This window comes from Triturus cristatus, chromosome 2_1, assembly GCF_964204655.1.
Source record: "Triturus cristatus chromosome 2_1, aTriCri1.1, whole genome shotgun sequence".
NCBI classification, from domain to species: domain Eukaryota; kingdom Metazoa; phylum Chordata; class Amphibia; order Caudata; family Salamandridae; genus Triturus; species Triturus cristatus.
Window position 1 is genome coordinate 283,224,903 of NC_140581.1, and position 144,179 is coordinate 283,369,081.

At 44.6% G+C, this 144,179-nt stretch overlaps 1 pseudogene; it reads left to right on the plus strand.

The window, feature by feature from the left end:
- The first annotated feature begins 141,020 nt into the window (after positions 1 to 141,020).
- LOC146864102 (U2 spliceosomal RNA) lies at positions 141,021 to 141,095 on the plus strand (annotated as a pseudogene).
- The last annotated feature ends 3,084 nt before the right edge of the window (positions 141,096 to 144,179 follow it).

Below are 144,179 nucleotides of genomic sequence, written 5' to 3' on the forward strand. Positions count from 1 at the left end.
GAACAAATGATTATCTCAACTCTAGGCTCGCCATGACAACTGCAGCCTCTTCTATTTAGTTGAGTCTGGCTCTTTGAACAAGAAAGTAAGCCATACTGGGTTTAAAACTCCTCAACCATAGGGTCCCCACACGTCTTTATATATTTGGAATTGGTTGTTCAGCTTCAAAATCATGTGTTTATACAATGCCATTAGTTTAATGGTATCTTTCCACACCAAGATCGCCAGTGGGACTCCTGATTTTCAGTGTTTCAGTACATATAGCTCCGCCACGGATTTTTTTATTCTCTCAATGTCTTGTTTATAACAGTGCAGTTCCAATGATGGAGCTATTGTCAGGTCACTGGTCTGTAGCAGTTGCTACCAAACTAAATTCCAGTTAGCCTGTAATACTGGACAGGACCGGAGCATATGCCCCTTATCGTCTGCCTGATCTTGACATCATCAGCAATTTGAATTTATGGTTAATTCTGCTTTGTACAGCCAGTTCGGAGACCAGTGGCTGTCCTAAAAGATTTTAAAGAAGCTAAGTTTTAATCGGGCTTCACAAAGACCTCTGTCATAGGTGGACAATACATCTGATCACTTGTCATCATTATACACCTGAATGGTGGGGATTGCCATTCATTTAGAAGGTGCATGACTGTGGTATTGGAGAACAGTTACTCAATCAACATATTGTAGAGGCCTGAGATACAATTTTTTGTAGTTACCTCATTTCTTTAAATATGAATGTAGGTAACATGGAAATCAATAAGGACTATGCACCAATCCGTAAATGATCTGAATGAACCATTAGCGAGCACATGGTTCACTGTATCCCCTTCTGAATTCAAGAAGGCCAATATAAAGGTTTGACTGCAAGATGTAGAAGTGCATTTTTCGAGGTGGGGGCTTGCATGTGTTGAAAGCAATTTTGCTTAAAGTATCTATGAGCCAAAAGCCACACCTGTCTTGATCCCATCAAAATGGGATTATCTCTGCTGCCTGATGGTAAACTACGCGTATATATCACTTGCGGTCCCACTGCAATGCTTTACAAATGGTTCTCAATATAATTACCCAACGAGTGGGTTTCATGTCAGATCTAAAATGGTATGCAAGCTGTGATAATTAGAGGGCCATATGATATAGGAATATAACTGTCATTAATGCAGGAATTAATTCTCTCGTAGAAGCCAGAGTTGGGAGGGTTGGAAAAAGAATAGATGATGGACGGAATGCTGAACAATGCAAACATTCACCCCCAGTCACAGATCTGGGTTTAATCCATCATTTTCTTGCTCACCACGCCACTTCAGTTTGGACCCAGCCATATGCAATTCAGTCTTGACCCTGCTCCTCATAGGAACAGTACAGCCCGAACTGCCAAGCCAGGTTCTCTCTGGACCGTAAACAAGCATCCTGGGACCGGGTTCAAGGTATCACCTTTCATCAGCCAGGCTAGCTTCAATCCAGTGAAACAGTGAGCACAGAACCCATGTCTGGGCATACCCTTCCCACCTAGGGTGACAAAATCAAAAAGAACAGATGATGGACCGAATGCTGAATATTGCAAGCATTCACCCACAGTCACAGATCTGGGTTTTGCTCACCACAACACCCCAGTTTGGACCCAGCCCTATGCAAATCAGTCTTGACCCTGCTCCTCATGGGAACAGTCCTGCCTGAACTGCCCGAATTAACCCAGATCTGTGACTAAGGGTAAATGTTTCACAGTGTGCACCATTTGTTTGTGTTGCTAGAGTTAGGAGGGTGTCATTGGTATAAAGCATTATTTTGAGGTTGCCAGCTGATGTTCCAATGCTGTCGGGGGTTTTAAGGTTAATAGTCAAAGCAGGGAAACAGAGGGCATCCCTGTCTAGTATTTGAAGTTTGGATTTGTAAAGTGCATAACCCAGAAAGATATCAAAGTGCAATAAGTCTAGTAGCAATTATGTCTCATAGAAAGTCATTACAGTTAAACACAGTGGTGGGCGAGCAGTGGATGTATGATGTTACAACGCATGCTTTTACAACAAATTTTTTACAACGCAAATGCTGTGACAACGCAAGTCTTTACAACGCAAGTCTTTACATCGACTTGCAGTAGATGGCGTGCTAACATTAAAAAAGGGTAATTTACTATTCTAACTCCAGTCCACGTTGCAGTAGGGAAGGTGTTTGGATAGTAAACTCCACTATTTTTAATGTTAGCACGCCATCTAGTGCAAGTCGATGTAAAGACTTGCGTTGTAATGGCATGCGTTGTCAATGCATTTGCGTTGTAACAGTTTCGTTGTAATGGCAGTGCGTTGTAAAAGTTGCGTTGTAATGGTTGTTCACCGCGAGCAGTATAGCCATTTCGCAATAGTAATAAACTTTGGGCCTAAGCCCATTCTGTCCTTTGTTCAGAAAAGATAGACCCGCTCCACCTGATCAAATGCCTTTTACTTGTCAAGGTAGAGGCTTACCTTCTTATCCTTATCTTAACAGACATTTAACAGTAGATGTAGCAGAGTTTGCATGAACGGCCAAGGACAAACCCCACTTATGTTTATGCACTAATAGAGGTGCAGCTTTTTCTAGCTTTTGAGCCAGTGGTTTGACCAAGATTTTAATGTTACTGTGGATCTAGGCTATTGTCTGGTAATTGCCACAGTATAGTGCATCTATTTCTGGCTGGAAATCATGGAGATATATTCTTTATTGAACTATGCATGTAAGCGCCCAACTGCATGGCTTCTCAGAACATCTTCCCCGGGTATGGGTCTGAGTATTCAACAATGATTTAATAATATTATTCTGGAAAGCCATCTTCTGGAGGGGATTTTCTGTTTGGCATCAATTTAATTACTTCTGTGACCTCATCATCTGACATCTCAAAATCGAATTCCTTCTGTACATCCAACAGGAGTTGTGGGATCAGGATATTTTTCATGAATGTAATTTCAGCTGAATAATCTGTCAGGGCTTCTGATATGTATAAATTGGTATAGAAGGTAGCAAATTCCATAGTAATGTTTCAGTGGCAAATGAGCAGAACATCGAGTTTGTCATGAATCATCAGTTTGGCCTATTTAGCTTCCCTTTGTTCAGCTGCAGTGTAAGAAGTTAGACGGGTTTCTCCCTCTGCTCATAGTGTCGTTCCTTGAGTTGATGAATGTCTTTCTCATTCTGTTGTGTGTATAAAGTATTTAACTCACACTGCTTCATAATTAATATATATCCCTTGTTGATTTCAAAGTGCGTCTGACGGACCCTTGCTCCTGGACTCTTGGGCTTGGGCTGTTGTACTGTCTCTGAGCCCACTGTTCGCCGGACCCGCTTCGCGGGTCCCGCTTCACCGGAATTGCCGCTGGGGAATCTGTGGAGAGGCTGTGCAGTCTGTGTTGTGCTGGGGGGTTGATCACAACACTGAGGATACCACCCGAGAGAGGGAGGGGTATGTCGGAATCTTAACAAACGACTTTGGGATGTCCTGTGTAGGAGCAGTACCCATGGACGGCCCCAGTTTAGGGAAGTTTTTTTCATGGAACATCGCGGGGTTGAGTAGCAAGCTGATGTCCCAAAACTGGATGGATTTCGTCAATGGCTTTGAAGTTTGTTTATTCCAGGAGACATGGGCTTGCGACCCTATATTTCTTCCTGGTTACTTAAATTTTTCAATCCCGGCCAGTAGAGGCGCTAGGGGTCGACCGATGGGAGGCCTTACAATCTGGATAAGGCAATGTCTTCAAATACCAATCAAAGTGGTAGATTTGGGTTGTAAGGACATCCAAATGCTAAGAATAGCCTCAGAAAAGTGGGGAGGGATAGATATATACAACATCTATGCCAGGGGCAGTACCACTGGGAGTTCACCCATTCTAGAGGCTTTGTCCACTTTTTTGGAATCGCAGTCCCTGGGTAACAAAGTTGTAGTAGCTGGTGACCTAAATAGGACTTTCGAACCATTGGATAGTTCGGATGATCCCCTAGGGCAAGAGGAGGATACGCAATGGGGTGTTCCGACTTTAAATCTGGCTCCTGTTAAGCGGTGGACGAAAGATATATTACAACTGAATGCCATTTGCCTGGAACATGGGTTGAGAGCCCTAAATGGGAGGACGAAGGGCGATAGGGAAGGTGTCTGTACATTCGACAATGGTCATAACCAAAGTCGGATAGACTATGTCCTTTGCAGCCTCAATTTGTGGCAGTTGGTATGCGACATGAAAATCGAGGGTTGACTGGAAAGTGACCACAATCCCCTCTGTGTGACCCATAACTGGTGGATGGCCATATCAGGGAACCTTCAATTAAGTGACGGCCCAATGCCTATCATGGCTAATGACATGCGCAGACTTAACTGGCCGAGTGTATTGGCGAATGCAGAATCTATGGACTTTATAAGTTCCGAGGTGGATACTGCAATCGCTGCTATGGAGGCTGCAAACCCCGTAATCCCAGGTTCTAGGGAAATAACGGACATACACAATAAGCTCTTTTCCCTTTTAAAACCGCATTTCTTGAGGTCCCGCAAGATAAATAGGAAACAACCACCCAAACCAGCTAGGTGGTTTAATCATCAGTGCAGGGAAGCCAGGCTAAGCTTGGGAAGAGCAATCAGGAATAGGGACAGGGCAGTGATTAGCGAGGCTAGGAAGCACTACAAGGTTAGCGTATCGCTAGCAAAAAAAACATGGGACGAAAAGTATTGGGCAGAACTAAAGGAGGCCTTGGGGGCTAAGGATTCCAGGTTATTCTGGAATATTGTCAAGTGGGGTGGAGGTGGAACTCCAAATAAACCCGACAATAATGTCGCTGAGGGTGCCTGGGTGGATTATTTCAAACCCCAATATGCTGAGACTACCGAGTTTAAGGATGTGGAAGTAATTTCAGCTGTATTCCCCACTGGGAATTTATTTTCCCTTAAAGAAATTGAAGTTGCAATATGCACTGCCCAAGGGGGAAGGGCCCCGGGTCTAGATGGGATACCCTCTGATGTTTTCATAAACGATAAGGCGAGGTGGGTTAGGTATGTATTCCTTTTGGGAAACGCTATTGCGAAGGGAACGGCAGTCCCAGAGTTATGGAAGGGAGCAAATATTATACCCATATATAAAAAAGGGGATTGGTCCCTCCCGGCCAACTATAGGCCGATAAGTTTGATTGCCACTATCCAAAAAGTGGTAGGGAGAATGGTGGTAAACCTACTAATGGACTGGGTAGACGAGAATAACGCCCTGTCCCCTTATCAGGCTGGTTTTTGGCAGGCTACAAGCACAGTCGACCAGGTGTTTCGCTTTGCTCTGCTGCAGTGGGGGACGGTGGTGCTCGGCGAGGGCAGCCTGTATGTTGCCTTTGTCGACTTGCGGGCTGCCTTCGACCTGGTACCGAGGAGAAAGCTCTGGGCAGTTCTGAGCGAAATAGGCCTTCCGGCTGAGTTACTCACCCATATAATGTGGCTGCATGAGTGTAACTTCGCTAAAGTTCAGTGGGGTATGAATGGTGAATCATCTGCCGACTTTCCGATTGAACGCGGAGTACGACAGGGGTGTGCTATGGCCCCCCTGCTTTTTTCCCTATTTATTAACGGAATTGTGGCTCGGATGCTGGATGCCAGTGTCGATGCACCTTTGTTGGCGGGCCTCAGGGTTCCGATCCTGATGTTCGCCGACGATACGCTGATTTTGTCCAAAACACCGGCTGGCTTGCAGCGAGCTTTAAACATCTTCGATCTTTTCTGTGGGGAACATGGCCTGGAAGTTAACGTGGTCAAGACCAAGCTGATGGCCTTCTCACCAAAACGTAGACCCCGGCCTAAAATACTTCTGAACAATTGTGAGCTTGAGGTGGTTACTGTATTTACCTACCTTGGGGTGCAGGTAGCAAATAGTCTAAAATGGTCTCAACATATAGAAAAGGCGGTCCTGAGGCATCAACAGATTTCGGGGGCACTTCGGGTGGAACACAAAAAGTCTAAATCAAAGCCTATAAAACCAGTCCTGGCAGTATATGATGCCAAGGCTATTGGGTCTGCCCTATATAGGGCTGAGCTGTGGGGTTTCGAGAGGCTTCTCCCCTTGCAAATATCGGAGAATAGGTTCCTCAGGGGAATCACGGGTCTCCCTCAGAGTACACCACTAATCCCGCTTGGTCTTGATTTAGGGAGAAGATCAGTTAGTGACCGAGCGCGATTGCGCCCGATTCTCTATTGGAGACGCCTCTGGTCTATCCCAGAGATACGGCATTATGCAGAGGGGTTCCTTGCCATAATTAAAGCTGACACCTTTCATAAAATTGTCTGGTTAAAAAATCTTAGGACTGCTTTAGGTGACCTCGGCCTCTCCAATCTATGGGATAATCCATCTGGGGAACCCTTTCCAAGCAAAAACATAATTAAAAGCTTATATTGGGATTGGATAGATGGCAGACTCTGGAGTAGAACGAGATCAGACACAATGGCGGGGCGTTTCTTAGAAATCAAATTGTGTCCTGCATTGGAACTATACTGGGACAGTATTACTAACCCAGGGGATAGGAAGCTTTTCTTCCAGTTAAGATCAGGTGCCCTTCCTCTGAGATCACTGACGGGTAGGTGGAGGAGTTCAACCACCTCGTGCTGCCCGGTTTGTGGTGCAACTGAGGAAAATATAGGTCACTTTCTATTCCTGTGTAAAGCTTATGCCACCCCGAGAAGAGTTTGGTTAGCTCCTGTTTGTAGAAATCTAGGGACATCCAGGGGTGTTGAGGCGCTACGAATTATTTGCACCGCCACTGATATGCCTATTGTTCTGGGTACAGCAAAGTATCTGGGGTGGGCATGGTCCATTAGACGGAGGGCAATTTCTATTAATGTAATATAACTGGGGTATCAAGTAATTTCTGTGTAAATGTACACCAAAGATTTTTATTGTTTATGTTCGCACAACTGTTTTAAAAGTATGTATAAATGTATTTGAAATGTATGTTTGTGCTTTTATGAGTATATTCCTCGAATAAAGCTTTGAATACGAATACGATATATTTAAGTTTTTGGATGTGACATCAGAATGGTAGAATCTGTGATGATGAGGCCTTTCTGAGACCAACAACATCTCCTGTTCAATTACTTTATCTGTATAATAGCAGCATCTCTCATCAGTAGGTCCCACTTATAGGACATAAAGGATTTATTATATATTTCTGAGGGCCAGATGCGCTAGCATTTTAATGGGCGCAATAGCTCCAAGTTTGTGTTTGTGACCATAAAAATGCTTTTTCTGATTTACTAATAATATTTTAGGAGTTAGAGTTTTTTCCCATTTCTGAAATGGGATTCCAAATTGATAGCCATTCACACTGTGGATGGAGCATATTGTACGTGTCCCTTCCAACTCCCAAATCCTTATCTAATGTATCAATGTTTGCAAATGAAATCTTGTCATGAAACATTGATATTTTTCAGACACCTCAAAGGAGTTGTTAACCAGTTTATAAGTGGTCTCTTTGGGGCCCCTTCTCCTTTGTGAAGTAAAAAAAAGGTTTGTTTAAAAGTAGGTAGTGGTCCACAGACCACTGGCTCCTCTTAATATAAAAAAAGTAAACTTTTCTTTTTAAATACAATACTGTTTTCTTTAAGGAAAACAGGGTGCATTTATACAAACAATGTTTACTTAATTAAAGAGCAATCACAGACATCGCCTGAATCTCTACACTGGCCTCCAATCGTGGTGAGTCTCAATTTGTGACCTACCACATAAATATGCGCGAGATAGGTTCTGACCCACTACAATTCAGATTTTTAAAAACTGATCTATTAGCACATAGATTGGTTCTTAAACACCTTTACGTGGTTGCAAAAATACTGACTGCGATATTAGTACATCTGGCCCTTAGTTAGCATGTAGAACAGGGTAAAATAGCTTCCAGCTCCGATTTCTGTCTCACTCGTTCCACCTCATGTCTCCACTACAATAGTAATAAAGATCTGCGTATCCTTCATTTTGCAACATATTCACAACGTGCCTCACAGCTCCATTAGCAGAATACAGAGAAAAGAATCATGGCTTCACGGCCAACTACTGCCCTCTGTCCCTGTATTGTGTCATCACCAGAATATCACAAAAAAGAAGTGAAATCATTTATGTTGTCATCTTTCCATGGCTCTCTGATGCCTCCCCCATCTTCACAACGTTGTACGAATACCATAAAACATAATGGTGTCTAGTCTATTCAAATATTTGTGAGCCATTTTCTACAATTGCCCTATATCTCACACAATGTTTTTTAACATTCTCACAAAATTGCCCAAAAAATAAAAGCCATTTTTGGGTAACAATAAGGCCTATCCTGCGCATAGAACAATGCATTACATAATGGCTTCCAAAATCTCTGCCCAAACCTCATCTCTGTGCCTACCTCTTGACATTCTCGCCCCCTCTTTGTGCTCACCACTCAAAGATTTAAAAGAAATTTACAGAAAAACATTATTTGTTTCTCTTTGCTACCACCGTTATGGTTGTCTCCATCCTCCAAAATACATTGTGAAAAAGGCAAGTAATTGTTTAGCAAGAAAATGGGACAAACAGCAGAAAAAATATGGTTTCCTCCACTTATGAGTAAGGTCAAACTGACAAGCGTCAGCCACAACAGGAAGTGGAAAAAGATGACATGCTACTACAATGTTATCAAGAAAGCTAAGAAGGTTTACTTTTCCAAATGTATCAACAAGGCTTTGAACAACAATGACGATTTTTAATATCTACCCTACAAAACACATCATATGTGAGCAACCATTGTTGGGAAGACCTCTTCTTGACCTTCAAAATAACAATGTTTAAAATCTGAGTCTCCAGCTCCATAGAGAAGAACCAAACTGCTGCAATGAATTCTTATTTCTTCTTGGAGTTGTTCCAGAACTCTTGAAATATGCATCGTCAAAACCCCGCCGGTAAAACCAATGGATGACTTTTTAACTACCAACTTATCTCCAACCTACCCTTCCACAGAAATATTGTTGAAAAGGCCACACCCAGACAGCTCCAACAGTATGCATAATACAGTCTGGCTTTAACCCTGCCAAACCTCCCTGTTGCACATCAATGTGAAGAACCTCTAAAGTCCTATGACAAAACAAGAAATCTGCCCCCTTTCTTATTCACATCTGAGCAGCCTATTGTACAATGGACTATCCTACCTTGACAGAAAGACTCAAAGAATGGCTAGAATTTCCAAGCCTGCCCTAGACTATATACAATCCTTTCTCTCCTATAGATATTTGGTTTGAAAAAGGATCAGTGGATCGGTTTCTCAAATATTATTCTGAGGAGTGCCACAGGGTTCTTTATTATTAGCTAGTGTTATAAAGTATTGTATGTCTTATTTGAGTTACTTCAGAGTGTTTGACAGAGGTGTAGAGGAGTGTGCCATTATGGTAGGTCGTTAGAGTCCGAACAGAGGGATGTAGAGGAGCGTGCCGTTATGGTAGGGCGTTAGAGTCCGAACAGAGGGATGTAGAGGAGTGTGCTATCATGGTAGGGCGTTGGAGTCTGAACAGAGGGATGCAGACCTTAGACTCTTGAGGCGTGAGCCGGGAGTTAGTGTAGCGCACTTCACTACTGCTGAGCGTGCATTTGAAAGTAGATATATATTTTATGTTTTACTCTATGTTTGTTTTAATCATTTTTAGACTGCTGAGACTTACTTCCTTACCTGATTGCTCTTTGACTGCTGCACATTGCGGGCAATTTCACTCGTGGTGGTGGCGCTGAAGAGTGAAGGAGGAAGCTGCCTCTCGGGCTAGGCCTGGGCGGAGTCAGGAAATGCGACCGCCATCTTGGGGGTGAATCACGGCTAGCGCTCTAGTTGTTAGAGGATTGGACGATACTTATGGGGGCACTGACGCGACCGCGCAGCGGACGCGCGCAGTGGGCGGCGCCCGTCCGCGCCGGGCCGTCGCACGTTGCCAGACCCCTTGCCCTTTCTCCTACTACATTCTGGAGCTACTCACGTGCTGAGTTAGTGGGGCTGCAGCCTAAATGCCCTTCCTCACCATGGCATCCGTTGGACGGCCCTGTTAAATGTAAGTTTTGCTTGTTTCAACTTACAGGGGAGGTGTTGGAGCCTTGCCCTCCTGACCATATGGATTTCAGGTTTATGAGCCTGAACTGTCGGTCTCTGGTTAAACATCATGCTGAGGTTTTTGACCTTTTGGAGGATGAATCCCCTGATGTCCTTTTTTTAACTGAGACATGGCTTACACAAGACTCCATAGCGGAATCTTGGTTGGCTCTCCCTTCTGGCTTTGTCATGAAGAGTCTAAATAGAGTGGGGAAACGGGGGGCGGGATTGCAATCATTATGAAAGACATTTATTCCTGTAGTTTTATTAGGGAAAATGTAATGGACTGTGAGAGTGCCCTATTTAAAATCATGCTGAATCCCAACCTTACTATCTCCGGCTTTCTTATTAATCGCCCTCCTGGGCCATCTGGAGCTTTTAGGGAAGACCTAGTGAATAAAACCATGTTTCTCGCTAGCCAAGCGGCGAATTTCAGCATTGTAGGGGACTTGAACTTCAACGTGAAAACGCTGGGAAGGCTGATATTGCTAGTTTTCTGGCTGATCTAGAGGCTCTCCAACTGACCCAGTGGGTGCGTGAGCACGCGCATGCCGCTGGGCATTTACTAGATCCCTTATTTTCATATCTCGCCCTGTTGAAGGTTCAACCACCTGTTCCACAGTGTTGGACAGATCATTTTCTGGTTGTCTTTTCACTGCAGTGGCGGGGCCAGCCGCATGGTTATTGCTCTGCCTCTGTTTTGAAACGACCTTGGCATAAGCTAGATAGCAGTTGTTTGTCCGCTTATTGGTCTAGCCATAGGCCGCAACTGCCGCAGGACATGGAGGCTGCTGATACGCTTGTCCATGACTGGGTGATATCAGGCCTAGATAGCTACTTCCCGGCAAAGCTGGTAGGAGAAATTGTGGGCAGTCCAAACCTTGGTTCAATGAATCCTTGTCCAAAGCCAAGAAACATTGTAAACAGCTTGAGCGAGTGTGGAGGCGCTCGTATGATGTAGTAGGGAAAACTAACTATCGTGCTGCTATCAAACAATATCATAAATTAACTCGGTGAGCGAGGGCTGAGTATGTTGGTAATAAAATCTTAGACAGTCCTAACCCTTCCAAGACAATCTTCTCCATGTTTAAGAATATGAAGAATGGAGGTGTGTCCGGGATTTCCCCTATTTCATCAAATAGTCAGTGCAATGACCTGGCCAGGTATTTTGTTAACAAGGTTGAGAAGATATATCAAAGTCTCCCCCCCGTGGTCAGGTCAGGCAGCAAGAGCGGGCCTGATGTTCCTGGTCCCCAAGGGACTAACAGCCTGTTATCCTTTCCTTTGCTATCTCTTACAGATCTTGAGATTCTCTGCAAGAAAATTAAATCAGGTTCGCCAATTGACCCTTTGACACCTAATCATTTTTGCCAGTTTTTCTCTACGATTGCGCCAGTAAGCTTGGAGTTGGTTAATCTCTCCCTTTCCTCACCTACGGTACGTGCAGCGTGGAAACATGCGAAAGTCACTCCTCTGCTAAAGAAACCATCTCTGGATCCTGGTGAGCCAGGCAATTATCGCCCTATCTCACAACTTCCTTTCTTGGCAAAGATGGTGGCATTGCATGTGAATACTATTCTTACTGAGTTTACCGAGCAGAATACAATTCTTGACCCTTCGCAGAATGGCTTTAGAGCACGTCACAGCACAGAGTCTGCTCTGTTGGCTCTGACGGAGGAAATCCGAGGGATTTTGGATGTGGGTGATTCTGTGGCCTTAATTCTTCTAGATCTAAGTGCCGCTTTTGACACTGTTTCCCACGAGATTCTGCTGAAGCGTCTGCATGACATCGGAGTGAGGATCCGGCCTTGGATTGGTGTCGGTCCTTCTTGACGGGAAGATCTTTCCAGGTCTGGGTGCCACCATTTCAATCGCAGGAGTTTGCTTTGCAACAGGGGGTGCCTCAGGGCTCTATTTTAAGCCCCCTTCTGTTTAATATTTACAAGCAACCTCTTGCACAGGTGGCTAAGGGCAGATGGTTGTCATTGGTGTCGTACGCTGATGTCACCCAATTGGTGATCGCTTTCTCCAAGAAAAATAATGTTAGTTTGGGAAGGTTTAAGGAGGATCTGGTAGAGGTTGCAGGCTGGATGTCAACTAACTACTTGCAGCTGAATGCCAGTAAGTCCGAGGTGCTGTTATTTGGGAAAGACCGAGACTTATGGTCCGAGCAGTGTTGGCCAGACAGCCTCAAACCGGCCCCTGTGCCTAAAGAGGCAGTCAAGAATCTGGCGGTCTGGATCGACAGTGGGCTTACCTTCGATACTCAAGCCATGGCAGGGACATGTTTTGGACTGTTGCGTGGCTTGAAGCCTCTGCTCGGTTTTTTCCCCCCTAGGGTGCGTCAGACCATTATCCAAGCGACAATCCTGTCTAGGCTGGATTATGGTAATTCTCTGTATCTTGGGGCCAACAAGTTTTGTATTAAGCACCTGCAGAGAATCCAGAACGCTGCTGCACGTATTCTGGTGGCATTGCCGAGATTCTGTTCAGTTTCCCATGTCTTGCCCAAGTTACACTGGCTGCCTGTTGAAAAGCGAATCCAGTTTAAAACTCTTTGCGTTTCGCATAGGATTCTTACTCATCAGGCTCCCTTGGGCCTGTCCAATTTGCTACAGTTCTTTGTGCCGCGGCGGTCTCTTAGATTGGCTGAGCAGGCGTTAGGGAATGTCCCTCGTGTTCTGAGAGTGAGAGCTGGAGGCCGCTCGTTCCGTAGTCTTGCTCCGCAACTCTGGAATCTGCTTCCGGTTTCGATCAGAGAGATCCAGAGTCATTTTGCTTTTCGAAAAGCCATTAAGGCCTGGCTTTTCCCGATTCACGTCTAACTGCCTTCCTACCGGCCACCCTCATTGTCTTTGGTCGCGCTGGGACGTCCCGTTGCTGGGGCAGCTATGCGCCATACAAATCCGACAAATAAATAAATAAATAGAGGAGTGTGCCATCATGGTAGAGCGCTAGAGTCCGAACAGAGGGATGTAGAGGAGTGTGCTGCTATGGTAGGGCATTAGAGTCCGAACAGAGGGATGTAGAGGAGTGTGCCATTATGGTAGGGCGTTAGAGTCCGAACAGAGGGATGTACAGGAGTGTGCCGTTATGGTAGGGCGTTAGAGTCCGAACAGATAGGTAGTTAACAATATGCAGAATTCTTTTTCTGCAGCCCTTTTCTGTGTTGAAAGCAACTTTGAATATTTTGGTATTAAAAGCTTTCCTGAACCTCATGTGGATGGGTTAGGATCTCAAATTCAGGTTCATGGCATTCCAGTCAATGCCTTGTGCATCCAGTGATATTTCTCCATCCATTTTTCATTCTCTTGAATTATCATTGGGAGATACAGTGGGTGGGTATTGATCAAAGGGCACTGGTTCGGCTTTGTGAGGTGTTTCGTTTCTGTAGGTATCACAACAAAAAGTGTCTGGATGTTCTGTAAAAGGAAGTCATTTTTTAGGCTACAAAAGACAGCCACTTTAGATTCTAGAGATAATCTTTATTTCAGGACTCATAGACCCAAATTCACCTGGGTGGCATTGCTCATCATTGAATCATGCTCAAAGTTGGGTAGGGAGTACAACATACAATGGGTTCCCTCTGGACCTCTTTATTGGCTGATTTGCATATGTCTGGGTCAAAACTGGGGTGGCATGGTGAGCAAAAGAACAATGGATTTAACCCAGATCTTTTGACTGGGGGTGAATGTTTGATTTGATTTGCTCTGCATTCCGTCCAAATCCCTTGGTAGTTTGTGCAACCATTGGCTGTTAAATTCGTCCAGATCACACTTATTGTTTTTTTTTTTTAGTTCTTATGTGTCTTTAACTGTAACATGTATGCTTCCCCAATGGTTTTACTACTTGATTGACTCCTTGCATGTCAAGGTGCACATTTTAATGCACCTTTTCATTTTCACTGGATTAGAGACATTGACAGGACACCGCTCGTTTACTTATAGTAAACCCCCTACTGCTTTTAGAGTTATTCTTGTTGTCATTAAATGAATACCTTTTTGACATTTTCTTTCCCGACGTTGCAGGATGCTGCACAAAATGTCATTGACTGTTGTTCTGATCAAGACCTCTCTGGGACTATTATTTGGAGTTGAAATGTTAAATCGACTTCGAAGCGAGCATTCACTGTAGTTTGTGTAAGTTCGGTAACTAGATATGACCATTTGGGCAGCTGTCTATCCATTAGATCACAGAACAGCCACATTATCCTTTTGTGTTGTATACATTTCTCTGTAACATATTCACTTTTAGTCATTCAAATTATTTTTAAAGCTATATAATTATTATATGGGATAGATCCAAGCTTCTTATTTTGAAGGACTATAATCATTGGTCTCTGAAATTTCCTTGCGGGCTCTCTTTTTTCATAAATCTAATTTTACCCGTGGATATGCTCCTCAAATGTATGGCCCTTTACTGTCCTTAGGGCTGCACGGAGGAACTCTTCCTAATTAATCACTAGTAGGTTTTACATTTAAATTACTCCGAAGGAACCCCCAGTTTTATTATACAGCACATGGGGAATCCTCTCAGGGTGGTGGTTGGAGGGTTGTAGAAGAGGGGTGCCTCGCAGGCTGAGGGCACAAGACCCACGGTTCTATACAGCTGCGCTGAGGGCATGAGGGTCGACGGGCACCAGACACAGGGCAGAGACAGTGGCAGCCCCATAGGGGCGGCGGAGGAGGGCGGGGGGGGCTGCGTAAGCCGCTCAAAAAACACAAACAAGAAACTTTAAATAAGAAAAAAATACATCTGAAAAAAACGGTTCATTCATCAGAACAGAAGTCACCACGATGCATTTGTCATTCATCACAGCGTTTCTTGCATCACATGCATAAGTGAACACATCGGAAAAAACGGTATAATTGATCTCTAAGTATCCAATCGAACCTGCTCAGACGCATTAAGTATTTTGATAAAAGTGCCTAACAGATCCAAAACCTCTTGTCTGGATTTTAAAAAAGTAAAAGAAGTGATTATCACATTAAAGAATAGATGATCGATTACCCAAAACGTATATGAAACAGAAACAGCACAGTTCAGGGATGTATCCACCACTGGCGGGAAATAACATTATTACACCGAAGGCATCTCCCACCTTGAGTTGTGTGGAAAATAACTTTTGCTTTGACAGGTTCCAGTTCTTGATGGAGCCCCCTGAGTGGAGCGCGGGTGGGTCTGAAGGTGCAGCTTGGAGAGGGTGCCCTGCTCAGCAGGTGCTGGGCTGTAACCGTATACGCTATGTTTTGTTTCGACATTAAAGACCTGTTTTAGTCTTCGCTATCTCAATATCTGCTGACACTGACAGCCATGATGCAGGAGTCCTCACTGTAGGATTCGAGTCACAGGGACAGCATTATCTGCACCTGAAGGCTGTGTTTCACCAAAATAAAGCACATGCCCCCTTAATGCCTCACTCTAAGTGGTGCACCAAGTGGAGAGCCAGGAGCAAACACAATTTTACACTTTGCGCGTGAGCACTACCACTGGTCACTCAAATTAGGCTAGTGCAGTGTCCTCCTCAGACGACCAGGAGGAACCTTTCCTGCACAAAACGACATAGTAGGCATAATACTGTGCGCAGAGCCAGACTGGGAACACAAAGCAGGCCTGGCCCAGACCAAGCCCGGGAGGCGGGGGAGGCGGAGGGCAGATGCCAGTGTGAAGCACTGCTGCTTTTGTTACTGGGAGCCAATATTGTAGCACTGCTGCAATACTGGCCCCCACCATCTTAAAAGCGGCCCCACCATTCCAGCCTCCCGGAGAAACGCCCGATGCCCGGTCCGGCCAGTCCGTCGCGGACCGCGCACATAAAAATTTTGAAGACTAATGTGGGCTACTCCTCGTTTCAACCCAAGTGTAATGCAAAAAACAACCAAATACCGTGTGGAAAAGGTATTTAATATGACTTCCTAAGAGTACAGCAACAGAATGTGGGCTGGCGTGTAGAAGAGAAGAACAAAGAAAAGATTGCAATAACAAGCTTCTGCTTGCTTGCCTTTTTCTAGAAAAAATTTGCACAGGTCACCCACCCTAGAATTATAATAAGCATATGATTTAATTGGCATTGAATTGGATGATAATTTGAAGATATGTACAATATAGCATGACTTTCTACATTCAGAGCCAGATGTACTAACATCTGGAATAGCAATTTCCTAATTGAGATTATATCCCAGTCACAATTAGGAAATCCCTATTCCTAATGTATGAAACTTTGTATTAATAGTGATTCCTAGTGGGTTGCAAATCAACCTACCTCATGATTAATGATGAGGTAAGACACAATTTGCGACCCACTAGGAATTACCATCATCGCAGGGATATTAGCCATGGTGGTTCAGAAGATCACCATATCTGTGATTGCTTTTTTAATAAAGCATTTTTTTAAATGCAGTCCGTTTTTCTTAAAGGAAAATGGAATGCGTCTCAAGAAAAAAAATTAAACATTTAAGTTTCACTTTTTAGGAGTAGGCAGCGGGCCATGGGATCACTGCCTCTCTAAAAAATATTTTGTTTAACATTCTTTAAGGAGAAGGGGTCCATGGGGGTCCCTTCTCATTTGTCAATGGATTACCACCAATTTTTAATTGTTGGTAAAGTATTAATGTTTTGTGACCAGAGTTCAGTCGCAAAACATTAATACATACCACTGCTATTCAGTATTTAGAAGGGACGCCCTAAACATGCCCCTTCCAAATACAGATTCGGCATTGGATCACAAACATATTTTGCGATTCGGTAGCAAGTTACCCAATCGCAATTTGGTGTTTTGAAATTGAAAAAAGATTTATTGCAGTAGCAAACAGCCCAATTCTGCCAATTGGCCCGTTAGCGTCCTCAAAAAATCTTTGTACATCTGGCCCTTTATTTTTGGGTAATGTTTTGTGCCAAAGTGGCACGGTTAATGCATTATTAAAGCAAGTACGGACTTGAGCCTCAAAATAATGAAGGTTGTTCTGGTGGCCAACAAATGGGCTTCACCACAAATTGAGGATGTAAGTGCTTTCCATGTAGGCGGAGCAGACACAGCAACCCACACTGATGCCCTTCAATGCAGCACAGTCCTGGTATGTGTAGAAAATATTCTTTAGTATACTAACTTGACGTAGATGATCTACACTGGAGAAGAGTGGTTAATCTTACTGCAGAGGTAGGCCGAGGTACAACAATATACACATTTGTTTATTGAACACAGCAATAATTAACGGGTGGACAGAGAGCTTCCTCAGAGTAGCTTAGAAGGATTCCTATTGGCTGACTGGGACACCACCCTGTCCATGATAATCTATATGAAGATTCTTTGGCAGGACTAGCATAGAAAATTTAGAAAAAGATGAAATAGCAGTAAGGCAATCATGCCAATGAAAATATGGCATTCGGTCCACAAAGATCTTGCAGCTTATGACCGGAAACAACAGAGAAACAGTGATTACTGCTTCTGGACTGAATGCAAATATGCCTACAAGAATACCTCAAGAAGAGCATTTCATCTCCACACAGCACAGTTTATTGGGAATATACCACAATTGTGATGATATCACCCATGCACAGGGCTTTTACACACCCCACATATATGCTGGGAAACCACAATCTGCATTTGAGAACACTGAACATTCACCCTTACAACTGAATACAGGGCATCAATGCAACTGTGATATTTGTTTGTTTCAGGGGAGCCCTCCCTGGGCCAGGGTGACCCAGTCCCATGCACTTTGAGATACAGTGGGCTGGAAAATAAAGCCCAGCAACGGAGGCATCCATCCCCATGCCAGCTAAAGCTCTGGTCCAGGGCCCAGTCAGAGCTACGTAACCCGGCCAAGCAGAGGAGCTCTCCTGCTGCCTACTGGACCCCGTCCTAGGTACTTTGCAACACGTAGGCCTGGAGAATGGAGCCCAAGACTGGGGACGCCTATGCTAGGGCCAACTGGAGCCTTGACCCAGGACACAGTTGGAGCTTCTCATGGTTTCTTTAGCAGTGGAGCCCTCCTTTTGCCTGGGGGACCCCGGCTGGGGGCACTTTGCAGCACAGCAAGCTGGAGCACAGACACCAGGATGGGCCACAGCTTGTTTGGGTTCTAACCGAGGGGCAACTGTAGGTCAAGGGTCACCATACCCGGCACTTTGAGACGCAGTGAGCTACCGCACAAACCACAGGTTCTGGGGATATTAACTTTGGGCCTACCAGAGCACTACCCATTCTTGTAATCCGTGCACTCTGAGCGACAGAGGGGGACATTCAAGAGAATGTATTCAGCCCCCTGGAGCCCTGACCGGGCTGAAAATTCAAATGAGCCGTCATTTGGAATTCTGAACACTGAGTCATGTTGATGAAATCATGAGTTTTATTTATTTATTTTAAATGCACCATGTCACAAATAATTTTGGCATGGCACATTTTGTACCACCAATGTAGGGGTGGTAAATGTCTCACAGGCATTATTTCATACAACCTCATTATAATTTCTCACAGACCTTTACATAAGCACATACAGTACAAAGGTGCAGCATTATAAAATGCTACTAGTGATTAGAACATTGGAATGTGGAGCACTCCATTGTAGACAATCGAGTGCTCCGTGCTTCTACGGGCCGGTAAAGGCCCGCAGAGCAACATTCCAATGTTTTACAAAAGCCTCTCGAAGCTCGAGGGGATTTAAATCTCCTCGAGCTTCGAGAAGCCTTTGTTTAATTTGTTAGAACATTCTGCCCTCTAGTGGCAGAATGTTCTAATAGCCTTATAGCCCTTCGTAGCAGGGCTATACCGCTATTAAAGTCCCGCTGCTTTTGTTAAAGTCCCTCGCCTTCGGCTCGGGCCTTTAACGCTGCAGCGGGCCTTTAATAGCCGGTATAGCCCGCTACGGCGGGCTATAAGGCTATATTGCGGTACAGTGAGACACAAGCAGTAGGTGTATTCGCTTGAGAACCACAGCCATTTACTAACAGTCACTATGGTTTTAGGCACTAGTGGTTGGGTGGGGCTTTGGTCGAAATGCCCATAGAGGGAAAGGAGTTTTAAAATAGATATTCTTATGTCTCACTAAAGCTACCCTATGATCCTCTTGGTTTTAAATTTCACATGTACAACCTCATAACACTATAGTGCAGTTTTCTTTATAACAATATATATGAAATGTGAATAACTTCACTATGTGTCAATATTCCAATTACACTATATGGTTTTCATTGAAATCCATTATTGCAAACACCAAATCCATAACCTGGTTATCGGGTTCTATGAGAGAGAAGCAAAAACTGTTTTATTTGTTCACTGCTCTGATGTCAGAGCAGTGAAACACTGGATTCTAAAGCCAGTTCTTGAAAGAAGCTGATCTCCTCTGTGTGTTCAGAGACACAAAGTAGGCAGTGGACCAGTGACAGATGCTCTGCCTTCTTCCTTGCCTTCCTGCCCGACAGACTCGAGAGGGGCAGAACAAGGTGGCTGACACTCTGCTGCTGGCAGCTGCAGCCTTCCGTCCCTGCTGCAATTCTGTGCAGCCGTCTGGCTGCAGGGGATGTCTCACCACACAACAGCGGCTCCGAAGGGGATGTCTCACCATACTACAGTGGCTCCGCAGGGGATTTCTCACCATACTACAATGTCTCCGAAAGGGATGTCTCATCATACTACGGCGGCTCCGCAGGGAATGTCTCACCATACTGCAGCGGTTCCGCAGGGGATGTCGCACCATACTACAGCGACTCCGCAGGGGATGTCTCACCATACTACAGCGGCTCCGAAGGGGATGTCTCACCATACTGCAGCGGCTCCGCAGGGGATGTCGCACCATACTACAGCGACTCCGCAGGGGATGTCTCACCATACTACAGCGGCTCCGAAGGGGATGTCTCACCATACTACAGCGGCTCCGCAGGGGATGTCTCACCATACTACAGCGGCTCCGCAGGGGATGTCTCACCATACTACAATGTCTCCGAAAGGGATGTCTCACCATACTACAACAGCTCCGAAGGGGATGTCTCACCATACTGCAGCGGCTCCTCAGGGGATGTCTCACCATACTACAGTGGTTCCGCAGGAGATGTCTCACCATACTACAGCGGCTCCACAGGGAATGTCTCACCATACTACAGCGGCTCCGCAGGGGATGTCTCACCATACTACAGCGGCTCTGCAGGGGATGTCTCACCATACTACAGCGGCTCCGCAGGGGATGTCTCACCATACTACAATGGCTTCGAAAGGGATGTCTCACCATACTGCAGCGGCTCCGCAGGGGATGTCTCACCATACTACAATGGCTCCTCAGGGAATGTCTCACCATACTACAATGGCTTCGAAAGGGATGTCACACCATACTGCAGCGGCTCCGCAGGGGATGTCTCACCATACTACAATGGCTCCTCAGGGAATGTCTCACCATACTGCAGCGGCTCCGCAGGGGATTTCTCACCATACTACAGTGGCTCCACAGGGGATGTCTCACCATACTGCAGTGGCTCCTTAGGGGATGTCTCACCATACTACAGCGGCTCCGCACGGGATGTCTCACCATACTACAACAACTCTGCAGGAGATGTCTCACCATACTACAGCGGCTCTGCAGGGGATGTCTTACCATACTACAGCGACTCCGCAGGGGATGTCTCACCATACTATTACGGCTCCGCAGGGGATGTCTCACCATACTACAGTGGCTCCGCAGGGTATGTCTCTCCATACTACAATGGCTTCGAAAGGGATGTCTCACCATACTACAACGGCTCCGAAGGGGATGTCTCACCATACTGCAGCGGCTCCGCAGGGTATGGCTCACCATACCACAGCGGCTCCACAGGGGATGTCTCACCATACTACAACGGCTCCGCAGGGGAGGTCTCACCACACTACAGTCCTCCGCCGGGGGTGCTAGAGGAGAGCGAGATGTGACCTAGAGCAAGAGTTCCTGACTTGTAACGGGGGCGCCTTGGCTCTAATCCCAACTCAATTGGCGGGTTTCTTGGTAAATTTCTGTGAGCCTAAAGTTGTGAAAAAATGTAAAACAATTTACATGTCTGAAATATAATTTCGTTGTAAAATGCAAATTTGTGAATCCCAATTGATGTGCAGCATCTGTTTCTGTTAAGCTGGGTTCACTCTGTGCAGATGCATAGAGCTTACTTTGTGCCACCGCAAACACATTCTGTCCACCCCACATTTGTCAGACTAAGTGAATGGAAAACCATGTCTGCCTGTTGGTAAAATCTTTTGCTCTCTTAAGCGTGCAGCACTCCTGCATGTTAAACCATGAGCCATTATCTGTGGTCCGTGATGGACTGAAGAGAGGGGAGAAGTGCAAGGGCGCGGGTGTGAAGAGAGCGAACAGTTCAGAGGCTCATTACTCCGCAGTTCAGGGCGATTACAGCAGTTTCATGCTAAGCCTAAACATCATTAATCACAGTGCATAAAAATAGCATTTACTGTGAGAAACATTTGTTTTGTAGGATTGCGGTAACCGCGCAGAAAATATTCCAGCTATTAAAATGAAACTGCCCATTCTATTGTTAGAAGGGGAAATAAACATTTGCTTGCTTTCAGAACCTAAAGTGAACTAACAGCAGAACTTGTTGAGCACTCTGTGCTGGGCCGAATATAAACCTTCATTTATCTTGTCAAGTTGTAAATTGAGGTAGGGAAAGAACAGGTCTCGCTAATATTCAAGGGATAAACGGAGGCTACAGGAGTCCTCACTCACTCATATCCAAGATGGAGTCATCTGATCTAGAAGTATTTCATAACGCAACTTGGTTAAAGTCATCCAGCTTTTCTTCTCTCTTTGAGGCGGGATGGTAGATAAGGAAATTCACTACATACGCAGGTAAAATACAAACGAATTTTACGTGTTGCTCAAGTGGCTGGTGGTGGCACAGGGCTGCACAGTATGCAGCTATCATTTCTCACCTCCTTCAGGTCCTCTGACAAGGTTGTTTGAGACAAGGCAATGTGTTGTAATCTACCACTGCCCCTTTAACTGTATGGAGTCCAGGAGGCATCCGGTAGGACTCTGTCTTCTTATGCTTATGCTAGGCAACCACAAAGTCTTTTGGAGTGTGGCTGATTCGATGGATGCTGTGTTACCTTTTGATGGATGCAATAAAGAGTGTTACTTATACGAATTGTGTTTATCTTCTTAACACTGGCGACGAGGATAGGATGCTGTGCTACCCTTTAATGGATGCAAAAAAGAGTATTACTTATAAGAATTGTGTTTATCTTCTTAACACTGGCGATGAGGATAGGATGCTGTGCTACCCTTTGATGGATGCAATAAAGAGTATTACTTATAAGAAGAATTGTGTCTATCTTCTTAACACTGGTGACGAGGATAGGATGCCGTGCTACCCCTTGATGGATGCAATAAAGAGTATTACTTATAAGAAGAATTGTGTTTATCTTCTTAACACTGGCGACGAGGATGGGATGCTGTGCTACCCTTTGATGGATGCAATAAAGAGTATTACTTATAAGAAGAATTGTGTATATCTTCTTAACACTGGCGACGAGGATGGAAGGTATTGTTACCCCTCAATAGATGCAATAAAGAGCATTACTTATAAGAAGAATTGTGTCTATCTTCTTAAAACATTACTCACCACTGTATCTTGATAGCATCTTTATCGTGACTTGAGATAACCCATTTGACCAGATGACATGTACATTGACCACATGGGGCTACTATCAAATGCTCGTGGCACACTGCTGCTTCCCCACAAGGGCCCTTCTCTTACTTACATGGCACACTGCATTACCATTTGGAATGAAAATATGTACCCTGGGTGTTATGTTCAGCAGTTCATTACAAGTCCATGCATCTATGTAGCAGCCACTGGATTTCAGTGGCCGCCGTTGTTATCTGGATAACTAAAATTACTACTCAGGAGGCTTTTCTGTCATTCTTCGAGTGGTGCTTTAATAACATTGCTTCCTTAGTATTCTTAGTGATACTCATTCTTCATGCTTTGGGTATTGTTACTTTTGTCTACGTTCAAGATACTGATGAGCAGAGGCAAGAATAGTCTGTGACAGTGTTTGCTGCAGGAATTTATGGGCAAATTATATTAATTCAAAACACGTTCCTGATCAAATTATCCCTGTGATAAATTCAAAATTAATCATGAAAATAGAATTATTTCAACCAATGTCAAATTATACTGCATTTGGTGAGTTGAATTGTTTTTCTTTATTGTTCTTACACCATGGACTGTGAGTCTGATTTAGTTACTGCTCTAATACCAGTGCTGTGAAAGCTTAAACATACATAGCCATTGATATAATACTTGTGTTGATTCAATACAAGGATAACATCACTTTTGCAGAGCCTTACTTTCTTTTTCTTGACAACACAACCTTTGAAACCTTTTTCTCGCAACATCAATCTTGCAATATTGTGAGAAAAGTACGGAAAGTACTGGATAGAAGCCCTGGAGCATTTTTTAAAAAAAATTATGGCGTGAACATTATTTGCAAGAGATTTTTATCATAGGTTGACATTATTTTGCTGATTGCCTATTTTTATGTTTCACTTACATTTTTGTGGCATCTCACTGGCAAAGTTATGGTTCGAGTGGCAAAGGCATTTATTATTTTTTTATGAATGTCTTTATTCATGTTTAGAAAAACATAGAATAAGCTTGATTTGCAATTGCAATAGCAGAATCATAAATATACAACTACATAGTAAAATCACTACAGCGGTCACATGTGAAGAACATATCAGAATATGCTAGAGTATAGAGCAAGCATTAAAAGAGCAACAGAACTATGTAACAGTAAGAACCGGCCTGGAATAATAATGTGAGCAGGGAGAATATGCTAGGCTGGGGGAGCGAGGTAGGAACTTGTACAGAGAACAGTGGTTGGGAGTTGTTGGGGGGAAGTGCCTATGTGTGCAACAAGCATGTGAAGAGACAGAAGGATGATTCAGTCAAATGCTGGTTTGATAACTAATGGTGCATTCAAGCGGGTCTGCTGTCATCCTTGAGATTTTCTGTGTAGGAGTAAAGTAAACCACCCTATAAATTTGCTCTGGGGGATTTCCGTAGCTCTCTTGTCTATAAGCTTTGTTATCAGATTGAAGCAAATGGAATCGGTATGCAAAACACAATCAGAGATGCAACCAGTAGTGGAGATTATCCATCCATCCGTATGTACTGCAATGTCAACACGTCCCGTTGTGATAACAACTCTCCGGTCAAAAGAATTTGGTGCAAATCGATGCCATTTGCTTCAATCTGATAACAATGATTATATGTCTTATTTCATTTCATCGCCGTTTGGGAATCCGATTGTAATCATTCTTCATGATTTGGACTGCCATTTGTAACAGTCCTGTGCAGACGCCATATCGTGGCATTAAATGTGGAATTGCGCCCTGAACTTTGGTGCATACCTTTTTCGATTGACATAGGCGTTTGACAATTTAGCTGCCCTAAAGAAGTCCTATGTTTTAGGGACGAAACGCGTTGGCTGATGGTATTTTTTAAGAATTGAACACAATTAAATAAAGGAGAAAACGACAACCTATGGATTGACTAGACACTGTTATTCATAAGGAAGTGTCAAATCACATTGTTTTACTTTGACATTGTCTCAGTTAATATCTCTGTCTGTATGTGGTGCAGCTCAAACTGTGTATTGTTGTTCTATACTCCCTGTGGAAGGGAGCCACCGCTGGGCAGAGGGTGCAAGTGGAGATGTGCACCCAGGGACATTCTCTTTGGTCATAAATGACATCGGTGACTAACGATTGGGTGCTTCATGTAGTTTCTGGTCCACTGCCCGCATTTCAAGTAATTTGGGGTTGTAGTGCTTGTAAAGAAGATTAATTAGACTTGCGCCGGTCCTCTAGTTTGCGCTGATCGTCGCTTAGGAGGCTAAGTTCTGTGCTGACTTTGTTCTCCGGCATGGTATTGGTTTCCGCGATGGCCTGCAGAATTAAATCCATTTTTTGGTTGGAAAAGAGGGGTTGTCAGACATCGCAAGCCCCTCCTTGCGCATCATGGTGTAGGACGTGGGTACACAGCAAGGCTTGCCCATACGACGGCTACACAGCAGGCAGAAGAAGAGGTAGATGAAAAATGAAACCCCGATATGTGGTCATTGCATGGATGGGTCAATTGAGAGTGGCAAGCAGGCACTGGGTCAATTGAGAGTGGCAGGCAGGCAGGTGGCAGGGGGAGAATCGTAGCCCTGTTAGGATTTAGAGAAATCATTGACAGAAATTCCACTTGGAACATTGGAAATTCTGTCAAGGAGGTACATTTTCCACTGTTCAATAACAAAGGGAAGTGAAAATGGGTGTTCCCAGGTCAGGTCAGGTGTGTTTTTTTTAGCTTTGGGGACTCTCACAAAGTCAAAACTTTGTGCATCCTCAGAAACATTACGCCAAAATTTTCAACCTAAATGAGTATGTACAGCTACTCCCAAAACACGTTGAGCTAATTGTGCATCTAGCGTGTGAAAGTGCCCAAAACAAGCCCGTTTTAAAAGTTGTGCATGTTAGAAACGTGCGAAAATCTCATGAACCTAAAGTGCTGTATTGTCCGCCTGCGGGCAATCTGAAAAAGCATGGTTGGGGGAACTAGGCCTAGGACGAGAAGTTACAATTTCGTACGCACTCTGATTCACTGTACTGAAAATCCGAAAAAAACAATAACTATTCACATCATAATTTGCTTTTTCTACGTGCATACTTTTCTCGATGATGATGATGAAGACGTGCACCCGGAGCGCAAGCCAACATGTTTCTTTTTGTGTTACAGAACAAGCTGCATTGCCTCATGTGTAACATTAAATGTAGTTACTACCGCATACTGCTGGCACTCTGCTGCTTCCACACAACGGGAGTTCTCTTACTTACACTGCAGATTGCACTGCAGATGGCCAGGTACCATCGTGTTAGTCTCAAAGAGGGTTGCCTCGTTAAAGGGGGGCCATGGGGATGCCCGAACTCACCAGCAGTCAGTGTTGAGCAATTACAGACTGAAACCCAGCCCTTCTGGGGTGCTAGCAGTGCTCTGTTGCACGTTCCCTTTCATCCCTGATTGAATGCATGACTTACTGAATGCATGGCTCCCCAGGGCTCCCCAGCAACAGGGCATCTGGGTGCTAGGTGGACTCAAGACCAAGCACATAAACTGTGAAGACGAGAATAAGTGCATTTTTAAGAGTTTACTGGAGGAGAGCTGACTCTGTCGGAGATAAAGTACATTCCAGCCTTTGGTAGTGTTTCTAGTGAAAGCATGGCTGCCATACAGCATAGTTGTTACATTAGTTTAAGTGATGGACGTTTAGTACCTTGACCATGGGTTTGCATCATTCAGGAGAAAGCAAGGAAAGGACCTCCCGAAGAGTGTGCAACAAGGGAAAGCAAGGAAAGACGAGTTTATTGACTTCTAAGGAGAAAGACAGCTGATAGTCAATAAGAATGTCATGGTTGTGGGTAACGGAGGAGAGCCCAATTCTGAGGGCTACCAGGAGAAGTTTCAAATTATGGACTTACTGAAACGAACCACTTGGGTTTTATCAGAATTGAGGCACAGCGAGTTGGAAGTCATCCAGTACAAAAGAACAATCATTCAGTCTTCAAAGCAAAATTGCTTTGGTGTAGAATCAACTATTGCCACCCGTGTAGCCACTGAGGTGAAGGCCAAAACTCTAGACAAGAGCAGTCAGGGAGGCATTTTGTTGTGCCCTGCATAGAGACACTGGTAGCCTTGTAGAGTAGTTTCAAGTCTTCTTTATTATATCCACGTCAGGGTATTAACAATCTTAGTCCAGCCAGCTCTAGATGGGTACAAGTCATGTACCAGCCATACACCAGCCCCACCAGGAGAAGTCTGCCTAGCTGCTCAACCCATCTCCAACTGTCATCCACACATCCACTCAGGCATTCCATTCATCACAGTCACAACAACATTCCATTACCATCTCTCACTCTGGCTGAGCAGCTAGGAGGACCTAGGCTGAATACACATAAATGCAATACTTAGGATATAACATTATCCCTCTCCTTTACAAAAAAACAACAATAGCAAATAAAGAAAAAAACTATACACAAGTAAGCAGTAAAATTCATAACTCCGGGATGCAACATAAATCAAAACATCTCAGAAGAATGAACAATACAAATACAGAAAAGATGGGGAAAAATACAACATCAAAGTTTATTAGTTTGTTCAATGAGTGGTGGTAATTGGCTTAGCACTAGCAGAACATCAGCATCAATCAATCAACCCAAAATTTGGTGTATACAAAAAATGTAGGTATGTGTCCTCCATTTGACCATATGCATTGTTGAGGAATAAAAGAAGTGGAAATGCATACTTAATGTACAATTGCCATGCCTGGAATCGGTGGGCTAGGTCGTTTGGTACGTCGTACTTAGGCTTAGTTGTAACTTAGTATTCTGGAATCAGAATGGAAGACTAGATTACTGTTGATAAATAGTAACTTAAGTAGTCGATCCGCGAATCCCCCAATACTAATTGTTGACCAGATGAGATCGGTCAATTTAGTTATTGTAATTGTTGTTTACATAAGTGTTTTTTGACCGTTCTTTAAAAATATTGTATTTGTTTGACACCATCCATCAATGTTTGTCTCTTTCTTATATCTTTCCTGTTCATCAGCACCCAGGGGCAGACAGACAGGGAGTGGGCAGTCGGCGGGACAGTCAGAACACCACCACCAGGAGGACACCAATGAGGGCTCCTCTGCTAGCCCCAGTAAGTCTTCTTGTTTTTAATAATATTTCTTATTCCATAACTTTTACTGCACCATATTTTTCACGAACTATTGTTTCAGTTTCCCAATGCTATTTTTTACCAACAATTATCCTTCGATCTGTACGGTTTAAAAAATCTTGTTATCCCTGCCTCTGCTATGATGACTCTCAGTACTACTACTACTATCAGTCTGTCTGTACTGTAGTAGCCAGTCTTGCCCAGTTGGCCAGTGCCACTCTTTATTTGAAAGGTTGTAATAAAACTCAGATTCACCAGTAGCTCTAGCCATTGAGTCCAGTCCTTTGGGTTGTCCTCTTGTACTACTTCTAGTCTTATTGATCTCGAGTCTTTGTTAATCTTGAGGCTTTGACAATTCACAGCAACAAATGCCCAACCAGATTTATTACTATTTTGATATGATAGCCTATAGGACATACTACTACTGTTGTAGGGATCTTGCACATACAGACCTTTGCACAAGAAAATAGGATGTTGGTGATGGTAGGTTGGACCATCCTCACACACCTCAATCAGAAATTCAGACCCCATCACAATCCCCTGCTCGACTATAGTACTGGCTTGTCATAACTATTAGGTCTCCGAACCCTCCCCCCAAGATACCCAAGTAGACAACCCAGAACATAACACACCCAACCTCTGAGTCGTGGAAGCAATGCACATGCACACCCTTCCTTTTAATTTGTTCACTCGTGTAAGTTAGTCCACACCAAATACCACCAAGTCTAAGTAAGTTCAAAATGTTTATTTTGAATTGAGAAGCTCTGTACATTGTTCTATTATATAATGCAGCACCAACCGGAAAATCAATAACATTAAAACAATAAACATTGTTACACTTACTTAGAGTTGGGAATTAAATCATGATAACTGAACAGTGGTGGAAGGCAGCACCACCATCCCCTAGGAATTTAGTTTATATACATTTATAAATGAAGATCTCTGAATGAAGGGACCCCTCACCTTAGAAGAACCTAGTACTGGTAGTTGTTGCATCATTCATAAGCTCTGCAAAGCTCTGGTTCTTCGAAGGGAATCTTCCGTCTGTAATGCGAAAAATGAAATGGTGCGCGTTAGTATATTGCAACTTACAAGCATTTCTCAGCCGTGCCAAAAAGTGTAGCATTTATGGATAAGCAATATGGACTAACAGTACACCAGTACTTCATAAAAAAGTGGCTTGTTAATGTTTTTGTTGACCGCTTGTACGCAGCGCGTAGACAGTAGCAGCGTGAGGCAGGTCATGTGGGCTCAAAGGTGTCTTATACAAAAAGCTGCAAGGTAACGTCACATGTGCAAAAATAAAAGGCACAAAGGTAAAATGGTTGCATGGCTCGGGCTAACTAAGCAAAGGCTAGAATGACCCTAGGGGGGACCATATATAACAATTAGTGTCTACTCTACTACTACCTGATTTGTACTAGTGATGTATGTTAGTATTAACTCATTTTTCAACCTTGCTACTGATCAATAGGGGGAGGTGTATATGACGCCTAATAAATGTGTAATGTTTTCTAGGCGCACTACCGACCACCATTGCCGGGGCCAGCGAAGGCGACGTGGAGGGAGAGGATGCGGCAGTTGCTGCAGATACCGACGATGGAGCGGTAGGGGGAGTGGCAGCACCAGTGGCGGGCGGTAGTAAGTTAGATTCATAATCCTTAACTATTGTTGAACTTGACAGTATACTCACTGCAAGGGTGTACTGTATGTATACTGTACTGTTGAGACTTAGGGCCCCATTAGGATGGCGGGCGTATTGCCCCCGCCGGGCCGGCGGTATTCACCACCGACACCACAGGGGCAAACCTCCTGCCATTCCTGTAGAAAAGATTCAGACCCCCCACATGTCGACCAGGCGGAAAAGGGTTCAATATGGTGGTGGTGTCTCTCTGAACACACCGCCAGCCATATAATCTGCATTTTGGAATGCCTTTGCGTGGCGGCATTGCCGTCCGCCACGGAAAGGCATGCAGACATTGCAGAGTATGCTTGGGGGCCACCATGGAGGGTACCTATGCTATGGTACCCCCCCTGCCTTTCAAAGCAAAAACGTGACAGGCTCCGCGCGGGGCCTGTCATGTTGTGCTTGGAAAAGCAGCATAACATGTATTTTTAGCATTGCTTTCCGCACCGCCAACCAGAATGTAAAAAAAACAGGATGCGCCCACCACTGTGCCGGGTGCATCCTCAAAATTGTCCCCACAGGACCCCCACCCTTTTTAGCGTGAGGCCCGCCATCCGATGTCCTAAGTAAGTATGAGTTGTTGTGAACGTTTGAAGAGTGAACTAGAAGACTAGAATCCCTTTAACTGGCATAGGAGCGGGAGTATTGAGTAACCAATGGCCTCATCTAATCTGATTTCAACTCCGCTTTGAAAGTTTAATGGAGAAGAGCACTTGGTGCACTGTTCAACTAACAAGTGAAAGACCGGTGGAAGGAAGAAGGACGGGCGAGATTTAAAATGTTATGTACAACTGTGCTTTATAGTGCTACTCTACCATGCCACTATGTGTATAAATAATTAACTTGTCTTACTGTTTTTCTAAGAGTATATTTTACAATTGTCTTGTTTTTTTCTTTTTGATACACAGCTACTCCTAAACTCATTCGTAAGGAGTTGGCCGCCAAGGCACTGCACCGGAAGCTGGAGGCAATCCAGCATGAATACCGGCGGCTGGTGGTCTTGGCAGAGGAGGAGGAGGAGACTGCAGCAGCACTTGAAACCTCCTCCAGTGCCCCGGGCCCCAGCCACCGCCCTCCAGCGGTACAGTGCCACCGCAATGCCATCTCTGGTGCCCCCCCACTGTGGCTTAGAGGAGCAGATGCGTGTCCTCCTTCAGTCCCGCCCCACACCTTATTCCCTGTCTTCTGCCCCTTTTTTAATTCTTGTTTGGGTGGGTGGAAACTGGTTTGGGCATTGGGTTTTTGCTTTTCGGACTACTATTTTCTCCTGGACTTTCCTACGGACATTGGTTGGGGTTAGGGAGGGGGGTGGGTCAGCTTTTGTGGGTTTTTAGTTTATTTTTGTTAGGGTAAATTGAATAGATTTTTCTACGTTACATGCAATGTTGTTAATGTTTTGTGGGTGGGGTTACTGTTTTACATCACACTGTTTCCTTGCTGGTGCAGGGCCGCCCAGCCGCCCATAGCCAGTGTTTGATTTAAATAATTGGCTGACTGTGTAAGACACAAACAGATAGATGCGACACCCCTCACTGATTGACTTGTCCTACTAGTACTTTCAGTCTCTCCTCTAGTCTTTGCATTCTTTATCTGGACTCAAAGGGGTGTGTGAAATTGAATTCATTGAAAACATGTCCATTATTAATTCTGCCTCCCCAAACTTCTCTCTTACCTGTGCTTGATGTTTAACTTAGGAACAGCAATGGCTGCATGGTGAAGATGGTTTCCTTTTTCTAACATGCCATGATTGGGGTGGTGGTGGTAGTATAGTAGTAGTAGTAGACACTGGCAGGGCAGCAGCATTTGCAAAAAAAGAAAAGGAGACAGTCACTCGCCTTTGAGAGACTGTTGGATGAGTAGTAGAATGAAGTACAGTACAGAACTTACCGAGCAACAATAAAATGCTAAAATATTTTACAACAAAACATAATGGTGGTTGGGATAGCCTACTAGACAGAGTTACAAACTATAGTTGTGTCGAGTCACTTGGCTAGGCCTACAGCCTAACAGTTAGTGCTGTGTATGAGGAATGACAACAAACAAATCCAATCAATGCTGGCAATTAATGCTGAGGTATATGTTCCTTTGTTAAATAAAATAACCTCTAAAATATCCTACTCATGGGTGGGCAAGCAGAAGAAGATCATCGCTCTGCCTTGAAATTGAAGTACTGTTGCTTTCGCCACATCCGCCCAAGCAAGCGTGTGATTAAGTATTGGTGTACATTTAATTTAGTCACACCTCGACAATAAGTCACACAGCCCAGGGGAAGAGAGTTATGGTTTGTTGAATGGATGGGAAGGGGGTTTTGGGAAAGGTTTGACATTGAAAAACAGTATGCATGGACAAACAAACGACAATCTTTGAAGACTACCATATCCATATGTTAAGGGAGAAAAAGCAAATGCATGCATGATGATGAGAGACCCAGATTATATACACTTCTTGTTCTGTTGTTCCGGCCTTAATACTTTTACAGATAGCAAATAGAAATTTTAAATATTGGTAGGGAAGAATCGTAAACAGAGAGCAAACCTAATGATGATAATAACAACAACAAGAACACACTGTTGTAAAGATTGTATACAAAAAAATGATTCAAATTATTTAAAAGAAGATAAAAGTTGATACTTTTACTGTGTTATCCTGGTAAAAAATGTGGACTGGATTTGCATCTCGGCATTCCTCTTGGTCCTCTCGTCCATCAATCTTGGGTGTGTCGCCACTGCCCGGCTGGAAAAAAAATGTCGATTTATTGGTAAGGTAAGTGTGCATTGTAATGTTTCCCCAAGTATAGGGCAAGGCCCGGCCTGTAATTGTAGATGGAAAAACAAAGGGGATATTGAGAAACAAAGTTGAAACAAATGCACAAGTTATGGTGTAGTGCAACAAGAACACTTTCCGAGGTGGCATGTATGCATCATCTCTACTCTAGTCTGTTTCCAGCATTAACCTTCAAAAATAACAGGAGAGAGCAGGCCCACAGTGACAGGCCTGACGGCACGTTGCTTAGCAGTAGCACATCCTACGTTTAGACTTTAGAGTACTCTTTTTTTTTTTTTAAAGAGCTGGACAAAGGCAAAGCACATTATCCATTCCAAACATAGCATTTTACAGTTTAAGTTAGTAAATCAATGCACCGCAGTCATGCCACTGCTACACTCTATTCCACTTCTACACAGACATTTGGGTCTGCTGTGGTTGTTGTTGACGTGTTTACCTTTAGGCTTTTAAGTTTTATGCCACTCGTGAAACGCCCTCCTGACTTGTTATTATTCCATCAATCATCTCTGATACTTGGTGTACTGACTGACTGTGAAGATCGGCCTGCAGTAGAAGTAAAATTGTTATTACACAACAAGAGTAGAAATATTATTGACTTGAGTCAGTCTTTAGTGTGTACAGAAAGATAGATTACTAGTACACTTTGACTTCACTTTGTGCACAACAAACAAACAACGAAAACACAAACACCAATCGCTCAGAGTCAGGTGTCCAATGCATGCCATTAATTGTCATTACCTGTTCCTTCTCATCTTAAGTTAACGGGCCGTCTATTTCGCCATCATCATCATGGACGGTGCTGTTGTGTCAATCATACTCATTGCGCAGATTGAGTGAGTCCCCTTCCTGTATTGAATTAAAAGCAATGTATCACCAAGCTGCAGGAGAAGTACAAATTTCTTATTTGCAAGAAGGGGAAAATTCACCTTGAGTTAAGTTTAGTGTGTACTGTAGAAAGATGATTAGTGCACAATTACATAACTTCATGCACAACAAACACAACAAAATCATTCAGTCTGCGACTCTGCGTCCAATGCATGGCATCAATCATTACCTGTTCCATCTTATTTTCAGTTAATGGGCAGTCTCTCTCTGCTCTGAAAGGAGGATAGCTATAGTAGTCATCTGATTCATTCTCCACTTCTTTTGGCGGGACTAGGAAAGTTTGAATTTGTTCTTCTATTTACCATCATCCAATCATCATTCATGAGGGCAATGGATTTGGGTGGGAGATTCAGTATGATGGAGCGGAGGAGCTGGATTTGGAGGACTGTACTGTCAAATTGCAGACACCTGAAACTTGTATATTAAAAAAGGAGAGTAGAAGATGGTGGTAATGGATTTGTTGTGATTCACAAGTTTGTAACCGGAACAACAGACACACAAATAAAGGGGGAAAAAGGGAGGAAGACAATAAGTGCAAGCCTAATTGTCAGGGAAGTATAGCTCGTCCTCAAACTCTGGGGGGTCAGCCAGTAGTAGGTAATCATGTGACACACTACTTCCGTCACCTGAGCCGCTGTCCTCATCTTCCTCCATTGATCATGTATTGTGTAATTCGGTGGTATGAAGTGCTGATTCATTTTGATCATTGTTAACCTCTCCACGTTTTTGGGCGAGAGACTGGTCCTTCTCAATGTTACAATGGAACCAGCAGCACTGAAAACACGTTCGGAAAAGACACTTGCAAGCCAGATAGCTTATCGCCAGCCTGTTGAGCAGTGGCCATTCAGACCTTTTCCTATACCAATACTGCAATGGGTTTTGATCAATGTACACCTCTGTTGGGTCGTCCAGATAGGCCTGGACCATCCGCTCAATGTTCACGGGTGCTGCTGGTAAGCTTTTGGGCTCTTTTCTCTGTGCATCAGCACTGTGATTATTAATGCCTAACTGTACATACCAATCGTCTAACGATACTACTGGGCCTAATGATCCAGTTATTGTTGCTGTTGTCGATAGGGATGGTGAGTGTTTTAATCCAAACGCACTGCCCGCAGCCGACGAAGTTGCACTTGATCCTGCATGCCCTGCTGCAGTACTTCTTGTGGGTTGATCTTGCGGGCTTTTAATTAGCAGCCATTCGTTTTCCAACTTACTGGCTGCCTCAGCTATACAAGTTTTGTAGCGGGCAACATCAATCTCTGAAAAAGCAAAGAATGTCTTCAGTCCAAATTTTGCACGTGGATCCAGCATTGTGGCACAAATGTAATGTTCTTGTGACAAAATTTTATTTTCTATCCTTGTATTTTCAGCTAATCGACGGGCTAAGCTCTCCACCAAGTCATAGGCTTCTCTTTTGTCCTCTACACCTTTGTATGATTCAGAAACCTTCTTCAGCTGATGCTCTAGCATTTGCAATAATGGGATAGCTTGGCCCATTGCACAGTCCTCCTTGCTGACTTCACGTGTGAAGACCTCAAAAGGACGAAGCATCTCAGTCGGGCATTTAATTAGGCTCCATTGCTCCATCTCAAGGTTCATGCCTTTAACAGTAGCATCCCATCTTTTCCAGACATATTCATGGAGTGACCTGTACTGCTCATACAGACGATCAAGCATGTAATACGTTGAGTTCCAACGTGTTGCCACCTCCTGGATGAGTGCCTTGACTGGCATCCTATTATCATGTTGGATGATCCTCAGCTGCTTCCGAGCTTTAAAAGAATGGCTGAAATGAGTGCATATTCTTCGGCAGATGGCCAGTAAGTTGCTGACTATGGGTTCTTTTTTCAGAAAGTCTTGAACTATAATGTTTATGCAGTGCGCCAAACACGGAACCCTGAAATAGGAACCAAGATCCATGGCCTTAAGTACATTACTGCCATTTTCTGTGGCACCAAAACCAATACTAAGCCCTCTTGGGCACAGCCATTCTAAAACCTTGCTGCGAAACTCTTGCAAAATGTTTACAGCCGCATGAGATTTCTCCATTGCGAACATGGCTACAGTTGCATGTTTCCGAGTACCTTTAAAAATCGCAGCTGTGTCAACAGCACCTCGTGCAGATAGCTTATCTCTAACCCCCACAAAAGAGACCCAGTGTGCAGTGATGCACATGTAATCTGTGGCTTGGTAACTGGTCCACATGTCTGTTGTCAGGTGGATATTGTGAACAGCACTCTGCTGCATAGCTTGTCCAGCCAATTCCAGCACTTCATGATGTAGTGCCGGAACAGCAATTCTTGCGAAATAGGACCGGCTGGGAACCTTCCATTTAGGGCAGATGGCTGACACAAATTCAAGGAAACCCACCCCTTCCACAAATGAAAAAGGAAGAAGGTCCAGCGCTAACATTTTAGCCAGCTTCGCATTGTACAACCGTGCCGTTGGGTGGTTAAGTTGGAACTGCCCCTCAAACCTAAGCATGCTCTCAATGGTAGGCTGGATTACTTTCCTTTGTGGTGCTGTTTTCATTAACTCACTTAGGCTCAACGACACAGTTTGTCTCATTGCGGTACTCGGTCGCCTTAGTGTCTCAGCCTGACTCTTAGTATGGCTCTTACTGTGGTGCCACTCAGATGTTACTGAGAAGGATGTGGGTGCTACCACTGCACTACTGGGGACAGGGCTAGAAATGCCTCCCTCTTCTTCACCTTCCACCGCAATAATATCGCTCCCTGATTCTTCCTGACCAACTTCAATGGGTTGAGTTTTTCTACTTTCTTTTAACTGAAGTAGGTGATTCTCCCACACGATAGTATGGTTTATTCTGAGATGACTTGCTTGGCCTCCGGTTCCATAGTTTGTACCAAGCTTACCCCGCCGAACACCTTGCCGACAAATTGAGCATATAGCAACGTTCTCCTCCTTGGTGCTAACAGAAAAGAAGTCCCAAACTGGGGAGGAGAACTTTCTGGCACTGCTGGATGTGCCACTTTCAATACCAGAAGAAGTGGAGGGTGTGCTTGAAATGTGACCCTGTGCACCTAGACTGTGACTTTTACTACCACTACCTACTGAGCTGGTTGAGCTGGATGTAGGTCCCTGCCGGGCCTTGGAAAATATAGCAGCTGGAGGTAGTGGTGGTGTAACCTGTGTTGGTGATATCGGTGCTACATCCCGCTCAGTAGCAGCCTTTTTGGATAGGGTGAGAATGTTGGTCTCCAATCCCTTTGGGGTGGGAGTGATGTGTGTGATGACTGGCTCGTCTTCATCAACATCACCCCCCTCTTCTACATCTACCTCCATAACTCTAAGTTTTTCTGGGACCTTCCTTTTCAGAAGCATTGTCTTGTGGCGTATATCACTCTCAGACTGAGCTGGTGGCATCACGATCATCAGAAGAGGGTCTTGAAGAAGAAGATGATGGACTAAGCCTCCTTTTCCTTGCTGGTGGTCTGGAAGACAATAGATCTTCTGAAACAGTATTTTGACTTTGCTCCACTTTGTCTGCAGGAAGCTCGATTTCCTGAAATGCCCCTACGTCAGGAGCAACAACTACTATGGTGGGCTGTTGCGGCTGCTGCTGTTCTTGTTGCGGCCGCTGCTGTTCTTGTTGCGGCCGCTGCTGTTCTTGTTGCAGCCGCTGCTGTTCTTGTTGCGGCTGCTGCTGTTCTTGTTGCGGCTGCTGCTGTTCTTGTTGCGGCTGCACACTTATCTGCTGAGTTTGCGCCTGCGTTGATTGTGTACTACTTTGCGATAATGACATTTCTTCAACATCGCTGCTCGTTAGTAGACTGGCTACCTCTGCGACACTAAAGCCCTTGGGCCTAGGTTGGTGGGGTTGGACCGCTGGTGTTGAGGTACTGCTCCCAGCTTGGTTCCCGGACAACGCTGCTGCAGGCGTAACTTTTTTGGTGCCAAAAAAAACATTGGCCGGCACACCACCAGTCGTGGTTAGTGGCACTTCCTTTTTCTGTTCCTTCTTCTCACCGGCAACTTTCTTGGTACTGGGCCTGGTACCTTTCTTTGGGGCCGTCTTCTTCAGATATCATTCAGGATGCAGATGCACAACAAGTTCTGGTCACACGTGGACGTGATGCGCAGCAGGACTTCTGTCTGGCTGGCTGGCAGTTCAACGGGTAGCCGGGTGATGCTGATGACACCTCCTCCTCTGGCTTTTTGTGCACCTAAAAGCAAATAAGCCAGGAGAAGAACATGAGTGAAATGATGCATTTATTGTTGTGGTTCAGTTACTTACTACTATACTAGTGCAAACAAAAGATATAGAGTCTAGCCATTTATGACTTTTTTTGAACAAGGGCTATGTTATACTACTGTGTACAGTCACACACTACACTCTCAGGAAGGATAGGAAAGTTAATAAGAACCACCAATTTAAAAATGTAATGGAAGTGGGGTGGACCCTATTTGCCATTAAATTATTTGAGCATCTCAGCATCCATGGAGCTGCTGCTGGCAAAGGGGGTGGGTGGATGGAAGCAGTAAGCCAATAGGAAAACCATGCAGGCCTATATGGCAAAAGCAGGACACTAATAACTCCCAACACAAAAAAAGGCCACCAGCCACATGGACACTTACAAATCACAAACAAGCAGGGGGGCTGGGAAACACCAGGAGCTGACAAAAGGCCTATAAAAGCCAGGTAAAGGATGCATGCTAAAGCACACTGCTCTGCCGTTTTAATGCAACAAAATGCAAATACGAACATTCACAGGCCCCAAAAAGGTCTGCAGGGTGCATGCATTGCACACCAACACACACCAGACACACACAACAAAAGCATGTCTTTAAGACAACCAACATCAGAAAGCCCACCCCAAAAAAACACACTTCCCCAACTCAATCCAATGCCATCCATGCCCTAAATGATGTCTAAATTCAACAGACCACACAGAAAACACTTGATTAATAAAGCTGTGGCTACCTGCTCTGATCCTACTGGATGAAAGCAGGCCTGTTGGCAGACGTGGCCAGGCAAACTTGCAGGCTTAGGCTTCAAAATGGCCACATGGCCAGGCCCAACAACATCAGAAAGCCCACCCCAAAAAAACACACTTCCCCAACTCAATCCAATGCCATCCATGCCCTAAATGATGTCTAAATTCAACAGACCACACAGAAAACACTTGATTAATAAAGCTGTGGCTACCTGCTCTCATCCTACTGGATGAAAGCAGGCCTGTTGGCAGACAAGGCCAGGCAAGCTTGCAGGCCTAGGCTTCAAAATGGCCACCAGCCACATGGCCAGGCCCAACAACATCAGAAAGCCCACCCCGAAAAAACACACTTCCCCAACTCAATCCAATGCCATCCATGCCCTAAATGATGTCTAAATTCAACTGACCACACAGAAAACACTTGATTAATAAAGCTGTGGCTACCTGCTCTGATCCTACTGGATGAAAGCAGGCCTGTTGGCAGACAAGGCCAGGCAAGCTTGCAGGCCTAGGCTTCAAAATGGCCACCACCCACATGGCCAGGCCCAACAACATCAGAAAGCCCACCCCAACAAAACACACTTCCCCAACTCAATCCAATGCCATCCATGCCCTAAATGATGTCTAAATTCAACAGACCACACAGAAAACACTTGATTAATAAAGCTGTGGCTACCTGCTCTTATCCTACTGGATGAAAGCAGGCCTGTTGGCAGACAAGGCCAGGCAAACTTGCAGGCCTAGGCTTCAAAATGGCCACCAGCCACATGGCCAGGCCCAACAACATCAGAAAGCCCACCCCCCCAAAAAACACTTCCCCAACTCAATCCAATGCCATCCATGCCCTAAATGATGTCTAAATTCAACAGACCACACAGAAAACACTTGATTAATAAAGCTGTGGCTACCTGCTCTGATCCTACTGGATGAAAGCAGGCCTGTTGGCAGACAAGGCCAGGCAAGCTTGCAGGCCTAGGATTCAAATGGCCACCAGCCACATGGCCAGGCCCAACATCAGAAAGGCCACCCCAAAAAAACACATTTCCCAACTAATTCCAATGCCATTGAGGAACTTCGATTTTCGATCACGATCGAATCGACCCGCCATTTTGTGACCCGCCGCCATTTTGTGTTGCCATCACTCAGGCAGCACGGCGAACGAAGTCTATTCTGCTTTTCCCGTAGCCTGGTGTCAAAATACGTCCTCGGCCTTATTTACGAAGCTGGTGTTTGGACTAGCCGAGTACACTAATCCTTGTCTGGCTTTCCTAATCCCTGTTTCAACTATCTGTAGGCTCACACTATTCTTACCCGATCATATCTTATCGACTGGCCTTCACTGTCTCCTGCTAGCATTCTCTCGTGTCACGACTGTCCTCCAATACACACAGGCGTATCTCACCACCTGCAAGTCAGTTATAATCTGTTAATGAATTAGTTCGGGGGTGGGATGACAAACACAGTTGGAGGAGAGGTCTCTTCGAGTCATCTGATATTTCTGTTTTCGAACCTTTCTTATTGGTTCCACTTTGTTTTTCCACTTACCCTATTGGCTCTTTTCTTCTATGCTTGGGGAGTGTGTCCCGTTAATAATTATGTATTGTATAGTATTTAATCTGGTGCGCCACAGAGTGAAGTGGCAGTCTCCTGAGAACCTACTTTGTGTACTTCTAGGATAACTGTACTAGCTGCAGCTAAATAAATCCAATCTTCTAACGCCGACAGAGTGTCCCGTGTCTCTGTGTAGCGAAGCAGGTGAACTCCGAGGACAGAGGGCGTACCCTGCGCCGCGAGACCCAAAAGGTTGTGGTTCTTCAATTGGCGCCCACGTGGGGCGGCTTCAGTGGTACCGGTTCTGCTCGAAGGTCGTGAGGAACCCCGCAAGAAAATTCCGGAGGGTTCGCGAGCCACACTAAGCGACCCCAGTATGTCGAAAGTGGTCCGAAGGTCTTTTGCAGCGCGGTTACCCCTTCCTGACGGCTACTGACGACCGCTGCCCTGACTGCCGCCCTGCTTTGGCCCATTCCTTTGATGATGTATGGTAAGGCAAGAGGATAGACGGGCCTCTGTTGGTGGGAGAAGACGTCCTTAGTTAAGTTAAGTATTTTCGTGGGTCGCGCCCACAATTTTGGTTCTTTGTTTGATGTCCTTAGGTTTCTTAGATTTAGGTTTTGCAAAGACTAAAGCCGAGGGTAAGTGCATTTGTGCTGCGTAAACTGAGTTTTACTCCCTTGAAGTTTGTGAACAGTCCAGAGACATTGCGAAATGCCTGGTCTGACTAAGTTTGGAAGAATTTGTTGTCTTGGTTGTAATAGGGACTCCCGACTTGAGGACTCTTGTCCGATTCCTTCGGTTGGAACTCCCACATATGAGCTCTATTTGAAACATGGTATCGGCCCCATTGCCTTTAACGAGACATGGACTCGATACACGAAGAAAGATGGTGTTCTCAAATGGCCAGAAAACGGTAGTTTTGATCCTAATGTGCTAGATAATTTGGAAGCAGTATTATTCACAAGAAAAGCCCGGCCGGCAATGTTTGACTCTTTCCGCCTTTGGCGTAAGAAAGCCAAACAGAAAGAAATTAAACAAGCAAAACGAGATAGGAAAGCACAGGGTATGACATATACAGGCTGCCCAACAGTTCAAGAATGATGAAATTGACAATGCGACTGAAATTTCAGAAAGACATCGTATTGCCGATAGATAAATGCTATCCGGTGTTGCCTGTTTCTCCTTCTGATAATAAGAAAGATATAGAAGAGGATCCCCTAATGTCTCATTTATTAAGGTTGCCTCCACCCTATGCGCAAAATGCCAATGTACCTCAGCCGTTTCAGCTTGCCCAGCTGCTGGTAGTACCTCCGCCGGTTCCGGCTCTTCAGCATTTGCCTCCTCCAGTATTACCGCCCTTGCCGGTTTTACCATTAGTCTCAACTTCTCAGCCTTCATCTCCTGATCTTAGTTCTCCTTTGCCTTCTGCTCCTCCTGTAATTTCTAGTCCTTCTCCTGTTAGTTCTCCTAATACTCTGTCTCCAATTCTAATGTCTAATTCACTGTCTGTGCGTAAGCGTCTCACAGATTCTGTCACTAGTATTCTATCTCCTTTCTTTGGAGCTTTTAATGTGTCTCCGGCTTTTGCTCGAAGACAATCTCGTAGTCAGTTTCCAGATTTTGAGGAACGAGAGAAGCTAGACTCTCTGGCACGAAGATGGATCAAGAAGGGTCCACAATATAGTGTGCTTGATATTTTGCCTACCTTTTCGCAATGGAATGCGCCTACGCAGAGATATGTTTTTAATGTAATGTGCGACATTCTCATTAAAGAATGGGAAGATGTGAGTTTGAGTCTGATCTCACAAGATCTGGTAGATGTTCAAGCTGATTTTGAAAAAGGTCTTATTGTAGGTTTCAAAGTCGAGGAAGCTGTAAGGACACTTATCTCTCATAGATCCTTATTGTTTTCTCAGATTTTTCTTGATTCCGATCCGTCGGTTAAACTAACGTCGAAAAATTACCCTATGAGAGAGGTTCCTCCAGTATGGAAGGAAGAGGTTGCGGGAGCAGGTGCTAATCCAGCTATTTCTGCTCATTTTCAGCGTATATGGGTACATGTGCCATGGAAGAGATCTGAAGTTTTGGCTCTTAAGCAGACTCTACCAGATCCTCGTAAGAACCCTGCAGGTTTTTATAAAGAATTATCGCAGACAATCGATGCTTGTATTATGAATCTAGCAGACATCGATATGTTGATGGGTAATGTCGTCCCACAGACAATATGGGCTAAGATTCGTAGAGAGGATCACGCACAGGAATTGGGTGCTACTTGGAATGTTATAGCTGATACAGATAGAGACCAAGTGGGTGGCGCAAAGCCTGACGCTTTGATCTCGGAACTTCCTGGTAGAATCATTACGTTAATGAAAACTATGATGCCTGCACTGAGAGTTAATTGGGATAAGTTAGCAGCATGCAAGCAAAAGAAAGATGAAAGTGTCTCTGACTTCTTTACTCGTTTTGAGGAGACATTTATCGATCACATTGGACAGGACATGGCTACCGAGGGTGGACAGCGATTATTCGTGGATAAATTTGAATTCAATTTACTTCCCGAGCTGTCACACAAATTAAAAGATTCAGAGAGTTCTTGGGCTGTTTCTTCTTCTGCTCAGATATTGGCTACTGCACAATACTACGAGAATAGGGATAAAGAAGAAAAAGAAAAGCTAGAGAAAAAGACGAAAGATTTAAAAACGAAGGTTCTCTTGCAGCAAGCCTATCCTCCACGTTATGTTCAGCCTCAGACTCAACAGCCACCGCAGTTTCAGAGGTTGTATCAGAAACCTGAGTCATACATTCCGCGACCTTTGTTAGGTCCTAATCAATGTGCCTATTGTAGAGAGGAAGGTCATTTTAAGAGTAGTTGTTGGGTTTTATTACAGCGCAATGGAGCGTTATCTGCTCCACGAGGTCGTGCTGGCCTCCAGTCAGCAAACAGAGGTAGAGGTCGAAGTGTGTTAACTCAAGAACAGCGTGCCCTTCCTTCTCCCAATTCCATGAACTACTTTGATCAGCGGAATGTGAGATCTACTCAGTATTATAATGAAGACCATTATGTTGAAGGCGAAAATGAGAGTCTTCATGCCAACTAGGACAGCCATAGACAAAGTAGAGGAGTTGTGCCAATCCCAGTAGATCAAAATGGTCCTTATGTTAACGTCACTACAATGGGTGTATCAGAGCCATTTCTTTTGGATACTGGAGCAATGAGAAATTCTATCATTCATTCTAAACTCCCTGGGACACCTTTGTCTGGCTTAACAAATGTTTCTGTAGGATTCTCTGGCGCCCCTGTTCGCAATCCGGTTTCTTGTCCTTTGCCTATTTCAGTTGGTCCTTATGATTTGGAAACTCCGCTTCTTTTGACGACTGGTTGTGGTGAGAATCTGTTGGGTCTAGACCTATTGAAAAGAATGCATGCTACAATATATTGTTCTCCTTCAGGCGTACATCTTACTCTAGGTCAGAAGTTGATCTCCCCAATGTATCTGTCTAAAGATCAGTTTCCTCCTGAGTTGCTTTCTCTTCCAACAGCACTTTGGGCCACGGGTCCGAACGATGTGGGCTGTCTTGAGATACCGCCTTATGTTGTTACTCTCAAGCCCAATGTTGAATTACCACGTATCCCACAATATAGAATTTCTGCTGAAGGTGAAAAAGCGCTTTTGGAAATCATTCATGACCTAATTCGGAAGGGTGTGGTTGAAGAAATGAGAGGTAACACATGCAATAGTCCTATTCTTCCTGTTCTTAAACGTACTGATCCTTCTCAGCCTCCTGTGTACCGGTTTGTGATTGATCTGCGAGAAGTAAACAAAATTGTGATTCCACAATTTCCTGTTTTTACAGATATCACTGCCTTGTTGACTATGATACCTTCCACAGCGACTTGGTTTTCTGTTATCGATTTAAAGAATGCCTTCTTCAGTATTCCCATTGCAGAAGAGAGTAGGGACATTTTTGGTTTTTCTCTTGGAGGCCGAAGCTTCCGATTTAAGCGCGCACCTCAAGGCTATTGTGAAAGTCCCTCCATTTACAGCCAAGCTTTGAAATGTCATCTTGATACTTTTCACTTGCCGTCTGGTGCTGCCCTTATCCAATATATGGACGACTTGTTAGTCGCCGCCGATTCAGAAGATATCTGCCACGATGTCACTGTTGCACTATTGCGCCACTTGTTTAAACTGAATCACAAGGTTTCACCTTCCAAACTACAGTATGTTTGTCGAGAGGTTACCTACTTGGGTCATCTCCTATCAAAGGAGGGACGACGATTGACACCAGAACGAATTCAGGCGATTGCACGAATGTCTGTACCATCCACACAAAGGGAAGTATGTGCTTTTCTGGGTATCACTTCTTATTGTAGACAGTGGATCCCTAACTTCTCTTTGATTGCTAAACCTATGTTGGCACTCACTTTAAAAGATACGCCTAAGCCCCTTTCTTGGACTGAAGAGTGCCAAAAGAGTTTCACTGATTTACGCACCGCTCTCTGTTCTGCTCCTGTACTAGGCACCCCAGATTACACTAAGCCTTTTACGCTGTATGTTTACGAAAGAGAAGGTTGTGTGTTGTCAGTCTTGACACAGCAATTTGGAAATAGACAGCGGCCATGTGCTTATTTTTCGGCTACATTAGATCCCGTAGCTAAAGCTTTGCCCAGTTGTCTCAAAGCCACAGCAGCCGCAGCAATTTCTATCCGACAGTCTGCTGGAATGGTGTTAGATAACACTCTCATTGTCATGGTGCCACATGCAGTAGATACTTTGCTAAACAGAACGAAGACACAGCATCTTACGAGTGCACGTTTAACTGGTTATGAGCTGACGCTTTTGGCTAGTCACGTACACATCAAACGATGTAATGCCCTGAATCCTGCTACTTTGTTGCCCCTTCCAAATGAGGAGAGTGTTGAGGATCAGCATGATTGTTTCTTCCGTACTGAGGAAGAGACAAAAGGGAGAATTGACCTGAGAGACACACCATTAGAGAATCCGGATGGGACTTTATGGGTAGATGGTTCTTGTTTCAAGATGCCTAATGGAGATACAGTTTCAGCCTATGCTGTAACTACCTTACATACGATTGTGGAAACTGCACGTATAAGACACAATTCAGCGCAAGCAGCAGAGTTGATAGCACTGACGAGAGCTTGCATATTATCGAAAGGGAAAAGAGTGAACGTGTACACTGACAGTCAGTATGCCTTTGGTGTAGCGTTCAGTTTTGGGCGTCTCTGGAAGGAAAGGGTATTCCTAACCTCACATGGCACCAAAATACAGCATGGTCAGTTAGTGACTGATCTCCTTGAGTCACTTGCTTTACCCATCCAAATAGCGATAGAGAAGTGTAGCCCACACAAGAAGATTACGGATGATGTTGGACGAGGAAATGATGGGTTGTTGTATAGAATTATCCGAACATCAACGTTGGTTGTTACCGGATGCTTATGTACTTCCAGTAGTTACTATGGTTCATGGTCCAGCTCACCTTAGTGCAAAAGGCATTTGTAAACTTTTGGCCCCAGTGTGGCTAAACGAGAACATCCCAAAATGTGCAGACAATGTAGTAAAGCATTGTATTGTTTGTCTAATGTACAATCCAGGAAAGGGAACCCCAACTCCAGTAGGTCACTTTGCTCCTCCGACATACCCATTTGAAGTGTTGCAAATCGATTACATCCATATGGATCGATGCAACAACCTCAAATATGTTCTGGTGGTAGTATGTGCCTTTTCGAGATGGATAGAAGCATACCCTTTGAAAGATAATACAGCTTTATCCACAGATAAAATCCTACTAAAAGAGTTCTTTCCCAGGTTTGGTTTGCTGCGCATTGTCTGGAGTGACAATGGGAGCGAATTTGTTGGCCAAGTCATGCAGAAGGTTTGTGCAGGTCTTGGAATCAAGCAAAAGTTCCACGCGGCAAATCATCCACAATCAGCGGGTTTAGTAGAATGTTACAATGGAACTCTGAAGTTGAAATTAGCGAAGATTCAAGCAAGTACGGGACTTAATTGGCCTGATGCTTTGCCGTTAGCTCTGCTATCCACCAGAACTGCAGTACACTCTCGTTTGGGACTTAGCCCTTATGAAGTGGTGTTTGGCCGTCCGGCCAACGTATGGGGAATACCTCGTCCTAAAAAGTTCTCAGATTTGCCCTATCCAATGTTGATTGACTATCTGCATGACCTTACAACTAAATTGCGTGTTCTTCATCAACAGGTTCAGAGTGCTCTGCCGGAGGTCTCCACAGACCCAGGTCATTCCATCCGACCAGGTGACTGGGTCTGTGTGAAGAATTTTCAAAAGGCGAACAATCTGCAGTCCAGGTGGCGTGAGCCTCGAATGGTGTTACTTACGACAATAACCGCCGTCAAAGTTGAAGGAAAAAAGAACTGGATTCACGGTGTGCATTGCAAGAAAGTACCTTTGCCTTGGCCTTTTGATCAGTGGGTTCGTAGAGGGGTTGGTGACTGTGAAGGCGAAACCGTTCCACGATTTGTACCCTTTAGCGATGCACACCTGAATGGGTCATTGTCTGAGAAAGAGGACGACGACATTTTACAAGAAGCAATTCCATCGCATCGTCGCATGAATACGACTGAACCAAGAACATTGTTTCGAGATCAGAGTGTTCCGGGGAAGGAACGATATAAACTTAGGCCTAGACAAAAGAACAATTGAAACTTTCTTCTCCCTTGTGTAGTGTTATGTTTAGGTTGCAGGGTCACGGTAGGAGTCTAGGTCACGACCTGAGTAGTGACAATAGGTCTGCAGGATCCTCAGTGTCATAGGACGGTAGAGCATCGTGACTTCAGTGATTGAGGAAGATTGCCGTGAGCATCCACTAGTAAAAATGGAAACTACACCAAGTAATAAAGAGAGAAGAAATGAAATGAAGAAAGCATCTTGTAAAATAATGTACAGTCGTTACAGTATAACTCTATGTGTTTTAATATCATTATGTATTGCTTTGGCGATTATTGGTTGGATAGTTTATGTTTTGCAGCCAAGAAATACCTCCCCTTCTTCCTCTTTGCCTTCTTCTACTATCTCTCCACACCTCTTTTATACTTTTCCTTCACATGAACTTGTCAGAAGAACCGAGTATTACAACAATTCCTTTGTCCAACTATTACACCAGCATCAATTAGTGGTTAACACAACTGATTGTTGGGTATGTGGTCTTATGCCACATACTACCGAGAAAGGAATGCCATATCTAGTTCTTCCTTTTTCCTATGAGGGTTCTGCTTGGGCATTCTTCGTTATTTTCTCCAATACATATCAAAGCAAATTCAGACGGTCTGTTACTTCACAAATTAATTATCCAGATTTTAGTCATAGTTCCTTGATTAAGGGTATGGTAGTTATGGCTAAAATCATGGAGAACAGCAAAATTTCCATTGACGAAAGGAAAGCATACACCAATTGGAACGTCACCCAATACATGTCGAGTCCTAATAATAAAGTAGGAAAGGGAAAATCCTCGCCAATCTGGACTATACCGCATCAAGGTAACTTCTGTTTAAAAATAAACGATCGTTCTTCTGACACTGCACCAAAGAGTAACTGTTCCTACACGTACATTTATTCCTCTCCAAACCCGCCTCCTCTAGTACCGTCTCAAGGCACCTATTTCATCTGCTATGATAGAGCTTATACTTGGTTACCAACGGGTTTCTCTGGTACTTGCTACATAGCTTTCCTTCTTCCTCCTACTTACACTCCCTCTGCCAATTATCACCAAGCCCGTTTCAGTCGAGGAATTATTGACTCAAAAGACACCGCGGGACAAGAGGGAGGAGATTTCCTTAAAGGTTTCCTTCCCTTCTGGGGTCCAATGGCCAACAGCAGAAATATAAGGCAACTGGTCCATGTCGTAGAGACTACAATAGAAATCACTGTAGGAGCCTTAAGTAATATCACGGCGGAACTACAGGCGGATCGTATTATGACCTTACAAAACCGAGTTGCCTTAGACTTTATTCTTGCCGATCATGGTGGAGTATGTAAATTGATCGGGTCAAGCTGCTGTATTTTCATTCCTAATGACGCTCCGACAGTATACCAAGCTATCTCCAAGTTGCACATAATCTCTGAGTCTATTCATCAGGACGAAGGAGATTGGTCTTTAACGGAATGGTTTTGGGGACTACTGTCCAAATGGGGTTGGAATGCATTGACATTCCTTGGAATAATCTTGACTATTGTATTTTCTTGCTGCCTCTGTATGCACTGTGGTCCCGTTATCTGTGATCTTTGTGCTACTCTGTGCATCCCAAAACCCAAACCACAAGTAACAGAAAACATAAGAATGATGTTACAGCAACAGCTCAATGATCTCATGGCTATTGACGTGGACTCAGATTAACGTGAGTCTATCTTGCCTGAGTTCTGGCAAAAGGAGGGTCTGAGGAACTTCGATTTTCGATCACGATCGAATCGACCCGCCATTTTGTGACCCGCCGCCATTTTGTGTTGCCATCACTCAGGCAGCACGGCGAACGAAGTCTATTCTGCTTTTCCCGTAGCTTGGTGTCAAAATACGTCCTCGGCCTTATTTACGAAGCTGGTATTTGGACTAGCCGAGTACACTAATCCTTGTCTGGCTTTCCTAATCCCTGTTTATCGACTGACCTTCACTGTCTCCTGCTAGCATTCTCTCGTGTCACGACTGTCCTCCAATACACACAAGCGTATCTCACTGCCAGCAAGTCAGTTATAATCTGTTAATGAATTAGTTCGGGGGTGGGATGACAAACACAGTTGGAGGAGAGGTCTCTTCGAGTCATCTGATATTTCTGTTTTCGAACCTTTCTTATTGGTTCCACTTTGTTTTTCCACTTACCCTATTGGCTCTTTTCTTCTATGCTTGGGGAGTGTGTCTCGTTAATAATTATGTATTGTATAGTATTTAATCTGATGCGCCACAGAGTGAAGTGGCAGTCTCCTGAGAACCTACTTTGTGTACTTCTAGGATAACTGTACTAGCTGCAGCTAAATAAATCCAATCTTTTAACGCTGACAGAGTGTCCCGTGTCTCTGTGTAGCGAAGCAGGTGAACTCCGAGGACAGAGGGCGTACCCTGCGCCGCCAGACCCAAAAGGTTCTGGTTCTTCACCATCCAGGCCCTAAATGATGCTTGAAAATGAAATACATTAAAAAAAACACCACAGGAACAGTTGCTTCATCATGCACACACCCATGAGGCATGACTAGCTCGGGCCTACTACTGACTACTACTACCCACAACATTTAAAAAAAAGGAATGATGATAGTTACAAAAAATAAATTGTAGTTACAACAACTGCAATGCCCCCAATCAAACAGACACAACAACCACTTACTTGTAAAATATCCAAATAAAAAATCATCAAATCCAATTGCAATGATGCAGCAGACAAAAAGAGTGATCTTTCCAGCTCAAAATCCAAAGGCAGAATGAGCAGGAGATGGATAAAGCACTGGGAGGAGCCTGCTGGTCAGGAGCAGGAAGTTGGAGATTCTGTGGCTCTTCCTCCCTCTCCCCACCTTTTTCAAAAAGGACTCCTTGCACAAAAAAGGACAGCCAAATGTCAATCTGAGGAGTTGTTTTCATCCAAAATCATCATTTGCAGAAGGTTTCATGCTGCTAGAGCTGATATTCTTCTCCAAATTGAAAATTTTACATGTTCGAGTTCTCGAGCTTCACATTACTTCCGCCGGATGTCGATGGTGTGTCCAAAATGACTTGATCGCGTTCTCTCGCTCCCTGTCGCGTTGGATATGACGTGTTCGGGGTCTATTTCTCCTTTTCGTGTTCGATTAGACGTGCCCACGTCCTCACGCTCTCGCTCGTGGTGGAGAATGACGTGTTCGAGATCTCAATCTTCTCATACTCTCGCGGTGCATGATCGCGAGAAGAAAGACGTGATGCGCCACAAATTACGTGATCGCGCGACAAATGACGTTAATGCGGGCGTGAACTGTCGCGAGACAGCGCAAAATGGCTACCAACAATCCAACATCTCGTGGAGAACGCGACCGGGAAAACTTGTCAGCGAACGCGGGGATTCAGGTAAGGCGATCACGCGCACGCGAGAATTAATTTTTTTACAGCGCGAGCAAGAAACAAATTACCTCTAAGATGCGGATTGCGGAAATTTTGACATTTTCGCGCTTTCCGCGGAATGCAAAAATGCCAAATTATCGCAATTTCCGCGAGCGGAACGGAATTTTGGCCCAGGCCTAGTTTAGTCCTCCTAGCCTTAGGAGGTAACATGGGGTTGTCTTTCCAATCCGTGTTCTATCGGCCCTAGATATCTTCACAGGCTGAACGGTCTGTGATTTTCTCTTCCTACGGTTCTCCTTCTAGTCTGGTTCGCAGGTGATTGGCTTAGGAAATGGAAGCTCGAAAGTAAGGGCCATGATAGATTGTTAGTCCAGAAGGAGGATAAGTAGTGTATTCTAATGAGGGGATAAACATACAGACTTTTTAATTGGCCTGGGAGGTAGAGTAGCAGATAGGGAATGTGAACATAGTTTATTCAAATGAGAGGATAGAAATCCAGATTTTTTATTGGTCCCAGAGAGAGAGGGCCAGATAGTGAACTTGTAAGCAGCTAATGCATATAGATTTGTGATTGGGTAACTCAAAAGTTTTAAAAGGGATGAGTGGAGACTATGGCTCAGCATTTAACTAGATGGATACTGGATGAGCAGCAGTCAGGAGGTCTTCATGGACACGTTGTTGGGACTAACAGCACGGTATGTGAACAGGAGGAGGGCACTGTTTGTGGGGCAATTGTAGAGGATTTTCTGGAATTTATGATGGAGGGAAACTAGAGGGAGATTGGCAGTTTTAATGCATTTATTTAAAGAAATAGGTACAGTTGGAGAAGAGGCAAGGAGGATACCTTTAACATGGGCATTGAGAAGGGCTTGAGGAATTTGTCAGATTGATTATAATTTTTGGCCAAAGTAAATAGACCATTTTGACATGTATATTAATTGACTCAGGTTAATAGACAGTGGTTGGATGTAATAAGTAACCAACTGGTTCTGAAGTGGTGTCTCTTTTATTATAGAGATCAATGAGAACAGGATATAAAACATTTAGGTGGATTGTGCTGCACCTTGATAGGCACAACAGATTAACGGTGTCTTGTGACTGAATCGTGATATTGAGGTAATAATTACGTGTTTTTTGCTCACGTTAGAGATGGAACTTTTGATTCTTTAAAGGGAGGGAGTGCAGTATTCCAAAATACACAGATGGGAGGTTTTCTAAACATTACAAGGTGGTATACAGGCACTGAGGGTGTGGCTGGAAAGGAGAAAGCACATCACTATTTAGAGATGTTGATCATGCATAAATAGGGGGGTATTAAGATAAAATAAAAATAAAACACTTTTTGATATGTCACTAACATGTTATTGGACAGAATGTCCACAGTAGAGTGTATATAGGCAAGGAGTCTTGTGAGGGGATTTTGTGCGATTCGATGTATTATTGGGAATAATGTTGAATATTTGTAAATGTGTAAATTATAAAGCCAACTTCATATGATTGAGACATATGTTTTGATTTACAGCCCTGATGTTGTCCGTTGGGACGAAATGCGTTGGCTGGGCTGCGTTCACTGCTTTCGATGAAAAGCATTGATTAAATAAAAAAAATTAGATCCATAACACAAGACTCCCAAGTGATACGTTCTTGAATGGACTGATGATAATTAAGGAATGAACAGTATCATTTTTTGATTTTTGCAAAGAAAAATCAAGGATGGACTTTTACACGCTCCTTTTCTTCTAAAATTGGATTTTGAAAAAGAGGTGTATGACTCCCAAGCTGTGGTTTGGATGCCAGAGGTGGACAGCTGTTCCAACAAGATAGAGTGGGAAGTCATATCAAGAGTGGCAGATTAAATTAGACTCTACACCCACTTCCAGAGTCACACAGTTGTCAGTGACAGCATCGAATACAATAGTTTCTGCACTGAAGGAGGCTCGGTATCCTGATCGAAATGGGTTAAGAATATTCTGGGCCTCAATGTAGGTAGAGAGCTGGGTGTTGACATATCTTGCAATGGTTTTGGAAGGGAAGGTAAAAGAGAGATAGGTCTGTATTTGGCTATGGTGGGAGGTTATGTGCTTGAACTATTAAAACTCTATTCCAAGAGCAGGGAACATAACTAAACATGTGAGACGGATTACATAGAAAGGTCAAGTGCAGAACTAAGATATTTAACCAGCTTAACCCCTTCGCCGTGGCGGGAATTCCGCCGCGGCGCTGGGGGGGGGGTTTGGGGGCACTGCGGTGGCGCCATGCTCATGACGGAACCACTCCGTCATGACTCACGGTTGAGCTGTGCTCATGACGGAGTGGTTCCGCCATGACTCCGCCCACGGTGCTAATCGCCCGCACAGGCGGGGAATTAGCACCGCGTGGGCGGAGCGGCCGCCAGCGGCCGCAGCATGACGGAACCACTCTGTCATGAGCACACGGCACCCGTGGCTCATGACGGAGTGGTTCTGTCATGAGCAGGGAAGGGGTTAATGAGGCAATTGGGGACTAGAGGAAATAATATTGATATTGGACCTAATATGATCTCCAGTACTAGGTCCAAAAGACGCAGAAGTGGTAGAGGAAGTCAGAGTAAGGCACCTTGTCACAGTGGACAGGTAGTGAGTGAAGAATCTTCTTAATTTGAGAATGATAAAATCAGAGTGGTCAGAACAACATTTCTACAAGTGGAAAAAACATCTCTGGTCATAAGTTTGGCATTCTCGATTTGTTGTTGATAATATGGAACTCAGGACCACTGAATATGTTTCCTGTAGGCTATGAGTTCTACGAGATACACTTGTTTGGCAGAAAGAACATGGTTAGCACTTCACTGCCATGTGAGTCTTTTGCAGGGTTTCATGACTTCCAATAGATGGACTGAAAATCAGGGGACAGCAGGAGGGCCTTGTAGGGTGAGAAGAGGCTTAACAGGGATGAAAGAGTCTAATTTTGAGATGTCCAGTTAATGAAACACTGTAGAGCAAGATCAAGGGTCCACTTCTAGGTTGGGTGGAGGATTGAAGTAAAGAAGCAATCCTTCCAAAGTAAAATGCGGACCAAGCTTGCACATATAAGGGGAAGAAGGACTGGTCTTTTGGGTAGTGTCAGTAAAGAAACAAATGCTGAACGAGATCATTACATGAACAGCTCAGGCTAATTGAATAATATCAGTGACTGAGGTAATGTTAGAGCTAGAAAACGCAAGGTGAAGTGTATGACTGACAGTATGAGTAGGGTTGTTATGATTTGGTGTAGATCAAATTTAGAGCAAGATACAATCTGAATAGTGGTGTCATAGGCTCTTGGGTCTTCGGCCCAAAGACTAAAATCACCTAGGGCTGGAACATTGTCAGTCTGAAGGCAGTTATCAAATATTTGATCAAAGACATGATTGCTGCCATAAAAGGAAGGGAATGGGGGTCGATAGACCAAAATAGTTTTCACATTAAGGCTGTGACAGACTAGAATGTTAAAAGTCAAGAGGTTGTCCGAATGGCCAGTGTCTATGGAGAAGGCAGAGATGCCAATATGCTCTTTGCTTATCTATGCAACGCTGCCCCTGGGGCATTCATGTCTGTTTTTGAGTAGGAGTCTGTAGCCATTTGGAACACCAGTTGTGGCCAGGACCAGAATAATCCTTCAACCAAGTTTCGGTAAAGAAGAATTGAGCGAGATGGTTCAAATGAAGTCATGAATGTCTTGAGCATCTTTAATAAGAGTGGGTGTTTAGAAAGGTGCTGGAGAAATTATTAGAAGTGCGGACGGGAGGGCAAGAGGCAGGAGAGTTGTTGGGTGGGGGAATTAAAGCAAGAGACAGGGGGTGGAGGGAAATGAGGTTGAAATGTTTTGCTGGTAGCTATGGTGACTGTGGAGAGATTGGAGGACCAAAGAGGATCTGGGTTTTTTCCAAAGGGCAGGGGAAGTTGAGCCCAGTATCAACAGGTCTTACCTTGCTGACAGGAACCTTCTAAGTCCCAGGTGGTGTTCTAGGCTGAAGCTAGGACTAGTACTGGTAAATTGGCAGCATACTGTGGCATAAGCCCCTGCATAGACACTTACAGGCTTGCCTTAGAAATGGTATTTAGCATCCTAGTGGAGAGCCTCACCGGCATCAGGCACATATAGCCGTCATTTAGGTAGCAGCTTATGCAGACCTCCTGAGCCTGAAAGAGAAGTGGTGCCAATCACTTGGCAATTGGATTTGAGGCATACTGGAGGGAATCAATCAATCGATCAATGAATCAGTGTTTTTTTATAGTGCAGCTACTTACCTTTGAGGGTCTCAAGGCGCTAGAGGGGGCTCCGTAGGGTGCTGGGGTCATCTGAAGAGCCAGGTCTTGAGGTCCTTCCTGAACTGGAGCAGAGTAGGGCTTTGCAGGAGGTGGAGGGGGAGGTCGTTCCAGGACTTAGCTGTGAGGTAGGAGAAGGACTTTCTACCCGTTCTGGTCTTGAAGATGCGTGGCATGGTGGCCAGAGAGAGGTTGGCTGACGGAGGTTTCTCTTGGCTGAGTGGAAGGAGAGGCAGTTGTTTAAGTATGCTGGTCCAATGTTGTGGAGGGCCTAGTATGAGGAGCTTGAAAGTTATTCTTCTTTCGATGGGGAGCCAGTGGAGGTCGCAAACCAGTGCAAATGCATTAATTAAACAAATAAAAAGAAAAACAAACAGAGTCTTGTGTCCTCCATGCTGGGAACCAACCACTGTAAACCAAAACATAAGACAACAGAACATAAATAAATAGGAAAAAAAGTAAATATAAGTTCAAATAAACGAGCGTGATTGACATGGAAATTCATATAACAGGCTAAAATAACAATGTAGAGTAAAGAGGTTCACGCTCACCAACCACAAAAACGATTTAAAAAAAAATAGGCAAACATAAAAGAAAAGCAAAGGGTGCTTTATGGGCCAACATAAAAGAAAAGCAAATGGTGCCGCGCAAGCAGTGTTAATGTGAAGCAGCTCTCTTTGCCCTGTTTTCATAGCGTCCTCGGCTTCCTTATTTTTTCTTTTCTATCCTTCTCTCTGATGGTCTGGGTCACAGTCTGATGATGAAAAATAAGTCCTGATCAACAAAAATGAGTTCTGGTGCCCACTAGATGTAACAACTGCCACACATTAAGCAGTGAGCACTCGCCTCCACCAAAAGTAGGCAGGAGTACCCCTGAAAGCACACACAGAGCTTAAACAACTGTGCATTGATGTGGGAGAAGTGGGTCACCCGTGACATCATGGGAATTTTGTAGCAGGGGGTTGTGAGCAGGATCCAAAAACTGTCTGACCTACCCCAGCTTCTCGCTTGGTCCTCAGGCGTCCCTGCAAAGGCTCAGACAGCAGCCCAGGACACGTGGGGTTAAATGTCCATCCGTCTGCTCAGTCCCTGGGGATGAAAGCTTATAGGTTGGGGGAGTCGGTTTTATAAGACCTTTGTTTCGAATGTACTTCAGTCTGTATTTTTCATCTGTCCTGCCACACTTTGCAACAACTATGTTTTGAATTAACCAGGCAATATATAGCAAGTTTCTCCATTTGCTGGTCAGACAGTGCTAGACTAGCATGAAAGTGCAGGTGGAATGTGGAATCGATAAAAATACATATTTCACGATGCTTTAAAGACAAACTAGAGAAAAAGGTAAAAGCGTAGCATGGGCTTTCGAAGGATAACGATTTGCTTTGCAGTAATATGTTCGCTGAGTAAGGGGGGAAGTGTTAGAGGTAATGTATGCGGCTGACAGCTTAAAACTTTTGCACTGGAAATGAAAACATTTCTGGATGTTAATAGAAGCTTTTATAGATAATGGCTTTAGTTCATGAATGCTAGAGTGTGTTATTTCTGGTGCTGGGATAAAAAGAAAATAATGTGGTATTCATTAAATTGTCCAGCCAAAAATAACATCTGTCTCTCATGAATAAAGGAGACGTTCTCATTTTATATCTTTCCTTATTTCGAAGCAGCCTGCAGTGGTATCACAGCTTTCAGCCATTGGAGAAACCGTGAACATTGCACAATAATATCGACATTTTAGTCCCAGTGGGATTTGTGCCACAAAAAAATGATGTAATTTTTCACTTATGGATCATGCACTCGTTGCTTCCCTTGGAAGCTTTTCTCACCCTCCCAATTGTTGACCTAAGTTGACTTCAATTAAATCAGCTCCTTGTAAAACACCTGAATTGACCCTTTGATTCTCAATGACTTAATATGTAACAGGCCACTCCAGCGTGCCCAACAGTGTTGTTGAATCTTTAGACGCTCTGCCATATATGTATATGAAATGTGGAGCACACAGCAGGTTGGTTGGCCAGGTGCTGTGTGTCTTGCTTTATGAACCCTGTGGTTCTTGCGGGCGGGCAGAATGCTGTTCCTCATGTTGTGTGCTCCTCCTTCTTTGGCAGGGGTGACTCCTCCGGAATGGTGGAGGAGCACTGCCCCCCTGCTTAAAGATGAAAAATAAAATGATAATAAAGGCATTTTTATTATCATTTAATTTTTTCCTCGCGTCGTCTGCTATAAGCGTGAGTCTTCAGCGGGGCAGGCCAGGCAATCCTCTTGTGACAGGCATGTCAGGGGGAAGCGTGGTGGGTAATTTAATTGCGCATGTCAGTTTGGCCAGCCATCTTAGGTCGGTCAAACTGTCATGCACACTTAGTTTTCTCCAACCCAGCTGTTTTGCACAAACTCCACAGGCCTCCAGGCACTGTCGGAGTGGCAAACAGTGGCGGGTGGCATGGCTCGCGGATGGCGGTGGGGGAGGTTGGCGAATTGTAAAACAAATGTTTAAAAAATAAACACTTACCTTGCCACCAGCTCCTGCGCCTCTGCTCCTGCTCTCCTCCATCAGACTCCAGGAACAGGAAGCACAGCCAGGTTCCCCTGACCAATCACAACACTGCAATTCAGCGTTGTGATTAGTCTGAGCGCCGTGGTATGACCCCAGGGAATGGGGGCCTGGGCATGTTCTCCACGCAGGCTGTAATGCAGCACGCATGGACAACAGGGAAGTGCACATGACTGTTTGGCCGGTCTCAGAGGGTCAGCCAAACAGTCATGTGCACTTAGGAGTAGGTAAGCCACTCCTCCCCTGCCCTGTTCCGAGAGTAGAGCAGCCCTGCCATACTGCAAAGCAGCACAGAAACATAAAATGATAATAGCTCAAAGTTATTATCATTTTATGTTTCCTTTATTTGTACTGCTTAAAAGCAATGGGGCGATGCTTCTCTGCCATAGTGGAGGAGCCGCGGCAAACCAGGCTGCTCAGACCAATCATAGCGCTTCTCTCCTGCTGGGAATAGTTTTACATACACAAGGAGATGATGGACGGAGCGCTGAAACTTTTCAGACACTCACTCCCAGTCCCAGATCTGGGTTGAAAACCATCATCGTTCTTTAGCTCATTTTGCCACCCCAGTTCAGACCCAGCCATATGCAAATCAGTCCTGACCCTGTGTCCCATGGGAACAGCCCAGATCGAACTGCCAAGCCAGGTCTTCCCTGGACCAGAAACAAGCATCCTGGCACCGGTTTCCAGGCAACACCCCTCATCAGCCAGGCTACCTTGAATCCAGTGGTACAGTGAAAAAATGGTCCCAGTACGCAGTTATTCAAACAAGAAACAAAATAGTAAAGCAAATTATGAAAACATAAACAGAAAAACAAAGAAACCAATAGATGATGGTCCACTGTTATTTAATCACAATGAACCCGCAGATACATTATTCATACAGATTGTATCACTTGTTCTAATGGCATTAGTGCCCCAAAAGGGTGAAGGTGGAAGAGATGGGGAAGGAGGGAGAGTGCTGGGGATTTAGAGTGCAAATGGATAGGTAATATATAGTGCAGGTCTCGTGATCCTCATCAAACGGAATCGATACACGGCTTCTCTGTGAGCCACAGTAAATGCAACAAATGCAACAGATGTCATGAGTTCACATAACCATACTTGAAAGCCTCCGTAAACATATTGTGCTGAAGCGCAGGCTGGCCAGTTTGAAAGCTGTTAACGTTTCGACCCCACGGTGTCGTAGGTAGCTGATAAACCTTAATGGGGGTCTTCCTCAGGACAAAGGGGTGATGAGGAGGAGGGGGGCATCGTGAAAGAGACTCACGGCGGGGTAAACAGGTCACATGGGTGCGAGGGCTCAACAGTGGAAAGAACGGAATGGCATACAAATGACAAAGGGGGAGTAACTTGCTTGTCCCTTCAAGGAAAAATCCAGTCAAAGGCCATCGTAGTTGGCCTGCCCAAACGTTTCAATCTGAGGGTGCAGTGCAGGATCGTCCGATCGATGTCAGTCGTCTCGTGATGCCAGAGTCCGTCAAATGGTGGCAAGGGACCCATGGCTATTTACAAGTCTTTTCCATCACCTGTATGTCACTTTTCCCATATTAAAAGTGACGCACCGGCAGCGCAAGGGGCTTGAAAATAACCACCCCAGTCTGTACATGACCTAAATACATCCCATAGGAGACATGACAAACCCATAGCCTCTCCATGATCTATACATCAACATAGTATTAATAAAGCAGCGACTCAGATTTGGCACAGATTGCTCACAGTATGGCATAAAAAAAGCCAACAGCTCACCTGTTCAAGACTAGGTCTGGGCGGAGGTCGTGGAGTTTCACTCAGCTGAATTTTGCGGAGTTGCTACAAAACTCCACCAAATTCCGCAGAGTTCCGCGAGCGGGTGGAGTATTGCTCGGCCACCCCTAATTAGTGCTAGCATCTGCTCATGAAACCAGCTGGTAAGTGTGAAAAGCTAACACCTTTTTTTGAAGAGACGTGATTTCAGGGCTGATGTAAACTTAGAAATGATGCCTCACTTTGGTGAAGGTCTGGAGGTACTATATCAACAAAAAGGAAGGGGGGACCAAGAGCTAATTATGGTCCAGTGCCCGTGCTCCTTAATCGAGTCGTCAAATCAAAAAGGGAGGGGTTAGTGTTCCGAAGAAAGGGGTGATCAAAGGACACTCACTCACCAAAAGGAAAAAAGGAAGAAAACAAGCAAGAGTGATCCTAGGTCTAGAACCCACTGTTCTGAGGCAAGAGCAAGTCTTGTCTCTTGTTGTCCTCACACACCCCGAAGGATATCATGCTTCATCATCGGGCGTTTGTTCCTCGTCGGGCCGGTGTTGCAATGTCTTACGGGTCCCCCGATGGGTCACTTTGGCGGAGATCTTTTGAGTACAGCCATCAAATGAATGCGAGTATGTGGGGTGTGTCCTATATGAGGGCTAAAAATGTGAGTGGTCGACATGTTTGCTCCTGGTTGGTCACGAGGATCCGTGGCGCTTCATCAGGACCGAAAAACAAGCTGTGGTGTGGAAGTGCAAGTGAGTGGAGGGAGTAAGACCCTCTGTGAGATCAGGGCGGGCCAAGTCTGTGAAACACTGCAGTAAGGCTACAACTGGATAAATGAACTGCTCCTGATGTGACCTAGGAATAGAACGAAACAGGAAAACAACAAAGGACACGCATGGAACATCTATCAGAGGAGTCATTGTGTGTCTCCTCAAAGTACATAAAAGCGCGCACCTGGCGCATAAAGACAAGAGGCTGACTGCGCTTTAAAAAATGGGACTGGTTCTCACAGTGGTGGCTGTCAAGGGGTGCACAGCATGCCGGCAGCAGTTTACACCTGAGAGCTGGTGATCACGTGTGCGGTAATGTCGGCACCTGAGAAGCTATGTGAGTAGTTCCGGAGGTACTACCAACTCCGATACGCCTGTTGGGACACGCCGAATTTCGCTACATGGCAAGCACAGACTAATTCATTTTAAGTATATTAAGAGGGTCTATTACACACCGGAGAGGTTACATAGGTATGGCCTCAGGGAGGAGGCGTCCTGCGACAGATGTCGACACCCTGTGGCGGGCTTCTTTCACTTGGCTTGGGAGTGCCCGGGCGTCTTCCAGTTCTGGGAGGCAGTCTTCCGGAAGATTGGGAACATAGTGGAGCTGGAGCTTGCCCCGGACCCTAAACTTGCACTCCTGGGATACTCCAGGGGTTTGCCGAAGTCTGCATGGAAGATTGTGGATATGGGGCTGCTGCTGGCAAAACGCAGTGTGGCAATGTGCTGGATGCGAGGGCCCTTGCCAACTCTGGCACAGTGGGACAGAGACGTGTTATACTGTTGCACGCAGTCTGAAACTTTTAGCGAATTATTATCTCCGCAGAGCAGGCCCAAAAATTTCTGGGGGCTATACGCGGAGTACCTCAACAGGGACAGCTCGGCAACAGAAACTGAGGTGGGGGCTGCCAGTGGTTTGGGAGCGGAGGTAGCGGTTCACTAAGTGGAGTTATAGGAGGGATACAAAATGTGTGGGGTTGTTGGGAATGAAGAGTCGACTCACCAACGGGGTAGACGGGGGATGGCAGTTTGTGGAGAGGGGATGATCGCTTCTGGATGATCTATGAGCTGCAATGGGAGTCAACGAGGCGGGCGGCCTCACTGTATAGTTCTCATAGTTGGGTAGCAAAGTAGCGTAGGAACTGCGGGATTAGTGGCTAGATACCTCAATTGGTTAGGGTAGGGATGGGAGGAGGGGGCTAGGGGGAGGTACATTTGGGTTTTTTGTTTGTTCCTTTCTTTTTTTTTCCTTTTTGAAGTTTTCGTAGTAATGTTAAATAAGAAAACTGATTCGCAGAGGGGAGAGTTGCTACTGAACTGATGCACAGCGCTGTAATATTGCTTGTTTTTTCTGCAGGGAGTGTTCGGCGTGCGTTGATGCCCGGCCTCAGGGATGTGGGATAAGATGCGCTGCGGGATATCTCGCGGTACTATGTCAGCCGGCCTCAGGGTTGTAGGCAAGAAGCACTGTATGCCACTGATTTTTCACAGTTAAAAATATAATTTAAAAAAAGCCAAAAAAACTCCGATACGCCTATGTCGGGATTCGCGAGCGCGCAACACAAGATGGCCGCCTCCTAGTGAGCTCTGTTTTCTGAAGCCTGTTTTTTACCTAATTACGCCGATTTTTTGTCAGAATTCTGCTCAAAGTGTTGTAGCTGTCTTCCGAAGCCCTTACCTGTTGATGTGAGGCTTTTTCAAGAATTTATTTCGACGGAAGTGGCTTTTTCATCCCTCTTGCTCCTTCACCCAGCTCTGCACTGAGGTACTGCCCAGCATGTCTGTCAGGGGGGCGAAGTAACTTTTCAAGAGAGGGCCTGACTTTGGCCTAACCACTCCCACAGTCTGTTGTAGCTGCTGCACCAGTCATTTTTCAAGCATTTTTTTGTCAGCATTTACTCTATTTTTCCTTATTTCTGCATTTCTCTGCATTATTAATTTTCAGTAAAGGAAAATGGAAAAAAAATGTGCCACTGCCCCATAATAAAAGGAAACAACAGGTTTCTCCACCTCCAGTTAAATCTAAAGTGGTGGAGTCAAGTGAACCTTCCTTGACGTTAATTCTTGACGAAATTCAGGCACTTTGTGCAAACACAAATACAATTGCGTCAGAGATAAAAAAAATTGCGAAAGACATGGCTAGTATGTCAATGAAAAGTTCTGATAATTCAATTAAAATACAAGACAACAAAGTTAAAATCAATGCTTTCACTCCACTTGTGGCAAAATTCTCTCCTATGTCTGCCCTCCTTCTGGATTTGGAAAATCATAACAGACAATATAATTTGCGCATTTTCAACTTACCAGAGGATGTTGAAGGTTCCAATTGCAGATTATATTTAGAGAATCTGATTCCTGGTCTTCTCAACATAAAATTTCCAGAAAATTTGAAATTGATAAGGCGCACAGGATTCCATCGCATCGCAATCCTCGCCACACAAAGCCTCGTCAAATGATTTTTTAAGTCCTTCACCATCATCATTTGGTTTTGATAAGAAAAGCAGCACGAGAAATTCCTTCATTGATGGTCAATGGAAGTAATAGTTTTATCCAACAAGACTTTGCTAAAGATACTCTTTCAATTCGCAAGGAATTTACTTCTCTTTGTCCGCAACTCAGAAGTCTGGGATTTAAATATGGTCTCTTCGACCCATCAACAATGCGCATTTTGAAAGATAATCTTTCTAAATCCTTCCATCGTCCTGAAAATTTAAGATTGTTCCTGGATCAACATTCACAGCACTCAATGGATACTCATGAGTCTGCTATTTGAATATCTGTTTTACGCATATTCCTGACAAATTTATGATTTACATTCTCATAGGGCTCCAACAGCTTTGGTCATGCTTGTAAAGTGTGTGTGCATTTCATTCCTGTTATTAATGTTTAATATTGGTCGTTTTTTCTATGTTTTGTTTGTTTTTTCTTTTACCTTTTCTCTCCTTTTCACCTGGTTTGGAGCTACTATTTATCTCACTCTCTCTTTACCTTTTTCTCCTCTTCTTGATCTTCTTTTTCTTAGCTTTTTACTATGGCTAGTTTTCATAATATTAAGATAGTCTCTTTAAATGTCAAGGGGTTACGTCATCCTGTTAAGCGTACGAAAATTTTAGATTATTTGGGTAGTTGTAAAGCGGATATTTGTTTTATATTGATGAGAAAATCTTAGAATATATAAAAAAAATGGGTTGATAGTATTGTCCCTTCTCCTGCAATTGGCAAAAAAAATGGTGTTGCTATCTTCTTTGCAAAAAGACTACATTGTCAAATTTTGAGTATATTTTCAGATACAGATGAAAGATTTGTTATGGTCAAAATTAAAGTTCATGATTCGGTTTTGTTTTTACTAAATGTTTATGCTCCTACTGCTGATGATCCTATTTTTTGGTCTACTCTGACAACTGAAGTTCTCAAGTTGGGTAAAGTTCCTCTCATAGTTGGAGGAGATTTTAATATTATATCCGATCCCTTATTAGATAGATTATCCCTTACTAAATTTCGACCTCCTAAAGTTTTTTTGCTTTCAAATCGTTTCCTCAAACTATAAAGCTAGTTGATATTTGGCAATTACACTTTCCCACCGAATTTTTTAAAACATTTTTTTCTAACCCACACAATTCTCATTCTAGGCTTGACTATCTATTAATTTCCAGACAACTAATTAACTCTGTGGTTACCCCATTATTGTTAATATTGATATTTTCAGACCATGCCTTAATTTCTTTTATTTTGAAATTGAATTCTAATGCTACAACACAATCCAGATGGCGAATGAATACTAGTATCGTTCATATTGAACAAAATGAACCTAAACTCTTAAGTGCTATCCATGATTACTTTCTTCTTAACCCAGAAGGCTCTACTTCTATGGTGAATAGATGGGATGCCTTTAAAGCTTATATTAGAGGTGCTACTATTTCTCTTATGGCCCATGAAAATAAAACTTTTAATTCAACTATTAAAAAATTGGATAAACAAATTGCAGAATAAGAGAGACTTTTTATTACGTTTAATGATCCTCAATACAGATTCAAAATACAAAAACTTAGATATGAATTTAACTCAATCCTTAGCAGAAGAGCTGGTATTCAACTTTCAAATTCTAAAGCCAAATTTGGATTTAATGCTAATAGATCTGGAAGACTTTTAGCCAATTATTTACGCATTAACAAAAAGATAAAACACAAATAAATTCAATTCATGGCTCCAACGGTAAAATTGCTTTATCCCAAAATGATATTGTTAAAGAATTTCTGGATTTTTATACTAATCTATATAACAAACCAAACTTTGACGATGACTCTTTAATTGATTCTTTTTTAACAAGATGTGGTTTACCTAAGATTTCCCAATCAGATAAAATTCAGCTTGATTCGCCTATTACTCAAGATAACATTTTATTAGCCATAAAATCTCTTATAATAAGTTTCCTGGTCTCGATGGTATTCTTGCTGAGTTTTATAAAGAATTTCAACTACAGCTTATTCCTCATTTATTTTAACTTTTTGGGTTCTACGGGAATTTCTGCGGGTTCTTTTACTGAAGCTTTAATTATTGTACTACCCAAAACTAATAAGGACCCCACACTTGTATCAAATTATCGTCCTATCTCTTTAATAAAGCAAGATTGTAAACTATATGCCAAAATACTTGCTTCTAGATTATCCTCTGTGTTAGAATCTATTATTCATCCAGATCAATGTGGGTTTATGAAGAATAGATATTCTGCCAATAATACTAGAACTTTGTTGCATGTTATTGAACAAGGATCCACTCTATCTCTACCATCAGGAATTCTCGCATTAGATGCTGAAAAAGCTTTTGATAAAATACACAGGCAATTTTTATTTCATACTGTATTGTCATTTAATTTTGGTGACATGTTTATCCGTATGATTTCTGCTTTATACTCTGCTCCTACTGCTCGTTTATTTATTAATGGCCAAATTTCAAATCAAATTTCTCTTTTCAGAGGTACAAGACAAGGTTGTCCTCTTTCCCCGCTTTTGTTTCTTCTTGGTATCGAACCCTTACTTGTTTCTATAAGAAAATGTGATTATATTACAGGAATCAGTATCAAGGAAGTTATTCTTAAAACTTTAGCATATGCTGATGATGTACTTTTATTTATTAGTGATCCTTTATCCTCATTCCCTTCCCTATTAGAAATTATTTCGTTTTATTCCACAGTTTCTGGATACAAGTTAAAATCTAATAAAACTGATTTTTTTCATTTAAATATTTATTGTACTCCTGATATGCTTCCCATGAATTAAATTATTTGGCAAAAAGATTAATTGAAATATCTTGGTAATATGTTCTCTTCATCTATGAAATCAACAATATCGCTGAACTGTGACTCCATCTTAAATTATATTTAAGATAAAATATCCAAATGGTCTTCACTTCATCTTTCATGGTAGGATAGAATGGATTCTATAAAAATGGCTATTGCACCCAAAAAATTGAATACCCTTGCCATGATTCCCACTCAATTTCCTTTAAAGTTCTATAAAGCTGTAGATAAACTGCTCTCCAAATTTCTTTAGAATAATAAGTCATCTCGTATCAGTTATAAAAAATTAAAAATGCCCAAATGTAATGGGGGTTTTGGATTGCCAGACTTTTTTCATTATCATAAAGCTTTTATTTCAAAACAAAGCTCTCTTTGGTTCAACCATTCTTTTTTGAGTAATCCCCCTAATTGGCTTCTTAATAGAACCTTTTCCATTACCTACTTTGCTTACAATGTCTAATAAATCTCAATTTCTTCATAAATCTGTTATTTTATAGTCCACTAAATTTATTTTCAATGATTTGGATTTAATCTTTCGATCACCTATTTCCACTACTGAAGATATGTCATTATGGTTTAACCCACTCATAAAACTTAAAAGAAATGTTCGATTTTGGTATTCATGGATTAATGCTGGTATTTTTTACCTTAAGGCTGATTATTACAATAATGATTTTTTATCATTTGAAGATTTACAAACAACATTCCTTTTACCTCCCTTGGATTTTCTCAAAAATGTTTTTTTATGTAATTCTATTTTAGATTAATTTCCTCATAGTATTTCTTCTAATGTTAAATCAGACCTATCAATATATATTCAAACTGTTTCCACTCTACCTCATGGTGTTTCTATATTATATAAAAAAATGTCCATCTCTCGAGGAACCAACATTGATGTGATCTCAACATTTTGGAATAATGAACTTTCAACCTCCTTCTCTATTGATACATGGAAAGTTATTTGGCTTAACAGTATTTCTGGTTGGTTATCTGTTTCGCTCTATCAAACTAATTCATATATTTTATAAAACTGTTTATGGACCTCGTTACGTTTATTTCAAGCCAAACTTCGTACGTCTTCAACTGTAATCTACATACTGGTTCATTACATATGCTTTATGATTGTCCTTTTGTTTTTAAATTTTGGACCGAAGTTTGGGATATTTTAAAAAAGATATTTAATATTCGTGATGATATTTCATTCAAATTGTTAATCTGTAAATCTGTTGTTCTTTCGCTAAAAGTAAATGACTTAGAAGGTAAGCTATTCCATATTTTGTTATCAGCAGCTTTAAAATCCATTACAACATGTTGGAAAGATGTTTCACTATTATCTGTTCACGTTTGGTGGACACGGGTTAATTTTACTGGAAGAGGAGCTCAGTTATCTTTCAATGGTATTAATCACAATTCTAATTCTTATCATTCTTTTTGGAAACCTGTTGATATCTATTTATCTTCTTAAATATGTATTTATTCCTAGTTATTTATTGCTATTATAATAGTCCAGTTTTCACGTTATAGTAGCTCTATTTCATCATTATTATAATATATTTATAGATGCTCCCTCTCCCTCTCCCTCCCTATTGTTTTTCTAGAAATATTATATTTACTGTTTTTATCTATTGTAGTTTAATGCTGTTCTCATTATCTCTCTATTGTAATTTGGTATCTTTCAGTACTATTTTTTGTATTGTCTCTTGTTATTGTTTATTATGAAAACTCTATAGACCATTTTGAACTCAAAAACTCCGATACGCCTCGGGAGAGATTAGCAATGAAGCATTCCCCGTGACGTCACTGGATCTTCCCCAGATCCCTCTCTAGGAGCATTTCAGCAGAGGGACTGCACATTTCCTGAGTCCATTTGCGCACCGGGTAACCCTGCAGCCCTGGCCAAGATACCAGCCAAGACTTTCACTAGAGTTGATGCGCAAGTAGCAGCTTTGCGTGTGCACACTTCCCATATTGTAAATACCAGAAAGATGGAGATGTATGCAGCCAAAATGTGCATCATGAAGAAGTCGCAAGCGCTCCTCCCTCAGGACTGTTTCCATGGCAGGCCAGGCACAGGGCTTGGGCAGCAGCACACAGGCAGCTCTGAGCAGCAAGAGGTGGCCCAATCAGAGCCCATGAGGTTTAAGAAGGCTTGAGGTGGTTCTGAGCAGCAAGAGGTGGCCCAATCAGAACCCATGAGGTTTAAGAAGGCTCGAGGGCTGAGGAGCATAGGTGTTCTGTGCTTCTGTGCATCACTCTGCGATGCAGCATAGCTACAGAAAAGCATGCTGGCAGTGAGTGGACAAGGGTGGGTGTAGCAGCACTCTGTGTACATTGTACAAACATCATGAATTGACGAGCATGACCTCAGCATGTTAAACAACACGCTACTTTAACATGCACAGAAGATAGCGTGCTTACCTGCCATGATCCAATGAGTTGGTGTCTTCCGAGTCCGTTCCCGTTGTTTTCCAAAACCCATTAACTTTCGCTTGAAAGACGGACCAGAGTCAAATGCCATCTACTCTGCGTGATGACGTTTGCCTAAACTACAATTGGGAACGCAGAGACATTTGCACATGTGCATGACCCTTTTATTTGTAGGAGGAGCTACACGGCCCACACCATCTACTAGGAAAGAATAAAGATTATTGACTTACAGGCTCGCGTCAGTGAACTACGGTCTGCCAATGGGTGGCGGAGGTTTTGCTAAACTCTGTGCTCTAAGCGGAGCTTGGAGTGCCAAAAACTCTGCTAACTCTGCTGGTGGAGTGGAATTTACCGCCCACCACTATTCAAGACCTAAGCCAGACATACAGCACATGATTTAGTACTGGACATGTGGTGTGTAGATACCCATGAAGCAATCCTGTGACCACGACTGACATAGCAATGGACAGAACATGTACTTTCCTCAACAAGCATGTCAAAGGCACAAAACAAAAGCAGACGCAGTATGTCAATGCACTTCCCCAAAATGCAGAGCACCCAGACACACATCTAACCAGCAATCAACATACTAGGGAAAGGTGTTGTTGGACATTTTGTCCTTTCTGCAAGATTTTGATTGCCTTTTGCTGATCCCTATTTTTGATGGTTATGGAACTCTGTGTACGTTACTTCTGCTAACTAGCGGTGAAGTGCTTGTGCTTCTCATTTCAAACATGGTAAAATTGATATACATCTGATTGGCATATTTACCTTGGTACCAGTGTATGGTACCAAGGTGTACCCAGGGCCTGCAAGTTAAATGTCATAAGTGAACTGCAGCAGCCATTGTGCCATCCTCTACAGTGACAATGCAACCATGACTGCAGACCTGCCACCAGTAGCCTGACTGTACGGGTTTTAACTGCATATTCAACCTGTCAAAAATAATATTTATAAGCCACACCTAAGTAAGCTGTATTGCACATAAGGAAGGGCGCATGGTATTTAAAGCGGGACATGTAAAGTTTTTATGTGAAACATGTCCTCACAGCTATTTTCACTGTAGCAGGGTTGGTTGCTTCATAGGAAAGTACTGGGATGCAACATTAAATACTAATACTGTATCTCAGATCCGATAGATCTTATAATTTGGCCTTCACCACAACATACAATTGGGAGAAGAAGTAATGAGGATCCACTTACTGCCCAACTTGGGAGATTCTATTGAAAGTGTGTAGCCAGGCCAGAGAATAATTGCAAAAAGCTGAATATCTATTTGTATTTTACTCACACTCACTGATCTCTGTGCAGTGCACAAGCACTTTTTGTACCCACCAAACAAGAAGCACCTTATAGAGTCATATTGTTAAATGAAAATGCTTTGAGATATTTAAAAAAAATAATAGCTGAAAATATTAGACAGAGCATGGCGATTTTGGGTATTACCCTGGGCAATCAAGAGCACAAGATTGCACTGTATGCTGACGATGTCCTCTTGGCCCACTCAGATCTTCATTATTGGAAACCAGCCTTGCTGAAATGCGATAGAGTCATTCGGGAGAGTGTCGGGGTTCAAAATCAATATGCAAAAATCCCAGATACTGAATATCAGTATACCGGTGGCAGACAAACCGGTGCAAGAGTCCCATTTCCCTATAACCTGGGAAACCCGCAGGGTGCACTATCAGGGCATCAAAAACTGTTCCTCCCCTGAACAAATGGCAGATTACAAATATAAAGACCTCCTCATGGCTGCACAAAAGGATCTACTTATTTGGCAGATGGGAGGCCTCTCATGATTGGACCATATCATGGCCTTCAAGATGACACTCCTTCCCAGAATACTTTATGTCTTGCAGCCACCCCACCAACTCCTCACTAAGCTACAGGAAACAATAGAAACCCTTGTCTGGGGAGGTAGGAGGCCACAAATGACACAGGCAAAAGGATACCGCTCTCTAGATAACTGAGGCCTAGGCATCCCAAACCTATCCAACTATTATTTAGCAGCCCAACTTCTATATAAGGTGGAATGGAATAGGTCAGCCGCAGAGAAACACTTGTCTTTTATGTAGCAGACCCTAGCAGGTATTCATATTTGGAAGGTGTCCTAGTTGGCTAAAAAATATCGGCCCTGGGGCATTTACTCCTCTTCTGTGACCAGAGCCACGATACAGGCCTGGGACAGAATTTCATTAACCAGAGGTTTATGTACACACCCCTCACCACTTACCCCCATCATTGGCAACACAGATTTCCCTCAGCCACAAAAGACAATGGTTATCAAACATGGCAAAATGCTAATTGTAAAAGGATTGGGTGCTTCTACGGCCATCATGGCCTCACGGAATTCATGCAAATTATGCAAAACTACAGCATGCCTGAGATGGATGGCTGGAGGTATCTGTACATTCTTCACTCAGTCGCCCAACCGACTGTAAAGATATATGCTGGTAGCTTCTTACATGTTTTGAGAAGTGGTTGTTCATTAACAAAGACAATAAGGGCCTACTATGGGGCATCTATTGATTCCTTAACCAACCCCAACAGACATCTAAATCACCCGCCCACTGCTGTTTGGGGATTGAATTAGAAAGCACCTTATTTGCTATGGTAGGGTGTGACAATTACAGAACACTGCCCTCAGTATTTAGTGCATCAGGCAAAGAGGCAAAGCTGAAACATGCTCAATAATGGTAATACACCTGTGAGTGCACGGTGCAATAGCCGACCTCAGCATCTAACGTTTGCTGGTGGGGTTGTGGTGAACAGGGCACACTGACACACCTTCTTTTGTCTGTCCAAAGCTTAAGCATTATTGGAACACAGTCCTGCAAGACATTGATGATGATATCGATGACACTACTCTTCACCAATTCCCAGGCTATATTCGCCTTGGCCTTCCCAGTAAGCTGGTCTACCCATTAAAATAGCTCTGGGGTAAAGCTTTCACCTTGGCCCTGTGTGCGGTCAAATAGGCAATAATGACATGATGGGGCATGGATAAGGTTCCAGATCACATAGATTGACTTTACCGGCTGTGTGATCTTCTGGGGATGGAAAAGATAATCTTAGCACTAGAACATACTCAGCATATATTTGACAAGACTTGGGGTCCATATATGGATTGCTTCTTACAGGAATTCAAACAACTCACATGCCCAGTATATCTTCATGTGTTGTGGCTCACTGCCCCTGGTGTTTCTACTGTGGCCCCACCAATGACCCAGTTGGCTCTGGAGAAGTTACTGCTTTTGTGGTAGGAGGGCAATGGTGCTGGCTAGGTGATAGAGACAATGGAAATGGATATAAGCTCCTGACGTTTGTCTCCCTTTCCTCTCTGTTACCTCTCTCTCCTTCCCTCCATTTCCTCCACTTATGAGACTTTACGACGTTTTGTTTATCTCCCCACTGGCCTGCGGGTGTAGGTGGGTGTATGTGTTAATCCTCTTGAAGATAATAAAAAAGATTTGCACCATAAAATAAACTTGAAGAGAAAAAACTAGCTCATCTGGAGAAATCCAGAACACAGACACGCAGTGCCACATTAAATCAAACAAATCAGCACAAGATTAATACATTTCCTGAAAGAGAAACTTATCAGCTATGGCCAAGGTAAAACAGCCCCAATCCTTATACTGAAAACTTAGAGAGACAGGCATGACCACATCAAATGGAGGAGGCCTTTCAATATTCAACATGAGAAGAAGCTAGTTAGACATTTTAAAACACACATGGATATTTCACAGGAATTCACCCATTCAAACAACCATGCAATAATGAAAATCAGAGAGAATGGATCCATAACTATAACAGGCATGTCCCTCATACCTCAACAAAAAGGTGCTTATCCAGTTGACTCCACCAGGTCCAACAAAGTACAGCATCATAGAGAAAACAGGAAACTATAAATACAGAACATTATTTATTAGTTAGAACCAAGCCATACCTGCCCTTGATCACCATTAGGGCAATGGGGAATTTGCCACAGCTGATGAAGTAACTAGATCCATAGCATGCCTTTGAACATGTTGTTGTAACATAATAGACATTAAAACTTTGTGTTGCATTAGCTGTAAAGAATATTTAAAGTTTAAACTATTGAGGTTTTCCATCTGATGCCAGTCACACACTGAGGGGCATATTTACAATAACTGGCGCATCCATGCATATCAGCAGGGATGCGCCAGTTATTGTGTGCCACAGCTCCGCCACCATGGATGCGCCGCATTTACAATGCGGCGCACCTTGGGGCAAAAACGGCACAGATGCGTGACAGATTCACTCCTCAGTTCACCCCTCCCTTGGAAAATGAACATTTATTAATTATATGACAGTGTAGTTTTCACTGTGTACCCCCCTTTTGTACTATTCCTCATTAGAGTTACCTAGCATAAGTCTTGAGCAGAAGACAGCATTAGTCATTGTTTGAAAGCAAAATGCAACATGTAAACTGCGAGATGTACATGCGGCCTAGTGATGCATTATTTTTTTCTCTTCTCCAAAGCACACTGCAAATGCATGTTAGTTTTCACTTACTACTTACTGTTAGTACGTTTTAAGGGGGAGTCAATTAGAGCAGGTTTCATTTTTGCAAAATCCTGCTTCCTCTGTGTCCCCCTAAACATTCCTGCAGGGATGTTCACAAACATCCATTTTTCAATGGAAGCTTGTGCTGCAGGCCTTTTCCGCCCTCCACACAAGCTTCCATTGGAAAATGGATGTTTGCGTCCGCTCTGTGCGCGGTCGCTTGGTAATCATGCGTTCGGAACCGCCGACCTAAGATCAGGCGGTTCCAAACTGCAACGGTCGTCTGCCCAACATTGTCAAACCCTGAGTGTTTTGAATTTATTAAAGGAAATCTCAAGCTAATATTAGCTTCCTTTTTTCTTTTGAAGGTGGTTAGGTGCACTGGTTTATGGCATTGAAGTGAGAAGAAGTCATGACTGCACTACAACTTTTCATAAAGTACTGTTTTGTTTGATAGGTTCTAGAAGAAAGACAATACATAAAAATAATAAAAAACAAAAGGATCTTACATATATGTGTCTTTACATCTGAACAATTGCACCTACAGTCTTCCCTTGCCTATCTAATGACTGAAATCTACATAGCACTGCACCATAACTCCTTTATCCCTTTTAGCTCTCTCCTATCCATCCTATCTCTGTGAAATCTCTACTCCACCTCCTTGACTAGCCAATGAACCCATTGTCTCACTGTACCAAAGGACTAGGCAACCATACAAGACTGAGAAGACACTGGAGAAAGAATGATTATTCAAACAACCAACATGTAGTCATCAAACCATTATATCACCATCAAAGAGTCAACACAGCCAATCTTCGTCATACATGCAACTCCCCCAGCATGATGTAATTCAAAGCCAGTTTGTGGTGATGTGATGTTAACACTGGTAGAGAATGTAATGATGTAAAATGGAATGTTTAAGTGTGGTTCTGCTCCGGGGTTCTGCGGGGAGCAGTTGGGACTTCGAGTTGTAGCAATGCCGGTTGGGATGGCTCTCTGTACCATATAATAAACATATCGCATGAAAAGTATCCTGAAGCCATCGCCTCGTCTTTACAGTGGCGACAGAGGATGATGCTACTTGTGCCACTACTACAGCTACTAGTGAAACATTTTAATTAACTATACAATGGAGTACAGACAATTATACAATATGGTTCTCTAGTCTCTAATCTCACAGCCCATCATGCAGGTGCAATTTTTCAATGTTTAAATAGAACAAGAAATATTTGATTTATTCATGTATATCTTAAATGTGAAATCCACATAACACCCAAGTATAGAGAGAGACTCATGGATATGTCAGTTAGTTACAATATATTTATGTAGGTCCACCATTCTTCAAAGGTATCAAAACAACATTAAGTTTGTTTAGTCCTGGGGGGCGTGGCCAAGCAGGCTAACATGGCGGTCGCAGCCTGCTAGAGCTCCGCGATCGGGCCAGACGATCAAACGCTCACAGACGTTGCTCCTGCCTGCACTCACAGCTCCGGACACCGGAGCGGGGCGGGACTTCGCCGCTGCAGTGATCGGGTGCCTACCGTGGGAACAAAGCAGCTAAGGCGACAAAAGCACTGGGCCGGGGCTCGCAGTTGCAAGATGGCGGCGATGGGACTCGGGGATCCGCGCTAGAGGAAGCGGACGAGGGCCCTGACATTGGCATCGTCAGCGACTTGCCACAAGAAGCGCACTGAAAGCGGCAACACCATCGGCATGAACCTGTGCGGGGGCAGTGCCGGACACGATTCCTGAACGCGCGTCCCTCACCTGACAGAGATCGACGCGAAAACGACAGGCAGCCATCTTGGGAGCGAGGCGGACCCGGCGCAGGGAGGGGCTCCGCGACTGAAGCAGCGCTGCAGCACTGGTGGGGGAAGACGCCTTTCCCGTGTGGCACATGACAACCACGACATCGGCGGTGAGTGTGCGGCTGGTAGAGGATCCTGGCGAGTCCTGGTGTATGGTCGGGGTGCCTGACTTCAAGATGGCGCCCGACTCGAGTTAACAAACCACGGAGCAAGAGCCTGGGGGAGGACTGTGAGAACACGAGTGGAGTAAGCTGGGCTCCCCTGTCCTCGGACCTATGGGGACTCTTTCAGCGGAGGGGCGCAGGGCTGGGCAGCGCTCTGTAGCAAAGCTGGTGGTGGGATCCCTGCAGCTGCGGACGTTAGCCTCCCCGTGGGGTAGGAGAGAGAGGTGTACAGCGGACTGCCCAGAGGAGCTGGGGTGCTCTACAGAAGGGCGCAGTCGCATGTAGTGAAAGACGCCGGTCTCTGGTGGCGACGGGACCGTCAACAGTGGCCCCCCCATCTCCGAGAGAGGACGTTGCCCCGCACAATCTGCGGGCAAGCCTGGCTCACCGCATTTCCCCGGCGGCAGCGATGGGGAAACCTAGAGGGACCCAGCAATCGTCGGTCCCCGAGACGGCTCCTGAGAAGATGCCTAAGACCCGGACGTGGGTGACCGCGGCAGAACCACCAGCCGATCCCTCAATTTCCACCAAGTTGGACCAGGTACTCGCCGCTACTGAACTCTCCAGAGTGTCCATGGAGGAGCGGCTCGGTACACTAGCGACAGACATAAGTCTTCTCCACGATGACCACCGGAAACTGGCGGATAGAGTGAAGGAAGGAGAGAAGAAGATGGCGGACATGCAGCCAACGATCGGAACGCACCAGAAGACAATGCGGGAGGTTCTACACCGACTCACCATCCTGGAGGAGCGTACAGACGATTTGGAAGGACGTTCGAGACACTGCAACATACGCGTACTGGGTTTACCCGAAGGAATTGAAGGTACGAAACCCCTGCAATATTTGGAAACATGGGTGACATCCTTCACCCCAGAAAAGGACCGCTCAAAATTCTTTTCCTTGGAACGGGCACACAGGGTCCCAGCCCGCAGACCACCGCCGGGGGCGCCCCCACGGCCGATGTTGGCGAAGTTTCTGCATTTCAGGGACAGAGACGCAGTGCTGCGTGCGACACGAGTAGTTGGCAATCAGCGGATCATGGTGTTCCCGGACTATGCAAAAGCGGTGCAACAACAACGGTCCTCATTCCTGACCGTGAAACGTCGACTCCGAGAGAACGATATCCAATATTCGTTGCCCTTTACGGCTCGCCTCAAGGTAATCCATGCTGGTGCCACTGTGTTTTTCGCTACGGCCTCGGAGGCACAGGATGGGGCGGACCGGCACTGCACACGTCAGTCCGGGACAGAAACCGCAAGAGACCCGAATTCCAAGTTGTCACAGCCCAGGAGGCGGTCTCAGCGGCGCCCACGTAGGGGTGCGAGTGGCGGATCCCGATCACGCACCCAGGACTCTCCTGACCTGGAGCAGATTGTGAAAGAACGGAGGGAGGCCTTACAGGCGGTAATCGATTTGCGAGCGTCCCCCCAGATAGATGACATAGACCGGCCTCCGCATATCTTTACCTCCGAGGGGGAAAATGACAGCGATGGAACAGGGTCAGGGGAAGACTCTGTGACACCCCCCCTGGTCACTCCTCAGACAGCGGACCTCATCCTTGATGAACAATCACGATCTCATGTAAAGTGAGATGGGACACCCGGGACTAACATAGAGATAAGTATACCCCAGCCGCACACATTGGCTATAGGCATTCTGATCGACATATGACACAGTATGAGCAACGTCCATCGATCCTACTAATGGCCCGATTCGCGTCTGGCCCGGCCTGCACACACCACCGCCCCCGTCATACATTGTTGCACCCCCCGTACAAGGGTAAGCAGGTTTGGACGCATCGTTGTTTGACGATGGGTCCTTGGCATTGGGAATGTTTCCCGAACCCAGTTGTTCAGTTGGTTAACCCAGTTCCTCAATACCCTGACCACCTGCATGGAATGCCCCAGGCCCAACCGCACACCACACATGGCCGAACAGCGTCGTGGGGTACGGACACCTTCAGTCAGCTAGACCACCCGAGTTAAAGGCACCCCAACAGGCACAATCCCTGCTCAATGCGCGCAGATACTGAGACATGGCGCCGAATACGTCACACACGGATGTTACCATCCTCACCCTAAATGTTAGGGGGCTTCACACTCCGCGCAAGCGATATGCTGTATACTCGTATGTGAAACGTCACAATGCCCCGATTGCTTTCCTACAGGAGACGCATCTCGTTGCAAAAGAGGTGGGGAAACTCCAAGCCAAATGGCGGGGTGCCATATGCGCCACGACTTACTCTGCGTTCGCCCGGGGGGCCCTGATCTGGGTGCGACCGGGAACCCCGTTCCAGGAACTCCGGAGGGTAGTGGATAAAGACGGCAGATATGCACTAATGGAGGGCCTCTTAGACAGGCAGGCGGTACCTCTTGGTAGCATTTACGCCCCCAATGTAGAACAAGACAAATTTTGGGATCACCTCACCGGGGTCCTTGCCCCATTTGCCTCAATCCCCTGGATCATGGGCGGTGACTATAATTGCACGCTTGATCTAAACCTAGACCGCTCGCACCCCCCTACGGCGCACTCACCGGCACACAGGCAGACTGCTAGATTTCGGGCGTGGATTAACCACTGGTCACTGACCGACGCATGGCGAATGCGCCACCCCCAGACCCGATTGTACTCCTTTCATTCCGTGTACGTCTTGACCGATTCTTATGCTCAGCAGCTATACTACCCAAAATTGCCCACACGGACTACATGGGCAGGGTCATTTCTGACCATGATGCTCATGTCCTCCGGCTCAATTGGCGACCCCCACACCCCCCGGTCCCTGCCTGGCGCTTGCCTCGGGACTGTTTATCAGACCAGGTTTTCAGACACGAGCAGGACCGTAGTAGTCAGGATTATTTCACACACAATGCTGGTTCAGCGTCTTCCACTTTGGTAGAGTGGGACACATTTAAAGTCGTGGCCCGGGGAGAGTGCATGAAACAAATAGCGGGAGTTAAATGGTTACTAGAACACGCGCTCACCAAGGTGGAGCAGCACCTCGCCGCCCTCACCAAACAGGATACCGCATCCGAGGGAGAGAAACAGCGCTTAGCGGAAGCAAAAACAGCATATCAAGCCGCCTCCGTGGATTTCCGTCGGTATAACTTTAGATCGTATGCTACATGGATGCATAGGGAGAGGGACAAAACTGGCACTCTCTTGGCATGGCTGGCCAGGCAAGATTCGGATATCAAGCCCATTACTGACATCCTGGACTCCCGGGGTGTGCTGGTACGTTCCCAGGCCGAGATTCTGGGGGCTTTTCACGACTACTATGCGAGGATATATAATGATCCCGCCACTACCCCACAAGCCGTAGTGGAGCGATTCCTTGCTCCCCTAACTATACCAAGGATCTCAGGGACGGATAAGGAGGCTCTGGAATTACCGATAACAGCAGCAGATGTGACCCGTGCCTTACACGCCCTGGCCCGCAATAAGGCACCGGGATTAGACGGGTTCCCGCTAGAATACTACTCAACATTTGCAGTGCACCTGGTCCCTCGCTTGGTGGCGATGCTGGCGACTGCGCTTGAGAAGGGAGAGCTACCGAAATCTATGCGAGAGTCCGTACTTGTGACCCTTTTAAAACCGCATCGGGATCCGCAGCAAATGGCTTCCTATCGCCCCATAACATTGCTCTCCGCTGACTGCAAACTTCTCGGGAAGATTCTTGCAGATAGATACCTACAAATAATCTGTCCCCTGGTCCACCCGGATCAGTGTGGCTTTATCCCTGGCAGACGCACTTCCCAGAACATACGCCAGGTCTTCCACATCCAAGATCAGGTGCAAGGGACGTACCCCCGGGCGGCCTGTCTCATCCTAGATCTTGAGAAGGCTTTCGATTCTCTTACATGACAGTATCTTTTTGCGGTCCTACAGCGAGCGCGCATTGGTCCCACCCTGCTCGCATATACACAACTTCTGTACACTAAACTGACATCGCGGGTGCGACTAGGCCGGTATATCTCAGCGGAGTTTGCGGTCCAGAGGGGCACGAGACAGGGATGTCCACTGTCTCCTTTACTTTTTGCCCTGGCAGTCGAGCCCCTAGCCATACCACTCCGCCAGGAGGGAGCTCACTGGGGCATCCCTATTGCGGGCACAGTGCACAGTGTCTCTTTGTATGCTGACGACCTGTTAATATATATACGAGATGTCACGGACGACCTGACCCCCCTATGGGTGACTTTGACGGAGTTCGCGGCGGCCTCTGGACTGCGGGTGAATTGGGACAAATCCACGGTATACCCGCTACACCTGGGCCTTCCCCCTCAGGAGATTAGACTGGGTACCCAACACGTACCTTGGAGTGCGGATGCCCCTCGGTACCTGGGGATTCGTCTCTATCACTCTCCAACAGATATCTTCGAGGGTAACCATGGTAGGGCATTAGCAGGCGTTAGAGCTGCAGTCAGCTTCTGGAGGAGCCTCCCGCTGGCCCCAATTGGACGAGCGGCATTAGCCAAAATGATTATGGTCTCTCGATTATTATACTTTTTCACCAATCTACCGGTGATTCCTCCCAGAAACTTTTTTCGGGACTTGGACTCCCTCCTTAGTACATTAATTTGGGGATCCGCTAGACATCGAATAGGACTGAAGAAACTGCAGTTGCCCACCACGCAGGGCGGCTTGGGAGCTCCCTCATTCGAGGCCTACTTTTTAGCAGCGCAACTACAGTGGCTGTCTCACTGGACGGCAGATAAATACACTGTGGAAACGCATACCATAACGGGCGGATATCTGTTCCAGAGATACGTCGCCTACTGCTTCCCGGCACTAAGCCAAAACGTACGTACCCCCTTCAGGTGGCAGTGGCACGGAAGTGCATGCAAAGAATTCACCGCATGTCCTCGGAGACACCGTTGTATTCCCCATTGCTCCCTCTGGTGGGGTGGTCCAACCGGGAACAATATTACACAAGCAACGCGCTTCGCACGTGGACATCCTGTGGCGTCAAAGAGATGGAATCCCTTTTTGAGGATGGGCAGCTTCGACCATTCCAAAATCTTGTGGATGACTACGACCTGCCCCCAGGGCAGTTCCTGCTTCACCATCAACTACTAGATAGCTACCGGCCATATCACGACCTTGCAGGGGGGCAACCGCGCACACATCCAGTCCTTCACACGATTCTACACATGGGAACGGGTCGCCATCTCACTACATGGCTCTATAAGGCCATACGAGAGCTGACCATTAGACCACTAGGGACCTTGCGGGCCACATGGAACACTGAAATTGGGCGCGTACTTCACGAGAAGGAGTGGGAGAGGGCTCTAGAGTACCCCAAGAAGGTGTCTAGAAACGCACGCTTCACGAACATTCAGTACTACATACTTCACAGAGCTTATTTAACACCAGCACGCCTCCAACGTTTCTACCCTGACACACAGTTTCTTTGCCCCAGATGCCGCGCGCAGGAGGCAGATTTCCGACACATGTTTTGGAGTTGCCCCGTCATTCGAGTTTTTTGGCAGCACATTCACACTGCTCTGGGTGACCTTACAGGGATTACCTCTATGGACACGTGGGAGGCCAGCGCCCTGGGGATCTTCCGGGCACGTAAGCAAGACAAGGTGCAGACTCGTTTTCTTTCCCTCGCGATGCTATTGGCCAAACGCAGCATCGCCATGCACTGGCGATCCCCCACCGGCCCTCCACTGGCAGCTTGGGTGGGAGCGACACATAAATGGGCGGCAGCAGAGGAGGAGACATTGCGGGAGGAGGAGGTGAGAGGGGTCCGCAAGAACCCTATATCTATGGAATGGGCCATGTTGTTATATCGATTCAAGCAGTGGACCCCTGGCGAGGACCCTACAGACGACACACTCACACCATTGGCCCCGATAGAGAAGTCTCAAACAGCCTGATAGTTCATACAATTTCGGTTGCCGGTCAACCCTAAGAGGAGGTCCAAGCACAATTCATTGAGGCGCTACACCCACACGACAGCCCGTGCACTCGGTTACGAGGTCCGGAGGTGAACTTCCATGCCCTTCCCCTAGTTTACACCTGTGTTAATACCCCAGTTCAAGTGACATATTATCCATCCAAACCCCTAGGGTGCACACATTGTCTCGTACTTGATCACATCGTCTTTCTACCGATTCTACGGCAGGTTCTACAGCTGATGTGTGATACCGCATACTGTACTTTATGCCATAATTATTGGATGGACTTGAATGATGTACGGTATTAAAAATCTGAAAATGTCAATAAAAATATGTTACAAAAAAAAGTTTGTTCAGTCCTGCACAATTTTTCCATTGCTGAGTCGACTCTCAATGACTTCAAATGTAGTATCGCCTGAAACCACTCAACCCACCAGGAAATGTGCGAACTTCCTATCACACCAAGAATAGATCCCTAAGCAAGAAAATAATCCACATATATGACTTACTATCAAACTCCAAGCCTGACCACTTCTTCATCAAGGAAACTTGGATTTTTTTTATTTTATTTTATTAAAAAAGTTTTATAAAGTTCTTTTACATTACATATAGTATTATGTGCCATACAGCAGAAAGTAATTCAGACAAATTTATCAGCCCGTACATATCAAACAGTGATCCGTATTATCCGCAAAAGAGAGCCGGGTAAAAATATCTTTGACCACGAACACTATTCTATGGCATGGCAAAATGTCTGCAGACTTAGTGAGAGATGTGGGGGATCACCGAATCAAGTTCTCCCCAATACATTAAGTCAGGAAACTTTTTTTTTTTTTTTTTGCAGATTCATATAGCGCTAACTCGATCCGAAGGTATTGGAGCGCTTTACATGAGCACCAGTTATATTACACAAGGACACATTCATTTTTTTAAATTAATTTTTTATTTTTTGGTAGGCACAGGGAGATTAAGTGATTTGCCCAGAATCACAGGATGTGGACACGACCCCAAGGCTCGAACCTTGGTTTCCAGCACCAAAGTCGGCAGCTCTAGCTGTCAGACCACATCCTCTGGTTAATAGCATCCTCTTGACCTATTTTTTGAAGGCACTTGTGGGTGAGTTGGACTCGAATGGGGGAGGTCAATTGTCTTGGAGCGATCATATGCCTTATTTAGATTTTTTTATTCTTGGGAACTTCAAAAAGAGGGATTTAGCATTTCATAGGGGTTGGCAGCCTCCTGAGATCTGGATCTTATTTGAGAGGTATCTAGGTTCATCTTCAGGGCTTTGTGTGTCAAGCACGCTATCTTCATCTGTATCCCAGCCTTGAAAGGCAACCAAGGGAGAGACTTTAAGGGTGGTGCGATGTGTTCGAACAGTCTTGCACCTGTTATCAGTCTTCCAGTGTCGTTCAGGGTCCCCTTAAGTGGTGCTAAGCTTTATTTTGGTAATCCTTTAAGTGTTGCACACTCATAGTCCAGTCTTGAAATGACTAAGGATTGAACTGCAATCTTGAAGTCTTATGGTGGGAGGAAAGGTTTCACCTTCTTAAGGACATTGAATTGGAGAAATGCACTGTTAGTGGATAAACTGATGTGTGCTTGCATGTTAAGGTTTCTCTTGATGGTAATCCCAGGAAAGTTTGTTGATTCAGTGGTGGAGGGTTTACAGTTCAGAGCAACTAGTTGTTTAATCCACCCCTGTATTGAGGGTGGCCTGTGAGGTGGGATGAAAAGTAGGAATTCCGTTAAGGGATTAAGTTTGAGGTTATTACGTGACAGCCAGATTTGGGTTTTCACAACTGTGTCATTGAGTTGAGTGATGCCTTATGTTCTATATTTCCTCCTCTGCATTGAGAAAAGGAGATGGTGAGATGGATAGCTCGATGCCCTAAGAATTCTGATGCTGTTTGAGACTACCATGAGTTTATTCAGTGTCATTCTTTATCTGGCTTATGCAGCGCACGAAAAAGATGAGGTCAGATTTTATTGCTCCTTTGTTCATGCAGAAATAGGTGTCGGAGATGAGTGTTTCAGGGAGGTTTTTTAGTAGTCTATGTTGGAAATTCTTAGCTGCATTCTTGGAGAGGTTGGTTGGGAAGTTTATTTAGACGGAGTAGGTACCAGAGTTTGATAGCCTTTTTACATGGGTGACAGGAGTCTCTCTCTTCAAAGTTAAGGTTTACGTTGTATATGTGGTGAGATAAGATAATAATATGTTTTAGGACCAATAGTGTTTCCCTTTATGATGAGTACTGCATCTTTATGAAGAGTCTCACTTTCTAACTCCTTTTGTTGGTGGCTGGTAAGAACATATTCCCAAGCCTGTGGTTTGAAAGCAAGACGTATTCAATTTATAGGAGACTGTATTGTTTGTTAGTTGGAAATCGCCAGCTCCCTTTCAGATTGTGCTCCCTTACCATGATGTGTGAACTATACTTGATGTGGCACCAGAAATAGGTGAACTGCTGTGTTTATGGCCATTTGATGTAGAGAAAAGGCTTAAAGGAGCTGTGTTTTTTGGGTTCTGGAGAAATATTTGAGGTCAAAATGTCACCTTAATTACCGACTTCCCGGTCTAAAGGACCATGACCGTATAATGGGTTATGGGAACTGCCAGAGGATTAAAGGACAATTTACACTTTCCAATTTCTTTTCTAAACTTAGTTCCCTTTTTGAGAAGTTATTTAACATATCAAGCAACAATATGGGAGAGAATTTACTGTTATTAGCTTGCTAGAATTTGCTAGCATGAATAGACCTGCATGAATGAATGAATGAAAGAATATTTATAGAGCGCGTGGTTACCCGGAGGCATCCCAGCGCTAGCAGGCACTCAGCGAAAGACAAGAGAATTACTCAAAAAGAAAGGTTTTCACCAATTTTCTGAACGTAAGATGATCTAGTTCAGAGCGTAGATGTAGTGGAATACTGTTCCACAATTTGGCCCCGTTATATGAAAACATTCAGCCACCACTGCGAGCACGTTTGATCTTCGGAACAGCAATTAAGCATTTGCTCCCTGACCTAAGATTACGATTAGGGACATATCGTTGATTCCAAGTACGGATCAGGGGCGGGCCCCTTCCTGCCAAGGATTTATGGATAATACAGAGTGCCTTAAATTGTACTCTTTGCTGGACAGGAAGCCAATGAAGAATATAAAGGGCCGGCTTAGCCGAGGACCGTTTGGGGTTGTTCACCAGTATACAAGCTGCACAATTCTGTACAATTTGGAGTCTTTTAATTGTAGCCAGTGGGGCTCCAAGGTAAATCACATTAGCATAATCCAGCCGTGACAATACAATAGCTTGCACAAGTAAATGTCTTGCCGGAAAAGGCAACATGGCAATACCTTTCTGAATCTCCTGAGCAGTCCGTAACAATTCGCTGCTACTTTACGTGATTGTACCTTAAAATCCAAGTTACTATCCATCCAAACTCCTAGGCTCTTGACGCAGCTCTTTGGGACTGGGGGAGCACCCAAGCAGCTGGTCCACAGATGGTGAATATCAGAGGGAGCCGATTTCCCGAAGAGCATTAGCTCGGTTTTAGACCCATTCAACTTCAGGAAAGAGCTGCTCATCCAATCAAAGACCACCTGAAGGCAAGCTGCAAGATTAGGGTCTGAGTGATTTGGCTGCTTCAGCGAGACGATCAATTGAGTATCGTCGGCATAAGAGACCGCCTGTATCCCAAAAGGGAGGATGGCCTCTGCCAGCAAACTCATATAAACGTTAAACATCGTGGGACTCAGGGAAGATCCCTGAGGCACCCCACAGGTCAACGGAATAGCCTTTGATGACCCGTCTCCTTCAAATACCGAAAAAACCCTATCTTGCAGAAATGACTGAAGCCACCTAAGAGCCAGCCCTGTCACTCCGGCAGCCCTTAATCTATGACCCATAAGAAGATGATTGACAGTGTCGAAGGCTGCACTGAGGTCCAAAAGGATAAGCGCAGCGCAGCCTCCACTTTCAAGAGTTTTCCTAATGTCTTCTGTTGCTGCTAGTATAGACGTTTCTGTTCCCTGTTGGGGTCTAAAACCAGTCTGGGTAACATGCAGCCGATTGTTATTTTCTAAAAAAGCAGATAAAATCCTGTTAATGTATTTCTCCGCTAATTTACTGACCCCTGGCAACAGGGAAATAGGGCGATAGTTTCCCCAGTTCCCTCGGTCAAGATTAGATTTTTTTAGAAGGGCCTTGACTCTCGCATGTTTCCATTGAGCAGGCACCATCCCAGTTGAAAGCGACGAATTTATGCAGTCCAATATGACCGGTGACATAACCTTTCATTCCTCCTTAACAGTCCAACGGTTGACCAAATCTTCCAAAGGGCTCTGGTCTGTAGTTTCAGCCAGTTGACTTGTCTAGTCCTCTTTCTCTTCCTACTAACAGTGCGACTGTTGGGTATCAGTCTGTCTTTAGTTTCTGCTTGAGAAGGAAATAAAGAAAATGGCAGCCCTCTGTCCTTGTACGAGCTTGTTCAAGCCAGGCTTGGTGAGTATACTTAATCCTATGCATAAATGGCCAAAAGAGTAAACCATTAAAGACAACACAACACTGAAGTGTGAGTCTTTAGTGGTGCATTGTTCATCTCATTCGTCTTTCACCTCCTCCTCTGTGCTCATCTACCAATCACCCCCTCACACCAGTGCCTTTTCTGATGTCCTCCTAGACTCAGTCTCAGACATTTACAGTTTGTTTGCCATTGTTATATAGTTCTCTTAGGCAATCAAGATTGCTTGTAGCACTCTATGAAATGTCAAAATAAATAAATATTCATGGACTACCAAATTTTAGCACCATGGGTGATCCCCCCACTAATGACCTGGTTTGACAAGCAAAAACTTAAAGGTACCTACTTGCTCACCCTGAAATTTGAAGCTATTGCACTCTACCAACTAATCTATGGAATGGCTCATAGGCAGGGCATTCTCTTGAGAAAATCATAGTCCCAAAAGACTGAGATCAGCAACATGAATTTTCCCAACTACCTATAATAATCACCACATCATGAACTTCAATCTCATCCTTCTTAGTAAAGCATCCCTACCCACCAACCTCTTCCACAAATTCACTGACCATAGCTTGGAAAAAGTGAACCCATGCACACTGCAGATCCAACTGTTTATTAAGTAACAACTGGACCCTCAGATGACTGTCAATCAATTCCACCAGTGGATCTCAGACATCTTTAAAAAATGGGTTCCATCAAAGACTTATGAATCTGAAATGACCATCGGAAGATAGACAGACTCAACTCTGGCAATAAAATTACATAAACCGGAAATAGAACCCTGAAGAAAATATACTCGAGCAGCAGCAAAATCAACTTGAGAACCAGTGCCCTCTGGCATGCCATGTAGTGCTGTTCGCGCTGGTTTTTCAGCTGCGAATGAGCTCCAGGCTCTAAAAATCAGCATGAGCAGCGCAGCATACCTGGTTCCGCCCGTTCGTGGAACTCCACTAAATCTCGCAGAGTTTTCATGTAATTCCATGGAATTCCACAGAGTGAAACTCCATGAGTTCTGCCCACCTCAAACCACAACCTCACCTATGATCAAATTTCATTTAGATATCTTCTCCAGAGAAAACAATCCGAAGTGTTTCCTCACAGACAACGGTGTGTATGATTCTGGTCTCACACTCCTGCCACTACAATTTTCTTTTTTTAGTGAGCTGCGACATGACTTCTCTATGCATGGTTACATGTAGTGATATGGAACAGAAATGCTTACACGACATCTCAAAACCTGCAGATCACTCAACATAAACCTAGCTGCAACCAGCTACCTATCAGCCATGCATGCCACGGGTAGCCCAAAAGTCTGAGTGCACAGTGACTTGCTCTGGAGATGGATGTGATATATACAAACTGAGGGCCTCATTTATGTTTTTTTTGCCATAGAGCAGCGCAGCTGGCCTTGCTGCTGGGCTGCCGTACGGCAAAAGAAAAGGGCAGGAATGTGCCGTATCTATTAGATACGGGTCATTCCTGTCCTTTTCCCCTGCGCCGGTGCTCAATGGACTGCCGTGCACCAACGCAGGCACCTTTGTGCCACTTTGCAAGGGTGACTGTGATGCGGGGATGATTATTTTTGTGCAGAAAGGGCATCCTTCCTGCTCAAAAACAAACACAAGAGGCTTTTTCCTCTTTCTATGTATGCTGCAGAACGCAGCACACATAGAAAGAGGAAAAACGAGGAGAAATAAAGATATTTCTCCTTGTTGTGCCTCCTTTACACCTCCCCTGGGGAGGTGTATGTTTTTGGTGCTGCCTCAGACTTACGATTTCTCTTAATTCTGGGGCAGTGTCAAGAAGCCATAGATGTTGCTGGGAGCACAGTATTCTGTATGAAAGGGGCACATATTTATAAGGTCATGAAAAGCCATGTAATGTGGCTTTACGTGGCCTTATAAATATGCCAGTGGCACATAGTGTCACCGGAACGTCAAAAAAGTGACGTTCCGGTGGCGCAAAAGTGCTGATAGGGCCTCAGAGGCCCTGAGTAGGAACATACTCTACCACCCAGAATGCGTGTTGGGGCCTTAAAAGTTGTAAAGGGCTATATAAATATAATACAATGCAACCTTATAGAGGACAGGGCACTGTTGCTGACTCTGTCAAATGTGAAAAGGTAACTCATGTGTTTGTCAATGTCATTTTATCCTGGTGCTCTGTTACATTTCTTTCTCATTATATACTGTATTTTCCAGAGGTATTAAATGACAATACTGGACCATGATTTTACAGCCAATGTATCAAATGCTTTAGGCAGAAGCCTATAGAATGTAACTTGGTTTCCTCTCCGTCTCATACTCCATCACTGTGCCATTTTCAGTGGTTGGTAACGTCGGAAACCTATTGTGTCCTTTCTGGGGCATATTGCTATCAGTGTTGCTTCCATAATGACTCAGACTCAGGCTCAGACTGTTCATGCTCTTTCAAGTTTGGTTGCATATTTATGTATGTGTCTTTGCGAATTTCTTTGTGTGTTGTGATATAAGCCCTGGACAATCAGACTTTGTTTCTATTTTTATGTTGACCTTGCTAGGTCCAGGCTCACTCTAGTACTCTTTCTCTGACGTGATGATCCTTCTTGCCAGTCTTTGTTGTGGTTTAGTCCCAGTTTCCTTAGTGCTGGTGCCTGGAATGTTCCCCTATATCTTGCCCTTGCCCTTGAGCTCAACTGGTGTTGCTTTCTTGTGACTGGTGTGACAGTGGCATTTATTTATCCTCATCCTGAGATTTTTGTTTTTATTGTTCTGTGGAATTCCCACTATTCAATGGACTATCTGTAAGAAGGGCAGACAATTAACCATAGGTTCTGTTGATGGGATTCAGGTTCCTTGCACACTGTAGCGATTGTGGCACTGAACCCACCACCTCCATCATCACAACATTGGACAATAAGATGCTGTCTAGATAGTGGGGTAGGCTGTACTACTGGGTCAGGAGCAACGAAATGTGTAGTCATGATACTTTGTATAAATGCAGGTGATCCTACGTCATGCTATATGTTATGATGTTACAGGTTCTTGCACGGCTTTTTGGCCCTGTGGGATAGTTCTTCTTCTTCTTGCTTAGGAGTTTTATTGGCTGCTCTCTGACCGGATGTTGTTTTGGCTTGAGATGTGCCCTATATTGAGAGGGGGTCGTGGACATAGTTTAGACAGTGTTACTTCTAGAGACTGGAGTGCTAAATGAATACTGGAGTACCCTTTTATCACTGTTGTCAATTTGGTCCTTCTGAAACTGAAATTTATTTTCACATATTGGTAACTCTGCTCCCATGGGATTGATGCTTTCATGCTCTCATATTACAGGAATGCACTGTTAGTCCTCTGTGTTCCTTAAACTAATGGTCCATCTGACAGTCAGCCTCTTTTTTAAGTCGTGTTTTGGAAACAGTATAACTATGATGATTTTGAGTTGTGCCTGAACTATAGGTAACTGCTGGTGGTTGTCTGCAAAGTCACAGCACTTCTTGGCTTATCATCATAATGTAAAACCTCTGATGAGGAAGAGAGACAAAGTGGTAATATTCTAAATATTTACCAGCAATCTTAATTACATTTATTCCTTGTCTTCTTGATTACACTTTTGACTCCAAGCTGCTTATGTCTCTGGTTCCTGACTACTCCATCTTCTGACTCTTGTACTCCTCCCTCCACCTCTGCTTTGCTGCTCCAATGGTCTGCACCTCATTTGCTCGGTCTCTTTCTTTTCCCTAACAATGAGCCATGGCATCCTGTCCAGCTATAGTAACTCAGGGGCCATATTATCGAATTGCCCCGGGGCGCAACAGGCATTTCTGCCCGCTTGGCGCCCCCATGGGGCACTTTGGTATTACAGAAGGGCCGCAGACGCTTGTGCGTCCCCTTCTGTAATACCAATAGCACTTATGCACATAAAGCACCAGCGCTATTATCAGATGGCGTTCTCTGATTTGTATGTGGGTGTTGCCCATGCAAATGAGGGATTCCCTTTTCCTCTGCACCCGCGCCACATTACAGATGCGGGCACAAACATTATAGATGTGGGCGCAGAGGCAAAGAAGCTGTCAGGAGGCGCACTGACAGTGCACCACCTAAAAGGTGGTGCACTGTCAGTGCGCTGCCTGATAGCAGCCCTCTGGAGGGGGGCAGGGGGTCCTATGGACTCCCCAGACATTCCATGCACGGAGGTGCAGCCACTCACTGCCCCCGCCTGCAAAGGGATCTTTAATCCACTTTAAAAGTGCCGGCGGATTGCCGCCTGCACTGTGAAACACGGAACGGGTTCAAAGCAGCTGCTCTGTTTTTTTAACATGAATGAGTTGCCCTGGGGGTAGTGCATGTTCGCGGCTGCCCTGGAGGCAGTACATTCATCCTAATATGGCACATTTTCCTTGACTGTGCCTGGTACACCTTTTAAAAGGTTTGCCTGGTGCAATCAAGGAAAATGCGGCCCCAGATGTTCTACATGCAACACTTCCGATGTATGAATTGTTATGGCCAAAGCCAGCATCTTTTCAGTGTAGTTGTATAGAGGATTTTGCTGTGGGCATCAACACTGGCAAGTACCTCACTAACACTAACAAAGGCGCTCCGTCTCAGTGAGTATTGTGCTGTATTGAACTAACCTTAGTGACACAGCCTTTGCCCACAATTCTTGAACAGCCCCTTCACACATTTGCAAAAACTTAAATTCTAAATTTAACAATTCTAATAAAGGTTTTTGAGTCTATTAAAAACTAACAACCTAACTCTAGCAACTTTAGATCCCTCATAGGTAACCTATACCTCAATATTGCTGCTGTCCTATTAAATGGTGCAAATCAAAACAAGGCATTAAAGCACCAAACAGATGTTTCACTATACAACTCACAAAACTGGAAAGTATCAGCTGTAATCTTGGACACCAATGGTGCAAATCCAAATCTCAAAATGACAAAACTCACTGCAATCACAAGTATGAAAGGGTCTATGTCTCATTACCCAGGCACTAAACAAATCTAAGATCTTATTGATCTACCATGAACTGACTAACCCTGATGCTTTGAAGAGCAACCAATGTGCATCACAGCAACACAGCGAAGGATCACTTGAGTTCTTTGAATCGGAATCTCCAAAATCTCCAAGTCTATCCTTCACACCCGACTCCATACTCCTTGAATATCCACCTTTACTGCGCCCATATTCATAACATTTAAACTCTTAGAACCAGATGTGATACTTTGCCTGGCTACCCAAATAAATGTGTTTAACCCATAAAAAGACTCTTGTGCAGCTGTGTGCAGAGTGGCTATTCTGCAACTCTACCATATCTCCAGTAGGCTGCAGGCTAGGAGGGTGCTTTCAGAAAGGATGGACAAACATGCTTCTGTAGACCCTTTCAGCTTTCAGTCTCCTCCAGTGTGTGTCTGGTTTGAACATTTTTGCCATGGCTGATTATGGTTTTTAGTACAGCCCTGGGTGCCTGTTGTTCTGCCCTGGGACTGGATATTTAATATATGATAAATGCCCCCTTTGATCAGGAATCATTCCCAATACTTTAAAGCATGATAATATCATCAACCATCTATAACAAATAAAATGTAGACCCCATGAGACCAACTAACAATGGGCCAATGTCCAACCTCACTTTCCTTAGCAAGATCCTCAAAAAGGAGAACTAACTCATAGTCGATGAAAGGAATGAACTAGTCCTCTCAATAAGTGAAGATATGAAAACAGCCCTTGCATTCTTTGATCGAGCTTCAGCATGTGACACTGTGGCCCACACAATTTGGTTGGACAGGCTAGAGAAATCATCAGGAACAGCAGGTACTGCCCTATCATGGAGTCTTTTTTTATCCAAACACAGTCAAAATGTCAGGATAGGAAAACCTAACTGTTTAATTCGAAAGGTAACTTGTCGCTTACAGCAAGATTCATCTCATTCTGCCTGACTTGCACTCAAAATTATGTCTGCCACTTGGAGAAATGTACATATCTACAGACACGACACTCAAATTAATTTCCAGCTAGACAACAACTCACAGAATAAAACTAACATCACCATGTGCTTTGACAGAGAGGAACAGCATTGTCGGTGAGGTTTGGGGGTTATAAACCTCAGATTTCCCAACTAAAAAAGCAGAGGGCCGCATGGTGGATGGGTGAGATGACCGAGGTTTGGGATCACCTGTTACCATGAGGAGCAGGGGCAATATAGATTTGCATTAAGTGGGCGTATGGGGCTGAGTTTGGAGCACATGGTACTCCATTGCAACAGCGATGGAGTACCCTGTCAGCCCACCTGACCTTGAGTTGAGCGGGTTGCAAATTTTACACTCATGGCGTAAACCTTCTGATGGAGCAGGAGCCTCGGGAGATAAGTCATCCAACTGTCGGTCCTTTTTAGAGTGGAACGACAGATGGCTTTTCACTGTCCATGTCAGACCTGGCAGTGAGGGACAGCAAAAAAGGAAAAGATGACCCCCATGCCATGGGCAAAAACGGCGGTGGTGTGGGGGCCATTGGTTTGTTATATTTCAGAAGCAATTTCCACTTTAGGAGTTTGTCCTGAAAAATAAAAAGCTTTGGAAAAGTTTGATGAATGGGCATCTTGTCTGACAGAGCTGTCCGTCAAACTTTTCCCACATTGACAGGAACGACCATGACAGCAGTTCCTGCCAATGTATTGAGATGTCCATGGGGCTGGCGAAAATCTCTAAATTTGGCGGGAGAAAAAATGGCGGGGTGACCGATGTAAAGTTCTCTGACAGACTGTCTAGGTTTACTCCATTTGCCAAACCTTAAATCAGGCCCTCTGTCTAGCGTGTCACAGTGGGTAAACAGTGATGGGTTTGACTATTTGTAAGCATTTGCCCCATCACCTTTTGAGTGTTTGATTGCCAGTAGTATGCCTGGAACCCTGAGACTGGTGCAGATTTGCAAGCCTACTACTGCCAATGTTTGTGAATCACAAAAAAGTAGCAAATGTGCACCCATTCAAGGAGTACTTCCATGGGTGAAAATGAACGACTTTTTTGTTGAACTGGTCTTTATATAAATTAAAGTCCCTGACAGGCTCTAGGGTGCCAAATGCGATGCAGGGCGCGCAACAAAATTCGTTTTATTTATTGTTTTCGTAACTTACCTGAAATCGGCCGTATGCTGCATTTTACAACCCCCCACCCCACGTCACCGCCCCGCTAACACGCCCTATACGGGCAGTGGCTGCTTAAAGGACCTGCTTCCGAGATCCTGGCCTCCAGCAATTTTGAGGCAACAATTAATATGTCAAAAAAACTCCAGTGATTAATGTTCTTCCAGGCGAGATCGGAGTTTTGTCTAGTAGAAGTTTTGTCTTGTGGAAGTTTTAATAAATGGTAAGGTAGCGCCGAGGGTTAATATGCCTGCTGCAAAGAACATGCACATAGATCACAAAGTGAATGCAATGTAAACAGGTCAGTGGGTTACTGCTTTTGTCAGAGACTTCCTTTTGTTAGTTGCAGTTTACAGTGAGCTATTACCTGTCAAAGAACTGCGTGCAGACTTCAAGGAATAGATTAGAGCGTATGGATTTTTCCCCCAGATTTTCATTATTCTAATGTTGCAAAAAAGGGTTAATTTGGGTACAAATCAGTTCTTGTTATTATAGAGAGCCCCAATCCATTGTGTTACATTTTAAATTCAGAGCTTGTGCTTCTCCAGACCAAGTAATCTTCAACTATGTTGCCTACCTGTATGGATAATATGTGAATCCACCTCTTGTTGTCTTCTATCTTATGTAACATTTCATATACACTGAATTACACACTTATGATTGATAGTATCTGTGTAATGTGTGTGTTATGTAAAGTGCTCTGACACCTTTCAGTGACGCTATAAAATTAATTAAATGCATCTGAGAGAAAGTGCTTATGGAAACTGTTAAAGGGTGGTGGGGAGGGAATCCGTGGAGGGGGTGGTCATTGGGGGGGGGCGCCCAAAAATATTAAATTATAATGAACATATTAAAACCTCCTTGTGAAATCAGGACAATTAGAAAAACCATAACAGACATAGCAGACCCGACTGAGGGCCTCCAGATCCAGCTACCAAGCCAAGAGTGCATCTATTTGGGGATGTCACACCCCAAACACCCCCCGTGAAACTACACACCTGCTTAAGCAATGCCTTCAACTGGACGAAGGAGAGCTTCTTGTGTATAACTGGAACAAAGAAAGATCATCCTAATGAGAGAAATGGAGCCCATCCATTGTTAAATGGTAGCGGCAGTTTCAGTCGGTATCCTTTCAAGTATTTGCCCGGCGGTAATCGCCTCTCATACCACTCGATAATTTACCAATAAAAGAGGCAGGCGCTGGAGACTGGAAGGCAGGAAACAAGGTTTTATTCCGTCGGAGCAGAACACATCAGATCAGACAGCAAGGTATCGTCACGAGGTGCTCTAACTGCATCTCTGAGACCTGGTCTCTTATACACTGGTTTATTGCTTTATTATACATAGTATATTCTTGAGATTCCCTTGATGCCTGAAAGAACATCCCCTGAAGCCCCCGGCTCAGATCTGATCCCACACATGGTTACAGTAGAGGTTCCCACCCTACCCGCAGTGGGAGATGGCTATCGCGCAGCAGGGAATTCCGCTAATTCCCGGGGGTGTGTGCAACCGGCCGGGTCTCAGGGGGTAGGGGCTTTGATTCTACTGTAATCCCTTTGATGTGGGGTGTTTCCCTTACAGTAGGGGCAATAAACTGCATCCGCAGGGCTAGGTGATGGCCTGGGACCAGTTCAGACAATGGGGCGCAGGGGAAGGGGGGTTATCAAGGGAGAGGCATGACCATGTATGGGTTGTCGGTCGGAAGTGGTTCCGTAGCAGGGTCGCGCAGAAGGAGAGGGTTTATGGCCTGAATGAGAGAGCGGGGGTGGCCGGCGCGCGGGGGGATGCTCGCAGCGCCAGGGGAAAGCGCTGGCGGTCGAGAGTGAGCGGGGAGAGAGTGGGGTGCCTAAAATGGCGGCCGTGCATTCGCTGTGCGTGGCGCTGGGGAGGGGCAAGATGGCGCAGATAATGTTCAGTTTGCGAGCTAAATTTCCACAGTCCTCCCTTTTAACATATCTCGCCAGCTTGTCCGGCCAATATTCGCCTTTGTTAGCCTTTTAGTTACAGTATCGTCAATGTTCGTCACACATTTTAAAGATACAGAGTCGTTTAGGGTAGGCAGGAGTAATCTGACACATTTGTACATTGTCTCATACAGTTTGATAAAGTAGGCGAGGAGGAAGTACATTCAAAGTTGCAGTATAGTCGTGTACATGGCTGGTGTTGTATGAATGTTACTATACAAAGTTACATTTTCTTAACTTCTCAGTGTACAGTCGGAAGTGATTGATGCAACATCGTGAAAACTTGATAAGAAGATAGTTAATATAATAAGGTGGTTGGGAGAGGATTTTCAACTTTGACATGGGTTCTTCTTTCCAGTGTCCTTGTTTCATAAAGAGCTATCACTGGTAAGCTCTCATTGTTGTTCTTCTTTCGTTGGCACTGTTGAGCACCGGCGGTGGAACTAAGGTCCAGCTCAAATCCGATTTCTTCACGTGGCAGGGTGCGACCACTCACTGTTCTTTGATTCCAGTCCTGTTCCTTAACACAGTTCACCACAGGTACCTTTGAGACAGGGTGCCGGCCTTTTGTTCCTCGGTAGTAGGTCAAAGTCATAGTCCAAATGAAAGAGGAAGAGAGAATGGGGTGGCATGGGATCGGATCAAAAATGCGGACCAAGGAGAGCAGAATCTTTTCAGCACTGGGCCCATCAATCGGGCCCGACGGGTTGAGACTTCAGGCACGCTGGTCAGTGAGCAGGGGCCTCGATGTAGCCCTTCGCGCTCATCGTTCTGATAATGGTGTCTCGTCTCACACTCTTGTTGCTTCGTCGCTTCCCCCTTGGTCGATGTCATAGATGTTTTTATGATCCGCAGCCAGACTGTGCGTCACGTCCGACCCCTCTCTTCCGATGGCTGCAGGTTATCCTTGAATAGGTTATAAGAAACGAAAGTCTTAGAGATCTTGGCAGGGAAGACATTTACATACTTCATTCTCTCTCCCAACCACTGAGTAGTTGCGGAAATGCTCTTATCTGTTACTACATGATTGGTGCCTATTAACTCTGATGTTAATGTGCGTGTTACTAATCTATTAATTACTGCTGTGGTGCAGGGTTCTGTGGGTGTCCCTGTCCATCGTCTGGCCTTCTAGGTGTCGGTTTCTGCGCCTTATAATACAAGGTTTGGTAGTACCCGTAAGTGCGAGGTGCTACTGTCATGCGTTCATGAGTATCCTTTTCATACAGTAGGTGACCCTTTATCAGTTTAAAACAGGGCCATCAGTTGTTTCGTTCGGGATACTCCGAGACGGCTTAGTATAGGGCTGGAGTTATCTCTGGGAGAACAGGGTGCTTTAGACATTCTATTTCGGGCTAATTGGTCAGGGGTAATTCTGGGTGGTGGAGATGGTGTCCTTTAAGAACAAAAACCACTGACATATAGTCCCCGTGTTGAGGGTCAGATTGGGAGACATCAGTCGTCTTACCTGTCCTTTCCTTCTCAGCCGATTAGGCTTAACGTTTGCAGAAAGGAGAGGTAGTAATCGTGGTAAAGTATGGTCGTTTTTGTTTCTGTCAATTTTGTTCGAACACCACCGTGTTCGGGCCAATTATACACTTACCAAAGAGGTGTATGTCGTTAATTTATTCAAGAAGAAAGAGGACAAGAAAGAGCCTTTTGCGAGGGAGGGGGAGAGAGAGTGAGAGAGAGAGAGAGAGAGAGAGAGAGAGACGTGTGCAGAGAGAGAGAGAGAGAGAGAGAGAGAGAGAGAGAGAGAGAGAGAGAGAGAGACGTGTGCATCAAGTAGGCTATTTTGGCGTACATACGACACAAAACAAGAGAGAGAGAGATGGGTAAGATAATAGGCCACTTGGTGCACACACAACATGGAGTAGCATGGGTCTGTTCCATGTAAGAAAACACAAGCGGGGAAAAGACATAAATTCGGTGACCACGTACACACAAATGCCGGATAGGGTGTGACAGTACATGCATCAAGACGGAGACTCAGGGCTGCGTCGAGCACGGGGACCTCTCCTTTCCTGTCCTCTATTCCTATGTATGCTGCGTACCTTTAGCATTTTGTAGTTTATCTTTATGGGTTGTCTGACCCTTTATTCTCCTCCCTTTGATCGGTGGACGAGCACCTCAATCATACGATGACGCTCTCTTCAAGTGACCCGAACATGAAATGCATACACATTCATATCGTATAATCGTAGTACACACGCACAATCATATCATACAGTTTTTCATGTTCCCAATGGTGGTCTGTAATTTTACGCACTATCTCACAACGTTTGTCTATGTTTTCCCTGATATTGAACTTGGTTCGGTCCATGTCCACTCCACTCTTCAGTCGGAACTTCGTCGTGACCTATAGAGGGGAAAATAAGAGGGGAGGGGAGGGGAGGTGCAGTATTCAAAATACCCCAGCGCGCGCAGACACGAAAGGTTCTACCTACCATGTACCAGGCTAGCCGCAGGGGTGGGTAATACCACGGACCTATTATTCTTTAGTTCGAGGCAAAGATGCTCTAGTTCATTCATCTCCTAAATTCGGGTTCCCTGGTCGTGCATGTATTTCTCAATTGGTCGTGTATTATGGTGCAGGATACCATACCTTGCGTGCGACATATACCTTAAGTTATAGTTCATTATTGATTCGACAATTCTTGGAAAAAGGGCAGGCATGATGGGTACAAATTTCGTTAAACAAAAAGATTTTTAGGCAAATTGTGTCTGTATTATCTGTATGCTTTCGCTTAGGAGTAACAATCATTTATTTAAGAGAAAAACCTTCAACAACCCAGATGATTAGTCATGACACTGATTCCGTAATTCCTTTTTAAGAAGCCCTTTATTTAAAACAATGTCAGTGTAGAAATACGGGCCTACAGCCGCTATAGGCCGGCCACGGTGCGAGAGGCGTCGAGCAACATGAGCAACACTAGATTAACATAAAAATCGGTTCCCCCCTCTCCCCCATCGTCATGTGTGAAAGCATCGCATACATGTATATATATCTCTTTTTAACACGAATGTCACGTGACTGGAACGCCACAAGGAGTTGTAGGCCACTCCTACATCAGCGCCATCTTAGGGCGGGGTCGGGCCAGTGCACAGTCTAAGTCTTTCCATGAATTAGCAGTTGAACCAGAATTCCTTTCGGTAGTTCGAGAACTTTCGTTAGCGTCAACTTTGCGTCAGCATGGCGTCACTGCAACCTTGTAGCAATGCCACGGTTTGTTCTTAGGGCGGGGCAGCAGGCGGGTTCTTCCGCCGACGCTTTACTGTCTCACTGTATCAAGCGGAGGCAAGGTGGCTGCCGCCCGGGGGCAAAAAGGGCAATGGTGGTGGTTTTGTCCTTACCGGAAGTCCGCAGGAGTCGAACGTCAAATGACTCCAACCAATTCTGCAAGGCTGAGGGGAGCGTTCTGTCAAGGGTGGGGCCCATGCCCTAGCAAACAAGCTTTCGAGTCCAGAATTGTCTCACGGTGGGCCAGGCCTGGAACCGGAGGGGTCAACCGCCGGAGTTCAAGGGCAGCAGTAGCAGCAGCTCTTCGGTACAGTCACCGGAGAGGAGCCAGCAGCAGTAACAGCGGCAGTCCGGATGGTACTGCCACCGGGGTGATTCCAGTAGCAGTGACGACAGCAGTTTGGATGGTATCACCACCAGGGTGGGTCCCCGATTACCTTGCTGCGGGGGCCCACTCCTCACGTCGGGTGCTAGCGGCAGTCCTGGTGAACCCGGTGCTTGGGTGGTTGCCTGGCGGCCGCGTGCAGGTATGCCGGCTCAGCCGAACGGCGAATGAAGTGGCAGGGCGCAACTCAGCTGGCTGACGTGTGAAAGATGCGGTTTGGGGTGCCCTCATCTGCTGGCGAGCCTCCACCTGGGGAGGTGGGGGAGGTCCGTCCGCGTCGCCTCCCCCCGCCAGGGCACCCTCCGTTATTGAAGGAAGAAGTGACTGGGAAGATCCGCACAGCGTGCCAGGGTGAAATTCAGCAGGCCGATGAAAAAGATGGCTGGGTGCAGCTTAGCTGGTCGGCGAGTTAAAGACGGTTGGGGTGCCTGGCGAGCCTCCACCTGGGGAGGTGGGGGAGGCCCGTCCGCGTCGCCTCCCCCCGCCAGGGCACCAGCCCTCATTAAAGAAAGAAGAGAAAGCGGAAAGGCCCGCACAGCGTGGCGGGCTCCGCCTTGGTGTTGCCAGAACTTCGGCGCTTCGTATAGCCTCCGGCCTATTCGCACAATCGCCCGCCACTGATGTCAAGGGATTTTTGCATGGCTTTTATAGCCCAAAGTCAACTAAGAGGGACCACCCAAAACAGGCCAATGTTGCGATTTCGAGGAAGGAGAGGCGAGGACGGTGTCACGTGGACGTAAATGCTTTGGGATGCAGGTCGCAGCAGACTGTCATGTAAATAGTTGTTTAAAACATGTTCTAACCTGTTCATTTTGCCGGAATGTTGTTATACTTATAATTTATTAAAAATGTTTGACCATACTATTTTGCTGGAGCGTTGTACGTATCAGCGATCTGGTTAGCGTATTCGGAAAAATGGCGTTTGCTCGATTGCACGTGATCCTAATCAAGTGTGGTGACGTTGATGGTGGGTATCAACAAACTTCCGGTTGTGTCTATTGGGGTCCCTATTTTTGTTCAGTTCCAAAAGGACCGGGCACTGGGATTTCCAGTGTCCGAACCCTCTACAGAACGCACATTGATTCCCATCTAAGTCTCTCCGTCCGTTGTAGGGTGTAGGTGTATGGTCTCTAGGGGGTAGCTTTCTAGGGGCGGTTGGTTGGTAATTCTCCTTTGGGGGTTCCCTTCCTATGGTCACCCCCTGCAACTGTGCTATCATCACCCTCTCCTTTAATTCCTTTTTCTTCTTCTCTGACGCCCTATCGTTCTCGTTCTTCTGGTTTTCGTAGTATTGGGCCATCTGGAGAATTGCTGCGGGTTTGGAGGCTGCCCAACTGCTCTCGCTGGTCTGTAGCTTCTGGGAAACTTCTTGAGACAGACCCTTTACATAATTCTGGACAAAGAGGTGGTGTCCGGTTGCGGTGGTCATGTCTTGGCCACTGTAATCGGAAAACACAGTCTCGAATCGGGAGAAGTATTCAGACACATCCTCCTGGGGTTTCTGGCGGCAAGCCGTCACTATCGACCAGTCTACCTTTCTTTCTGGGATTAGAGTCTTCAGCTTTTGTACAATCTTGTCTGGGAGCTCTAAGATGGCTTTCGGGGGTTTCTGTCCTGGTTCTCGCTGTTTATCTATGGTATCGAGTTGTATCCAGGTATATCCGAACGGCTCAGCGTGGTCAACTTTCCGGATTTGTTTCCACACATCAGCCGGCAGACATAGCCCAAAGAACAAGTCGATATCTGCTAACGTCATTATCGTTGAGCCTAAGGCTGTACCCAATTCCGTGTAGAAGGCAGTCGGGTTCTTTCTTAAGTCGGGTAGAGTCTTTCTAAAAGTCAAAATATCTTGCCGGTCCCACGGCTGATAGACCCAGTTATATACAACCCTTCCCTTCGCATCTTGGTGGTTGATGTCGTCGTGTGTTCCCTGACCCCGTGGGGGGACCCAGTAGGGGGCAGCTTCTTTAATGGGCATCATGGCATCGGCCCTTCCTCCCTGGGGCTTAGTTGCTATGGGGGTTTCTGTTTTGGTGGTCTGTCCATGTTCTTTAAGGTGTCGGTAGACCTCGAGTGTACGAGTGAAGAGGTTCGTTACATCGCCCTCTCCTTCTTCCCCAATGTCTGCCTTCCTATATAGGGCCGCTAAGCCTTCGGGACCTTTATCGTGGTATCTGTCCTCATATGCATTCAGGGCGTGATAACAGAGCCGTACGACGAAGTGTCGTCTGCGGCTGTCGGCATACGAGCTATACACGTCTGTTATATACTCCTCACTTTCTTTTCGCTCCACCAGCGTCCCTACTATCTTGTCAATTCCTGCTCGTTCATCCTTAGTTAGTCGATTCATTCTGGTGGACTCTTTCTTTCCTATCTCATGGTCGACTGGCGTTGTGGTTGACGTTGGGTTCGGCACAAGAGGCTCAGCCGGCGCGGAGGCCGTGAGGGCCGAGGCCCTTGTACTGCTTTCGCTCGTGTTCGGGGGTTGTGGGTGTTGTACTATTGATTGGGAGGGTGCATACGGAGGGGGCATGTAAATGATCGGGGGACCTAACAGTAATTCGTCATTCGTTCGCTGCTTGGAGGACAACTCAGGGTAGAGCAAAGAAGGGGTCCTAACAGCGTACTGGCCTGAGGTTTCGGGCTCCTGTCTTAGTTTAGTTTCCCTTCTCTCCTTTATGTCTTCTTCTAACTTTTTAGCGGCAAGGTGAGCTGCCTTTCGTAATTCCTTTTCTGCTTTTACTTCTTCCCTCTTTTTCCGTTGCGTCGCTTCTTTGCGCCACATGCCAATACTGTCAAGCATAGTAGGCGTCGTCTTATTGCTACGCAGAGCTACTTCTAGCGCTTCTATCTTGCGGTCGTCGAAGGATCCCATCAGTGGCCACTGACTTTCGGGGTCCTTCTTGGTATATTTATGCCACAGCTTGCTATAAGCTACGGCGACTAGTCCATATTTAGTGAACATGTCCTTATTAGGGGTGCCTTCCAGTGGAGCCGGGTGGTTCACCTCTAATAAGCGGTCCGGGCAGAACCAACTACCAATCAGTGGGGAGAAGATAGGCATGACGGGTTTCAATGGGGACAAAAGTCAGCACTACCTATCTTTTCACTGCTTGCAAAGACTAGACAGAATATCTCTATTCTTCGTTATTTGTAAGCAGAGAATACCTCCAAAGAATCAATATCGAACAACTAGTGTTCGGACAATCAATCAATCAATCAATGGGGAGATAAAGATAGGCACGACGGGTTTCAACGGGGACAAAAGTCTGCGTTACCTACCCTTCACTATTTGCAAAGACTAGACAGAATATTCCTATTCTACGTTATTTGCAAACAGAGAATATCTCAAAAAGCACTATTCTTCAAAACAATCAATGTTCGGACAATCAATCAATGGGGAGATAAAGATAGGCACGACGGGTTTCAACGGGGACAAAAGTCTGCGTTACCTACCCTTCACTATCTGCAAAGGGAGAGAGAGAGAGAGTATTTCTACTCCTCCCCGTTTGTAGACAGCGAATATCTCAAAGAGAACAATCAATGAGCACAATCAATGAGCAATACTAGTATTTCCAGAGCATTAAACAATCAATCAATTATTTCTCAATTTGTCGTGTATCACGACCTTACCCGGACCGCGTGGACAGTTTCTCGTCTTCCGCCTCCAGCGCCCGATCGTCCTCTACTCTCCGTATTTGCCGCGGCACTCCTGATGGTTCCCAGTCAGGACCGTAGATCACTCGAGAGAGGTCTGCTCGGAACCAGTGAAGTTCGGATGATCGGCTGCCAGACGAGGGTCTATTGGGCAGGAGCTCTCCCGATCGTTGCAGTCGTTCACTCTGTCGTCGGGACCTCTCCCACTGGATCCACGTGTCGCTGATGGGCCCCACGTTTGGGACGCCAATTGTTAAATGGTAGCGGCAGTTTCAGTCGGTATCCTTTCAAGTATTTGCCCGGCGGTAATCGCCTCTCATACCACTCGATAATTTACCAATAAAAGAGGCAGGCGCTGGAGACTGGAAGGCAGGAAACAAGGTTTTATTCCGTCGGAGCAGAACACATCAGATCAGACAGCAAGGTATCGTCACGAGGTGCTCTAACTGCATCTCTGAGACCTGGTCTCTTATACACTGGTTTATTGCTTTATTATACATAGTATATTCTTGAGATTCCCTTGATGCCTGAAAGAACATCCCCTGAAGCCCCCGGCTCAGATCTGATCCCACACATGGTTACAGTAGAGGTTCCCACCCTACCCGCAGTGGGAGATGGCTATCGCGCAGCAGGGAATTCCGCTAATTCCCGGGGGTGTGTGCAACCGGCCGGGTCTCAGGGGGTAGGGGCTTTGATTCTACTGTAATCCCTTTGATGTGGGGTGTTTCCCTTACAGTAGGGGCAATAAACTGCATCCGCAGGGCTAGGTGATGGCCTGGGACCAGTTCAGACAATGGGGCGCAGGGGAAGGGGGGTTATCAAGGGAGAGGCATGACCATGTATGGGTTGTCGGTCGGAAGTGGTTCCGTAGCAGGGTCGCGCAGAAGGAGAGGGTTTATGGCCTGTATGAGAGAGCGGGGGTGGCCGGTGCGCGGGGGGATGCTCGCAGCGCCAGGGGAAAGCGCTGGCGGTCGAGAGTGAGCGGGGAGAGAGTGGGGTGCCTAAAATGGCGGCCGTGCATTCGCTGTGCGTGGCGCTGGGGAGGGGCAAGATGGCGCAGATAATGTTCAGTTTGCGAGCTAAATTTCCACACATTACCTTTTGACTGCCCACCTACTCCAGAACCAATGGATAATCCTTGACTCAGATCTGTCATTCAACTCATAAACTAATGCAGTGTCAATGGGATCATCCTCTAGCTCTCCCTGCTCTGAAAAATTCACCTTTTGTTCCAAATAATAAACAGGTGAATCTGACTAAATCCCTCATAATGTCCTCTTGGACTACTGTAACATCATTTACACAGGTCTGTGTTGAAGGATCTTTACCAGGCAACATAGACTAGAAAGAGACTCGAATGCGGTTTCACAGCTTCGAGGTCAACCGCTCTAGCCGTTGGGCCACATTCTCTCCCCTTGCATATGCTTTCAAAGGTAGCATCATTTGATGCCAAATATTTACCCTTGTGGTAAATGCCCATCACTTGTGATGCTATTTTGCACACTCCCTGCTCAGCCTGTGACCATTGCCTTTCGTGTCAGGGGCGTAGCTTTTGATGGCGCTACAGGTGCCGTGGCACTTGGGCATACAGGTCTGAGGGGCTAATGCACACTAATTCTAGAACACTTTTCAAATCCAGCCAGGTGTGAGGGGACAAGTTCCCTTACTTTCATAGGGCCTTTGTGTTCCTAAAAGCTTTTTTCTTGGTGCTGAGTTTTTTTGGGGGTGAGACTGGCTATTATATCTTTCATGTGTGAGACTAAATGGTGTGAAGGAGCGTCTTCAGAAACAAATGGAAAGGATGCTTTTATTGTTTTGTGGCAATATTCATGTTATGTGAGCATTATTACCAGGGCTTTAAGTGGAACGAAAAAACTAGGGGGAGTCTAAAAGGGGCATGGCCAATGTAATTAAAGGGTGAGGCTTAAAAATATGCAGGCTAACAATTTGTGCTTAGCATATAATACAACAAGTAACATTTCACCTACAACAAGTCAGGGCGATTGGGTTTGCCAATGCTTGTTAGTTGTGTAAGATAAATAAGCAACAACCATGGCTTTGCTGTATAGAATATTGGAAATGCTTCTGTTTTGAAGTGATGATACTGTGAAAGAACTATAGCGAGTCTCTTTGAAGTTACCTCAAAAGAAGTGAAGGGTGGTAGTGCTGCAGAGTTAAGATTTTCTTTTTCACCCGGAAGACAAAAATGGAGAGTCCTATAGAGACCCGTGTCAGCACCTGCTTTTTATTAGAACTGCCGGTGCTGAGCACTGGCAGGACCCAGCCCAGTTAAAGCCCTGATTATTACCAAGTACAAACACCAGCCACTAATTGCAGCTTGTCTTTGGTGTGAACATAAATAAACAGGGAGAGAATGGGAAAGGATGCAGCCTTACGGCTAGAGCAGTCGACCTTGAAGCTGGGGAACCAGGTTCGAGTCTCGGCAACAACACTAAAACATCCTGTGATTCTTGGCAAATCACTTAATCTCCCTGTGCCTAACAAAAATGAATGTGTCCTTCTGTAACAAAACTAGTGCTCATGTAAAGCGCTCTGATACCCAATTTCTCAGGTCTAGTTTGCGCTATATAAAACTATAAAAAGAAAAACAGGTGCTCCCGCTGCAGGTAAGAGCAGTGGGGGGGGAAGTTGACAGATGATGGAATAGGGAAAATATTCTGTTGACTACCCCTACCTGCTCACCACCTCACCGCTCCTACCTGCACTGGCCGCAGCTGGAAATAAACATGCAGTTGTAAAAACAGGGTTCTATTCACAAACTGCATTTTATAATATGTGTACTGGTACTACAGTAGTACTATTCAATTACTACAAATTATGCAAACCAGCTGTCATACGGAGGTCTCCACCTCTGCCACTCTTACCTTTTCTTTGTGGCGATCTCCACTCTGTGTGTGGATCTCGGCACGTGTGTGAAGATATCTTCACATGCAGGTTTTCATTTTTTGCAGTAACTGTGAAAAATGCTTTTGAATTCTAAGGGCAGTACTTTCTCCAGGTCCATGGCACTTCCATGGGAAGTACTTTTGCTCTGAGCCTGGCGTGCCTCTATGTCAATGCTTTTGAGGCAGAGTTCATTCAAACGGAGCATAACCCATACAGTAACAACATACGCCTATGGAGACGTTATATTGACGATGTGTTGGTAGTGTAGAGAGGTACACAGGACGAGGCAACAACCTTTGCGATGTGGCTTAGTGCCTTAGACCCCCCACCTACACTTTACAATGTCAATAGGAGGCAACAAACTTACTTTTCTAGCCCTCTTGATGCAGGCAAAAAATTGTGTATTATAAACCAACTGATCACAACAATTTGTTGCGCTTTGATAGTTTTCATCCACGCAGCCTATGGGAGAATCTCCCTGTGGGTCAGTTATTCCGACAGAGACGCAAATGCACCGAAAAAAGTGAATATAAAGTGCATGCTAAAAAACTAAGTCTCAAACTCCCTGACAAACAGTACCCAGAAAGATTAATCAAAGCAGCTGACAAAAGAGCTCTCAATAATAACAGGGATCTCCTACTGGAAAGTTAGAAAAAAACAGAGAAAGACAACACCATCTGTGTCTCTACATATAATACACTTTCCAAGCTTTTCGAGAAAATAATAAAGAAAAATTGGAACCTACTGACGACCGGAGGGTTGACGAGGGAAAAAACAATGTTCTCCTTCAAGAAAGGGACTAGTATCAGGGACTTGGTTGTTCACACCCGCCCTAAAAAAGCACTCAGAAGAAATCACAACAAACACTCTGAAACCTTCCTCCCCCCCCCCTCTTCCCCCTCCCCCCCCAGTTGGGCATTCACCTTGTGGGAATTGCAGTGCGTGCCTGTTGACAAAAAGAGTGACTGAGTTAGACATTGGCCTAAAGACTCCAAGGAAGTTAAAAAGTTGGTGTACATTAGTTGATATCCATGTAAATTGCTGTATGTGGGCATGACAACAAGAAAGATACAAACAAGAATATCTGAGCATCGAAGTACCATTCGGTGCAAAAGAGAAACCACCAGACTAACCCAACATTACCTAGAAATAGGTCACAGCGATTGTGACATGGAATGGTAGGTACATACTGGAGAAACTGACACAGACACGCCCAAACATGAGTGGACCCTTGCTCCTGTTCGAACAAAGATGGGTGTATCGATTACGCACGGACAGACATGGTCTAAATGACGAGATTTTCTGCGGTGGCTTGACAGTGAACTGATGAACGTGTACCCCACCAAACATGTACATGTGACCCAGTTCCGTATACTGAATATATCCACTTACTTTGGTGTAATTACACCTGCCTTAAATGGATGTCTGGTATTTTTCGCAGATTGACTTAATACCAACCCAGGAGTACTGAAAAAACTTGGTCTGCTGTCACAGTGTCAATAAAGTTTTTACAATCCGATTCCTTGGTTTGGAAACTTGTAATTGAACAATACTTTTGTGAACGTTAATAGCACTGTTAACATTGAACAAGGCAATGAAAAAACATTATAATAATGACGTGTTTTTTAAGGTTTACTATACTCAACCAATTCAAACATTCACTGGTTGGAGTATTCGCCAAATGTGACTACTTTTCCCAAAACCCGCTAGTGACCCCAGGGTTCCAACGTAATGACAACTTCCGGATCACTAGAGCTGACACGTGGTCGGAAGTAGCTATTTAGAGCTCAGCCCGGCACACCCCAAACTTGTATTACGGTGCAGAGCGGGACAGACATAGGTAAAATGGCTGAGAGATCCCTTTTGACGAAGTAAGTGGGAACGGAGGGAACTCTAGCGAGTGCATTTTGATTGTATATGTGAACCGCGCTTCCAAGCAATAGCAGGGTATGATTTGACAAATGAGCATGGATGGTGGTATTGCTACCGGCAGTAAAAGAAATTATTTATGAATGGCTACAAAAACCATGCTTCTGAGCACTCCCCAGACATTATTTGGCAAGTGAGCTACCGATACCCTGTCCTGTCATATGCTTGAGTTATGTGATATTATCGTGGATCTATTATTAAGGCATGACAATTTTACAGTCCTTGGCAGCTTCAATGTCCATATGGACAATAATAATTGTTCCATGGCCTCCCAAATGGCAGACACATTGGAGGGTGTAAATCTGACACAGAAGGTGAGTGCTCCCACCCATATAGCAGGCCATATGTTGGATCTTATTTTTATTAATGATGACAACCTGCTAGTAGAGGCTCCGTTACCTCTGCCCTGGTCTGACCATCTGCTTGTTCCTTTCAGTTTCGTGGGTAGTCCATCTGGCAGTGGTGCCAGCCGTATGTATGAGGAAAAAAGAAACTGGAGGAGGGTATCCCCAGAATTTTTAGGACCCATGCTACAAAACGCCCCTCCTCAGTTGTCGAGTGACCCGAGCAGTGATGTATCTAGTTTCAACTGCTTGTTCTCCTCCGCCCTTGACAGAGTGGCCCCTCTCAAAGCAGTTAAATCTGCCAGGAAGAAACCCTCTGCCACTTGGTTTTCTCAGGAACTATGCGCTGAAAAAGTTTATGCAAGAAATTGGAAAGCACCTGGCGTAAATCATATAATTTGGCAGCCAAATGCTCCAAATTCACAGACTGAAAAGTAGCAACATAAGGGAATACTATGCTAATCAAATTAAATTATCCGATAACTCAGCCAAAGAAGTTTTTTAAATTGGTCGAGGCTTTATTAAGCCGAAAGCTCTTGACAGCACTGTATCCCCTACAGTAGGCCTTTGCAAGGAATTATCTGACTTCTTCCAGGAGAAAATACGTTTGATTTATTCCTCCTTCCCACCGGCTACGCTCTCTTCTATGTCAAATTCCACCTCGGACCCCCATGGCACCTGGTTCAATTCTGCCCTCTTCTCCCGGAGGCATCTCTCAGAGAACTGCATAATTGTAAAACCGGCTCTCCTGGTGACCCCTGCCCGGCCCAGTTCTTCAAATTACTTGCCCCATGTCTGAATACGGTGTTGAACCTGACTTGGAATTCATCTCTGACACAGATCTACCCTGCCGCCTGGCAACAAGCCTATCTACTGCCATTCTTAAGAAACCTGATGCTGACCCAGCTGAGCACAAACATTTTAGGCCTATTTCCCTTCTACCAGCAAATGCACAAATTCTTGAAAATGATTCCCAATTTGGTTTCAGATCAGGCTACAGCACTGAGACAGCTCTTCTGGAAATGGCTGAAACTGTGTGTGAAGCGGTAGACCAGGGTAACTCTGCAATGCTGGTGGTATTGGATCTCACCACGGTATTCAACACAGTGTCTCATCGAATTCTCTTGGAGAGACTCAAGCACCTGGGAGTGGGGGGCATGCTGCACTGGCTTGGTTCCACTTGTTTCTGGAGGACCGCATGTATCCTCCCAGAAACCCCTTGTTTGTGGTGTTCCTCAGGGCTCAGCTTTGAGTTCATTACTATTCAATGTCTATCTTACCCCCCTCGCAACGGTTGCCGAGCAATGGGGAGTAAAAGTGGTATCCTATGCGGATGATGCGGATGATGGTGTTCTCTTTCAGAGAGCATTCTGAAGCTGCCTTTGCCAACTTCAAAAAATGACTGAATAATATCGCGACCTGGATGACGGAAAGCTGCTTGAAATTGAACACCCAGAAAACAGAGGTTTTAATCAATCTTCCCCCCCATGCTAATGGAGCTCTGGTGGCTGGCTGAGTTAAACCCCCCGCCAATCCCAGTAGATTCAGCCAGAAACCTGGGGTATAAATTTGACTCTGACCTCTCCTGCAAGGCCCAGGTCTGCCAGGTCTTCTCATCCTGCTTCTGGAAGCTGAGAGCTTTGAGGAGATTCCTTTATCTCCTCCCTATGGACTGCAGGAAGACAGTGGTCCATACATTGGTCATGTCCCAGCTGGATTATGCCAACAGCTGTTACATCGAACTACCAGCATATTTGATCCGCCTGTTGCGTATTGTTCAAAATGCTGCGGCCCGACTCATAAGGGAGGTGCCGTTCCGACGCAATATATCCCCTCATCTGCAGAGCCTCCACTGGCTACTGGTCAAAAGGAGGATTGAATTAAAGGCACTCACCTTTGCCTACAGAGCCTCTAGAGATCAGGCCTGCATTACCTTAAATTAAGACTCCAGAATTATCATCAAGACAGGGTTCTGAGATCCAATCACCTGAAATTGCTCAGAACTGCCCGCTTCTCTAAGGCCGGATGGGCAGCTGAGCTTTCTCGGTGAGAACGGCATCACTCTGGAACTCCTTGCCAACCCACCTTCAGCTGATAGAGTCTGAACTGGCATTTAGGAAAGCACTAAAAACCTGGCTCTTTAGTCTCCCGTAGCTCTCTCCCCTCTTTCCTCTGTGGTAATCTGCATTTAGCACCAGGACACCTCGGTCGGGGGTAGCCGTGCGCTCTATAAACGCCTCTTATTATTATTATTATTATTATTATTATTATTATTAAGTGAGCGTGGGTGGTGGTTCTGCTATTGGCACGAAATTAATTAATCATGTGTGGCCACAGAGTGGTTTCATTATCACAGAAACCTACTGCGGAGGCAACACTAAGCTACACACAGCTCCCTATTATCTTCCCCTTATGATTATAGCATAATTTGGCAAGTGAGTGTGGGTGGCGGTACTGCTATTGGCACAAAATAAAGTAATCATAAGTGGCTACAGAGTGGTTTCTTTACCACAGAGACCTATTGTGAAGGTCGCACTAAACTACACACATCTCCCTATTATCTTCCCGAGATGATTATAAAAATTATACACATAGTGAATAGTACTAAAGGGAGGTTCCTCTGCTAAGGCACAACGTGCAAAATAATTGAACCCCTCCACATTTATTTATACCTCTATAGTTATAAGAGGTCAGGGAAGCGATGTACAGCAGAACCCTCTTGAGACAATTAATCCATGTAAGACCAGCGCATTGAATAGACACTCTGGAACTTGGCTTACATGAATAACGGTGACCACTGTACTGGTACGGCACTATCATCAGAGGAGGTAGCTCTAAGAATGTAGTTATGCTTGGTGAGTGAAAAGAAAGGTTCCCATGATTAATAGTCCATTATCATGCATTCCGTGGCTGAACTTGTGACTGTATCCCCTATTAGGCTGGAAGGGTTCACTAGATGAAGTTTGTGGTTCTTTCCTATTTTAGTGTGTGACTAAAAAGGACCCCCAACCTCTCTGTGACCTTGAAGATGGTAGCACCCAGACTTTAGGGTAAGAGACGTATGTTTAGTAACTAGTGATATCATTTACGATAGGGAACTAGAAGTAGTGACACATAGGCTAGTGGCCTTAACACTATGGATCACAAATGATTTTTCCTTCGTTTTAACTTTGTACAACTACATTCATGTGTGTTTGTCCATTGATAGAAATCACAGCCTCACATAGACCTTAGATGTCCTGAGCCAAACTAAATTAAAAGTAACTAATTGTACGACTAAGATCCTTGCGTTATATGTTATATGGAGTAGTCCAGTAAGATTTATGCAAGAACTCCCTCCTAACTAGTCAGTCTTGGAGGAGGTTAAGTCCGCCCGGGTGGCATAGTTCTACCAGGGTGGGGAGAGGATTCCTATGATGAAGTATGACACTAATAAGTGTGTGAGGTTTCCTCTTCCATTAAGGATGACTTCCCTATAAGTTAGGAATCTAAGGTCTCAGCTCCAAAGCAGGCACACTTGCAGTAGAGCCTGGTCTGTGATGCTTTAGATTCACCCATTCAGTGTATCACTGACACCGTACAACTTTGTTGTGTGAATTGTAACTGTGAGAGGGACATGAAAATGGTTGGGAAATGGGGAATACTTACATCTAAACGGGTGAGGATTTAGGGAGGGGTAAAGAGGGGCTTACAGAGGTACATGCAGGTACAAGCAACCACCCAGGGTTGGAATGAGAAATCAAAGGCAGCCCTGGCAAAAAATTGTAATCAAGTCCCACTCCCTTTGTGTTCTCGGACAATCTCTTTCTTTCCATCTATCTATTCTCATGCTCTCCTTCTCACCTCTCTCTCTGATCACTTTCTGTCTACCTTTCCTTCCTTTCGCTCTCCCTCTCTCTTGATGCCTTCCTGTGTGTTCTGTAATTATACAAGGGATCTGGTGAAAGTGACAGAGGCACCCGAAGTGGCCCCTCACCCTAAATACAGCATCCAGGCGCTTCAGCTCCCGGGGAAACGGTCTGTGAAATAATAGGCCTGTCTGGCCCTACACCCACCCACAAAAGAGTGAAGCTATTTCTCAAACCGCATGACAGTCAAAAAGGCCCCAAAACACCCGCCCAGCCTTTGAGTAAGTCAAGCACCCCACACGGTCACTTCCAGGTACTGCAGCAGTTCCATAGAAAATAATGACAACAGAAATTTAAATAACACCCCTTAGAATATAATGTTAAATAAAAAAAATGATTTCGACTGAATGCACATTTCAATTATGATGATGTAACTTTAAAAAAAAAATTCAGGTTTACAATAATTATATACAATTATTTTGCATTCATGTTTTATAATGAAATATGTTTTATTTTGTTAATATTAAGTTTATGATTAATTTTCCCTTATATTCGTTCATAGGGAGATCTTGGCCACGGTGATAGAGGTCCTACATGTGAACAGTTACTAGTACGAGGCGGAGACATGTAATTCTGCACCTAAGATTAACTTTACACTAGGAAATGGTGATATTAAAAAACCTGCAAGGTAAATACTAGGCACAGTACTAACAGTCGTGAATAGGCCCCTGTAGGGGGAGAGATATGTGAAAGGCAAATTTTAAGTTGGTCAAATGTATTCATTATTCCAAATAGTTCTAGTGTTCAGTTTACTGCTTAGATTTCAATGAGAGATGGCCAGGGGTTACTGCTGCTGTCCTAGCTTACCCTTTTGGTACCTCTGGCCCCTCTCCTGCTCCTCTGGTTTCAATGGCCACGAAGGCACTAGCATCAGGAACAAGAAGTAAACAGTGCTCTGAGAATTCTCTTTATCTTTCATGGTTTCCAGTCCTTACCCCCCCCCCTGACTCCAATACAGTAAATAAGAGTCTGGGCTGTTATGGTTGGAACAAGGGTACCTGCCTGTGCTCTCAAATCAAATATAACTTTAGGTCTGCTACCCCGGTATCATGCTGAGTTAATAAAAACTGATAGTCAGCCTGTGCATCGTTGGGAACTGTAAGAGCATCTTTAGTGGAGAGTGGGGAAATGCTGGCATGATCCTTTAGATCTATTCAGAGCAATGCCAGTAGAGATGCTGGAATGAATCACGACCCACTGCTAACTAACTCAAACTGAAGTACACTTCAGGCCAAAATGTAGCAATATTTCCATCTTGAAACGCTCGAAACAGAGGCACTTCAGGAGTTTGTAGAAAAGAAACTAATTATGCATAGTTGTTTATAATTTCTATTTAGAACTGCGGGTGTCGTCCTCTGAAGCGGTTCAAAACCAATTTCTGCTGAAACAATCACATGGGAAGGAATGATTACTGTTTTGGTGTAAGTCCCCGTCTGCCACTCAGAGCATTAACTATTAACTAATTAATTTTGACCAGGATGTCTATTGATGTCATAATTTGATGCTCTTCATACAAACTGGAATGGCAGCAAATGCCTTTAATGATGTGATTAGTGACTGCATGCCCATCAACCATATTCAAAATCCATGTATTAATATTTCAGTTTTGAGCAAACATGATGTGTAGAACCCATCTAAATACTTCCGGCTGGAAAAGACCCTTTTCTCTGGGGTGAGCACTGTTATATCCTGTGTCTCCTAGTTCCTTGCTGCTCAGCCTGTGTGCGTGTGATGTAATAGAATGTTCATGAGTGCTTGGTTTGGATGAGTGGTCAGTTGGAATGAGTGGGGCTGAGCAGCTGGATGCTGTTACTGGTGGGGCCTGTACCATCTAACTGAATAAACCTACATAATCTACACTACAGGCTACTGGACCGATTACCTACAAGGACCATACTTACAAAAAGTACGTTGTTCAAACCTAGTCAACATCTAGGTTAAAAAAACTCCATCATCGAAGAAGTGAAATGAATGTCTGAATCTGATAGAGACTTCTCGCTGCAGATTCCTTACCTTAGAATATCCCCAGGCGTCAGACTGGATCCGTAAGATTTTTGAGCAGTACCCATGCTTTCCGGAGGGTGGTGTTTGGCTCCACATCGGCACTGTCATTGCTGTCCGCTCCGTAATTGACGTGCGCGGTACCTATATAGATGCCACCTCGGCGGCCTGTCACTTCTCTCCTATCTGCAACAGATAGCGCTGATCTGGTCTAACCTACCTCTCAGTCACTCTTTGACTGGCTTCTTCGACATTTTTGTCAAACGTTTTTGAGACTTTTCTCCTGGTGTGAGGTCATGTCACCCAAGAAACCGACTGGTTTCAAATCATGTGGGGCCTGTCACTAGCAAATGTCAGTGACAGGCCTCCACTTCAGATATTTGTGGTGCTCGGAGCGGGACCACAACTCCAATACCTGTGAGGACTGTCATGCCATGCATCCCAACGGCACTGAGGGAGCGCTCTCAAGCTCCTCACTGCCCATCGTCGGTCTAATACATGACATTTGAAGCACTGTTTGTGTGGGAGGTCTCAAGAACAGCCTGCCAGGATGGTCCTTTTGGCAGTCCAAGTCATCATGGGAGTCGGCTATGTCTCCAAAGAAGTCAAAAAGGTCTTGTACTTCATTGTGTCTGTCAAAGTCTTCTGGCCAGATGTGGAAGCATCAGTGCTCCAGGTCCAGCGACCTGAACCTGAGTCCACTCTGCGTTTCTTCCATTTTCCTGGAGCAAGAGCGATCTCACCCAGCTGAAGGAGTTTTATGAGTCCATGCACCTCATATTTGGGCAACCCGGCCCCTCTGGAGTGTGTTTGGGCCCCATGGGTGTGGAAGGGCCCCTACTGAACCCACACCAGTCGGGCCCCATGGATCCCTTGCTGGATCTGCAGCAAGACTGAAACCTTACTAGGCACCTGCAACAGTGGCCACGCCCCTGGTGCCATCAGTGCCCCTAGCCGGTGCCTCCCCCATTGTTATTCCCGACTCTGATATGGAACTGGATGGCCATTGTCCACTGATTACTTCCGTGCAGACCGGGAAGATGCTTCCACAGTGTAGCCAGTGACTTGTTTATTTGATAGGCCTGCAGAGGGAGACAAATGGGAGGGGTCTATGGACCCTTATGATTATCAGATCCCAGAAGAAGAACGGGAACAGGACAACTGGGGTGAGGAACTGGCAGAGGTCAGTGGGTTAGACCCCTCACTTGACACTGGCCTGGTCTCTCTTCCTATCATGGAGGAGGGAGCCTCTTTTTCAGTGGTGGTGCGCAGGGTGGCTGAGGTCTTGGATCTTCAGTTGCCCGCAGTGGCAGTCAAGACCAACGTTTTGACTGAGGAGCTTCAGCCGGGAATCTCCCCTCCGGAACCCCTACTCCCCTTCAATGAAGCCCTACATACGTCCTACTCAGGCCTGGTCCAAACCCTGCACAGGGGCTCCTGTTCATAGAACAATTGCCCACTGCCATTCCCCACTCCTAGGTACACCCGGCTTCCTTGACCGGCACCTACCCCAAAGATCTTGGTGGTCCAAGCCTCCACATCCAGAATTACCTCCGTAGCCTTCCGTACCACTCCACTGGATGGAGAATACAAGAAGCTGGATAATTTTGGCAAGTGAAGGTTCTCTTCCACCAGCCTAGCACTGCAGTCAGTGACCACCGCATGCCTCTTGGGCCATTATTCCCATACAATATGGAAATCAATTGTGCAAGAGCTGTCTATGGTCTCGGAGGAGGGCCGAGCCGTACTCACCCAGGCTATTGCTGATGGGTGAGATGCAGCAACGTTCCTCATACAGTGTGGGCTCAACACGACTGACTCGCTAGGCAGAGTGAATTTAATCATCAGTGGCCTTGCAGCGCCACACCTGGCTGAGAATGACTGACTTTTCAGGAAATGTCCTGGCTTCCATCATGGACAGACCCTTCGATGGCTATCGCCTCTTTCAGGAGAAGATGGATTCAGCGCTGCAGTGCTTTAAGGACAGCAGAACTACAGTCAGGCCCTAGGGCTTGTCTATGGCCCCTTGCCAACCACAATCCGCCTTCCACCCCTTTTGTGGCCATGGAAAGGATCTCCAAACACACCCATGCCCATACTCTCCTGCCCACCACATGGCAAAAGGCATGGGTCCCATGGACAACGTAGGACAGGCAGTCTGCGGTTGAGTCAGTACACCACCCCACCAGTAGCCGTTGCCTCCAAGTCTCTTTAGTTTGCTCTCTGACCATCATGAGCACACAGTGGGAGGCAGGATATTCCTTCACCTGTACCTCTGGGGGTCAGTGACATCTAACCCCTGGGTCCTCAAGGTCATCCAAAGGGGCTGCTCCCTTCCATTTGGGAATACCCCATCACCCATGCCACCCACTTACAATCGGCTGACGGAGGACCCTCTCTTTTTTCTCTGTCAAGAAATACAGGCTCTCTTGGCCATGGGAGCCATGAGGAGGGAGCCTGCATCAGAAGTGTTTTTTGGTTATTATCCTGCTATGCTCTGAAGAAGGAGAAGTTCAAAATGCTCATGCTAGGGGTTGATAAAGCCTCCGTGAGACGTATGCAGGTGGTGCCAAACGCGGCCACCAGGCTGATTCACATTCTGCCAAAACATGCATTGGTTAAACCTCTCCTCTGTGAGCTTCACTGGCTAAGGGTGGAGAAATGCGTCCAATTTAAGGCTCTGTATTATGCCTTTAAAACAAAACCAGAGGTTGCCCCCCCCCACCATATCACTGGCCTGACAAAACAGCATCAGCCTTCTCGCTATCTGAGCTCCAGCAGCCTCTACCTGTTCACTGTTCCCAGGATCAAACCGACTCTCATGGGAGGTCGCTTCTTTGCGTACCTTGGCCCTAAGCTTTGGAACGCTTTAGTGGAACACCTGAGATTCTGCCCTTTGTTGACTACCTTCCACAACTAAAGACTTGGGGCATATCAACAAGGGCTTTATCTCTGCTTTTTGGCTTTAAAAGCCAAAAAAGGAGAGATAAAACTAGCGTCCTATCAACAACAGGGTGCTAACATGCAAATTTGCATGTTAGCACCCTTTTACTCTACGCTTCCCCTTGCATCTCTAACGAGATGCAAAGGGGGCGTTCCAGAGTAAAATAATAGGAGAAATGTCGCTAAGCGACATTTCTCCTATTATCAAGAATGTCGCTAACCCTGTTAGAGACAAAAAGCAGCGCTAACCGCGGTTAACGCTGCTTTTTTACATCTGGTATTTTTCTGACTTAGTCATGATATCCTATGGAAGGAGGATATCATGGCTAAGTTTGCCTGTCCCTATCAACAAGGTAACGTGAGATTATCGCTGGGTTTCCAGCGATAATCTCACGTTAGCCTGTTAGCGTGAGGATTTTTATCGCTATTGAGATAAGCGTTGCTAATACCACGCTATCTCAGCGATAAAAATTCACGCTAGCCGGCGATAATTATCCTAGCGCTAAGTGCGCTTAGAGATAATTATCGCCGGTTGTTGTTGATATGCCCCTTGGTTGTTCTGAACTAGCTGGGCCTGGAGGAACCTTACATGTTACTATAAGCATAGGGAAACCCAGAGTGGGTAGTTGTTGAGCTATATAATCTTACCACAACATAACATTCTTGCCCAAATTCTGTCCTAAACCCGAGAGACTGAATGGTAGCATTGGACTTGAAGGATGCATACGAGGGTCCTGCTTGCCCACAGGAGTCACCTGCAGTTTATTGTGGAAAAAGAGCACTTTTGGTTTGATGTTCTCCCTTTTGGCCTTACAACCACCGTTCGATATTCGCTAAAGTGTTGGCGGTGGTTGCAGCTCATATTTGGAAGTCAGGGGGAAGACTGGCTCCCCTATCTCGATGATTGGCTGTTGAAGGCCTGCTCACACCAGGCTGTTGTCTCCCACTTTAAGACTATGGAGAACCTTCAGCACTCGCTGGGGTTCACTATCAACATGCCGAAGTGACACCTAACTCCCTCTCAGATGCTTCCTTTCATTAGAGCTGTTCTGGGCACAGTACAGTTTTGGGTCTATCCTCCAAAGTGGCAAGTCCAGGATATTCAGGCCATGATTCTGATGTTTCAGCCTTTATCGTAGATTTCGGTGAGACTGACTTGGGCCTCCTGCATCCTGCTGGTTACTGATGCCCGTTGTCTTATGTGGGCTCTGCAGTGGGAACATCATCAGGGGAATCTCTCTGCCATCGTCCACATCTCGGAGGGGACTGCAAAAGATCTGCAATGGTGGCTAATTAACTGCGACTGAGTGTGTGGCAGACCCCTCTCCCTTCCCAACCAGAACTGACTGTACTGACAGATGCGTCACCGCTGGGGTGGAGATCAGATGACTCTGGTCTCTGGCGAAGTTCAAGCTCCACATCAACCTGTTGGAGCCCTGAGTGATTCACTTGGAATTGAAAGTCTTTCTTCCTTCAATCTAAGGAAGACTTTGTGCAGGTGTTCACAGACAACCCCGCTGCCATGTGGTTTTTGCAACAAGTAGGGCGGTGTGAGATTGTGGACTCTTTGTCAAGAGGTCCTGCATCTCTGAAAATGGCTGAATGTCAGGGCATTTCCCTGGGGGTTCAACACCTGGACAGCTCTCTGAACGCTCGAGCAGATGACATCAGCTGAAGATGCCTAGCAGATCATGAATGGTGTCTCCATCCGAAGGTGGTGCAAGGTCTCTTTCAGCAGTGGGGAGAGTCCTGGTTAGATCTGTTCGCCACCACTAAGAACGTGCAATGTCAGTAGTTTTGCAAGCTGGAGTTTCCAAGGCTACTCTCACTCAAATACCCTTTTAGTCTCATGTGGAGTTCTAGCCTCCAGTACGCCTTTCCGCCAATACCACTCCTGCCCTGAGTTCTCAATATGATCAGAAATGATCGGGCCAAAGTCCTTCTTGTGGATCTGGATTGGGCATGGTGAGTCTGGTATCTGGGGCTGCTGAGCATAACCATTGGTCCTCTGACCAGGTTGCTAGTTGAAGAAGATCTTTTGTTGCAGCAACAGGGGAGGGTTCTGCACCCGAAACTGCGCACCCTCCACCTTCATGCATGGAGATTGAGCGGTGACAGTTAACAGCTTTCGCCCTTTCTCCCAAAGTCTGTAATGTTATTTTGGCATCTAGGTGTGCCTCCATCAAGACGGTACACACCTACTGTTGGAACAAGTTTATGTCATGGTGTGCTTTCCACAATGTTGACCCCCCCCTTTCGGCACCTTTATCTAAGGTGCTATTGTTTGCATAGTCTTTGGCTCAGCAGGGCTCTGCTCTGGGCACAGTTAAGGGTTATCACTGTCACATCCCGATATTCTTGTAATTGCCAGACCAGCCATCTCTCTTTAAACCACCTGCTGTTGCTAGGTTTCTTAAAGGCCTGCAGCATATGTTTCCCCTAAACATTCATCATGCCTCAGTGGGACCTCAACATGGTCCTCACTTTTCTCATCTCATGTGCACACCATTCGAGCCTCTACACAATTGCCCTCGTAGGCTTTTGATATTAAAAAATGCCTTTTTAGTGCTCATTACATCAGCCAGGAGAGTGAGTAAATTACAGGCATTCTCTGTGCACCCTTCTTATACCACTTTCTATCCGGACAAGCTGGGTCTCCGGACACATGCTTTCTTCCTTCTGGAGGTTGTGACTCCCTTATGGGCCAGAAAATCACCCTGCCTTCTTTCTTTGCTCCACCTCTCCCCTCCAAAGAAGAGGAAAGACTCAACAGCTTGGACCTAAAAAGAGTGTTGTCTTTCTATCTTGACCCCACTTAAGAATTCCGGGCGGACGATCAACTGTTTGTGTGTTTTGTAGGAGCAAAAAAGAGAAGGCAGTGCAGAAAGGGCCATCTCACAATTGGATGTCCTTTGCATTTAGATCTGTAAAGCATTGGCCAAAAAGCAACCCCCTGGGGGCTTGCAAGCTTACTTCACCAGAGCCAAGGCTGCGACCACTGCATTACCGCATGGCCTACCTGTCCTGGACATCAGTCAGGTGGCAATGTGGGCATCACTGCACACGTTCACCAAACACTACTGCCTCGGCAGTCAGGTCTGTCGTCACAGGCACTTCAACGTTCGGTCCTGCAGGACTTTCTGATTTATTTAGATTTGCAGTCAACTTCGGGATGTATTGCTTGGGTATCTATTCTAAGGTAAGGAATCTACAAATAGAAGCCACTTTGGTAATGCCTTATCTGGTAGAGATTCTATCTAGCTCCAGATTCCTTACCAACCCTCCCATACTCCCCGCTCTGTGAACCGATTACGGTATAGGGAACAGCCTTTTCAGGGCCTTAGTTTCTCCCACCAGTGGTCAGTGCTCATCGTGGCTTGTGGCTCCTATTAGAGCACGATTTTGCTCTTTCATTTGTAGGGGTGCATTATAATCATGGGTAGTTTGCGCCCGCATAAAATTATTGCACTGAACCTGAACTGAATTTGCTATTTGCACATAGGTAACTGTGTTTGCTTACTGTGGTTTTTATTTTTCTGCTTGGTCTCCGCTTCCCCGGTCCAACGCCGGCATTGCTGCCGTTCGATTGGAGGGAAGTGGACACACCCCCTTTTCCGGCCCTGGATAGTTTGACTTCCGGGGAGGAGGACGGGGCTCAGATTCTTCACGCGCCAGGCCAGCTACTTAATCCCATGCTGGGCCGGACACGCAGCGGGCGCGCCAAAGACAAGCCCGTCTGCGCCCGTCTGCGCCCGTCTGCACCAAGGCCGGGACAAGGGTGGGAAATGTTGCCCAAAATTCCATAAAGACGGTATACACATCTGAGGCTCTTAAGCTTCTTAATAGCAGGGAAGACTGTAAATGTCTCATTCCACCAGATAAAATATTGGGGTCCTGCTCTTGTTACAAGTGCAGGATTAATCTCCCCACAGAGTCTCTTATCCTGGATAAAAAATCCAACCTTGCTAGTACTATCGGAAATGCCCAGCTCAAAGGAGGTTTGATTTATGCCAGATCCATGTGCAAACATAGTCAAGATGTTAGAGATTTAATTGTAGATCACCAGCTAGACTTGTTGTTTGTCACTGAAACCTGGCTAAAAGATTGGTGTAGCCCCGACTTCGCTCTTCCACCCAGTTTCTCGATATATAGGAAAGATAGAATGGTAGGCAGAGGAGGGGGTCTGGCCATTATTTTACGAGACACATTTTCATGTATATATTTTGACCTTGATACTATAAAAGGAGCAGAAAGTCTTGGCTTTTATCTCTCCCTCAATGCCACCTTGTCTTTTTCAGGAGCCCTCATCTATGACCCACCAGGTCAAAGTACCACCTTTACAGAGTCACTTGGAGATATATTGAGCTATCTTTTGCTCAAATATGCACATTTTACACTATTAGGCGACTTTAACCTTCATTTAGAAGACAGTGCTGATCCAGGAACAGATAACTTTCTTCAAACTATAGAACTTTTTTCGCTACAACAACTGGTGAGGGGGCCAACACATCTGGCAGGCCATACCTTAGATGGGGTATGTTCTAATTTGGCCTGGTTATCAGCTGACACCCCCTCCCCACAGCTGTGATCTGACCATTTCTTTGTCCCCCTTACGCTTAGAATTCCTCAGAAGATCCAATCGGGCAAGTCACCTACCGAACCCCAACAAGGGCCAAAATGGGCAAAATATCTGGGAATCCTAAATTAGCTACAGTTGCAGAGGCCTATACTCCTGTTCTGACAGGTAACACAGAGCTTGATTCACGACTCTTTTAGTCCTTGATAACCAACGTATGCAATATACTCTCTCCTCTTGAGAAGCCGAATAAGTATAAGAAACTAAAAACTTTGAAAGCCCCTTGGTTCACGCCCTCATTGGCACAAGCACACTAGCTATGTAAACAACATGGGCGGCAATGGAGAAAGTTTTATAATGTTGAACAAAAAACAGTGTTCAAAAAGAGTAAAAAGCTCTATTTTCGTCAGATTAAATTGGCTAAAAAAGAATACTTCACTAATAAAATAAATGAAGCTAATCAAGACCAGAAAACTATTTTTTCGATAGTGAAGTTGTTCACAAACCCTAAAGCACAACAGATAGAGCTTCCTGCCTCACAGAAATTGTGTGATAACATCTCACTATTCTTCGAGGACAAAATCCATAAAATTCAAAACGATTTTTTTGTGTCCCCTGTCCATAATCAGGATTTTGCCTCTGACCCTGTTCCAGTGAATGTTACTGATTCTATTGGTATTTTTGAACCAGTCTCACTGGAGCAGACACATGCGGCTATAAGAATTTGCAAATCGGGCTCGCCGTTGGATGCCTGCCCCCGATGATCCTTCATAGAATTATAGACACGGTGAATCCTATCATAAATCATATAGTTAATTCCTCCTTAAGAACAGGCATAGTACCAGACGAGTGGAAGCTTGCGCTGGTAAAACCGCTAAAAAAACAAAATATTGATCCTTCGGTACTTTCAAACCTTCGTCCTATTTCTCTACTCCCCTATTAGGTAAAATAACAGAGAAATTTGTTTACAAGGAACTAACTAAATTCATCGAAGCTCATCATCTCCTCCATCCACAACAATCTGGATTTCGCCCACTGCACTCCACAGAATCGGCTCATTTGGAAATAACCGATATTCTTAAAACGATCGCTGACAAAGGCAGGAAAGTGGTTTTGATTCTTTTAGATTTGTCGGCTGCATTCGACACTATTTCCCACAATATTCTTTTAAAGCGTCATGAATGCAGCGGCATCTCTGGCACAGTGCTAGAATGGATTAAATCATTTCTTTCTAACCGATGACAAGCAGTTACCCTGGGTACGTTCCTTTCAACAGAAGGTAACTTAACGGCAGGGGTCCCTCAAGGGTCTTCATTAAGCCCATTATTGTTCAATATATATATGACCCCACTCATCTCCCTGATTGGATCGTTCGGGATAGAGGTCACCTCATACGCAGACGATACCCAATGATCCTTTCAATAGATAATACTACCACAGATGCTGAGACCAATTTTAAAAGTTGTCTATCTGCTGTTCTCCAGTGGATGAGGAGTAACCATCTAAAATGCAACACGGACAAAACAGAAATCCTCCCGATAGGGAAAGATGTCCTTTTCCAGCCATCTAAATGGTGGCCTGAGGGTGCGACTCCTCCACCAGATGTGGTAAAGGAACTTGGGGGGTACAATTTGATGCCACACTCTTTCTTACCACATGCCAAAGTGGTAGCAGGGACATGTTTCAGCCTCATCAAGTCACTAAAAGAATTCTTTAATTTTCTCCCACTGCCAGCAAGGAAATCGGTGGCAGTGGCTTTGTTTCTCTCGCGCTTAGATTATTGTAATAGTCTTCTCACAGGAGCTAATAAAGCCATTTTAAAGAAGCTACAGGTGGTGCAGCACGCGACAGCGCGGCAAGTGCTTAAACTCCCATGAAGATTCTCAGCTTCCGCAGCTTTAAATAGTCTTCACTGGCTCCCAGTGCACAAGAGAATTCTTTTTAAGATTCTCCTGATCACTTACAGAGCAAGGTTCAACTTGGGACCCAAATATCTTGCAGCACGATTTGCTCCATACACCACAATAAGACTTCTCAGGTCATCCTCAGCAAACCTACTTAAATCCCCCACTTTTGATACAAATTGAAAGGAGGTAAGACCGTGGCTTACCTTGGAGCCAAAGCCTGGAATCTGCTTCCATCTCATCTTAGGCTATTCAACTCAGAAACTCTCTTTAGGAAGGCCTTAAAGACTTGGGTTTTTAGTGTCCCAGATGAATCTTGTCTTGCACTTATCTAGTCTCTTTATGGTTCTTTCTCACCTCCAAACCAATTCAGCGCCAGGATACTCCTCGGGGAGTGACAGTCGCGCTTTACAAGTACCTAATCAAATCAAATCAAATTTACTGTGTTAACATCGAATCATTAGATTATGTACTGTAATAACATGAAAAGTGAAGTGCTAGGTATATTTCAATGTAAATGTGAAGAAATTAACGTTGTAATTATATGTGTTTAGACGAAAACCTTAATGTGTAGAATTGGTAAATGCAGCTAGTGAGTATTCACACAATTGATGTGTTTATGTAACGTGCTGATTTGAGGGTGATCAGTAATAAGGTGTATTTATATATGTGCTTTATCAAATAATGCACTATTTTTCATGTTCTGAATTCTGTAAGCCTGAATTGTATTTTCTTCCCTGGAGGCTCTCACGTTAGACCCGCTAGTGGATTTCATGTACATGTGGAACTCGTTCTTTGTCACGTTTCTGATACCACAAGCTGGATGTTCTGTTTATCACGAAAACCTGGGCCGAGGAAACATCAGACCCAGATTTCATTATAGCAGTGCTCTGCGGGTATAAAGTCGTTAGGCACGGTAGACTTGTAAAAAACAGGAGTGAGCTCGTATCCCACTGCTCTACACTAACCTCTTCTGATTGCGAATCCCTACTATTTAAGATTAGCATTTCAGAACAAGAAATATTTAAAGGACTATTAATCTACCGCCCACCAGGCTCTAAAGCTAGCTTTTTAAATAACCTGCCTTCTTTGTTAGAGCTGGGTATACAATCAAGATGTTTCACGATGCTGTGCGACATGAATTTCCATTTGGAAATTCTAGCTGACAAAGAAATCCAGGAACTTCTTGATATTACAGCAGATTTAGGACTACAACAAATTATCCACAGTCCTACGCATCAAGCTGGACATACCCTGTATGGGATGTTCACAAACAACCCAGCCATTTCATTCATAGCTGCCTTGCCTGTAGGTCACTACGTTCAGCTAATGCCTTTTTAATGCTCACCCCCAGAGTTAAAACGATGAACTGGGGGGGTAGAAGCTTTAGACATAGTACCATTAGGATATTGAACGCTCTCCCACTTTCTCTTAGGAAGATGACATCCCTGCTTGAATTCAGGAAACACCTGAAGACCTGGCTTTTTAAAAACTAGTCTCCTGCTTTCAGTATGTGGTCCATAATGTGCCTAGACACCTATGGGTAGTAGTGCGCTATTCAAATTGTTATAACATAACATAACATACAGGTGGAGAAATTCATCCTTGTTAGTTAGAATAATGTCTTTGTTTTAGGAGTAAGGCTTAGGGAGGAGAAGATGCATTGAACGGTGATGCTGATAATGAGGAACAGTCTACTTTCTCATTGGAGAGAGCCTGGGAATCAAGGTCATTGAGCCAAGGCCTGGCAGTATAGCTGCTGTGTAGAAAGTTACCTACAAGGAGGTGGTTTTGCTTGGATGGTGTGATGTCGCTTTGCATCTTGGGATGTTACTTGCAAGCTCATGTATTAATGTAGGGACAGTGTCCGAGGGAACTTCTGCCTTGAGAGAGAGAGAGCATCTTAGAACGAGTGCTGTAGTGAAACCTTCACATGCTGACACCATTATGGAACTTCCCTTGGGGAAATGCTAAGTAGGGATATCATGCTAGTGGTAGTGTAGGGACAGATTAATGCTTTTCACCTACGCACTTCCAATGAAGGGAAATTTGAATATTTGACCCATTATTTTCTGTATCTAGATTCTGGAACTGGTTATTTTCCGTATGCTGCACCGTCTTAACTTTACTTGTAGGTTTGGCTTTGTATTAGTTCCAATGTATTTCTAAACCCTCATTTTGGGGTGCTTGTATGTCCAATTGTTCTTGGCTTTGTAATAAACTAACTAAACTTAATTTGGAGTCTGTGATTCTTGAGAGTCACAGTTCATTGTAATAGTAAAAATGATTAGATAATGATTTTACTCCCCTCCACACATTCATGCAGATAAAAAGAGACATCGGCCTAGGGTTCCAGAGTACATCTACAACATGGAACCTGGCTTCTTCACTCCTGAGTAACTGCTGTCATCCTGCACAGGTGGCACCTATATAGAAATTGCACACCTCACTTTTGGGGCTAAAGACACATTACAGAACAACGTCTGGTGAGCAGGGGTACTGCTCAAAAATCTTCAAGATCCCGTCCTACGTATGGGGATAGTCTAAGGTAGAGTCACCACCAGATAAGGCATTACTGAAGGTAAGTAACTTGTTCACCGTTTAAACTGTAGAAGCCTGGGGTTCTCAGAAGAGTGAAGTAGAGAGCAAACATAATGAATTATTTAGTTGCTGGCTTACAGGGCACAGAAGGATGATGAGCCAACCTCCTGGCAAGTCTTTTTGATGAGCTACCAATAATTAGAGAACGTTTGCTATATTTTGGCTCAGTTGAAGATTTCAGAAGCTTTTCACTGTCCCACTCTTGATGCATGGGTTTTCATCCTCTAAGTAAAACTTTTTTTTATAGTTGTTGTGGCTTGATATTTTCTTCTCTTTTATTTTTATGAAGACAACTTGCAGCACAAGCTCATTAGTACAAACTGTAATACTATGTCCAAGCAGTAACTGGAGATCCATAGATGAGACCCACACTTTATAACCAGGGGTACCTGAGCTTGGGCCAGTCCCTTATACAAGGGACGAAGCCAGGGAGACCCTGTAAAGTTTGAGAGGTGGCTCACTCAATACATGTACACATCGCATTGATATTTAATTTCTAAACAAATGTGTTAAACGTTTGGTGAAAGGCTTCCTGATTCAGGCTGGGAATTAAGGTAGTGCATAAAAGTATTAATTACTTATGGTGGGTTTACAACATATGCCCAGCATGAATTTTGTTGCATTTATGAGATGATTTATGAAAAGATGGAGTTGTCTGGGAAAATATTAACCAATTTCTGGCCCTAGCTTTGTCTTGAATTCTTAAAAAAAGGAAAAGAGAGTTGGGCAGTAACTGGAGAATGGTAAAAGTTACAGTGGGGCAGTAAACCAAGCTGCTCTAATGAATTGCTTTCTGCTTTACTTCCAGATGAAATTTGTTACTTTGTACCTTCTGTTTTACAGAAGAGTGCAACAGGTTTGTTAAAAAAACAAACTCAAAACCAGGTTACTTATTAATATAATACTTTTATTTGCAGTTTTATATGGAGTACATCTGACCCTGTGGTAAATAATTTAATTACCGGGACTTAATTTGATACAGAACATAATAAAAATAGCTCAATAAATAAGAGGCAGAATCCGTGGTATTAGAGGTTCGGAATGGGCTTTATTCCAATAAACGATTCGGAATCGTGGTCTCCAGGTTCCATCACCACGGAGGTTCAGGAAGTGAAGTACATACATTATTGATAATTAGTCACTTTTATACAATAGGCATTACAGTGGAGCAAATGCGAGAGGCGTAACAATTGATAAGGAAGATAACATTATTCATGCGTAATCGAAAATGGGCGTGATTGGGCGTAACAAAGGAACGTCATCAGGCATGATGTCATAATGGGGTGGTTCCATGAAAGAATTTCGCAATGTCAGCAGAAATATTTGGCAGAGATGCGCGCGCAGCAGCATGACGTGTGATTGACGTGCAGCTAGGGGGTGAAGGGGACTTGACATTTAGCTCTACATGTGGCGACAGATGTCTGGAGGGTCAAGTCAACCTAATCCCAAATCATATCTAACATCCTATGTTTAAAGAACTATGTTATCCAAAAGAGAGGCCTTCTTGGAGTAGAATCTTATTCTATACTGACTATACTGACTGTTAGTGCGTGTACAAGCGTCTAAGTGTCTACACTAGATGCGAGGGCAGGAATCTTCCATAGTAACAGGACTATGAATTACTTGTATAAAGACAGAGAAGCCGGGCCTTTGCTCGGTAGCTGGCAGAATGTTTACTTAAGCTACTAGACAAGAATGCATTGGGCAGGGAGCGGAACAGATAATTTCCGAAGGTGAAATACAGTTCTTGGCAGGCAGCAAGCTGATGTCAGGCATCGTGAGCCGCGCAGAGGATGAGACAAAGTTCATGGTCACAGATGCAGGCTCGGACTGGAGCTTCAGAGACAGAAAGCAAGAAAAGCTTGATGACAGAATCAGGGCCTACTTGCCTGGACTGTAAAATGGCATAAGTGAACCATATAAAGGCGGTGGCCTTTCGTACTTAGGAATGGAATATCCGGCCCATTCATGGCGGATCTGAAAGAGGACATGTTAACGATGGACGCACATGTATTTGCGTCTTCATAACTAGAACTGGAGAGAACATACATGTACTTGTAACATGCACATAGAACCGTTGGGGTCCAAGATAGGGGACATAACTGACCAGAAAAATCCATATTTCCACATTCCCTCCTTGTCCCCTACTTGCCCGTCAAGAGATATCAATCTTCATCAATCCATTGATCTGTTCATATAGCATCATTTGTTCTTCTTTCTTCTTCCGGGATTTTGAACGAAAATCTTGATGTGGAATACACGATGTGGCACACAGACCACAAATCGCTGGTCCACATTGCAGGCATAAGCAGCAACTGAATAGTATGAGAAGGCCAATACCTAGGAAGGATAGAACTCTCCATCCCCAGGCTGATAACACGCTCCAAAACCATCCGGACCAAGTCCAGGTGCCTGGATTCTGGTGTATCTGGCTTACAATCTTATGAAGGCGGGTTATGGCTTTATATACAGATGGCGAATTTTCTGGTATGAATACGCAGCAGCTTGATCCGATGACCCTACAAGCTCCGCCCCTATCGGCCAGGATGACGTCAAGGACAAGACGATTTTGAAGCACAACAATCCGCATAGCAGACTGCTCTTCTGTTAAATTGCCTAAGGCGGAAATAGTTTCGTTCACTACTGCTTCAAGGGTTCTAGTCAATCTACGTATCAGCTTACTATTAGTAACGGTACCTATATAGGGAAAGAGACCTTTATTGAAATCTGTGTATTTTTCCCATGCTGTTTCAGTGTAATCGACTATTGGGAGATCTCTCCTTTCTCTATTGTGTACTAAATGAGTATTTCTGTGATAATCAGGAGGAGCTAGAAAAACAGGTGGTAAAAGGAATCCAATGTAGCAGGTACCATCCCAATCTAGAGGCAAACGTACATATGCCGTCTGACCACATATAAAATAGGAATGGCGGGAAGCTCTAAATGTCGACTTGCCTTGATCACTAAATTCTATTACAGTGGTGCATCTACTATGGCCCATATGTATGGATCCATTCTTTCTTACACATAATTCACCTTTTACTTGAAATACTGGCATGGCGGGCAAACTTGGAGTGACTTCGGATTCGACATTCAAGATCAAGAGATTAAGCGTAAAATTACCTAATCCATATACTTCATTTTCTAGATCAGTTCCTATTCTTTTGGGAAGTCCCTCCTTGTTGGGGTGGCAGACTTTAAGTAAAACTAAGTTCAGATTTCCCCATACCCAGTTGTCTTGATAAACTGCAGAATTTGAATCTAAGGAATTAATTAAACTAAACCATGCTCCACAGGAGCCGTTGTGTGTGAATGGGTATGGAAAAAGAGGTAGAATTCCTTTATAGTTCTGATAGGGAGGGAGTCGGCCACATATCCAACAATTTGTAGCATTGCTAACCTGATGGGAATGATGTAACATACTAATAAAAGTGTTATTGCGCAGCGCAAATCTGTATGACAATTCATGCGGAGGTAATTCGCTAAAAGAATGTTCAGCAGTAATATTATAAACATGTCTAGAAATAGGATAATATATGTGCAAAAATATACTTGCAATAATTATTAAAAGACTTAAGGAAAACAAAATTAATAACGTCACTGTGAAATGACTACGCAGTGATTTACAGTAAGCATGTCGTTTCAACATTTTTCGGGTTTTTCCTCTATTCAGATCTAAGGGATACATGTCGGAGACAAATTCAACCGCTTCACCTTGGAGAGGACTTAAACAATCAAATTTCCCGACTGATTAGATCTGAGTTTTAGTTTATAATGTTCGTGACTACCTGAGTCAACCAAAGGAAGTTTTGAGTCAATGGGTGAAGACACACGAGGTGTAGTTTTTATATCCGATGGTAGTCCATAAAATTTCTTGATATGACTTGAATGTACCCAGCCTTTTCTGCCTTCGATCTTCACGGCTGTCCTTGTGGTGAGCAAGACCAATTGAGGCGACCTCCACCTAGGATCCAGCTGAGTCTTTCGATCAAAGTTCCTCACTAAAACGAGATCCCCTGGAATTACGTCATGGGGTTTCACCTCAGTGTTGTCAGGAAAAGCTGCAGCTACCTGTGAACGACAAGATTGTAGTGCAGACATCAAGGAAGCCAAATAATCTGTCAGCATATTACAGTCAATATCAGTTATTTTACGTGGTATAGGCGTCCCCCACATATTTGGTGGTCTGCCAAAGATCACCTCATACGGGGATAGCCCTGTTCGAGAGTGTGCTACCATTCTCATGTAAAAGAGTGCAACTGGTAATGCTACTACCCAGTCGACACCTTTCTCCCTGCATATTTTGGACAATCTGATTTTCAAAGTTTGATTATGTCGTTCCACGAGACCTGCTGCCTCGGGGTGTCGGACACAATGAAACTTCCACTGATATCCTAACAAAAGTGAAACGTGTTTCATTAGTTCGGATGAGAACGGCTGGCCGTTATCTGAGTAGACAGCACGTGGTAAACCGTACCGTGGGAAGAATTCTCGAACTAACTGTTTGGCAGTAGTCGGGGCAGTGTAATCTGATACTGGGTACGCCTCTGTCCAACGGGAAAGAGCACAAACAACTACGAGAACATATTTGAATCCTCGACATCGTTCCATCTGGATGTAATCCATCTGGAGGATTTCAAAAGGGTGATCAGGAGGCTGAAATCCACCCTGCTCTACGGGGATGCTTTTTCCTGGGTTGAACTGACAACAGATCATACAGGTACGAACTTTTTGTTTCGCTGCTGCTCGTAAATGCTTGTTGAACCAAATATGTTGAATGCTGTCTAGCATAGCTTTCTCTCCTAGATGCGCTGGACTATGGACAGTGTTAATAATGACTTGGACCATTGAATCAGGAAGGAACCATACAGATTTTTCCTTCGTCATCCATCCTTGATCCGTTTGGATCCCTCCTAATTCAGTCCATTTCCTTATTTCGTCTGGAGTAGCATGTGTCTGTATGTCAATTACATCAAGAGCGGGATCCTTAACCATCATGCAATGTGTTGGTGTCTGGACTATTGTCTTTGTCATATCGGATGTTTGAGTTTGAGCAGTCTGTTTAGCTGTTCTGTCAGCTAGGTCATTGCCTTGAGAAATGATATCAGTGATTTTCGTATGAGCTTTGCATTTCATAATCGATATTGCAATGGGTAAATGTATTGCATCTAATAAGGCATGAATGAGGGGTCCGTGCTGAATGTGGGCACCGTGAGAAGTTAAATAACCTCTCTCTCGCCACAGCACGCCGAAGTCATGTACAACTCCGAATGCATAACGTGAATCAGTGTATATGTTGACTCTTTTATTTGTGGCTTGAATACAGGCTTGTGTCAGAGCGACGAGCTCTGCTGCTTGAGCGGACAAGGTATTTATACACTTGGTTTCAATAATTTCAGTGTCTGTTGTGACTGCGTAAGCGGCCACTAACTTTCCTGTACCTGTTCTCATACATGAACCATCTACATACAACGTTAGGTCTGGGTCTGACAATGGGACATCTGTCAAGTCTTGTCTGGGTTTCGTCGTTATTGTAATAACATCAATACAATCATGAGCTAGTGGGTCTGTTCCATTTACAGGTAAAAGTGTGGCAGGATTCAATGTGTTACAACGTCTGATTTCTATATGTGGCTGAAACAATGTTAATTCGTAACCTGTATGTCGCGCTATAGTCAAGTGTTGTGTTTGCGTTCGATTCACAAGAACCTCTACTGCATGTGGTACTTGTACTGTCAATGGATGTCCTAACACTATGGCATCGCTTTGTCTGATTGCTAAAGCTGTCGCTGCCACTGATTTCAGGCACGCAGGCAGAGCCTGAGCTACGGGATCTAATGTACTAGAAAAATAAGCACACGGTTTGTGTGATCCTGCTTGTTCCTGTGTGAGTACTGATAAGGCAGTACCTTCTCGTTCGGTAACAAAGAGTGTAAAATGTTTTCTGTAACATGGTGTTGCTAAAACAGGTGCTTGGCATAGAGCTTTCTTTAAGCTTTCAAAAGCTAGTGTGTGTTCCTGAGTCCAAGGGAGGACAGTCGATGTGGCTGCCTCCTGTGTTGTTAATTGAATGAGTGGTTTTGCTAGAAATGCATACTGAGGGATCCACTGCCTACAATATGAAGTGAGGCCTATGAAAGCCCGCACCTCCTTTTGTGTCTTAGGTATTGGCATATTTGCAATTAGCTGGATACGATCTGGTGTAAGCTGCCTTCCCTCCTTGGACAGCGAGTGACCAAGGTAAATAACTCGCTGGACACAGAATTGCAGCTTAGAAGGGGACACCTTGTGCCCCTTTTCGGCTAGAAATTGTAAAACCGTCAGTGATGCTTTTTCACATTCAGGTTCGCTTCGGGCGGTGATCAGCAGATCATCGACATATTGAAGCAGAGCAGTGTTGACTGGCATGTGTATACTGTCAAGTTCTCGTTTCAGTGCTTGGCTATAGATGCTGGGGCTTTCTGTTAATCCTTGAGGTGCGCGTGTGAATTTAAAGCTACGTCCATTTAAACTAAATCCGAACAAGTATTGGCTTTCCGGATCTATTGGGACGCTGAAAAAGGCATTCTTGAGATCAATTACAGTAAAGAATGTTGCTTCGGAATCAATAGCTGTCAGTAATGAAGAGATGTCTGGAACTACGGGGTATTGTGGTACAATACATTTATTTAATTCGCGCAGATCAATAACCAATCGATATACTGGAGGAGCCTTTGGATCAGTTCGTTTAAGAATCGGAATTATCGGTGAATTACATACATTGGAGTCGGTCTCCACAACCACTCCCTGGCCAATAAGCTCGTCAATGATTTGCAGTAAAGCCATTACAGCATCTGGGGGTAACTTGTATTGTCGCATTCGTGGTAGTACCACTCCTGCCTTTAGTGTGACTCGATATGGTGTAATGTTCATGCAACCAACATCTGTAGGGCCTTGTGCCCATAAATGTGTGGGTAAAGTCTGCAGTCGGGAATCCATGTCTCGAGACACATAGTGACCTTTGAAATCACGTAAAAACAATCTTACTCCTTCCGGAGAACAACATATTATAGCTCCTAGAGCTTTCAGTGTTTTTATACCTAACAAGTTTTCTGGACATGATTTAGTAAGCAATAAATCTGTAGTTCTGGTCAAGGGTCCTATCGTAAGTGGAAGAGGCTGTGATACTTCATTAACAATAGGTTTTCCTGAAAAACCAAGGGAAATATTCTGTGAGCCTGAGAGGGGTGCCCCTGGAACTTCACTACGTTTTATAGTTGTTCGACTTGCCCCTGTATCTAGTAAAAATTTTCTATCTTGGCCTAATAATTCACTATGTACATAAGGTCCTTCTTGGTCTACAGGGACCTCGATAAGGGGTAAGTCAACTTCCCTCTCTAGGCTGGTTCATGCATATCGTTGATAATCAGGATAGTCATACTGTGCGGTCTGGTACAGCTGTCGTGTCGTGGTTTGTGTGGCAGCAGCAGGCAACGCTGGTGCGGCTGGCACAAACTGTATAGACTGTTGTGGAGCTGGCATGGCCTGTGCATGCTGCGGTGCTCCTTGTTCATTCTGATCCAGTCTAGGTGGCCGTGGTCTTTCTTTTGTAATACCTGTGGCGATATTACGCTTCAGGACTGGGCAATCGTGTATGTAATGTCCTGGCTGTTTACAGTAGTTGCATGTCCCTTTTATAGGTCCTGCTGAATCACCGGAATGTGTCGTACCCTTTTTATGACCTTCAGCTGGAACTGTCTGGGAGACTAGCATTTTCATTTTCGTGTCTTTCATGCGTCTTTGTTCATGTTCTTGTTCTTCTCTAATTCTATTGTAATGGTACTGTAACATTTGTAACATTTGTGATGGGGTATTACCTTGCCAGGTACTCTCGAATTTTAATACTCTATTCTTCACTTGGGGCAAAGAATTTTCCACTAATTTTGTCACAAACAGATGTGGGTATGACTCGCTACTTGCTTTTATACCACTATTTATACCAAAACATTTTTCGAAACGGACATAGAAATCACTAGTATCTTCATCTTGCTTTTGTTTACAGGCTGATATTGCACCCCAGTCTTCCTTTTTCGTGGTTAATAAACGTGGTAATACCTGTACTAGTAAACCTGGTAGTGCTTTAGTTTTGTCCCCAAGCCCCGAACCTGGACCTCGGGCCTTTTCTTCATTTTCTAATGCTGTCCAATCTATCTTTTGGTCTCCTACCTCCCACTCTTTTTCCTTGAGTTTTTCATAAATGCCAGCAGGCATTAATACCTTTAATATTGTCATAATGTCGGGATAGGTATACTCTCCCATGAGTAACATGTCTTTAATTTCTCGGTGGAAACCCGCTGGGTCTTTGTCATGACTGGGTACCACTTTCTTCATTTCTAACAATTCTATTTTCGATATGGGCGTATATACATATACACGTTTAAACTGATTGTCCTCGCCCTTTATTGGGTGTACTTCTCGTAAGGGATTCTGTCTGTCCATGTAATACATCGGTCTTTCCTTGATGGGCAATGACACATGTTCTGGACATACAAAAAGAATGTACTGTTTTCTGGATTCTAGTATTTCCTTAATTAACTTAGTACCTGAACCTTTCCATCTATTCGTGAGTAATTCAGTCAATATATCAGGTAAGGGACCAGGATCTGAATGTTGGCCTTTATATAGTATAAGGAGTTGTTGAATCATATAAATCCCAGCTAAACGCTGTTCCTCTGGGGTGAGGTTCAAAAATGTGTGTGCTACTGTATCATCATCATACTTTCCGGGACTGTCAACCCAATGAACGGCTGACCTGGCTAATTCTTGTTCATCCATAGAATCGAGAAAATGATAACCCCTTCGTTCTCGCAGTAATTTGTCGGCGGCTTGGAACGAATGCTCGGGGGACCTCATATTTATTATAGGTGCTTGGAAATTCCTGTTATTATCTGGACATATCGGACGTATTGGATCAGTAAAGTATCTAGTATTATTACAAGATCTTCCTCTACCTACATAGGCTATGGTTTCTGACTGTCCTGTGGACAGTCCTGATCCTTCCTCCTCCTCGTTTTGTTCAAACTGGTCTACCGCTAATCTCTCTTCGTGTAGGCGTTCTATTTCTTTACGGATCTTTCTGCACATGGCTATTATACATTTTTGCCTGTCATGTCTCCCTTCTGATATATTCTGGCTCCATCTGGTAAGAGTTTCCATTGTTTCCGGGTCTACCCCCGGTCGGTCTTGATTTCTGATCACACAATTTATGAGGAAACGTAACAGTTCCCCCTGTATCTCCACTTTCTGGTATTCCATAGCTCTGTTAATACTTTCAGAATCTCGCCCTGTTTGGACAAAATGATATATATTATCTAGATGCATAGTCATTCCTGGTAACTTCCCTAAATACACCGCGGCTCGTCTGATACGTAATGATGCCAGGATCATTTCGTCCTCTTTGCCGGGCACAGGGTCATATCTACAATCTACAAGAAGTTCTTTAAGCGTGCGGGAATTTATGAGTTTGGGGGTACGTGGATGTGCTGACTCTTGAAAGGTAAGTTTATTTATTCTGGGTGGCGTAGAAAAAATATGGGTAGCACCTCCAGTAGCCCCGTCTGGAGTATCGGGCGTGAAAGGATTCGTAGAACGCGATACAGCAACTATAGGTGTGGACACAGCTATAGAAGTAGCTGTAGGAACAGATGTGGAAACGGACGTACTTGCCGGAACTTGTGTCAGGATTTGTTGTTGTAAGGATACAGATACAGGATCTTGGCGTTGAACCTCCCCGGCCGACGGTCTGTGTGGGGCGGGGTTAGCATACTCGGGAGCTGCGTCATCTAAATATGAGGAAAGGAAAACATCTTCTGCGGTTCTAGGATGCCCTTTAGGATGTACCTTTATTGGAAACAATGGGGGTGGCAAGTCTTTTGGTATCCCCGGAGTAGCCTTAGGTAATCCTTCGGCCAGAAGGGGATACATACCCTTCATAAGGGCATGTCTTTGTCTGTCTACTTGTTCTGATTTCACTCGTGTACCTTCTTCAATTAATAGATTTTCTTGAACTTTATTTGAATTCTCTTTACTCTTCTCTTCCTGTCTACGTGCTTTTTCTGTACGTCTATACGATTCCTTACGCCATAATTCAACGGCGTCTTTCTGTGATTGTCTAGCTTTCTTTTTCCATAATTCTTCCTCTACTTTCACGATGCACTCTGCATCCCAGGTCCCAGCTGCGGGCCACCTCTGACTTTCTGGTAATTCCTTAGTGTAGTCTACCCATAGATCAAGAAATAATATAGCGTCTAAGCCATGTTTATGGTACATGAAGTACCCTGGAGTGTCCCTAGGAGGAATGGGAACAGCTTCTTCGAGTACCCCTTTTCTAGTTGTGATCTGTCTTAGTTTTGAAAAGAGCGGCATATTGAGAACTGATCTGATACTTGGGTTTGAACAAACTTAATACAATAAAACACAATAATGAACAGTCATTCATACCACAATATGCAGGACATATCAATACATTTAACATTTAACATTTAATGAACAGCGATGCTATTGATGATCTAAGAAAACTTAATCATAAAACATAATTCTCGACATTAACGGAAATTATTCTGAATTTATATACTTGATATACTAGATATACTGCTAAACAGTACAGATACACTGCTAAAACAGTGCAGACCGGATTTGTGTACCCAAACCCGTCTGGACCGGCACAACTTATGTGCACGCCAGAACGCCTCCCCAGTAATGGTACTCACCGGGTAGCTCGGAACGGAACTGAACTGAACTGGACCGGACTGGACTCGACTCGAAAACTTCAGACACTTCAGGACATCGGAAACCTGGTGGGCCTCTGTATACCTCGGATCTTGCTCTCTCAGCTAGGCTCTGGTCGGGATACTTCGCACTTCTCACCGCCTCGTCTGGGTGTTGATCGCAGCCTCAGTCGCCCCCGCTTGACCGGAGGGAGATACAGGAAATCCTGCTGGTACGCGTTGTTGTCCGTCCAGCTGTGGCAGGAGACCGGGCCTGCAACGCACCGCCGGCGCGTGAGATGAGAAAGTGTCCCTGTTCGGGCGCCATTTATGTGGTAAATAATTTAATTACCGGGACTTAATTTGATACAGAACATAATAAAAATAGCTCAATAAATAAGAGGCAAAATCCGTGGTATTAGAGGTTCGGAATGGGCTTTATTCCAGTGGACGATTCGGAATCGTGGCCTCCAGGTTCCATCACCACGGAGGTTCAGGAAGTGAAGTACATACATTATTGATAATTATTCACTTTTATACAATAGGCATTACAGTGGAGCAAATGCGAGAGGCGTAACAATTGATAAGGAAGATAACATTATTCATGCGTAATCGAAAATGGGCGTGATTGGGCGTAACAAAGGAACGTCATCAGGCATGGTCATAATGGGGTGGTTCCATGAAAGAATTTCGCAATGTCAGCAGAAATATTTGGCAGAGATGCGCGCGCAGCAGCATGACGTGTGATTGACGTGCAGCTAGGGGGTGAAGGGGACTTGACATTTAGCTCTACATGTGGCGACAGATGTCTGGAGGGTCAAGTCAACCTAATCCCAAATCATATCTAACATCCTATGTTTAAAGAACTATGTTATCCAAAAGAGAGGCCTTCTTGGAGTAGAATCTTATTCTATACTGACTATACTGACTGTTAGTGCGTGTACAAGCGTCTAAGTGTCTACACTAGATGCGAGGGCAGGAATCTTCCATAGTAACAGGACTATGAATTACTTGTATAAAGACAGAGAAGCCGGGCCTTTGCTCGGTAGCTGGCAGAATGTTTACTTAAGCTACTAGACAAGAATGCATTGGGCAGGGAGCGGAACAGATAATTTCCGAAGGTGAAATACAGTTCTTGGCAGGCAGCAAGCTGATGTCAGGCATCGTGAGCCGCGCAGAGGATGAGACAAAGTTCATGGTCACAGATGCAGGCTCGGACTGGAGCTTCAGAGACAGAAAGCAAGAAAAGCTTGATGACAGAATCAGGGCCTACTTGCCTGGACTGTAAAATGGCATAAGTGAACCATATAAAGGCGGTGGCCTCTCGTACTTAGGAATGGAATATCCGGCCCATTCATGGCGGATCTGAAAGAGGACATGTTAACGATGGACGCACATGTATTTGCGTCTTCATAACTAGAACTGGAGGGAACATACATGTACTTGTAACATGCACATAGAACCGTTGGGGTCCAAGATAGGGGACATAACTGACCAGAAAAATCCATATTTCCACAACCCAATGATTCAAAGCAAGCTTTACCGCAGGACAGTTTCATACTACATACAAGCAGTTTACATTACAGCAGTGACACCAGAATCACATAAGTACGAAAGCAAATTGTAAAAGAACAGTTTAAATCAGAAAGCGTGTACATTAAAGCTTTTTAAAAAAAACACTTTCCCTATAGGGCATGCTTCAGTGACACCATACTTGCTGAGAATATAAACGAAAGGAGGGTGACACACGGTGGCAATATCTTGCTTAATAAATTAGCCTTTTGTAGTTAAAAAAATGTAATTTGTGGACAGAGTTAAAGGAATGGTGGTTATGATATTATATTTATTTTTGTAAAAATTAGCTGCTAACCGAGCCTTAAAATGCACAGAATTGCCTTCAGAGACCAAATTCAAAATCCTCTCTATAATCCAGGGTGTTCTGGGCTTCAAACTCCTGAATTTCAGAATGGTGCTCTGCTAAAGGTTTGTGAAGGCTGAAGCACAGACCAAAGAGTACACCACTTAGCAACACCCTCAGCTTGTTATGTAATGATGTATAATGTGATGTACACGGTAAGTCCATTTGTATAGCACAACTTGACGACTCCTGTTGAACCTGAGCATAAATGTCCTACTACAGAAAAATATAATAATTAAATGCATTGGCTATGGGGATCTGAAACAATCCCATTTGTCAATGAGAAAATCAATAGTTTTAAGATTAAGCAATTTGAAAATTGAGTTTATGGTGCTATACGTAGATATTATGGGGGATATTTACAATAAAACCTCGGAGCGGCGTGTTATGCCAAAATAGGTAACGCTGTGCTTCGTCATTTTTTAAACGCAGGGATGTGCCGTCTTTACAAAACTACGGCGTACCCCTGCTTTTTGCATAGCACTAAAAAAGCTGCCTACCGCCAGCGCAGGCACCTTTGCGCCATGCTGCATGGGTGCTTGTGTTGCAGGGGAAACCTTCCAGCACATAAACAATGTTGAAAGGTGATTTGCTGTTTCTATGTGTGCTGTCGTATGCAGCACACATAGAAAAGAGCAACATAATTGCTTAATGCCACTGTGTAAATAAAAATAAGGGATATCGCCAGCAGAACGTCACTAAAAGTGACGTTTTGGTGGCAATATCGCCTTGTAAATATGCCCCTCTATCTGTTTTTGACTGCCCATTATCGGCGTAGATTCAAAATATTCGATAAATAAAACCTGTGCATTGTTGTGTTTTGAGTCCAATGTAAGTTATTGAAAGTTAAAGAGACTTGTATCCATACAGAGGTCTTCAATTCAGGATTTTTTTCTGTCATTAGAAAGTTTTTTCTTCAACAAACTAATATTTTGTAATTCTTGGAGGCAATTTGACCAGAATTATCCATTAATTCTAATTCAACAGTGGGTGTATTTGCTCCTGTTTTTTTGGTGGCTTCAGTTAACATTTTTTAGTTTTTTCTAAATTTATATTGAGGAATTTATGGGTATATTTCTAAGGCCAGCTTTGTTGTTTCTCTTTCTTCACATTCAAGCAAAATAATTTTCAAGAACAACATTGGTTTTAATCATATGAGTTATGCCTATGTTAGAGGTAAAGAAACACCAGCAAGAGAAACAAAGCCTCACACTGAATTTATAGGTCATGTATTTGATCTGAGCTGTAGGCTTAAATCGCATTACCACTGTCATTTTTCCACCATGGCCAGTAGCACTAATTGTGCTACTGGCCATGATGTCTGCCACTGTTCTACCATTTTGCCATAGCGTCAAAATGGTAGAACAGTGGCAGACATCACCCTGGTAGTGTCTCAGTTATGCTTGCCATTTCCCTAGTTCCAGAGGTCCTGATGCTCCATGACAACCCCCAATATGCATGTTATTTGGAAGTGCATCCCAGGCTTGCCATTTTGTCAAAGGCTGCTTGCGTGCTACCGGAAAGATAATCCTAGGGATTACCATGGTGGTGTAGGGCCCGATTCACAGAACTAACTTAAGACAAAATCCTAAACTTACTACTTTTGGTATTCACAGAAGGCATTTAGTAGTAGTAAAGTCTCAAGACCTGGCTCTCCGATCAGTAGCAGCGCCCCATCCCCCCCCCCCCTCCCCCCCAGCACCTTGAGACCCTCGCGGGTATGTAGCGTGCTTTACAAATTCATTGATTGATTGAAGTTAGGATTTTGTCTTAAGTCTGTCTTAAGTCTGTCTTAAGTCTGTCTTAAGCCAGTGCAGTAGAACAAGGTAGAACTGCATTGCTCAACAGAACAAGCATTGACAGAGCCACTAGGTATCTCTTTTTGTACTTTTTGGCTTTGTAAATGTTGTTTGCAGATGCTGTACAGAATCAAGAAAAAAAAATACCGCAATGATGCTGCCGCCACGTCATGTCATCGGTGCGCACATGTATGGGGACACATGCAAGTGTATATCTGTGCTTATGAAATGATGAGGGCACCATTTTTTTTATTTAGCCATCTGAAATGGATCAAAACTTTTACAAAAACAATTAGATGTCACTAGTGTTAAAGCACTTTTTGTAATGCAGAAAGCCCAGTGGCAATTTGCTGGCTGTCTCTCCAAAAGAACTACTTTAAAAAAAAAAAAAGGACCGGGGGCTCGGGGGGGGGCAATGGAGGAGAGGTTGGGAGATGCAACCGAAAGTGGCTTGCAGAATAAAATAATCCTAAAGCTGGGTGAGGGGAGGAGGAGATAAGCAGCACACAAGGGCAAGAGAAACACAATGAAGGGGGGGGGAGAAGCACTCAAGCGAGAGAGCAACTCTGAGTGCTGAGGAGTTTGGCCGGGGGAGAATCACATGAGAGAGTGAGTAGCACACAAGAGATAGAGCAACATTGAGCATGGTGGGAGGCACATGAGAGAGAGAGATGAAAAGTACATGCACTGTCATTGAGTGCTTAACCAAAAAGAAAAGTGTAGTTCCCTCAAAGTGAGCAGTGGAATGATACAAGTCAGCCAATCAAAGAGATGGTAAAGAGCCTATGGAGGGACAAATATAATAAGAGGAAGGCGAGCCATTGAATAAAAAGCAAGCAAATGGGAGTGACAGGAAACCCAACCCATGCTAAGGAATAGGCGCTGTAAGTCTACTGTAAGTTCTTGGTAAGCACGCAATGGGTCTTTCCCAGTCCTGCAGCTTGTTCATGTTCTTGCTCTTCTTCATATGCAGCATGAATGACCATTTAAATCCAAGCTTCTTCCTCAGAAAGCAACATCCCTGTTTTTATTCCTCTGTAAAATAAGAAACCAAGTAACTGCTTCCTCCTTTTTAAAAAAAACTCCTGCGATATTTTGTGAAACATTTCAAAATCAGGACTTCCTTTTCTTTGTTGCGGAGACGGACTGTTTCTCTGGCACACTTTTATTGGCACTCTATAGCAGCACATAATCGAAGTCATGTTTTCGGTTCATGTTATAAGTTAGGACTTTAAAGAACAGGCTGCATCTGTTTTGAGACATTTAAATGGTTTCCAAGGAATTTTGTAAACATTGAAATCACACATTCCTTTAAAGTTGTCAGAACAGACTTTCATGACAGTGCATCCCAGACAGAAATAAAAACGGGTTACAATTGTAGTATTCTTCTCTTTGAAGTCCTACTCAAAGGGCAAAATAACCGTGTTGCTGTTCTTGAAGTAACACAGCCACATGTTGTCTGCTACCTCAGTCAATTCTAATCCATTCAGGCCTCATTCTTTTATCCACATCCTGGACATTAGGTCGGGAGGCAAAGTGCCTGGCCCAGAGGTAGAGACCTGACAGACCGGAGCAATTCTTCTAGAAGAACCTGCTTGCACTGATGCAAAATATGTGGGCCTCCATCTTGGTGATTGATGCCGTGGAAAGGTCTCCTACAGCCTTCCTCCTTGGCTGGCTGAACCTCTAGGACTTTATCCACCCAGCTAGCAGGATCAGCAGCCCACATGTTTATGGGTAGCAGAAAGGAGCAGAATTGGAAGCATGGTGGAGGCGGAGCTGGCACTGCTTGGCTAGAAGTGGCTCAGGCCCAGCATCTCTAAACTTGGCAGACCAATGGTGGTGGCAGGAGGAGGTGTTGCCAGATTCTGATATTATCTTAATATGTCATTAATGCCCTGATTCAAAAGGCTCTACACAAATATTTCATAGAGTGATGTATGAAAATTGAATCCACACCTATTTGCAAAATTAACATTTTATGAATTTATACATTTTTCCCTTGACATTATGCACAAAAGATGCATAGTACGAGATGTGCATACTCACATTTGGAAATTGGAAAACGTGCATTTGGCTTAACGTATGGGTGCCCAAAATGAATAAAAAAAGGGTTTTATTTACTTTAATCTGACGTACTTCAAAAAACATTTTCCAGAGCCAGACAATATTCATGTATTTATTTATTTATTTGCAGTTTCAATCAGCACGTACAAGACTCAGATCCATCATTGCGCTTTACTATTAACATTTGGAGAAATAGTAATGGCAGGGTAATTTACAGTGAGCAATTAGAGGGATACAAACAGGAAGGTACTATCATCAAGGTGCTACCAAACGTAAAGGTAATTTACAGCGAGACATTTCAGGTATAATAAACAGCTAGGTACTAAAAGGTAAGTCATGGTTGGACTGTGTGATTAAGCAAATGGTGGGGGAATGTAAAAGGTCAGTTTAGTAGGTATCTCCCGACTATCAGCTGTTTTAAGTTCTTGAAAGCCTCGAGAGAAAGATCTGTGTAAATCTTTAGTGGAATCAAGTTCCAGAAAACTAGGTGATTCCTCCCACATGGAAAAAACATTTGTGCATATGTTTGTGTTCCGAAGTGCAGACTTTTGTGTCAGATACGGGCCAGTTTAAAGAGGCTTCAGGCTTCTAGCGGGAGCCACTTTAGTGAAATCAGAACCAGCGCAATGTTGTCAAAACACCTTGTTCCAAATAACAATTGTGCTGACTAGTTAAGCATGGCCTTCATAGATGCTAGATCAGTTTTGTGGATACCTGTTAGTGGCACATTTTTTATAGTCCAACCTAGAGATGATTAGTGATTGTATTATGTCTACTTGATAGTGAATGAGCTGTCTGTTGTGAGAAATTTTGTTAGTTTACAGTGGACTTAGAGCCTGCCCATTGCTTACCATTGGTTGTCTTTATTTGTTTGCCTATTATTCATCAGTAGTGGAGGCTTTCCTTCATTTTCTAGTGTTTTTCCCTCCCCTGGAGCATGAATGCTTTACTGTGTTCTTACACTCTTCCTGTTTTCAGGTGCTACTTTTTCTTTTTGTATAGGTACTCTATGAGGGTGCATGTGAATTCCAATTGTCTTACTGTGCTCTGTTTCTTCTCTCTCTCATCTGTGTGCTTCTCCCCAAGTCTCTGTGGTACTTTCACACCTGTGTGCTTTCTGCCCTCCAGCCCCACTTCGCTGTTTTTCTCCCTTTTGATCCCCTCACCCATGTCCTCACATTGCTTCCCCCCACCCACAACCCTGTTTTGCTTGTGCCTCCATCAGCTCTCCTATGTTAATAGCATCACTCATCCTCATGTTGCCTCCATCCATCGCTTCTTGGTCTTTTGGCTAAGATCAAGTGTAGTATCTATTCTAATCAGTTTACTGTTGCTTTCAACCCCTCCAACTGTGCCTACCGTGTTGCTTCCCCTTGAGTTTGCTCCCATCCAGTGTTACTTACCCCACCTACTTTGAAAAATAAACCCATTCCTTTGTTTTATTTTTAGTTACCAATCGATCTCGGTGGCGTCATTATCTAGGCACACACACATGCGCATGCCTACAAAATGATGCTGCTGGCTGCATCAAAGTTTTTTTTTTTATTCTTTAGACATGGGGCACAGCCTTAGTGATGATGTGCCCCATTGATGAAACCAGTCTCTGAGGTAACAGGTCTATAGGCGAGACCTATTGGCTTTATAAAGACTTGGTTTTTCGAGAGGAGTCATTTATGTGGGATTGCAGATCCCATTTTATCAAGAACCATTCTGAGTGATTTGATGCAATCAATGATTTTTGTGTTACAAATCAGAACACTGAGTGATCAATAATAAACTACCAGCATCTTATTAACTTTGTGAATATAATCTTCTGTGTCCATTATGACTATCCCTTCACCCTTGCCATAGGGTTTTACTGTAACCATTGGATTTTCCTCGTATTTATTTAAGTTTTGTTGTTGCGTATCCTGATGGTCCTGATGGTAAAACCTCCCTCTGTCCTGACCAATCTATAGGTATCCCCCGGCATAAAAACGCATCAGTGGAAGGCTAATGAAAAATTGTCTCTTTGGTGGCCTTTTCAAAGTTATTGTAATCTGGGAATACATCAGACTTGTACATAACTAGTGTATGGGAATGCAGTATGATTGAGAGAGAGTGATTGAAGATTTGTTGATGTATTATAATGTAGGGTGTCATTTCACATTATACTCATTGTAGTGTTGTTTGTGAAATTAATATATACGCTTTTAAGCACTACATTCCATATGAGCAATTTTCAAAAATAAAACTTTAGGTGTCAAAAATTGGCAGAGAATAACATATAGAATATTTGGGGGTACACTGATATAAATTTGTAGACAGAACACTGAGGGGATCAGGTCAGTCTTGTGTAAAAGACAGGCTGTGAGGGGTGGAAATGAAGAGGAAGTCTGTCTTTATTGTTTTTTTAGCTTCAGGTTGTTGATGGGCAGCCAGGATTGGATTTCTTTTAGGTCTAGTTGGAGTATGGCATCAAGAGAGGACACTTTTAGGTACATTTGAATGACATCAGCTTAAAGGTGGTAGGAGAAGTTTGCTCGATTAGGAATTGTGGTCAGAGGTTCAATGTATAGGTTGAAGAGAGTGAGAAAGTGTATGGAACCTTGTGGGACCCTGTGGATTACCAGGGCAGGAATAGATAGTGACTGCTCAGTCTGATTAGTTGAGAATGGTTGAGAGAGTGAAAAGGCAAAAGAGACAAAGAATGAATGACTAGACAAAGGAGGCAAAAAAGGAGTGAGAGAGCAAGTGGCGAAGAACTATGAGCAAAAGATTAATGTGGGAAAGAATCACAAAAAGGAAATGGGACTTGGGGTTTTTCGGATGTTTCTTGGGGTTTTTCGGATGTTCTTTTTTTTCTCTTTTCTTTCTTTTCTATCTATCTTTCTCTTTTTCTGTCTAGGGGAGAGGAGGGATCTATACGAGGGATGGAGGGGGACGGGGGAAGGAGGAAACGGGCCTTGAGACATGCTTATGCCAGGGGGTTGCTACCAGACCCACGATGGCTGTGACCATAGGTTCCTGGAATGTGCAAGGGCTTAATTCTCCCCAGAAACGCCAGAGGGTGCTGAAATACATATCCGACCACCACCTGGATGTGGTTGCCCTCCAAGAAACACACCTTAGCAAGGGGGATGAACATAGGCTCCGACATAGGTCATACCCACTCACATACAGTTCCTCAGCCACCACTAAGCATCGGGGTGTGGTGTTGATGTTCCATGGCGGGGTGAAGTTCCAGCCCTTAGATGTGTGCTCCGACAGGGAGGGGAGATGGGTGATGGTGAAAGGGATTATCAGGGGTCAGAAATGCACTTTTACCGCGATATACGCACCAAACACGGGCCAGGCGGGGTTTCTGGCCACCATGTGCACAAAATTGGAGCAGTTTGCGGAGGGCTCGGTCGTCTTGATGGGGGACTTTAATCTTGTATGGCAAGCGGACCTTGACAGTTCTCACGCGCAGAGGGCGGAATCTGGTTCCTTCTCCCTAGCAACCAAACAACGTTTCTCGGACCTTGGCTTATGCGATGCGTGGCGCACACTACACTCCTCCACAAAAGATTATACCCATTTTTCACATGTTCATCAATCTTACTCCCGTCTGGATTACGTTTTCGTTAGTCGCTTTTTGTCGGGCTCTTTGAGAGACGCGCAGATTCTCCCCCTCTCTGTCTCTGACCATAGTCTGGTCGTGGTCACCCTCCATTGGGATGGTCCACGGGATCGCCAACCCAAGTGGTACTTTCCCGCCTCTCTCACTAGAGACATTGTGCTGCGCAAGTCGCTGCGTGAGGCCATTGACGAATTCTTCGCCCTTAATGACGCGGAGGCGACTTCGGAGCTGACACGGTGGGATGCCTTTAAGGCGGTGATTCGGGGCAAGTGCATTGCACTTAACTCTGCGCTCAACCGTCTGAGAGCGGCAGAGCAGGAACGCTTGGAAGCAGAGCTGTTAGCGGCGGAGCAGGTCCATAAGGCCAAGCCCTCCTACCTTACCTTGCGGCCCCTTACGACTTTAAGGGGCAAACTGAAGTCGAATTACGCAAACAGGGCCGAACATACTCTCTTGCGCCTGCGCCAAACCTCATATGCTCAGGGGAACAAAATTGTGAGGCATCTGGCACGGTAGCTCCGTGTTGAAAGGGATAAAGAATATATAGAGGGGATAAGAGATACTGGAGATACGGTCATACACTCCGATAAGGGGAAGGCAGACTGTTTTCGATCCTTCTACAGCAAGCTGTATACTTCTGACTCTCTTAAGGCCTCAATGCAGACTGAATACTTGCAGGGTTTGACGCTCCCCAGGGTTTCCGCCTCTACCAATGCAAACCTCTGCGCCCCCATCTCATTAGAAGAAGTCACCAAAGCTATTATGGCGCTCAAACTCAACAAAGCACCGGGGCCTGATGGCTTCACGGCTCTCTTTTACCGCACTTTCG